The sequence below is a fragment of the Limanda limanda genome, chromosome 8 (genome assembly GCF_963576545.1).
Source record: "Limanda limanda chromosome 8, fLimLim1.1, whole genome shotgun sequence".
Taxonomy (NCBI): domain Eukaryota; kingdom Metazoa; phylum Chordata; class Actinopteri; order Pleuronectiformes; family Pleuronectidae; genus Limanda; species Limanda limanda.
The window spans coordinates 22,465,139-22,587,034 of record NC_083643.1 but is presented as its reverse complement, the minus strand read 5'-3'; the positions used below and the strand labels follow the sequence as shown (position 1 = coordinate 22,587,034).

At 40.8% G+C, this 121,896-nt stretch overlaps 4 protein-coding genes, 2 long non-coding RNA genes and 2 pseudogenes across 7 annotated transcripts; 5 read left to right on the top strand and 3 right to left on the bottom strand.

Annotated features, from left to right (window-relative positions):
* The first annotated feature begins 2,285 nt into the window (after positions 1-2,285).
* Positions 2,286-5,237, top strand: LOC133009245 (DNA polymerase III PolC-type-like). The gene is made up of 3 exons (XM_061076686.1): positions 2,286-2,354; positions 2,489-2,540; positions 4,489-5,237. The coding sequence occupies exons 2-3, from the start codon at positions 2,489-2,491 to the stop codon at positions 5,025-5,027; spliced, it is 591 nt and encodes a 196-aa protein (XP_060932669.1). The 5' UTR covers positions 2,286-2,354; the 3' UTR covers positions 5,028-5,237.
* Positions 5,238-6,618: 1,381 nt separating this feature from the next.
* On the top strand, positions 6,619-9,855 carry LOC133009727 (uncharacterized). The gene is made up of 3 exons (XM_061077263.1): positions 6,619-6,670; positions 8,142-8,806; positions 9,721-9,855. Exons 1-3 carry the CDS (start codon positions 6,619-6,621, stop codon positions 9,853-9,855), a joined length of 852 nt encoding a protein of 283 aa, XP_060933246.1.
* A 1,566-nt stretch (positions 9,856-11,421) lies between these two features.
* Positions 11,422-23,275, bottom strand: mpi (mannose phosphate isomerase). The gene is made up of 9 exons (XM_061076001.1): positions 23,200-23,275; positions 22,817-23,026; positions 20,856-20,983; positions 19,062-19,262; positions 18,085-18,226; positions 17,756-17,935; positions 17,132-17,305; positions 15,591-15,799; positions 11,422-14,436 (listed from the first exon to the last, which is right to left on the bottom strand). The coding sequence occupies exons 2-9, from the start codon at positions 22,830-22,832 to the stop codon at positions 14,218-14,220; spliced, it is 1,269 nt and encodes a 422-aa protein (XP_060931984.1). The 5' UTR covers positions 22,833-23,026; positions 23,200-23,275; the 3' UTR covers positions 11,422-14,217.
* Positions 23,276-24,914: 1,639 nt separating this feature from the next.
* On the top strand, positions 24,915-43,104 carry scamp2 (secretory carrier membrane protein 2). Of its 2 annotated transcripts, XM_061076958.1 has the most exons (10): positions 24,915-25,058; positions 27,678-27,755; positions 28,124-28,210; positions 29,412-29,523; positions 34,529-34,657; positions 35,424-35,583; positions 39,618-39,719; positions 41,798-41,915; positions 42,527-42,678; positions 42,942-43,104. In XM_061076958.1, exons 1-9 carry the CDS (start codon positions 25,002-25,004, stop codon positions 42,674-42,676), a joined length of 993 nt encoding a protein of 330 aa, XP_060932941.1. In that variant the 5' UTR covers positions 24,915-25,001; the 3' UTR covers positions 42,677-42,678; positions 42,942-43,104. The 2 variants fall into 2 exon arrangements, with proteins under 2 accessions (XP_060932941.1, XP_060932940.1); XM_061076957.1 differs by having other exon boundaries at positions 42,527-43,104.
* Positions 43,105-51,585: 8,481 nt separating this feature from the next.
* Positions 51,586-52,665, top strand: LOC133009618 (uncharacterized). The gene is made up of 6 exons (XR_009680555.1): positions 51,586-51,644; positions 51,758-51,829; positions 51,961-52,038; positions 52,210-52,266; positions 52,408-52,491; positions 52,601-52,665. It is a non-coding gene; the product is annotated as an uncharacterized LOC133009618 (long non-coding RNA).
* Positions 52,666-52,748: 83 nt separating this feature from the next.
* Positions 52,749-53,807, top strand: LOC133009594 (uncharacterized). The gene is made up of 2 exons (XR_009680551.1): positions 52,749-53,065; positions 53,486-53,807. It is a non-coding gene; the product is annotated as an uncharacterized LOC133009594 (long non-coding RNA).
* Positions 53,808-74,772: 20,965 nt separating this feature from the next.
* LOC133009726 (uncharacterized) lies at positions 74,773-80,284 on the bottom strand (annotated as a pseudogene).
* Positions 80,285-80,735: 451 nt separating this feature from the next.
* Positions 80,736-85,208, bottom strand: LOC133009725 (uncharacterized; annotated as a pseudogene).
* Between the last annotated feature and the right edge of the window lie 36,688 nt (positions 85,209-121,896).

The following is a 121,896-nucleotide window of genomic DNA, read 5'->3' as shown; positions in this document are numbered from 1 at the left end:
GACTTCATTTAAAAGATGATAGAATTTTTCTTTGAGATCGAAAGGTGCGGGAACTACTGAATGATAAATGACAATTTATTATTAGTATTGAATATTGTTATGGACGTTTTCTTGAAGCTGGTGAAAGGAGAACTTGGGCAGCTGCTGATGTCTTTTGCAGAAGATTTTAATGACGACGTGATGCATCAAGGAGACCACTACAATTCTCACCCCCAAGTGTGAAGATGTCTCCCACAGCATCCCAGTATATCTCCCTCTACTTGCTTTATCTATTCTAACAGCACATCATACATGAATGGCAAGAATTGCTGTCACTCTCCATGACATAGAGAGTGGTTCTCAAATGGGGGTACGCGTAGGTACTCCAGGGGGTACGTGAGATTTTTTTGAAATATATTTAAAATTAGCATCCATTCAAAAATCCTGTAAAAATTGTTATTTAATAAATATTCAATAAAATATAATTGTAAGTTCATGAATTGAATTTTATATTCAGTAGGCTATTCAATTTAATTATCCTAAAAACCCAGAGTACCCCCATACCGATGGTTTGACCCAACCTGGCACACGCCACCTGTCATCACTGCTGCCTTGAAAACTCGAGTCGGGGTTGAAGCGCAGCAGCATTGCCGCTGAAACACGGAGGGACAAGTGCCAAAGAAGGCGAAACCAGAGCCGGCAAAATCCCTTCAGTATTCACAAGAAGGCTGAAACTCTAACTGATGTTTTCAGGTTTATTTAAAACTTCCCTAAACAGCACTGTGAGGGCTTGTGTCTCTTCGGAGCGTCGCTAAAACATCACACTGTTCCGTTGTGAAGTTACAGATTCATAACAGGAAGTCCGCGTCTCCACCGGAACACTTTCAAAATAAAAGCATGTAATACAAAAACGGAAATGAAATTGTCTGACCCGAAAGCGAGCAAATATTTCACAATAAAATAACAGAAAGACTCTTCAACAATATTAACAATAACATAGATTTGGTTATTTACTTTGTGTTTTTTCTGTGGGGTGAGATTAGCGAACAGTGGCATGAAGCCAGCACATCTTCAGCGGTATATCCAGACAAAACATGAAAGTCATGTTGGTAAGCCACCTGAGGTTTTTGAAGAGGAAACTTTCTGAATTCAGGTCATCTCAAGACACGTTGCGAAAAGCCTCTCCAAAGCAAATGGAAACAAGCTACCTGTCACTTATCAGGAAAAACTCCTGGAAGTGTGATCTGACAGTGGCCTCCAGGTGAAGTTTGCCACATCCACACTCACACAGTTCTGGGTGTGTGAAGCAGGAGCACCCTGACCTGGGACAGAAAGATTTGGGGCAACTACTACCCTTTGCCTGCACATATTTATGTGAGGCCTCCTTCTCTGCAATGACTGTGATCAAAGCAAAGAAACAGACTGTGCCTGGAGAAGAGCTTGATCACAGCAGTTGCTTCCCTGCCACCAAGGCTGACAAAGATCCTCAGTGAAGCATAAGTACAAGTTTCTCACTAAAATGTAAATGGAAAAGCACTCACTCAGTTCAATGCAACAAGTTTATCACCAGTGTTGACAGTTTGTAAATTTAAGATCAGTATTCTTTTCGATCCTTAAAGAAGAAATGTGTACTTTTATTTAAAATTAAGGTAATGGTTTTCTTGTTTCTGAAGAAGTGTTTATCTATAATTAAGTTCATGAGTTCAGTTTGAGAACATATCTTTATTATGATCCCAAAAGGTCACTTTCAATTGATAATAATTTTTATGTGCACAAATCTATATTTATAATTGAGATAATTATTAAGTAATATAAGTCTTTAGTTATTTTTATAGCATTTTATTTCCAAATAGTTCAAGAGAGACCACTACAAATGAGCAATGTTATGGACATTGACGGAGTTTTAAATTTGAAAGCGTCTAGTTACAAGGTTTACTAAAATCAGACACTAATGGCACAGCACTGTGTATTACACCTTTCTTTCAACCAAAAATGCTATGGCTGGTAAGGGGGTATACTCGGCTGAATTTTTTTTTCAAAGGGGGTACATCACCGAAAAAAGGTTGAGAACCACTGTTAGGGGCCATATACAGTAATGTGTAAGGATGGTCAAAAATTCCTCAACAATATGTGTTTATTCATTCACTATCTTCTGATTTCAATTCATTCATTTAAAACCTATATTTTCCAGTTATCCACTCTGCTGCCGAGTTACCAAACCAAACGACTCCACTTCCCATCCTGCACCGGGGCAAAAAACCGAAACCAAGCGTAAAGGTGAGAAAGTTCCATTTCCCTGAAAAGGGGTGTTAGTTTCAGTTCACAAAAAACAGGCCCGGAGAAGCAACTGGAGCAAAGAGAAGGAATCCTAGAAAGTGAGTTTAATCAGCGGACCGACTGTCCCGCTCTCTGCTGGGACCCGATGAGCTTCCAACTCTACTTTCAACAGATGTCTCACTGAGAGTTAGTTTGTATTCAACACTGATGTTCTTTTCTGCCTCTCCTGCAGATGTCTTCCAACTCTACCATCGTCTTCTTCGACCTGGAGACAACTGGATTAGGTAAAGTTTTCTTACTCCTCATCGGTCATCATGTCATCCATTAAATTTAAAATTACCGTTTCATCATGTCATTAGAACACTTAGTGTTATAACATAATAAGCTGATAATGTGCCCAATATAATATTTATGTTTTTAAAGTAACCGTTCATTTTTTGGGTTTGAGGTATATACTTGATCCTTGAAGCTTGGTCCATTTACTGGAGTTCTTCAGTTATTTTCGAAGCTTTAAAAAAATAATCTAATAAGAGCAACAGATTGTTGTAATGTTCAAGTATTGTTATTTCTATAGCACAATCCTATTTGGTAAATGTTATTTTTCTCTTGTTTATTCTGTTACACAAGTTGAAACGGTGTGTGTGGCTTCAACTTAAAAAAAAACAGTTTTGGAAAGACCCAGAATATTCTGTTCAGAACTTTGAGTGAAACATGTCAAGGCATAACCAGGAGGGCCACAGCTAGACACCCTTATAACGCCCCCTAGAGGGGGCTTACACTGCTGCACACTAGAGGATTTCAAATCTTAGCTGATTTTGAAAGCGTTGGAGACCACAGACATGACGGCAGATGTGAAAATGCACCCCTCATAATGACACTAGAATAAGTTATTGAATTCATCCAGATGAATAGGTTTTGTTGTGTTTTTATAACAGATACGCGGCCATGTGGTCGTTTGTGAAAACTTGGTCATGCCAGCATGAAAATTGATGCGTATATATTTCAGGTGTAACGGTCGAGGTGCTCGGAGGGAAAAAGGCTGAAAACAGACATTGAAAGTTTGATGTTAGTTATTATGGATGTTTGATTTACTTTCCATTCAAGACATAAACAAGGATAATGAAATTGAATATTATATGTCTGTTTCTTAAGAACATTAAAGGCATTATTGCACTCATGAGGGGTCACCATGAACAAGAGTGAGGGGGAAATGTATTTGTCACCTCTTCAGTATTTCTTTAAAAAACAATATTTAACAGGAGCCGGTTTTGAGTGCATCAAGGTCGCTCTCATCATGTGCAACAGATTCCCAGTGACTGGTAGACTGACTTAAGAATGAAACTCGTTCTCAGCTTAATAATGCAGCTTACACCTTCATTTGTCCCGGCAGAGCAATTCAAAGGCACATAGAGCAGGTCAAAAACACAAGTAAAAACAGTAAGAAGGGATGACATCTGTGCAATGTCCGCGGACAGTTAAAAAATGTTTTGCCTCATTATGAAACTTGGCAAATTAGAATATGGGGGACCACCTAGTCCAGATAATTAATTGGGAAAATGGCGAGATAGGGCATTAGCCTGGTGGGAGGTCTGTGTCTTCCTAGTTTGCATTTTTTTTTACCTCAGAATAACTCAGTGTCACAGAGAAACTAAATGACTCAGTCTATCAAATAGCAATTGAACGGAATATCAGCAGGGAACCTTTGGAAAATTGGAATGGAGGTGGCCCTTTTAACTGTTTGATTAAAATTAAGATTCTCAACTCAGTTTGTGGAGCCATTGATTTGTTTCTTTTTTAAACTGCAATTTCAAATAGATTTTCAAATTTCATCATTTAGTTATGAATAAAGTAATGTGGTTCTAAAAGGAAACGTATTGGCTGTTTAATGTTGATGTTGAATACATGTCTGTAATAATAATCATTTTATGATTAATATTTCATGTGTAAATATTTTATACTTTCTTTATTACCCGTTAAAAATCTAACAATTAATTACTTTAAAATCTTGTGTATTTATTCATAGATTAACATATAATTCATTTATGCTTATTCTTGTCGTTCAATTGAGCAATAATTATTGAAACACTATATTAGTATTTCTGTAATAATTGTATCACTCATTTGAGAAGAACTCTAAATGCAGCCACAACGAGAAGAAAAAAAAAAGTATACTTGTATTTATATTTTATCTTTCCGATATCCCCCATTAATCAGACCCTCCTCTCATTCCAGACACCAACGTGTGTGACATCACCCAGTTGTCTGCTGTCTGTGGAGAGAAACTCTTCAACGTCTACACCCTCCCCTCCCGCGCCATCACCGAGGGCGCCAAGCGGGTTACGGGCCTCACCGTTAGCAATGGTGGCCTGTTTCTCCATGGGAATCTCCTGCACACCATCCCTGTCTACGAGGCTCTCACCTCTTTTATAGCCTTCCTTCAATCCTTTCCCCGTCCAATACTGCTGGCGGCCCACAATGCCAAGGGCTTTGATGCCCCTATTCTCACCAGAGTGCTGCTGCAGAAACACCTCCTGCAGGAGTTCCAGCAGGTGGTGTCTGGGTATTTGGACACCTTACAGCTGAGCAGGTGGCTCCATCCTGATCTGCCCAGACACTCCCAGCAGTTTCTGGTCAGCTACTTCCTTGGATGGCCCTACAACGCTCATAATGCTACGGAGGATGCCAGGATGCTACAGGAGCTGTACAAGACATGGAATCCTGATCAAAAGAATGTCTCGACAAGTATTTTTAGTGCAGCCCTGATGTTATAAAAAACACCAATTTATAGAAAATGACAGGCAAGTAAGATTTCTGTCATGGCAGACAAATAATGCATCTCTAAATCAGAGATACTTTGTGTGTGTTGTTTCTTCTTTTAGTTTTGTACTAAATGATGCTAAGTATCATGTTTTATACTCTGAGGTGTTGATTCTGTCCCAGGATTTTGTTCCTACAAGAGTCATTAAACCATTTCTGTTAAACCTTCCTTGTCATGTTTGTATTTTTTTGAATTTGGGGTTAATGCATTGAACATGCTGTGTTTAAAGAGCCTGATTGTCACATTTTTCCCTGACTGCCATTCTTTATATTACCTGCTGACCAGTTGTGTTCAAGACCTTGACCCATACAAAATCTTTTTTCCAAGGAATTGTTGCAATGCATTCTGTGAAATGTAGGAAACCTCTGTCAGGAATGAGCAGAGACAATTTCATCTCATACTGCAGGTTGTGTAATTGTAGGTTTTTATGCTGATTTGTGTAATAATGACTCGCTCTGTGTTTGTGTCAGCAAATACCAAAAAATATTCAGTAGCCTCTTATGCTTCTGATATTTTTTTACATCCATTGTTAAGAAGTGAGTCTGAGTCTTTAAATGTAGAATGTAGTTTCCCAGGATGACCTTCAATGAAGCTTTGTTAGTATGCACAGCAGGTAAATATGTTGTCTTTTAGTGAAATGTATACAGATGTTTTGCTGGATTTATACTAATATTACATTACATTACATTTCCTTTAGCTGACGCTTTTATCTCTTGATATCTCAGTGTATTTACAGACAAGTGGCCAATTTTATTCTTATTCTACACTTTATTCACAAAACATAAAATACCTTATAAAAGCCCTAATTAAAATGTGTTTTTACATTCAAAGAGTATTTGTAGAAAAAAATGTGTGAGGAGTATTTTTACAACATTTAATTATCCTTTGGTCTAAGAACATTTCAGACACAGTAAGCAGCGACATTGTTGGGGTTACAGCCGGTGGTATAGCAAAGGTGCAGAGACAAAAATAAACAATGGATTGCAGAAAAATTCTGTAATCATTGAGGAACATTTATAAATCAGAAAGAGTAGGACTATTGACTTATTTGACCATTTAAGCAATAACTTAAATTTTAATTTCGACCGGTTTATTTTGTCAGTATGGCTCATTTCTTCCAATGATAGAAAAATAAGGTGAAGGCTAAATCAAAATCATGAGATTTAAATGATGAGAAATTAAGTGATGACAATGAGCAAATAAGTGATGATTATGAGATATAAAGTTATGATTATGAGATAGAAAGCGATGATTATAAGATATCAAGTTGTGATTATGAGATAGTCAGTGATGATTATGAGATAGAACGTCATTGCGGTTCTGCATTGCCTTGCGATTAATCTTTTATTTTGAAAATGTTGGGATTTCCGGTCGTTGCCGTCGCTGGGGTTTAAAACATGGCGGGAGGGTTTTCATGATGGAACACTCGTAGCGTCACGTCGCTGTATACAAGCTATTCACATTCTGTTTAAATACAAGCTGTCGGTTCCTCTGCCTTATAGATGGACAGCATGTGAGAGGCACGTATTATAAAGTGTGGCGTGATGCAAGAGTCACAGTCTGTGGTTTTCTTTGACCTGGAGACGACTGGACTGGGTAAGACCACTAACACCAGTAAAGTGACTGACTTCAGTTATCATGTTCCCTCACATTCAGTCCCAGCCTCACCACATCCTGACTGGGACTCACGGCTTTAGTTCTAATAATATATCATTATATTTGTTTACATTGTTGCAAATAGTTCCCCATCAACAGCCCCTGTCATTGGATGGACTAATAACTAATAGTCAATTACTTTAACCTGGGAAAAAGTTAAAACCCGTGATTATGCGCACACAAGTTCTGCTGGCGCCTCCAGAGATAATGAACAGAATCAACACAAACGTGTGTGTGTGTTTGTGTTCACATTTTTAAAGGGCCCTTTTTAAATGGTCTCCGCTTAGCAAATAATAGTAGGAAGGTCATACCAGAGCTACTTGTTTACCTCACACCACCCGGTCAGACAACACTGTCAGAGGCCGAGTTATTTCTGTGTCACCTCTACTTTGTCCTTGAACTGCAGGTGCTAGGGGAAAACAGGTCTTACATTTTATGAAAAAGTCTTTAATTTACTTCAGAAATGTCTTATTAGTTGTCAAATGTTTGTGTGTGGGACTGTGTCTTGCTCTCACACTGTGATTCCAGAATGTGTTAATTCAGTCATTAGGGACAAGTAACAATGCCCAACAGTCCCCTTATGAAACCACAATCAAAATCACAGGATGCAGATTTTTATTATTCCCATAAATATCACATCCTTAAATGTGCCAGATTTTCTTTTTGAATGAATATTCATCAATTATTCCTTCAGAGAAACCAATGGAAATGATAAATAAACACTGTACCTCAAACTGGATCTGCCACTGATCCAGATCTACACAAAAAGTTAATGGATTCTTCCTTGGGTCATGCCTCACCCCTCAAATGTTTCATGGAAATCAATTCAGTGGTTTTTGCATAAGCCTGTTTACTAATAAAGAAGGACTAAAATAGAAATGGTATCTGGTATTTTTGCCCAATTAAGGTCGTAGAGGAATAATCAGTTCTCATAGCTGTCATTAGTAGTGGGCGAAGAAGAAAGACAATAAAACCATGACAATACTGTGAGACTATAAACCCTTGGCTGCCATTGTATGTATGTTTTCCATTTCTCAGTCTGGTACATCTCTGTAGCAGGGTTTCAAACCAACGAGCAGGGCAGTTAATGTCATGTTGCATTTTTTAATGTCATTTTGTCCTAAATGTGATGAAGTGTTTTTTTCAGGTGTATTTCACTGAATTAGCCTAAACAGACACTCTAGATTTTTCCAGGTAAGTTACTTTTCCAGCGTGACATAGTATGTGTGAATTTGAAGTTGATGTTGCACTTATCTTCCAATGCCCCAATTATAACTTCCTGTTGTTAACACCTTTCCTACATAACAGCCTACAATCGTATTATGATTTTCTAATCGGCTGCTTTTACACTCCAGTAACTTGAAGGATCTCGCAGAGAAAAATCCTCTGAAGCTTGGTTTTATTTCCCCAGGTCAGAGTTGTGACATCGTCCAGTTGGCGGCAGTGAGTGGAGGACATTCGCTCAACCTTTACGTCCTCCCTCGCTGTCGGATGGAGCGGGGAGCAGCCAGAGTCACCGGCTTCCGGGTTCGCAGACAGAGGCTGTATCTCCATCGCCAGCTTGTCCTCACCAATTCCCTTAGAGAGGTCCTGGTCTCCTTCATAGCCTTCCTCCGAATGCTCAGACGCCCGCTTGTCATCGGCCACAACATTCGTCGCTTCGACTGCCGTGTGCTGTCTCGAGCTCTTGACGAACTGGACCTCAGAGCAGGATTTAACTCGTCGATCTCGGGCTGCGTCGACAGTCTTCCACTGGCCCGTGAGATGCTGAGGGACCGCTGCCTGAAGAGTTTCCGACAGGAGAGTCTGGTGAAGGAGCTGCTGGGTGTGACCTACAAGGCCCATGATGCTTTGGAGGATGTGCGGGCATTGCAGGCTCTCTACAGCGTGCTTCAGCCCACACCAGAGTTAGTTTGTAGTCATATGTTTACTCTGGACACCATGGCACGCAAAGCAGGTGTGAAAGCTGCCAAAGCTAAAGTGTCCTGTCAGATGCCAGTACAGCGCCCCCTGTGGGAGCACTTAAGACAGGCGGTGAAGGTCACAGAGAGCAAAGCAGAGGACAATAATGAAGAAGTGAATGGATTATAAGATATTTTACATCAACACCTTTTGAAAAACAGATGAGGCCAAAAGACTGGCAGCTCCTACCAGAGTGTACAGTTTACATTGTGCCCCACAGTAGAACTAATAAAACTCACTGCATCATAAAAAGAGGCTCATGTTTCCTCCACAGGTTGATGGTGGAGCATGAATGGTCAGCAATGCTATCATCAAACATGCTCATCTTCTTTATTGTGGCAACAAGGAAAACAAGAAAAGTCCAGCAACAGTTTGTCAAAGCTTTTGAAAGGTAGTGGAAAAGTACAAACAACACATTAAACAGTTCTTCTCCTTTCAACACTCGCAACTGGGCCTCATAGAACCTTAAGTAACTAAGGGTGTTTTAGTAACTAAGGGTTCCATGAGTTTAGTTCAATCAGACCCTTTTTATTAGAGTTTAACTTTAAAATCAGATGAACATCCTATGTAATTATTCAAAAAACATTCACTTTAATTTATTGTGGACTTAGCAACCACTGGTGGTAATTTGCTTAACATCCTGTATATTATTTCATTTGTGGGAAAAAAACTGTACTTATGTTTTGATGAATAATTTGTTTGGAGGTAAATTAATTTGCTAATAAATGTATATATCCTAATATATAGTTTTCTCATGAGTTCTTGATTTAAAAGAAATTGGTTTTAAAGAAGAGGAGCTCCAACGAATTGGGGTCAGGACTTTCTCCAGAGTTTGCCTCTCACTCAAGGAACGTAGCAGGAGATTCTCTGCTCAGATGATTGCGTTCACAACAGCAGCAAAACCTCCAGAGCGTTCAGGTGATTCCGCTGGGGAGACCACGTGTTTTTGTTTACGAATCCATTGTGTGTCTCTCTATCCCTCTATCTCTGTGTGTCTCTCTCTGTGACTGTGTCTCTCTGTAACTCAGTCTCTCTCTGACCTGAAGGGCGGACAGAGGAGGCTGGAGGATGAGCTAACAAACAAGAACCAGCTCATCATGAGTGAAACTGAGAGCAGGAGCACTCTTACCAACGCCTACATCGACTGCCTGGCCGCCAAATAAAAGGAGCTGAAAAAGAGTCGGGCAGAAACGCTGGAGTAGAAGCTGCAGCAGGAGACGACTCCAACTGAGGGACTCAGCTGCAGAAAGGTGGAGGCCGTCAACAAAGAAGACAGGTCTCTAAAAGAACAAGTTCACCAAATGAAAAGTGAACGAACGAAGCTCGAGGAGGTAGTGAGACACAAGCACGAGCTGATGAAGAGGGGACAAGCTCCCACCAAATCATACCTGGCCTTTCTTTGAAGAGGTGAGTGAGACAGAGAACGACCTGGAGAGTGTTGAGAGGATGTGGAGGAGAGAGGAGCAGGAGCTGGTGACAGCGAAGGTGTAGAACATAGACAAACTCCTGAACTAGCAGACAAATCATTGCACAAAGAAGAGCAGGATGAGTAGATAGTAGTTTGTCCTGAAACCTCTCAACCTTTTCCCTTAACCCTTATACCTCACCCACTCCTCCCCTCCTTGCCCCTGCATCCCACTTGCACCACTCCCTCACCCACTTCTTCCTCCTCAAAACAAACCCCACAAACCTCGTTCCCCCTTTGGACACATGTAACTATCATAAATATTTTAATGAGGAAAATATTATAAATATGGTTAATATTGTTCATAATATAACAAGTAAAGTAACATCTTTAAGTTTGTGGTTAACTGAGTCCAGCATCACACAGATTGACCGACGGAACCAATCATCCCAGTACAAACACAAGCATATAATAATAATTCTGTTAAATTCTATAGATTAGGGACATCACAGGTGTCTCTGAATTTATAAACCTGCGGTTTTGGATGATTAAAACATGAACATGAGATACAACAAGTCCCCTGACATTCTGACAGTGTCAGACCCCCTTTGAATTGGATATTTTTTTATTTCAGGCTCCGTTCTTTCTATTGTCCTCACTCTCACTCACTGTATTATCCACAGCAGCAGCAGCAGTGTATTTTCCTTATAAGTAACATCACTGCTGTCCCATAAATCTCTCTTCACCTCCACCTCACCAACAAACACCTCGATGTCAGTGTCAGAAAGTTTCACTTCCTCTTCACATCGCTTAATGCCGTGACTCTGTCATGACTCACCGTGGAAACCCATTGGTCAGCAGCATAATTTAATATTCATGAGGTGCTTTGCATTGACCATTATGGTTGAAAGTGGGCATGTGGGTTGAGTATGAGGTAGATCCAAGTACAAACATTTCCAGGTGGACTGTGATGTATAATGGATGGTTTTATAAATCAGAATTTTCTTTTGCATACGCCATATCCCAAGTTTTATAAATGAGACCCTGGTCCTTTGCGTGACGTGTGGCCTGGAAACTAGTTGAATTTCCGCCCAGACTTATTGTCCCAGTCCGACAATCCCAAAACTCAAATAGGTTTTATACTACCACATGTTATCTCAAATCTCAAGCTAGTTCAGAGTTAATAGGACTAAGGACTAACTTTGCCCCTCCCAAAATCTAGATCTTGCATTGATGTCAAAATACAATTTTACAGCATTTGTTGACCCTAAAAGGTTTAAACAATGAAACATTACAGACAGAACAGAACAAGTAGTTTAGACAGTTAAGGAACAGAACAAGGTTTTATTAGACCACTGTTGCATACACGTTCTCTGCAGTCCCATGCTACAGCATCACCATATTCAACAATGCTTAACCATGCCCTCACTAGAGAAATAATCCAAGCAATCGTCTAACAATAGATGAATAGAATAATTTAAATAAACCACTGTGGCCTTCAGAATTGTGTGCATATGAAGGACATGAGTTAAAAGAAAAAATGAAGAAAATAAACTAAAAATCTAACAAGATCTCTGTGCAAAGTACATTATTAAAGCTATGAAGATGACTTGAAAGAACATCAGTAAGAAAGATGTGTTAGATTAAAAGGTTAAAACTCATAATCAGTGACACCTTCAAAACAATTATCAAAGTTAGCAAATAGTTTGTTTTAGTTGTTAAAGATATGGAAGGCTGAATAACATTTCTTTAATCTGCACTGATGTTAACATCTTTCTAGTCTCTAATATTCTTCCATTTTCTTCCAACAGTATCGGCACAAACAAATAACTAAAGGATTAGTGCATCAGGGATAAGCTTGGAGATCAACCCACATTACTGACATGGTCATGAAGTCGGTAAAGGCTTCAGTGGAGTTCGGCTCAATACGCTGGTTATTCATTTAGGTCAATCTATAAATAAGAGTTTTTTTATTTACTGGTAGGTCGGCAGGCTTCATTCTCAAATATTTGATCCAAGATGAATTATAAAAAATGTTACAAGAAAATTCATGACCTAATGATTGATTGAATTCAAATTGACCCTCGCATGGAGGTTTGACCCATGTTGACATAACATAGATAAAACAATGTACCAACATGTAAGGTGTATAGTAAAGATAAATCACTACCTCATTGATTTCATAATGAACAGGTAAAACCTTATAATACAGCCAGTTAAGGGATATTGTAATGCGTCATTGACAGATCAGTACAAACAACAAAACATACAAAGTCTAAAAAATGTTGCTTCAAATACAGACATGTTTGTTCCTATAATAGAAAAACTAAATGCAGCATTTAGTCTTACAAATTTACAGGATGAGGATGTGGCGGACTTGGGACACATTTTTTCACGTATGTAACAAGCAGCAGTCGGCATTTTTAGAAATATAGATAGAAGATGCATTCCTGGTCCCCAAGTAGTCATGCTTAATGTAACAGTTGTAGCTAGAGGCCCGTCCTGTTTTTTATTTTATTTTTACTTTAGGATTGTTTACTACTTGGATGTGAAGTTTCCAGACCATTAACATGCGCTGATAACTGTTAACAGCTTTAATACTCCACAGGGTCAACATCAGTGTGACTGGTGTGGTTTGTCACAGAAAAAGAAGTTCCTAAATTAAACATGCACAGGCATCTTAGTTGTATTACACTATATATTCTCAACTGTTGATATAAGAATGTATGTTATCTACTTGTTCAAGTTTAAATGATAAAGCAGGTAAATGCACTAGTGATCCTGGGCAGACATGCTTAGACATGCAACTATGGTGACATAGTTGTACAAGCAGTGAGTGGGGGTGTACTGCACTAGCATGAACATATCCCCTAGAGTCCTGCACCAGGTCGGGTAGCCGACGGGTAACCCGCGGAGGGGCTGAGTAACGTTTAAAAATATTTTCATATAAGTTCACAGGCAGGGGTTTTAAGGGAAATCAGATGATAATGAGAAATCAAACATCTAAACGATTGTGCAGTTCTTTTTTTAACAGATAAATCAGCTAGTCAGCTAACTTGATTTGTTTTGTTATATACACCTTAACTTCCATGAAAAAACTGTCACTGCCCACAGGGAAGTCGCTTGTACATGAAGATGAATCACATCAAAGACAGAAATGGCTGGTGGTGAATACGTTCCCAGTGGAATTTTTGCTAGTAAAAAGAGCCACACCTTTTAAAGCCACAACTCAATGGGAGGAATAAGAGGCCATAACCCATTTAATGTGAGGGGATGTATATGTAGCAAGTGTGTTTAATTACAGGTGATGGGTCATGTCGCGAGTCTACATTTGACTTGGTGATAATTGCGGGTAACAGGTCGAGTCTAGTTCAGAGCTTTGTGGGCGTGGGCGGGTTTGCAATAATGGACCCGAGCAGGACTCTGTCCCCTACTCTGGTCTTTTAATAGGTCGCTGTTAGTGATTGTCATCTCTGACTGAAAATTATAAGAACGTACAGCAGGAGCTGTGCTTAGAATAAAAAAGGAACAGTCAGGAACACTGAACTGTTCCCAATAACAGAGCTACCTCAACAAAAGGTTAGTTTATTCATCAAGGTCAAGAACTCTAATTCTCAAGATTTGATCACTTGAACGTCCTCATAAACAATCAGGTTCAGTTGTCAGTTTATTAGGTAAACCTAGTTAGGACTAATGCAGACTTATAGTCAGTTTTTGTTTTAGAAATAAACTTAGACTAATTTTGGAGGCTGCAGTTTTGTGTGACACTGAAAGATGTGTCCATTATTTTGTCCAGCCGTTTCATAAAAAAGGGTAAATAAGAGAAATATTTCTCTGAACTGGATGGACATTTTACTGAAAAGTAGCTCAGTTAAAATAAAAGAAAATTGTTGTGTTAAAAGACACAAACAGCAATGAACATAACACAAACTGAACACTATGAACTTCATAAGGTACGCTTTATTGCAGTTTTGTAATAGACTGCATCAGGTCCAATTAGCTAGGTGTACCTAATAAACTGACAAGTGAGTATATTTTACATTAATTCTAAGTATGTCCTTTGTCCAGCGACCTTGAGCACAGGTAGTATGAGGTTTTACACACAGACACAGACTCACAACTACAGAAGGCAGCAGGCTCGAAACATGTTCATCCCTGACAGGCACGTGATGTGCAGGGACACACTCTCGTTGGCTGAGACAAACAGGACGGTGCCCCGCCTCAGTGTGACATCAGAGAGAGCAGCAGTTGAGGTTGCCATGGCGTCGCCTTCGATCACCAGGACGATGCTGGCACTGTCGACTGGGGCTAAAGTGTACTGCTTCACTGAGGCTGGGACCTGGAGGAAGGATGGGTAAGAACAAGCTGAGCATATCTGTATATGAAAGATATTACGAATAATTTAAATAATCCTTGATTATACACATTCTACTGTGTTACCTTGTGTGAAAATGCTTCTTAGACCAAAGTAGATAACTTTTAAAATGTTCTCATGAGCACAATTGTGAGAATGTTTTATATGAAGTTACATTAAAGTTAATGGGTGATGTTATTATGTGTGAAATCCTCTGAGGCTATTAAACCACCTTGCTTGTGCACTTGTGGGTGGGTCTAGCCCTTTTAGGCCGTCAAAATCAAGTTGTTTCCACGGCTAGCATTATGACGCAGGTGCAACAAGTACTGTTGTTTGCTGCATTCAATGCATGTTGAACAATTGAAGGTATTATGAGGGCTGGCTTGGTGCGACTGTTTACTAGAACAGTCCCTGACTGTGTTGTAGAAAAAGTGTTTAGACATGAAATAGCTCAAATAAATATGGTTCATTTAGCTGCTTCAGTTCCATGGTCCTGTTATGAACATGGTGACTCACACACTCATGACTGAATTGTACACTTACGGCTTTTTTAAACCTGTATTCAAAATTCGTCTTGGTGATCAAACCAACTTGGTAAATGCTGTCAAAAAGGCCTGTTGACACTTTTTTTTTATTAACAAATTAAGTAGGATGGTTTATCTATCTTTAAAATTGTACAAAGACTGTCTTTTTTTTCTCTCTCTTTATCATCAAGCGTTTCATTTTCTTTATCTGAAATGTGGCCATTATATTATTTATTATTTCATCCACTATACTAGTTTTTTTTAGTTTTGTACAAGTTACATTTATGACATCTTAAGACCACATGTCTGTATCATTGAGAAAGAACTACAAACGCTTGTACTGCAAACAGAGACATTACAAAATTAGCTTGTCACCATTAACACAATGAGGACCTTAACATATTTAAGACCTAGTACATACTATTTTCACTTAAAATATTTTTAAGGCCTAAAATATGACATTGATTTTGTATAAAATTTAAAAAGAAATATTTAAAGACCCTGTGGAAACTCAGTTCACAACTGATGGGTTTTACCCTTTGAAATCACCTCTCACTTATTTTACTGGAATGAACCCAACACAGCGTAAGCATCTAATAGACTGAACACTCCTACCTGTATCCTCATGACGGTGAAGTCTGGCACTGGGGGGTCATACAGTGACACACAGGGATCTGAGGCGTCCTGGACACAAGGGAAGATTTTGGCGCTGGCGGGGGCAGGGCTGTAGTTCAGCATTTCACACAGCGTGTTGACGTCGATGTATTTCGGTGTGAGACCGGCTCTCACGGTGTTGTCTGAGCAGGCCATACACTCGATACAGTCTAGATGGACGGATTGATAGACAGAAATGAAACAGAGCTTTAATTAAGCAGACTGTACTTTCCTTCGTATGCTCAGATACGATCTTGGAAACAATCCGCCAGGGATGTTAAATGACTTGCAGGAGCTATTTCCTCTCCTCCACTGCGCTCATCTACTTTTATAGTTTGCGACATAGCTCTGAGTTTGTGTCTCTAAGAGACTGACACCAAAATATCATGTTTCCTGTTGATACTTTATATATATGAAAAGGATTTTATGGCTTATGCTTTGGAAATCCATGATGTGACTTCATCTTAGCTTGGTTACTCCCTCAAGAATTGCCGTTTCAGTTTTTTAAATAATTATTTTATTTATTTGAATCTAGTTAAATTTCAATGTCTTGATTTTATTGATATTCTGTATTTTCTGTACTTATACAGCATATTAAGTGAACTAAATCTATGAGTGTGTGAAATTTGGTGCAGCTTAATTGAATTTAAGGGGATTGTTGGGCCTTGGCGGAGGTATGTGTTATACTGGGTGTCATTTTAATTAATTGCTGGCTTTTGGCTTTCAAGGGGTTGGCTGATAACAAGGCAAATTCTAAAATAATATCAGTCCTATCCTTTGATAGCCTGGATGCAAGACGAACTTAGCCCCGCCCACAACATTTGAGGTCAGAAAGTATGGTCTGGCATTGCTCAGTTGGGGAGAAACTATGCCTAAACAGAAGCTGTTCGGACCAATCAAATTGTCAGGTCGGGCTTTATACGATGACGGACCGATGATCAACAGTAACGTAATCAACCACGTCACCAAAGAACGCTTGGGAATTGTAATCCTAAACGGAGAACTTGTGCGTACGTGCATTCACCTTTACTGTTTCTCTAAAAAATGCTAATCATGTTGGTAAGTTCTCAGTGTATCATTAAATTCTTTTTACAACACCGGCAAAAATCGTTTTTACTCATCTTCTACTTCTTCCAGCGTGCGTGCAGTTGAGTTCTGTTGACAACAACTATGCGTCGCTCAACATACGTCACATACTACGTTGCTCTGATTGGTTGTAGGTCTATCCAATTGAGCGAAGAGGCATTTTTTTTCCTGGTTTGGTTGAAACACGCCCCATAATCACAGCCCAATGGAGCGTTCTCAGACTCATATTCTGACTAGAATTATGAGTGACAACGTCAGGCTAATCCTTTGATGCTTCACATGCAGCTTTCCTGTCATACAGAAGCACAGCAGAGTGTCAACAGCCACATTCTACCTCTGTCCTCATTCTAATCTGCTTTGGATAGAATCTAGTACGCTATATCTCCCTTTGAACTAGAGAAATGGCACCTGCTAACCTCCGTAAAGATAAGCATGAGGCTCATTGGCTCCCAGGAACATGGCCTGACCAGGATCCAGCGACATATGGTTGAGGAAGTAGATGGAAAAGCAGCCAATGTCTCCAGGACACTGGGAATGGAGACGGAGCAGCAGGTCACCGTTGCTGCCCGACGTATCCTTCCCTGCTGCACCTGCGTGGGTCAAACATCCACCAGTGGGACTGCGTCAGTAAAACATGTCAAAAAGTGCTGAATTACTGACGGGCTCTTTTCTAAATGTGTTTTCAAGCCCCATTTTTAGGATTATAAAATGTTCAATGGATTGCTCTCAAGATTGTCACATTTTTTGGTGCAAATACAATTCTATGCTGTATGTAGCATAGTATGTAGTATGTAGCTACATTCAAAGCATATCCTAAATTCCATTATAGACGTTCCACAGACGTGTACAGAGAAAATAATTCAGTTCAACCGAAATTCTCTATCATAAGGCTTTTTTACGTTTCAATGTCTGCTCTACTGTAGCTACTCCAACTGAGGTAAAGTGTAAGTGCTGATAGTGAGTCAGCACTGACTAAGCTAATTAAACCCTAGAATTACATTCATTTCTTGCTCATAAGCCGGTTTCCTCAGTGTCCTCACCGTCCTCTGTGACTCTCTTCACCAGCATGTTGAGCTGGTCTACAAACACCTTCTTCTCACAGTTCATCATCCTGGTGAAACACTTCTTCAGAACCTGGCCTGTACGTACTGCATCTCCCATGCTGCACCGCAGCTCAACTGACGACTCGTTACCCACCAGAGCATGGAACTCCGGGACACCTGATGGATGCGCACACACAAATGCACGAGGTTTGAATAAGTCTTTTATGACATATTTACCTAGTGTGTATGTCATCTTGTATGCCTTTGCTCCTCCAGTTCCTGACAGAAATCAATCCATGATCACCCTATGGGACTTAGGGACTCACATTTAAGGAATCCCAGGATCTCCTCCACTGGTCTGAAGCCACAGAGGCCCTGGAAGTGGGTGAGCGCTATGGCCATCTCTGGCTTGTGGTTGTTGTCTGGATAGTGTTCCGGAAACTGAGCATGGAGACGAGCGGCTAACTCCTGAGCAAACGATGATGACAGAAAGGTCAACGGTCACAACCTCAAACCAACTGTGCTAAATAATGTGGCACACAGTATGCTCAGAATATTAGTGTGCCTGCAGTTTATCATTAAACACTAAAAACCTTGTTGAACTCAATATTTCAAAGCATACATGTAGATTTCTGCACATCACTGTCTTGGTAACTGTTGGAACGCAGTGCTTTAATTTGTCTATAATTATTTTGAATGGCCTTAATTCCAAATATACATTTTAGAACACAGCATTATAAAAATGTGAGTTTAAAATGTGTTTAATAACTAAATTTAATACTTAATCTTAATAACACATTATACATTGCAGAGTAAATATGATCATTTAATGCACCCCAATATATTGTCCTCTTTTCAAATTAAAGACAACAGGTTTTTAAAGATTAGCATTGCATTTTTAAAAAGTTGTTAAAGTACAACTAATGTACCCTTGGGTTGTTGCTCCCTCTGGACCCACAACTTGCATTTATACATTTGCAGTAGTACCCCACCCAGACCTGTAAATAGACTAAAGTGTAAAATTGGCACACTTCCCATTTAAAGTCTGAGTAACAATTGAAACCATCTTTGAGAAATCTACATTTTCTTAGCAAGAATGTCCACAGTTGGTATGAACTCATTACATATTGTGCATGGTAGAGAAACACATGGTATATTTAATTATTCATGGAAAACTGATGATGTGTTAATCTTTATTCAAACATCGAAACTACTAAGCTGCTGTATGGATTTAAAAGAATGTCATCTGCTAAACAATTTCCTGGTATTTGAACACTGTGTAGGTGACTGTTTGTGAACTCACTCTGTTGGGGTGGGCCTGTATGGACAGAGCTGTGTTGACAGAGAGCACTTTGAAGAGGAAGGGCAGCTGACCCTGGAAGGTGTCCTTAACCTTGGAGCCCAGACAGGCAGGGAAGTGGGCGATCCACTGGCCCAGTGTGGTCTGCGCAATCCTGTTGTCTTTAATCTGGGCATCGCCTTTTGGGTGGGCGCCCATCCACAGCTGAAACAGACAGCATTACTCTGGTGTTAGTATATTAGTTAGTGTCCTGGGTCAATCCTGAACTTCCCTTTTTCCAGGGACTCAGTAGAGATGCACCCTGCATGTCTAGGAGCCAAAGTTAATATTTAGCCGTTGGTAATTGTTTATTTAGACAGCAGATATTTCCTTTGTCATAAGGTCTGGGTAAGAGGGACAGGGGGTGTGGTTTCTCCTTTCTTATTCACAAGTTGAATTAGTTTGGCCAGTTACACACAAAAAGCACACAGTAGGACTGTTGATTTTTCTGTTGATCGTCATGTTTGCTATAAGTTTAGGTGTCAATAAAAGCTACAGAATGCATCTTTGACTCGTGGATCCTTTTTTGATAAGTGATGGGCTGGTGACCTGTCCAGGGTTTCCCCCGCCTCTCACCCAAAAACAGCTGGGTTTGACTCCAGTCCCCCCAGCACCCTCAAGGAATACACACCATAGATAATGGATGGATGCAGCATCATTACATCTATTAGTATCACTTTGACTGTTTTCATTACAACAAGCCTGACAGAGCATAAAATACATCGGTTATACAACTGTTCCTGATCTGGCTCTCTTATTTCTCCACCATTGTACTCAACTCAACCCAACTGGTCGAGGCAGGTGGCCGCTCAAACTGAATATGGTTCTGTTGGAAGTTTCTCCTTGTTAAAAGGGATTATGTCAAGTGCCATGACATAATGTGTTAATTGAATATATGAAAGAGAATTATTGAAATTATATACATTAAATCTTTAACTAATGTATTTATATATTTCTGCTACTGTGGTGCAGCCAGACATCCATACTATCCCTGCAGATACCATGAAAGCCAATGGGACCAGCATGTGACTTTAATGTGGCTTGCAGTGTGTCAACATGTCAGCACCTGAACTAATGACCTTCATGAAGAACCACGAAGAGCTTGTGTGGCTAAATAAAGAAAAGACATATGACGGCATGAGAACGAGCCACTCAGCTAAGGTACACAGCAACCCCACCACATTTAAAACCCGGACAATTAAACTAGTTTCATACTACTCATCTCGTCTGTCGCATGATGGAATGATGCATCTTTGTACTGATGTCAAGTGGGAACACTGGAGCAAAATGTCCAAATCTTTAAGATCCTACAATGCTCAGAGAAAAGTGTGTTCTTGTGTTGCAATAAAATGAAAGCTACTGATCATACAATTTTTTAACTCATTCTACCTCCAGTATTATTGGTCCAACTTTTACTTTGTATATATTTGTCCAGTTACAGTGACAATCATTCAACCACGTCTTATATGCACTTGATACATTAGCGTACATCCGTGTTTATGATTATCAGGGTGATGTGTCTTACTCAAGGACCAGTCTGGTGATATGAACCAGACCCTTAATCAGAAGACGAGAATGTCTGCACACTGGTTGATGTTCCAATAAACAAATTTATTTTACCTCCTGGAAGGGTTAAATAATAAATTAAGTTTAAGGGAGCATCCACTAGTGGGCTTACATTCTCGTCTTCAGATTTTTGTGTTTTCAAGTTTTGATGTACGTGCTTTGATATACTTTCTGAATGAACTGGTGCCTTACCTCTGCATAGGGCTTGCCATCCTCTATCACGGCGAGTGGATCTCCGCCACTCACCAGTTTGGCCACTTCGCTGTCCAGCCCGTTTTTCCCCCATGCATAATTTTGCACGGCACAGGTCAGGGGAAACACTGTGGAGGGAACAACTGTTAGGACACAGTTAACTTATGTGGTAGAATTCTGGAGATTCAAGAGTCTGGAAACAACAAAGTCATCTACGTGTATTTAATAAGGGGCTTTCTGCAGAAAGGATCAACACAGGAGTCCCAAAGAACTCAGAGTGAAGATGCAGAACAGTCAGATACACAGATCTTATATACCAGGGGATAGGGCTGTCTCTCTGATTCAATCAAGAGAGGTTCCATATGTGGGGGAAGGACAGGAAACTAAACATAACAGCTGATTCACATGTGTTTCCTGAGGTGATAAGAAGAGATACACTCCTTCCTTTGATGGGCAATCAAGTCGCCAAAGGTCTCACTGTATTGACGTCATAAAAAGTTCCGACCATAAAACAGCTCAAGTCATCAAACATCTGTTGTATGTAAATACAAGTCATCAAAGTCTCTTGAGAAGGCTTCAAACACTTACTGTCCAAATACAAAATACTTTTTCAACCTTGCTTAGTTAATTTTCTACTACACTTGCAACTATCTCAACCATCAATCTTATTTGTAATTTTTAGTAACTAAAAATGTCAAAAGATTTGCTGGTTATAGCCTCACAAATGTGGACATTTGATGGTTTTTTTGTCATATGGGATTTTAAATTGACTATATTTAAGTTGTTCATAACTGGTTGGATAAAAACATATGTAGATGTCAAATTGAACGAGGTAACTATAAAGGCAGATGTCTCTATTCTATTCACATATTTTATAGACAAATCAATTGAATGAGAAGAAAAACTGCAGTTTATTCAAGAAAACAACATTTAGCCCAAATCCAGTATATTCCAGGGTCTCCCTTACAACTAGAAAATCACAACACTCTTTAGTCCCACTGCTGAAGTAATGATGGGGCAGCACAACAATACAGAATATCTCTGCAGTCCAGGACATGAAGGTGGACTGTACAATAGGTTTACGGTCGGAAGAAGACAAACATCCTTTAATTTTGTACAAAAATCTGAATTTGATTTAAAATGTTGTGGTCAGACGTTGAATATGAATTTTGAATGATAGTCAAGCCAGATGACTAGCTTTGTCTTTCCAAACTGACGCCTGCCTTGTTATGTATCGGTTCATACAGGTTCCTGACAATCATGTCTCTCACACTTTATAAACTAATATATACATATACAAAGTATTTAACGACAAAAACTGAATCCAAGGGTTTCCATTATCCTTGCAAAATGTTAGGGTGTTTCAATGGATGGCATTTGAATAACAGCCAGACTTCTTAACCAGACCCAACTGCAAATGAGAGAAACACAAAGAACATGTATCTCTGCTCCTGCACAGTGAAATAACAGGTTAGTTCAGTGAGGTGTGGCTCATTTACACAGACAGGCGCAGTGTGAGTAAATGTATATCCTCGTTATAAAATCAGTAAATACACAGATCCCACCAGTGATGCACTGCATTGCAATGTCAGCTGACTGACCCACTAAGCAGCTTTGCGTTCGAGTGTGTTCGCCTGTTTGAATCGACTGTGCACAGGAAGGCTCGCGTAGCGGCAGATAGCTCGTCAATGTGGTGCCACGGCGCTGGGCTCCATGTGCAGGAGCTGCGTCCCTCACACAGTGGCTCTGCGTCGTGTTAACTCGCGGTCAGCCGGCTGAGCTGGGCTGGGCTGAGGATGCGGACGCTGGCTGACACCGAGCAGCTAGTTCACTCACACCAGGTAACAAAGCTTCCTCCGGTGGCGTGCGGTGTGTGCGGACCTGTGCAGCAGCAGCTCAATGTGGGTTCGTGGATTAAACACGCGAACTAAAGTGTGCATGAAGGAGAAATTCCCACTCACCTCTCACTTCCTCCATTACTGCAACGTCGGCTGTCAGTCGGCCGGTGACGTCACGGCCCTCCCGGTTTTCAGTCCAAATATGACTCACGTAAAACAAAAACTGAATTGTAACGGCCCCCCCGCTTCTCCTTACAAACGCTGAGTCTCTTCAACTGATGTTACACGGCTCTTTTATTTTCACATCTGGCTTGCCGTCGTGACACCGTAAAACTGTAATGACAGTTACAAGTTACAGAAAGATTTAAATCATTAAAACCAAACACGAAAGTTAAATGCAATAAACAAACAAATCAGCACGTGAGACACATCCGACGCGTTTAACGTGACATAGCGACTCCCTTCCGCACTACCCGCAGCAAAGTGAATGGGACCAGCTTTCTTACCTCGTTCCGCTTGCGAGGGGTGTCAAGCTGCTTGCTCAATTTTCAACCGATTTTGTAGACATGACACTGTGTACTCATGAATAATTATGTTATTTTCTAAAAAAATAAAATAATTTATGCAGTGTCATAACTACATCTCTGACGTTTATAACAAACCAGACCGTTTTAAAATCGGTTGAAAATTGAGTAAGTTATGGTTATTTACCACTACCAACACAATGTTATGGGTGAGCGAGCTGCCCGATGCAAGATGGCCGCCATGTGGTGACGTCCAGCTCCGTCGAACGAGACATCTAGTCTTTATATATGTCTATGAGAGTCGCTACGTGTAAAATAAAACTGAAAATAACCCAAACCGTAGTTGAACATAAGAACAAATTAAGCCCAACCCTAAAATAAAAGAATAAAACAGTCTGCATAAACGGGCCGGTTTAGCTGACAGTTACATAAATACATATAGTTATTTTACTTTTTTTGGACAAATCAAGTATACTCCTTTTTTAGTACCCTACTCTAATTCGAGTCAATTCTTAATCATTTCATTTCTTTTTCATCTCAATTATATTTATATTTTTTAATTTGTTTATCTCTAGTAAATTATACCCATTCAATGTTTACGCCATGTTTCTTATTTTTTTTGATTGTTTACATCTAAATTTAAATGTTATTATTGTATTTGACATGTTAACCTTTATTTGTTTATTAATCTCTGTTTTGTTGTGTTTATTTCTATTTTAACAAATTGATGAATTAAAACATGTTTCAGTTTTAATCCCAATTGCAATTTGTATATTTCTCTTGTATTATAGCCATTGGATGTGCACACCTAGTATCTTATTTTTCTTATGGTCCTGTTATTCATTTATTTATCCATTGTTTTTTCAGGTTTATTGCTTTGAAATGCTTGAAAAAGCTTTTTAATGAGTATGAGTGGTATTTTATTCACTCCTTTTTAAACTTTTTTTAAGTCTTCTTTAAAATCTTTTTTTTACATTCTTCGTGGTAGGTTTTTAGGACAAAATCAAGTTATAAGTAACAGTTTAGGTGCCCCTTCTGCATGTAAACCCTGTAACATTTTTTTTATTGTGTTCAATTATTCCTAGATGCTTTCAAATGTTTGTGTTACGATGATTTTTAAAATATCTATTTCTGACCTCAATTTAAAGCCTGACATTGCCAGAACCATTCACATCTGTAAAAGTGAATTAAGGTTGGAAAATACAACCAGACCTGTTATAACAGCAGATGTCGACACAGATGACACCACAGGAGCGGAGAAATGTTTGTTTTTTATAAGTTTGAAGAAAAGGTCACCATTTACTTAAATTGTATTGGATTTGGCTGCAAAGCTGTTGAAACAGTGTGTTGTGGAGTCAAACACTTCAACCACACCTCCATCGGCATAGCGGCGAGTACATAATGAGGGAACTTTTATTTTTGGGTGAACTAGGCCTTTCATTTTATATATTGCAAAATGATGTATTGACTTTATTCAAACAATAAAATACTCAAAAGCGTGAAGGGTTTGTCTTTAACCAACGTAGGTAAGCGACTCATTAGAACCTACAGTGCAGAGCTCCACTTTGAAGAATTAATGAAAAACACAGTTCACAGGGGGCGTGCTCTGGTTTCGACGTGACTACATGTGTCAACTGACGTACACGTCACTGTCCAGCTGTCTGAGTGCGCATGCGCAATCAGCTCCATTTGAGGAAGTGGATAGGAGAGGCAACCGCAGCGCCAGGGAGGAGAGAGTTGTTTGTTCCCCGCTCACAGAGGAGAGACCCGCCGCCTTCTTCAAAATGTCGGAATTTGAACATAACCCGTTCGCACAGCCCGCCGGTGACAACCCCTTCAATGTAAGTGTGTTCGCTGTTTGTTGAGGCTCACTCGGGTGCTGACATATTTGATAAACGGAAACTTGCTGATGCCGGGGCGGGACCCACTGCTGCTGTCTTGAAAGGCATTCGGCGAAGCCGGCTGATTGACAAGGCTCTAGCCAATCAGCGAACTGTGCTAGGAAATGGGGCGGGGCATCAATTGCGTTCAGTTGCAGGAAGTTAACTTGTAGACTCTGAGGAATGTGTGTCAAACCTTTGTAGTCACATTACAAGTGTCACCGTTTACTTTGGATGGGGAGGAATCATTGTGAGGAATTTCTAAGATGTTGAATGTGATGTGATATATCATATTTGATATGCCCTTCTGGTCATAAGTTAATCGTGACTACAGTTGTCAGACATATGTAGTGCAGGAAATAGGACCAATTTTCCTCTGAAATGAAGTTGAGTAGAAGTTTATAAATGGAGATTAATTGTACTGCCAGTTAACTATCCATACTATCCAAAGACACTACATTTCATGCTTATCAATGTACATGCAGTGGTGTCACTCATATCATTTATAATCTGCAGGATGTAGCCTCCAAGTCCAGTCTACAGAAAGCACTGTACCCTCATTGTTGTTGTGCCCTAAAAAGTATTAATTTAAGAAACTAGAATTTAACTCTTGTTTGGCATATTTACTTGAAAAATGAAAACAGTGATTCAATAACTCAAATTTTTAATTTATTAAAGTCCACCTGTCTTGTGCTTTATTTGACGTTTCTCTCTGGAGATCCTGCAGCAACAGGATGATTAGTCAATCAGAGGAGAGGTTTAGGGCCTGGCTTCTTTTGGGGCTCAGTGTCTCTCCACTGATTGGCTCACTGTTTTGAGTGACTCAAGGCCAGACAGAGAGATAACATCAGACAACAATTTGGGATAAGTTTCAATCAGATTTTATCAGTGTTAACATTTTTTTTTAACGTGGGCCTCTGCTGTTTTTATATTGCACCTCTGTAAAGGTTGGGCACATTAAAAAAGAAAAATGATCAACCGAGAAATAGCAATGGTTGTGACACCCTGCTTCAGTCCCTCATATGAGTCGAGCTCCAAAGACAATTCCGAAGAAAATGAATGTCTTTTAAAATCAAAGACAGCAAATGATAGAATACAAAATCTAAACTCAAAGACGGTAGGTAAAATAATACATTGTTTAAAAAGAATGGCAAAAGAAAATGATAAAAGAGGCATACATGATACCAAAAGCTGTTCTGTAAAAGTTTGTTTTGATGGATAATACTTGGTATGTTGCACTGCAGTTACATAACACTGTGACTTATACAGTGGTGCAGAGTGTGTTATAATATCAGGTGCACAAATGCTGTGACGTCAGTGGTCACCACTGTTTGTCTGCTGGGTGTGGAAATGGCTGAATAAATAACCTAGTAACCCAGCTGTAATATTCTTTCAATGCCATGTTGTGCACTTCAACATGACCCTGTTAAAGCGTATTGTCTATTAAAATATTAATAATTGTCATATTTTTGACCAAATAGTTAGGACCCTAAAAACAATAATTGAACTATTTGCGATCTTGAAATCAAATGTGTCCCCCCCTCCCCTCAATATGCTGTGTTTTATGAATGTGTATTTCTTTAAGTTGTAGGATTGTCGAACTCGAGCGGCTTAAGTGGGTTTAGTAGCAATATTCTACTGTAGTTATGAAATGTTTAAAACAGCCACACCCAAGTATTCAAAGGGTATTAGAAAAGTGTGTGTGCTGCCACTACTAGCTTCTCCCAGCTTAGAGGTGTAATGGCAGTCATCACTTTACGTAAAGAGTTCTTAATTCACTGACATGCGTCATCAAAAGGTATGAGCAGTTCTTCAGTCGTCCATCAGCAGGATATTTTTCTGGCCTTTCCATATGGTGAACTCACGCAAAAGTTTTGCATATCTCCATAGGCTGTGCTGCTCAACAAAGAAATCCCCCTTAACAGGGATTTGTTTTACATTATGTAAAACAAATCTAGGGGGACGAACACTTTATCGAGTATATAATGTATTTTAAATTTAAGTCTAGGTCTCTCCAAATGTTAAGTATTAGGTATAAACTGTAACGTCATCCTCACGTTTTCTGCTGGGAAGTTTTACAGGTGTGTCGATATAAGATAAGTAATGTTGAGTGAGGCAGCAATTTCAGTCAATGAATGTTTACCAATGGTCTGTTCCTTCCTCCTGTTAACAAATAAGTTTTTCTAAGGTAATGATTCAACAGGACCTTCAGGGGTAACTGCAACAATATCTGGAGGTTATTATACTTCACTTTTACAAATTGGTCACAGCAGTTTACTTTGCTTTTACATTTTCAGACTCAAGTTTAGGGTAAATTCAAGGTGCAGCAGCATCTGGTGCTCTCTGCAAGGAAATAATTCAAAAGTTAATAAAGGACTTTCACAAAAAGAAATATGTTTTAGAATTGATTAATTTTTATCTTCCTTATTAATAATATTCCTTAGCATTGCTTACTATTTCTTAAATTACCTTTTTGTTCTGTTGTGGTCACTTGTTTGCTTTGGTCTTTGTTTGCCTCTTTCATATGTTCATTTTTGTTTGTGTGTGGTGATGAGCTGATGGTGACGTGTGTTTTTTCAGGATCCTTCTGTCACACAAGTGACAAACTCCAGTATAGAAACAGTTGACCAGTACAACCCTTTCCCTGGCCATCCCACAGTAAGTCTTTTCCAAACTGTTGCATTATCTTATTTTGGTCTTTTATTTTTTTCTTACTCCTACTCCTGTTTTTTTATCTCCTTTTTCTCCCTGCTCATCTCTGTCTTTACTTTTCTTCTATCTTTTCTTCTTTCTCACTTTTTCTCCTCTTGTTATGTTGTCATCGCCTACTCACTGTTTTGTCTGTTTGTTTTGGATTTCTTCTCTTCCTTCCTCCTTTTTTTAACCGATTGTTTTCTATCCTCCTGCTTTGTCTTACCATTTGCAATTTTAATTCCATTGACTTCCTCCATTCACATGTTTGTCTTGATCTTGTTGTCACATGCTCATACACCTCCACTGTTTTTTTTGCTTTTATTATTTTTCAGGATGGCCTAGCGAGTAACACAACTCCAGCCGCCACCTCTCCCTACCAGCCTGCTGTGTTACAGCCGTCTACAGAGCCCAGTCCAAAGGTGAGTCACAAACTCTCCCCTTAACGGCTGCAGTAGAAAAAATACTATGTTGAACTAGAATGGCATTCAGTAGATCACATACCCTTGCCAAGGCCCAACTGTCCCCTTATTCAATTAAGCTCAAACACCACATTGCACACATTCATAGATATCAGTTTCCGAAAACTTGCCAGATTTTGTTTTGAAATGCCCTAAGTCAAACTGTTACAGAAGGTAAAAAACATTCTTGCATTGTTTGCCTGATCTGGATCTGTAACAAAAATTAGTATTGTGGTAAATTGTTGTGAAGTTTTTGTGTAATCCTGCTGAATAACAAACAAACACCAACAAACAAAAAGACCAGGGTAAAAGCAAAACCTCTTTGTTGGAGGTTATTAGATTACAGGACAGTATTTCCTTGTAGCTGGTGTCATAAACTATATATTTTATTGAAGCTCTGGGCCCCAGGTGCCCACAGTTGCCACTAATGCTCCTAGCTCCTCCCACCAGGAAACCCACACACACACACAACACAAAGGAAAAACAGACAGGGTGGTGCAGGAGTTGTTAAGGTGGAATTAAAACAAATTTCAGGGGGAAAAGGTCACAGATTCATTCTTCATACAAGGGTAATTTTGCCATGAGTGAAAATAAATAAATCTTGTTGCATATAAGAGAATCCAGCATTCAACAACACACTAACGGGTCTATTGAGAGGACTGCAGTTTAAGACTCTTGAAAGAAAGGTTACCACCAATGTTATTTCTGAGTCTCTACTGAATGCTTGGTGAAGTGTTGACAAATTAAATGGCATGTCCTCAGTGTGGTTGAGGTTTACCGTCAAGCACAGTGAAGAGAAGCCATTGTGTAAGGCAGGAGGGCAAGATCAGGGAAAGCTAACACACCCACTCTGAAACTGAAGGACCATGCTCTTGAATAAAGATAGGAAAAAAAGCCTGTATATACTCATATAAACATCTGTAAATGAAGCTCGGAATGTTACTGTTTAATATTCCTTTTACAGTGGTTCATCCCTACTTCAGATGTTAAATATAGTAGTTAATATTGAATATGTGCCGGCTGATGTTTGTACCATTGTTATTTTGGGATTTTTGCTTTGTAATATGTCTAAGCTCCAAATTTGTGTGTACTGTGGGCTGCTGATATGTCTGTATATCTGATATGTTTGTTAACTTATGTGCTTGTGACTCTCTCCTCTCAGGTAGCGGCTGCTGCAGCTCAGGCCAACTTGCTGAGGCAGCAGGAGGAGCTGGAGAGAAAAGCTGCTGAGCTGGACCGCAGAGAGCTGGAGCTCCAGAACAGAGGGCCGACAGGTCATTAAAGACAAACCCTCTTCTCTTAGGGGGATAGTTAAACAAAAAATGAAAATTAACTACTAATCTACTCACAACTGTGCTGATGGAGGGTTGGGTGAAGCGTTTTGAGTTCACAAAAAGTTTAAGGGTTAAACAGTATGACAGTGGTCAGTGCTGACTAGGGATGAGTATTGATAAGATTTTAACGATTCCGATTCCTTATCGATTCCTGCTTATCGATTCGATTCCTTATCGATTCTCTTATCGATTCTTTTTGGGCAAGGGGGGGAAAAAAGAGCACAAACGGGTTTATTTACATTAATTTTCTTTTATATAATTTTCTATAATGATGCACACCATATACAGTATGTATACATAAACATTTACATTTTTTAAATAACCAAAAACATTCACGTATTCCTCTTGAACTAAAGATAAACCTGACATTCTTCTGTAGAAATTACGATAAAATAAAACTTATATAACTTAAATAAAACTTACTCTGTTTAATTTAAACATGTTACTAGAAACTACAATGCTCCTTCCTTTCTTAAAAAGGGTATATGAAAACTGAGCTGCCAAAAATTAAACTAGCAGTGGCAAATACCATCAAGTCTGCACCAGCAATTATAATCAACAAAATCAACAATTCTTGTGCAGAAAAATAAGCATGTCTGCTTTCTCCGGAAGGATACGGGATCTCTCAGGACTAATTGTGTCTCCAGCCGTGGAGAACACTCTCTCAGATGGGGTGGAGGATGCCTGAACACACAGATAGGACTCAGCTAGACCTGACAGCAGGGGTAAACGGTATCTCTGGTCCCACCACCAAAGGGTGGCGTTATTCGTAGAGGGGATGGAGGGCAGACTTCTGTACAGCTGGACCTCTTGATGCACTCTCTGGGCCATGGACTCAGGGAGCTGTTGTTGTTGCAGGGACTGCAGCTCACGGTCCTCCTCTTCAAAGAGTTCCTCCAATGCTGTCTTTTTTCTCTGCTTTACGGCTGGTGTCTGAAATTAAATGGACATAACCAAATGGTTTGGATTAAATTAAATAATCAAAAAATCCATGCCATCTATCAATATTATTTATCAAAATGAGCTGAATTTACATAGTCATCTTCTTCCTCCTCTTCATCCCCCTGCCTCTGTGTCTCTCCTTGCTCTGACAGCTTTAGAAGAAATTCACCATGTAAGAACCACAGAGCCAGAGAGAAATGTGCTACAATCAAAGGGATTGTCAAATTCAGATACCTCATCTGCAGCTGCCTCTGAGTTTGCTGCCACTGCTGCTTCCCTGACCCTGTCCCAGATCTCATCCCTATCCAGTTTGGATTTGAATCTGGGGTCTAACACAGTGGCCTCCTCCAGGAATGCCTTGACATCAGCATCCTTAAGTTTAAAGAGATGGACAGACAACACAAAATTAGGGGTAAATGTTACTGAATATGAATTTCATTTAGTGTATATGATTAACTGTCATATATTATTAATAATAGACTAATAAATGTCAGTCACTGTACCTGGTAGCGTTTTGAAAGATCGTTCCAAATGTTCTCTTTAACGCTCCTCACGAAAGCAGGGTCATCTGCCTGCACTGTGTAATGTTTCTGCAACTTCTGGAGGATAGGCAGTATCTGGCCACAGGTTGGACTTTTGTCACTGGAGACAGCAAGTGTGGATGTGTAATGCTTCCGCATCAGCAGCACAAACTCCTCTGCTTTCCTTAAGTCCTCGTTGCCCATTATGGCCAGTCTGCAATATAACAAAAACATTTTAATATATATTGCATAAAAAATCTTTTAATTGCTTTAGTCCATCAAGTTTTAAATAAGCCATATTATTATTTATTTATTTTTTAAAACAGTATTACTTACTTATCCTTTTGCATGGGCTTTCTTAGCCGTGGTTCTATAGCTGCAGCTTGGATGGCAGGAAACTGCTCACAGAATCTTTCCATCATCAAAAACAGGGAGTTCCATCTCGTCTTCACATCCAAGAGGAGCATGTGCTTTGGCAGCTCTGAAAGGCAAACACACACATACAAGTTTACAATAAACAATATTTTATTACAAGTAGTTTATCATTTTAAATTGATCATAATCTGCTCATTTACATTAACATATGTATGTTGGCGTATTTGGCTATGATCTAAAGAAAGTATTTTAAATGTGTTCTTACTGAGGAGTTCTTGCTTCTCCTTGAGGATAACTTTGGCCATGTGGGATCTCTTCATCCAAACAACCACAGAACGAATCCTTGCCACCCAGTTGGAAATCGTATGACAGTTGTACAGCTTCTGAGCTCCGAGGTTTAGTGTGTGCGCGAAACATGGCAACTTGGTCATGTGAAGAGCGTTCACGGCTACACTCATATTAGCTGCGTTGTCGACGGTGGCTGCCACTACCTTCTGCCTCACTTTGAACTCCTCCAGGATCCCATCTATCTCCTCTGCCACAGCTGACCCTGTCTGTGCCTGGTACACTGCCTTAGTTTTCAGGACTTTTTCCTTATTCTGGCCATCCCTGACCCAGTGCAGCGTTACTGTTAGGTAATGGTCTTGACTGAAACTTGTCCATCCATCAGCAGTGATGGCTGCCTTCTTGACAAGTGTCAGCTCTGACATAAGATTCTTCTTTTCAACCTCATACCAAGCAGGGATCAGTTGGTTTGCCAAACTGTCTCTGTTTGGGGCTTTATACCTTGGGTTGAGAATCTTTGTCATCTCCCTATAGAAAATATATAGTGGGATGAAGGAATGGAACAGAACTATGCTGGTTAGAATAACAACATGCAACTTTGACATTCTATTTTAGCTGGCATGTCAGACAAAATACAACAAATTAACCTACCGAAAATCTGGGGCATCTACCGTAGTAAAAGGGTGCAAACCTTTCACCACAAACTTAGTCACTGCTCGGTGACATTCGTTAATCCTCTCTTCAGTCATTTTATTTTTCCCTGCCATGGTGAAAGGATTGGCCAGAGGTGCACAAGACCTGCTAGCTGCAGCTTCTGACCAAGATCGACTACCAGCCTCTGAACCTGCCTGACTCTGAAAGTCATCATCTGCTAAATTAAATGGATGGAAATGGAGATTATTTACATAGTGAAAGCTGGTTTACACAATGAAACAAATGGCACTAACACAATAGACAGGGTCTGGAGCAGGGACGTGTGGTCAGGGGACGCAGAACCTGTTGTTGCAGGTATGGCCTGCCCCCTAGAGAAGTGTTGTTGTTGTGGTGTGACGTAGTACCCCTAAGCATTGTGGGTAAGGTACCTGTGCATTGTGGGTAGGGGGCTACGTGTTGTGGGTGATTACGAAAAGTAACAGAACACCTAGTGCGATGTGTGTGTGACTCCTGTGTACGGAGAGAGCAATAAAGAAGTGACGGTGATTGAACGCTAAGAGCACGTCTCCTCGTCCCTAACAAACACGACCGGACGGCTGGTTACCGGCAAGACAACGAGCCGGTAAAATAATAGTGCGCTAAATAACAGTAACAGTAACAATAACAGTGCGCTGGGGTTGGGAGTGGTTGGGAGCGCAACAATATCAGTGCGCTCCCAACCACGGTTGGGAGCGCACTGTTATTGTTTATATAATCAAGCTACTGCAACGTTGACGATAATGGGAGACCAATGCCGGAGCTAAAATGTATGCTTCAAACGACGGGACAGAAGATTACTCGATCGACTACGCACAATAAAGGCAAATTGCTTCACACAAGTTTGAGGAGCTTACCTTGGATAGGAAGAGATGCAGCGCTCTCGTTAGCTGCGCTGCTGCAAGCATCAAGCACATGACACACCGGCTGTAACTTTATTCCATGCGAGTTCAAATACTTCATCATGTTTGTCGTATTTCCTCCCTTCGACGAAATAGCCCTTTTGCACGCGTTGCAAGTGGCGTTGCTGTCATTTAATCGTGTGAAATACAACCAGACAGGAGATCGCTTCTGCCTGGTTGCCATGTTTGCTGCCGTCTGAATGAAAAAGTTTGCGCATGCGCAACGGCACAGGGAACCGTTAACAGAATCGTTAAAGAATTTCGCCAACGATTCCAAGGAATCGGTTCACTGGGAACCGGTTCTAAACAGGAACCGGTTTGATACCCATCCCTAGTGCTGACAGTCATTCAGTTTAGACTTGTGTGCTGCACCTAAAGCTTAAAAGGACAAACTCTTTCAGGCTTTGTCCACCCCCCCTTGGCAAGCCCACTGCCCTGAGGCTCATTACTCCGCTGGTCAAAAAGAGACTCTGCTCCTCTGTTGTTTTCTAATCATCACACTTTGAGATGATCTTTATAAAAACAACCTGCTGACTTCGTATTTATGTTCCTGGGTAAAAGGGGCGTCGCTTCTTTTGCAACAATGAAGTCAAAACACTGCATTGCATCATAAAACTGAAGAACTTGTGTGCGTGCGTGTGTGTGTGTGTGTATTCAAGCTGTGTTAATAAAATAAAAGCAACGGTATATTAAAATGTATAGAAAAGCTCAGTTGGAATGTCTGCGTACTGCAGGGGTTTAAATAACATGTGAGAATTACCCATGCCCTTGCTCTGTGTGTGTGTGTGTGTGTGTGTGTGTGTGTGTGTGTGTGTGTGTGTGTGTGTGTGTGTGTGTGTGTGTGTGTGTGTGTGTGTGTGTGTGTGTGTGTGGGTGTGGGTGGGTGGGTGGGTGGGTGGGTGTTCCCGACCAATTGTTTTGATAGCGTGTATACCAAATTTACAACCAAAAACACAACTTGATTAACAGCAATATTAGGAAAATACCTCTTTTATGCCACAATGCATGGAAAATCTACCTGTTGTGTTTGAGTGCATGGGTACTTGTAGTACTGCTGCGCTGCCTAGTAAATGTTGGCCAATATAATAACCATTATTAAGGGAAATTATCTATCCTACCAGAATAAAAATGGTTCTGTTTATTGACTCCCGCCCTTCGGGCAGTGTTTTTTTTATTTTAAGACAATGAGTTGCCTTTCTAACAGGGATGATATTGTTTCTATGTTGACAGGTAAACAGAACAACTGGCCTCCACTACCCAGAAGCTTCCCCATCAAACCCTGTTTCTATCAGGACTTCTCAGAGGAAATCCCTCCCGAGTATCAGAGAGTGTGCAAGATGATATATTATCTCTGGATGTGTAAGTACATAAATAATGACATGTTTGACTTAAGGCGCTAGTGCTGAAATGTAAGAGGAAATTAATAATAGTCACTTGAACACAGAGTAACTTTTATGATTTCAGTGGTCAAAGGTTACCGTGACCTCATTTGAGTCTTGACAAAAAAATATGTATGTTGCCTTAAACTGTACCGGAGGCATACTACCACTGGAGGTAATACTAGTTGTATATTAGCATTTTTACTCTTATATACATTAAATGGCACTTGAGATGTCACACCATTCAACATTTTAAAACTTGTTTTTAACTTAATTTTGCACCAACATATATTGTGTTTCAATAAATGGCACTGGGGTTCATTGGAACTGTAATCACTGATGTTGTGATTCACAGTAGTATCAGTTCTATAATGCTGTGACAACATAAATAAGCTACACATGCATTCTGCCAACTCATGATAATGTGAATCATTAACATTTAACGGTTAAGTTTTTTTTTCTTTTTTCCTTGAGATTTGAGTTTATTAGTCCTCAACTAAGACTGTTATGTTGACACTTCATGTTGATTTAGTCCAGTTTGGGTGTAGTACCTCTTAACAATGCGTTGTTTGATAAGAGCCTCATAACAGTCACCCGGATGTAAGGACATTGCTAACAATTATTACTGTATTGTAATGGAGTGGCTTTTGTTTATACACTGTGAATGAAGATTATGTAGATATTAATGTTATTATTAATCGATCGATTGGGTGATTGACACATGGTTTTCTTTACTGATTCATCAGTCTACTGTGTGACCCTGTTCCTCAATCTACTGGCTTGTTTGGCTGTCTTCACCACGGATACATCTTACGGTATGGATTTTGGCCTCTCTATTCTCTGGATAGTCCTCTTCACCCCCTGCTCCTTCCTCTGCTGGTACCGGCCCATCTACAAGGCCTTCAGGTGAGTCTGTCAGCTGTCAATCTTGGATGCATATATCATTTACAGACATGAACCCCGGAGAATGTTTGACATTATCTCAAGAGAATGTCTGAAAATGTCTTGCATTCACGTTTGGAGATTGCAGCAGGAGATTCTGTGGTCAGATGCATTCACAACAACACAGAACACTCCAGAGCGTTCAGTTGAAGGCTGAAGCGTCATTCAGGTGGGGAATGTATTCCTTCCACTGCGGAGATCACATGTTTTTTATTTACAGCACATTATCACCAGCGTCAGCCGTTGTCACCAGAAGCTCTCAAATCTCGTTGTCTCTCCAAGTTGACATCTTAACTGGTGTCTTCTACAGAGTGGTGGGTAGAGAAAACAGAAACGGTACTCAAGTAAAAGTATTGTAACTTAAAAATTATAATGATTGAAGTAAACGCAAAAGTACTCGTAAAAATAAGAAGTACTTTAATAAGAGTAAAAAAGTATCTTATAAAAAACTATTCAAGTATTGAGTAACCTCATTAGAATGTATTGCGGTCAAACAGGATATTAAGAGGTAATATAAAGTGCACGTTGATTGTAATTGATAAAGTGAATAGGCAAATGCCAAAATTTCGAGAACAAAAAACAATGAATCCTCCCAAGAAAAACTTGGATGCAGCCTGCGTTGTGTGTGCACATACATTCAGTTTCCAAAACAAATATATCAAAGATATGAAGATGCAGACTACAAAAAAACGACACCAGGTCTTCGGTTGCCACCAGTGCTTTAGTTACAGAAAAGTTCTGAGAAGTCTGTGACCCAATGTAACGTAGTAGAAGTATTTTTTTTTCATCATAAGTGTAACTGAGTAGGAGTAAAATGTATTTTGCAAACCAACTTCTCTCAGTAGTAGAATTTATTGAAAAATCTACTCAAGTTTATGTTACGTAGTAAATGGAATCTGTTACTACCCGCCTCTGCTTATATGTGTTTCACAACTTTTTATCCTGAGATATTTGTATTCCTTTTTTCTTTTACGTTTTGCGTCTGTCGCGTGTTATGAACATCCTCAACAAGCCCACTCACTCGCAGTGAATTCTCCAGATAATCTCCTGCTGTGTTCTCACATGGGCTCACTCAGACATTATGCAGAGTTTCAAATAGGGGGATGGCAGGAAAAACTTAGACGCAGTTACAGACTTGGACATATGCGTTTTTTCACATACAGCGTCTCCAGATAATTTGTGCTTCCTTAATAACAATGTATTAGATCAGGGGTCACCAACCTTTTTTAGACTGAGAGCTACTTCGAAGGTACTGAGTAGTACGAAGGGCTACTTGTTTCCAGTGGTGGGAAGTAACAAAGTAGAAATACTTTGTTGCTGTACTTAAGTAGATTTTTCACATATCTGTACTTTACTTGAGTATTTATTTTCCTGACAACTTTTAACTCGCTACATTTGAGCACAAATATCTGTACTTTCTACTTCTTACATTCTCAAAACTGGCTCGTTACTTGAGCAGCGGAGGTTGGCGGAACGTGCACCTTTACGCACGGCGCACCTCTCTCTCGCTCTCTTGCTCCTGCAGGAGCTCGGTTCAGTCTTTATTATTAGGGCCAAAGCCCTGACAGGCACTGACAGGCACTGACAGACGTGAGGCCCTATTGAAATTGTAAGGATTATTATTCAGGCAAATGAATTTGCTTTTTGATGGCTTTTATTAGGTGACTTTACATAATTTTTTGAAGGTATTCCTTTTTCCATTCGTTTTCCCTTTCCTGCTTCGTGTCAACATCTGCACATAAATACATAGCTCGAAGCAGCAAGTGGTTAACTTTTCTTAAAGAAAATATTGGAACAACTTCAAGCAGGGTTGTGACTTCACTTTGTCGTCCCTACAGGCAAGATACCCTACAGGTGTATTGTCACCCTGCTTCAAACAAATGCAAACACAAACACAGGCCCATCCAATGAAGATAGTCTAATGATAAATAAACAGGCTTACATGTAGATGTGTGGACAAGCTGGCGAGCAGGATTACAGGCAGGTAAACATCCAGGCAGTTACACAATACAGCTAATAGACACAAAAGGTTCATTTGGTCTATTAGTGGCAGGTCTAGTGTTCTTAGGTAGAATCAAGAGGCACTTGTTTATTCTGTTGTGTTGATTCTTTGTTGTCTCTAGAAGTTCAGATGCACTTGTCCAATACTTTTTTAACCTCGGCATCTCGGGTTCAAAATTTGTAAAATTATGCAATATATATATAGTGTTGTTATAATTTTTCAGTCAGTTGAAATAAATCCTGAACTGAACAAGGCCTACTATAAAAAGCACTTAGCATTTTTAATTTTGGTACTTGTACTTTTACTTTCTGATACTTAAGTACATTTCAACACCAGATACTTTTGATACTTAAGTACATTTAATATGAGCAACTCTAAGACTTTTACTCAAGTCATTTTCTGACAGGTGACTTTTACTTTTACCGGAGTCACTTTCAAGTAAGATATCTGTACTTTTACTCAAGTATGGCTTTCAAGTACTTTATACACCACTGCTTGTTTGATACAAACGTCCTGAATAACAGAGTTGCACAGATCACCTTTTAATATTATTAATAATATATGTGAAGAGACTGTCTGATCAAGTTAATGTTAATTATTCCTCGGAATAATTATTAACAATGATTTCCACAACAATGATTGTAGGAAACAGATATATTAATACATGCAACATTTATTTCTGTTAAACTTTGCTTAAATTCAACTTAATCGAAGTACTTTTGGTAACATTTATCACTACATGCCTCCATCAGTCTGTTCTTTTTCAAAAGTAGATAAAAAATAACCAAATAACCACTTATAAGCACTTTGTTACAAGATGATAAAGCTCAACCAAAAATAACACATGCATATGACTGCGGTGTAATGTTTCTAAGTCTCTTCTTCAATTTTTGGGTCTCATACTGTCAGCTGCCAGAGTTTTCAGATCTAAAATCCATACAAGTCTCTCCTCATGTCCTCCTTCATTCACTGTGAACCCAAGAGCAAGACAGGCTTCATCTTACTTTCTTTTCAACTTGGTGACATTTATCACTACATTCCTCCATCAGTCTGTACTTTTTAAAAAATAGAGAAAAAATTCATTCAATTAAAATCACTTTGTCACAAAGATGATAAAGCTCAACCAAAAAGAACACATGCATGTAACAGGGTGTAATGTTTCTTAGTGTCTTCTTAATTTGTTTGGTCTCATAGAGTTTTCAGACATAAAATACACTCTAGTCTCTCCTCATGTCCTACCACATTGACTGTGAACCCAAGAGCAAGACAGGTTTCATCGTACTTTGTTTTCAACTTGGTTTTTGAACACTGTCTCTTGTTTGTCGCTGACCGGCTGCTTCACGTGAACGATGCTCTACACTGTGTGTGTCTCTGAGTGAGTGGGTGGGGGCGGGGCGGAGCCCCGGGGCCTGAGTGTGTGGGCGACGTGCACGTCACTGCACAGGGAGCCGCTGCAGAGGGGCTGAAGCCGCGGGCTGCCGACCACTGGCTACGGCGAAAGAGCGATTTGTTTACTGCTCCGCCGTTAAAGAGACGCAGACGTCAAAACATTAGTTCGGCTCTAATATTAGTTTCGCCTCACATTTCCTCCTAACGGTCGCGCGCCCCACACAGTTTGAGAATGTGCTGTCTGGACACACACACACACACACGTCCCCCTCCCGGTCGCGCGCCCTAGCTGTTTGAGAATCACTGGCATAGAGTGAGATGGCGGTTTGACTATTTTTTAAATTTAAAATTTAATTATTTTTTTGTTTTTTTTTAAAAAATTTTTAAAATTTTTTGTTTTTTTCTGTTTTAATTTAGAGCATGCCTTGCGGGCGACTCGCGGGGTCCCTGCGGGCGACCAGGTGCCCGCGGGCACCGTGTTGGTGACCCCTGTATTAGATGATGAAGTCATCACTTAAATTTTTTAACTGGGCTACATTTCTTTGAGAATATTTGTAATGAATAAAATGTAATGTTTTTAGTAAAATTCATCTTTTCTCATTTTTAGGACTGACAGCTCCTTCAGCTTCTTCTTCTTCTTCTTCGTGTTTTTCTGCCAAGTGGTGATCGCCGTCATCCAGGCTGTAGGTATCCCCAATTGGGGGAACAGGTGAGTCGAAGAGATGGTTTTATTGTTAACATTTAAAAAAATGAAGTTAACAAATAGTTTGGATTGATAACTCCTTGATCCTCAATGCCTTTAAAATGTGCTCAGTTGTTGTCTTGTGTATCTTGCAACATTTCCACTTTGGTTTGATAAAATTCATATAATAAGTTAAAATAATGTCCAATTCCAAATCACGTACATTTTTAGATTAAGCCTCTAGATTAGACTATTACACTTCCTAGTTTGAATAGGTAACACTTAGAATATAACAACTTTTCTCAAATGGTTCTCTGTTTATTGTGCCTTGTCTTGAGTGTCTGAATTACTACCAGTCAGGTGGCATATAAGCTTCTTTCCTCTTTCTTTTCTTTTCTTATTTTCTACATTCTTCCATCTCTTCTGACAGAGACTTTCCATCCTTCGTCTCTATCCAGCCGCTCTCTGTCTGCTGCTAACTCTGTAAGTTTCTGCTGCCTTCTGCTGCCTTCTGCCAACACTCGTTTTCCTCTCGCTTCTTTCAATTAGGATCATTCGTGTATTTTGGTTTTGGCAAAACAAGAGAATCGGTAAATGGATGGGCTTCACACTTTATCAGTTCACACTTGGCGTGTGTGTTTCCTTCTTCTGTATAGACCCAATTTTTTTACACAATCTTCTCGAAATGCTGACACATATGATAATAATGCTAATGAGCCAAAAGTTTGGTTATTTTGTTATTTGTGAAACTTAAACTAAATTATAACTTAACCAGAAGCTCCACATTTCTCATTTTAACACGGGCAAAAAGCGTATCGTCTGATATTCCTGCGCTTGTAATTTTGACTTTTTTTCCATAATATTCCAACTTTATTCTCAAAATCTCAATACCATACAAAATCACAGAATTGGGATTTCCTTTCTAATTCAAAAATGACCTAAGGTTCAGCTCCTAGACCTGGTAGAAAGTGACACCTAGTGCGACACATGTCTGGTCTCAGATCGTCATAGTTATCACCTTCCTAGAATGCACGCTGTGTAAATACTTAATGCACTTATGCCCATCTCAGCGTCCATGGGCGTGTTGGTCTTCAAATAAAGTGTGGTCAGGTGCATTGTTGACACATTGCTGTCTTGACACAGTGGAAAGTGACTGAACCAACAAAAACCTTGGTCTGAACTCTTAGATGATGTAGTTCACTTTTAATTTAAAGATGTATTATTATCAAGATTATTAAGATAGTAACATGCACCCACACAGGCACAAAAGTGAACCCTCCACTTGCTCCACACAGATTATCTCGTGGTTGTGTGAACGTGTTCTATTTGCAGAAAAGCGTTGTGTCGTACTGTCTTCCAAATCTGTCCTGATAAAACAATCTGTAAAGGTGCAAGTACACGCTTTTAAAGGTGATGGGAGACTAGGGTGTGGGTGGTTTGCCTTTGAATTTTGATGTTTGATCTGTCATCTAAAATGTTATATGCAAAAAAAGTTTTTTGGGGATATTAACATGAAAATTTGTTCAGTATTTTTTTCATGATTGATTTATTATATATTGTTTATTTTTTATAACTGTGATTAACCTTTTTTTATTTTTTTAAACAATGCATCACAAGACAATATATCACAGTGAGTGATGAGTACACTTTATTAATAAATTCATGAATAAACAGAAAAAAAAGAGAAGACTCGTGAGAACATGACCTCATATTGTCACCACCAATGTAATTTATTCGAACAGTAAATAATAACCATTACTATCATCATCACTTAGTCCGACCTGTGCTTCTCTTGTCCCAAATCAAGCAACAAGCACACTTCCTATCTTGCACATCATTATGATGTCCATATTTCATGTTTAATGAATTTAGTGATGGGAATCTTTTTTTCATCACAACTCTATGATTGCTGACTTTCATTCTTTCTTCCTGCATCTCAGCTTTTCATGCAGCTTCCTCAAAATCTTTTTCTATCCCTCAATCTTTCGTCTAGGACTCATGTTAACTGCATGCAAGTGTATAAATGGATCATACTGTTGAAGATGACCTTCAGTTCAACTCACGTTGTCAATGGGTTCATGAAAAATTATGTTTGTTGACTCTAGCGGTTGGATCACCGCCTTCACAGCCATCGGCAAAAACAAAGCAGTGGGAGCCATCATGATCGCAGTGGCCATCCTCTTCACGATGTGCGCTGTGCTAACTATCGTCCTGCTCAAGATGGTGAGAGTTTGTTCAGTTTTCTTCACATCTTCAGTCTCTGAGGGGACTTAGTTTGACCAGGATGAATTAAGTTTGACAGGTCTTTCATTTTATCTTGATCTTTTCTAAATTAAACGCTTCATATTGGCAGTAAAAAAACTAGTTTTCACTGTCGTTACTGGGTAACACTTAATTGTATAGATCCTGTAATTTCCCATATTTCATTATTACAATAAGATATGAAGATCTACACAAATTGGCACTAATTATAAAGGCAATGAAAATGGTGTTAGTTGCTAAATAAAGTTTCACTTATTTTATTGCAGTTTTTAACAAAATTATGTGGTGGGTAAGAGAAAAATATTTCACAAAGAGAATGATATATTAGGACTGTTGAAAAAATAAAATCTGAGATTTTGAGTATAAAGTCAAAATTTCATAAGAATTAAAAAATTAATTTTAAAATAACATTAGCTTATGGGTCATTTTAAAAAGGGGGAGTTCAGAAGATCACCATTTTGTTAAGTTATACGTTATAAAGTTAAACGTATTCTTGTCAAATTTGAACCACCTTATCTTATTTGATCATACATCAGCATTTTGGATACAGCTCACGCTCTCCTCCTCTTCAGGTCCACGGCTTGTACCGTCGTACTGGAGCCAGTTTCCAGAAGGCCCAGCAGGAATTCTCACAGGGCGTCTTCACCAATAAAACCTTCCAAACAGCCACCGCTGGTGCTGCTTCTGCTGCCGCCCAGGGAGCCTTCCAGGGAAGCAACTAATGGTACTCCGAGCTAAAATTAGCTCCGTTCAACATGTCAAGGTCTATATCTTTGAAGGTTTACACAATTAAACTAAAGTAAGGCTGAATCATTGAGGGAGTTTATGTTCACTGATAACCGCCACCAAAGTGGCTGCAAAATTATAATTTAACCTTATAATGTATAGACCTTGAGCTATGTAAGGCTATGTTATCCTTTCACCATCAACGCACATGCATTCCCCATGTTAGCTTTGCTTTTCACACTTGGTGTGTGTCTCCTGCAGACTGACTTGGTCCAACTCTGATGAAGGGCAGTCAATGGGAGAGTAAATTCACACGTGGGAAGCAGGAATAAAGTTGACTGATGTCTCAATGGTTCCTGGCTTTGTATATTTTGTGTGCACTTTTTGGCAACGCTCTCCAGTCGTGTGTGTGTGTGTGTGTGTGTGTGTGTGTGTGTGTGTGTGTGTGTGTGTGTGTGTGTGTGTGTGTGTGTGTGTGTGTGTGTGTGTGTGTGTGTGTGTGTGTGTGTGTGTGTGTGTGTGTGTGTGTGTGTGTGCTGGCATGCTAGTCACATACTGTATATTCACATGGGTGCAGTATGCTTGTGTTTTTCTCCACATTGATGGCGGAACCTGATCATGTAATATAAATAAGATGAAGTGTTTCTGTGTGTTTGATTTCGGTCTTGAAAAGCATTTCATTATGTTTTTGAATCCAGTTGGAAAACATTTTTTTTTGTGTGTGTATGTACTCAAATATCATTGAAACAAGAGAGACAACAGAATAAATAAATCCTGGGGTTAATCTGTTTGGCCTTACAGTTTTGCATAAAACTCTTTACTGTAACTATTAATTTAAATCTTGAATGATTAATTAAATAAGGAAAAATAATAAGTATGTTCCAGGAGCCTCCCTCATAACTCTCAGGCTTTAATACTTTGCTGTTATTTTTTTACAACATGTGTTTTTGACTTCTGTCTGGAACCAGACTTTTTTAACACCCACCATAGTATCATGTAATTGGTGGACGTGCTTTACAGTGAGTCAACTGTTCGTAATTTAAGATCACCAGAGTCTTATTCTTCATTTAATTAATTTAAGTGGATGCTAATTTATTTTGAATCAAAGCAATGAACTGATTTTTTTTTCCATTATCATGATAAGAGTAATGTTTTTTCAAAGTAGCTTCAGTCACACTCAGCCTTCCTTAAGAGTTGCTTCAAAACAAACCAAGCAACACTGAGTATGAAAAATGGATGTTCCCTATACAATACTTAAATTGACATTAGTCCATACAGAGTGGATCATTTAGTTATTCAAGTAATTCACATTCCTCTCATTTGTATCTGTAATTAAAGGATCATATTTTCACGAACTATTCATCTCTGAAGAATTTCAATACACAAAAGTCATCGTTAAGACCACCGAGCCCTAAATACTCTTAGTACTGATGTATTTTTTCTTTGTGATTTCTTATTTTGGAATGTTTTTGACTTGATGTACTGTTTTAAAACTTCAGCTTGGATATAATATTTGTCAGCTTTTCCTCAAGTTCCTAACTGCAATCTCAAATCATCTGTGTGATGGTGTTACAACAGACAAGTGTCTAATTTAAAGTTCAATCTTACATCCATTAAAAAATCACAGAATTTGTATTAATTACACATCTCTGAAATGCATCGTATTAGGAGAACAGAAGTCAGTGTCTTTTGTATTTCAATACTGTATATAGCATCTAATAAAATGCTTTGCTTTCATTTAAAGCTGTAATTGTTTTTTCTTTATCACAATATATGTTTACAATCCATATAGTATAACAAAAATCTTTGTTTAAAATTGTAAGCATTCTCTTGATGAATAGCTCTTTTTTAACACCGGCTCTTAAAGGTGATAATGTTGCAAAAGTGAAGACACGTCATGTAACTGGCCAACAACTCACTCCGACTTATTTCTGCTTAGCAGAGTTAGAGTTGTTCTGCCCTCAGCTGAGAGGATGTCTTGAAAAAATACAACACCATATACAGTAAACAACATAGACATTATTGGGTTTAGATTATTTTTTTTTTTTACAACTTTATTTATCATTTTTCCATGTTGAAAACATTTACATAATTGGTTATGCATTTCTTACAAAAGTTGCGCACCCGCCTCCCACCCCAACCAGGTGGCATCCCAACAAATAAATCCACAAAAACACTCACGTATCACACTGACAGACAGAACACCAAAAGAAGAAAGCAAATATAGACAAATACAAAAAAGAGACAGGCCAAATAAAAAAAATAAAAAAATAATAATAATAAATAAATAAATTAAAAAAAAAAAAAAAGACTCAAACCAATCTATATTGATCATTATGTTCATAACACCAACATCCAGGACCTTTAACATAAGAAAAAAAGTCCCAACAGTCAGAACATAAGCATTGAGAAGACTAGGACGGCAATCAGAGAAGGAAAGAGGAAAAGATAAATACATATTAAATAAGAACAAGGATTCAGGCAAAAGGCAAGCTCTTGATATGTGTCATGAACTGTGACCAGGTTCTGTCGTATTTAACCTCCGACCCGTGTACTGTATATCTAATTTTTTCCAAAGCCAATCCCAACATCACCTCTCTAATCCAATGAACATAGGCAGGAGGATTCTTCCCCTTCCAATTCAGCAAAATCAGACGTCGGGCATGCAATGACGCAAAGGCAATTGCATTTTTATGGAGACGGGACAGCTTTAGCTCATCCCTTACTACACCAAAGATAGCTATCAAAGGGTCAGGCTGCAGTGTTTTGCCACGTTTAGATTATTTTAAGGCCTTTACTATCAGTTCCGTTCTGCTGTTTAAGAGGGTTGGAGGAAGATGAAATGATGACCTTTGTGACTGCTGTGTGTCTGTGGGGGAATCTGCACTGAAACTGCTGTTTCAACTATCTGTCACTCCACCTGCCTGTCAATCTGTTCCTCCAGCCAGAATAAGTGCAGCTACTTCTCATTGGACATGGCCTTCCCCATATGGGCCAGACAGTGCAACTCCTTAACAAGAAGCTTGGAAAATGGTGCAGCTTCACTCTGCTAACGATAATGTTGGACAGTCAGTGTTTATTACAGATCAAATGTGCTACAAATTATTACATATATATTTTAAATCAAAGTTTCTCTCATTAACCCTCTATTAATTTAATTATTATGTAAACAAAATGTTAAAATGTGTGAATTAAATGTGCTCATATAGGAGACATTTTTGAAAAATGTGTTTTTTAAAGGGGGAGGGATGGATGTTTAAATATTGCCATTTGGCATCAAATCCCAATTGTAATAAGTACTTTAAAATATATTTTGATTGAAAAGACATTTTCATTGAAAACAAGACCAAATAAATGCAGTACCCAATATTTATTTTATTTGAATATATTTTATTTGTTATATACACACTTGTAATGCAACCCAGACATCAGTTCATGATCCCATTTCCATTAAATTTCATTCATCATCAACATATTATCCACACAATTTCAAATTAAATTTCACAATCTAACCCCTCATGTATATAAATATATATATATATATATACACACACACACACCTGTAGTGCATGGTGGATGCAGCAGAAATATTTAAGTTTTCTTCAGCATACTACTTACCAACCATTCTAGTTACTAACCACCCTGAGGTCTGTGCAACCAGGCTGACCAATGATTTTATGTGAATTGACGAATTTTTCCTCTATTGCTGTGGAATAAATATCATCATACAATTTAATTCTGTAAGTATTATCAGCACAATTCAGAAACATTCATGTATTATTGTTTACTGCTGTAATTTTTCAGTGTGGGGTTAATTTTGCATTCTTTATACACCGCTGGTTAATTAAAAAGCAAAGAATCACACTTTAGTTTATAGGCTCATCATATTCCTTGGATTCAAAATCTTAATATGTATATGAAGTGAGACCCAACTATCACTAATTAATGTGACATGTTAAGTTTAGCAAGCTGTTTTAGGAGTAATTTACACTGCGTTTCAAGCCTTACAGTATTTTTATATACAGTCAATGCTAAAAGTTCACTAGAATTGTCTAAGCTAGCGGACAATAGCATTTACGACAGTCCCTGAATGCACCTGGTCGGTGCTACGTCACTGTGCAAGTGCGAAATGTCAAATATGAAAGTGTGCAGTGGCATTTCTACATAAGGGGCAGGGCACTGCCCCACCAGATGGCGCTGGTGTGCAGAAAGCTAAATACTGCATATCTGAACTTTGTGGCAAAAATATATTTTATTTTATTTTATATGCAAAAAGCGTGAATGTGTGTGTGAATAAACGAGACTCACAAGCATTATAGTCTTGTTTTGGAGTCATTTGATTCCTGTGTGTTTCTGTCTGTGTGTTTGCTTTGTGAAACGCTTCCCTCTTGCCGTCCGTCTCTGCACTGGGCTTTGTGAAACGCTTTTCGCTTGCCGTACTTCTCTGCTGTGGGCAAACGGGCAAGCGGCAGACCAGTGCCATGGGAGCACCAATCAGCGTGAAGCACACAGGCCACTGTTAACATTGGAAAGTAGTGATTATGCAGATGGGCCCTGCGACGTCTCCCAGAGAGCTACTCGACTCCAGCGTCAGAGTCACCCGGAAACAGGCTGACGCTCCGGTTCGACTTAACCTGAGCTAACAGGCTACCTCCGTCAGTGAACAGACACCACCCGGGTCTGTGGAGAGGTTCAGTCACATCGGATCAGGGCTGGACTGGCAATCTGGCATACCGGGCATTTTCCCGGTGGGCCGAGTTCCCTCGAGGGCCGAACGGCCTCCCCCTTTTTTTTTTTGTTTTTTTTTCAAAAAAAACAAACTGACCGGCGGCCCACGATGTCATGTTGACGGCCCTCGGCCCATACATGTGTGTGTGTGGGGGGGGGGGGTACTAAATTTGTGTCTCAGATGTCACTTCGGCACTATTCGGTGGGTAACCTAACCAATACGCCGCCATACGCACTGAAACGGTGCCTGCTGAAGTCAAGTGCACAAGTGCGCCATCTGAGGCAGAACCAATTATTACGGCCCACCTCTTCCCTGTATTTAGCTATGCGCGAGTTTGCGAGAGTGGAAGACAGCAATGGACAAACCAAAGCGTAAACTTAAAGGTGGAGCTGAAAAGCTCAGGGCCAAAAGGCTCAAAAATCTAGCCGCAGACGCCGGAAAATGTGCTAAAATAACTGACATGTTCAGTGGAGGTGCTTCGGGAGCCCCCTCCACCTCAGGTGAATCAAGCACCACCAGCACCAGTGGACAGGGCGAGGGGGCTAGCTGTAGCGATCCACCCATGGAGACAGCACAGATGGTGGAAGAGGGTGACGGACCTAGCCATGAACAGGGAGGAGGAGATGATGAGTCCGAACCCGAGGGTCATGGACTGAGTGAGCCGCTGCCGGTGCACCAGGTAAGCAGCTATTAACATAAGGATAATACGTTTAGATGATGGATTTGAATTTAGCCAGCCGCAGCGATATGAAAATGATGCGTAATAGTTGTGACAAACGGCTATGCTAATATGCTAATGAAAATGCTAGATGAATAGTCATGCTACACGCTATCATGCCTGACGGATAAGCAAGCACACAGCATAGCCCCACGATACACGCCGTTCACAGGTGGAATGCTGTAATAATAGTCGTTGGAAAGTTTTTATTACCACGTAGTATTACACTACTATGGCATTACACAGTGTATTTAGCGATGCAACTTGGGCCATTATGGTAATAGCCGAGCCAATTTATTACAGGGGGTTGGTGGTTATTATTGAAGTGGTTGTCGTCGTCTTTTTTCCCAAACCAGGCTCTTATTTGTTTGCGCAGCTTAAACCTTTTCTTTTCGTTGAAATGTGTCTCGATGACAAACGATTAGTGTTCTATGGTGGGACGGGTTATAATGAAACTGAGAAATTGGGGAATTCTGGCCAACGTTCGGTTCTTCTGTGTTGAAAATAAGCCGCTTCCCCCCCAAGACCCTGCCAGCTAACTGGGGTAGTTTGTCTGATGCTCTCGGCTAACGTACTCTCACACTCCAAATATAATCTGTCAATATAAAGTTCTAATGATTCGAGTCTAAATGTTCAAGCCGACATGGTTGCCGTTGTCTTTTTCCAAACGAGGCTCTTGTTTGCACAGCTGGAAAGCCTTTTCTTTTTCGTTGATATGTGTCTCGAGGAAATGGGCATAAAAGAAGCACAGAAAATAAAAGCGAGAGCAACAAAAAAGCAAAATGGGGAGTAGTCTTGACTTAATGGAGATGAATACAGTATAACTTATTTGGATATTTCCAAATAAAATATAACATTTAAGCATTAATGTTACTACAAATAAATATACATTTGGATATTTAGTTTAAGTATTGTATTATTTTTAATTAATAATTGATCCCTCTGTTCTTTTCTAGTCAAGCCAGACTGTTGAGGCAGATGTTGACTACTTTTGCCGTCCAGACCGTGCTACACTGCAAACTTTTTTGAACCACCATCCAAAGCAAGACGCTCCAAACCCAATAGGAAAGGTCTTCATAAACAAAGAAGGTACAAGCAGGAAGAGGCTGACAGACTGTGATCAACGTCCTGCTTTATTTTGTTTTGTATGCTTGGCCTTTAGCAAGCCCTCTGATAACAGTGTATTCATTACTGGAATGTCTGACTGGAGACATGCTCACCAGAGAGCAGAAGAGCATGAAAAAAGCATGGCACATAGAGCTTGTGCTGAAGCTTATTTTCTAAACTGCTCAAAATCTGACATAAACAGCCTGCTTAGAGGAAGACAGCTAACTGCTCATAGAGAGCAGATCAAGAAGAGACGGCAGGTGTTAGACCGTGTGGTGGAAGTGGTCAGAGTGATTGGAAAGAGGGGCCTAAGCTACAGGCACGAAGACAATGAGGCTGCTTATACTCTAGAGGACAGCAGCCTTGATCATGGCAACTTTTTGGAGATGATACTTTTGCTGGGGAAATATGATGTGGCATTGAAAGAACATCTCAGTGACATAATTCATAAAAGCAAAAAGCTCCATGAATCTGCATCAGGCTCAAGAGGCAGGGGTTCCCTTGTCACTCTGCTGTCTAAATCGACTGTCAACTCAGTGATTGACACAATCCTTAAGATGATCAAAGACAACATCGGCACGGAAATTCAAAAAGCCGGCATGTTTACTGTACAACTGGACACAACACAGGATATCACAGCACAAGACCAGTGCTCAGTTGTGCTTCGGTACGTCACTGATACTGTACACGAGAGGCTTGTTGCTGTGGTAAGGTGCAGTTCATCCACAGGAGAGGCCTTTGTTCAGTTGTTGAGTGATGTGCTTGATGGTCTGAACTTAGACAAAAGCCTCTGCATTGGAAATGCCACAGATGGAGCTGCCAACATGCAGGGAAGATACAGAGGCTTCTCTTCACTCTTGTCATCACAATCTCCTCACCATGTCCATGTGTGGTGCTACTCTCATGTGCTCAATCTCGTTCTTTCTGACACCACTGAAATTGTGATAGAGAGTGGATCTCTTTTTCATCTCCTGAATGACATCGCTGTGTTCATCCGAGAATCTCATCAAAGAATGAACGTATGGGAGAAGGAAAGCCACAGCAGCAGGCACAAGCGCATAGGACCCATTGGAGAGACACGCTGGTGGGCAAAGCATGATGCCTTAAAGAAAGTGTTTGGCTCATTTGGGAAACCGCAGGACTGTCTCTACATTGATGTTCTGTGCACCCTTTCAGCCATTCAAGACCAGACGACAGTGAAGTCAAATGTAAGATCCAAAGCAAGGGGATACAAAGATGGCCTTCTCAGACACGAGACCATCCTGACCGCGCAATTATTCTTGCGGATATTTGAGAAGACCACCCCACTATCCAAATACCTCCAAACAGGCGGGATGGACATCCTCTCTGCCCACAGGATGGTGATGTCCACACACGAGGCCCTTAAGGATATGGGAAGAGATTTCCAGACAGTCAAGGATGCAACAGAGAGTTTTGTGAAGTGGGCAAATGACAAGCTGGAGGAGCAGGATGAGGAGATGGGCATGGAGGTGGAGGTTTCACTACGGCAGAGGAGGCCAAAGAAGAAGAAGTCCATGCCAGGAGAGATGGCCCAGGATGAAACTTCCAATGACCCAAGCAAGACGTATGAGGTTAAAGTCCATAACCAAATTATGAACACCGTTATTGAGGCCATGCAAAGACGATTCCTCGATAACGGCAATCTGTATGCGGACCTCTCAATTCTGGACCCCCGAAACTTCCCAGATATCAAAACCAGTGGTCTTCCTGAGTCTGCACTGAAAGACCTAAGCAGATGTCTCATCAAATTTAACAATTCGACAACCATATCAAATTTACAATCTGAACTTGAAAGCTTGGCAAGCCAGTGGGACATGCTGAAGCGTCCACCACTAGATGAGTACACATTCCGTACTGTGGAGGAAGGACCTGGTGGAGACCCAGAGATGAAAATTGTCAGCAAAGCCTGTGCCTCATGTAAAAACTGCCCCCTGTGTTGCTACCAGATTATCCTCAGATTCAACCTGCTCACAGACGCATACCCTCTTCTTTCTCTGTCCTACAAATATCTGCTGACACTCTCATTGACACAGGTAGCCTGTGAAAGATCATTTTCAACTTTGAAATTCATCAAGAGCAGGCTGAGGAGCAGCTTATCTGCTGGTAAATTGGAGGCCTTCATGCTGATGTCCACAGAAAAGGACATCCTCATGGGATTGGACACAGACAGTGTCATAGACAGAGTGGCCGAAAAAAGTGAACTGCTTCGGAAGCTCCTACTCTACTAAAGTAAGAATATTTTTAATATTAGTTTAGTTCTGTTTCTCTTCAAAATTACCTAAACTTGATAGTAAGGAATAAAAGGCATAACACTTTCATTGTTGATTGTCTTCTTTTTCCTTTTAGGAAGCCTCTGTCTCAGGTTGTGGCGACGACTTGCTTTCACAAAGTAAGTATTATAGTTATGGAAATGAATGTAATTGTTTGGCTTGAAATTAAAACTTTTTCCCTTTCCCCCCCTTTAACATGCATAACATCCTTTTCTGTTATTTACTGTTTTAGGGTTCCATTTCAGGATTGTGAGATTGGATTGTGAGGATTGTTTTTGGAGATGGACAGACGTTTGGTTTCTGGGTAAGTGAGAAGAAATCAATCTGATTCAAACACAAACGCACACAAGCACACACACACACACACACACACATGTAATGTATTCAAGTCTCACTTCTCTGTGTCTTCCTCTTTATGAAATCCTGTCCCTCTAGGGCTTCACATGTACATAGTTCTTTCTGGATTGACGGGGTTTGTGAGCGTTGGTTCCGGTGAAGTCAGCTATTCACCAAGTGAGTAAACATTTACACCTCACCAGAACATAATAAACGTGTTGCAAACCAGATTTTTTATGAGCTTGTATGTGCTTAACATCAAAGTGTGCATGCAACCCCCTCCTCTTCTCTATCTGTGTGTGTGGTGTGTGTGTGTGTGTGTGTGTGTGTGTGTGTGTCTATCTGTAGGTTTCATGAGTGTTTGATGGACTGTAGTCGGTGTAGACAGACAAGGCTATGCACCAAGTGAGTAAACATATAAACATATACACATTACCACAACATAAAAGTGTTACAAATCTGATGTTGTATGTGCCTAACATCAGAGTGGGTATGTCCCCCCCCCCCCCCCCCTCTGTGTGTGTGTGTGTGTGTGGCTATCTGTAGGTTTCATGAGTGTTTGATTGACTGTAGTGTGTGTGCCCAAAGACTTGATTGGAACTGAAGAGCGCAGACAAGGCTATGCACCAAGTGAGTAAACATATCCACATTACCACGACATAAAAGCGTTAAAAATCTGATGTTGTATGTGCCTAACATCAGAGTGGGTATGTGCCCCCCCCCTCTCTCTCTGTCCAAGGAGCTGATTGGACTGAAGAGAGCAGATAAGGCCAGTTCATCGGCAGCTGCCAGGGGCTCTCTTCTCTCAATTAATCTATAAATTTGTCATGATAGCTGGCAGAAAACCTGGACGAGGTTTTCTGCCAGCTATCATGACAAATTTATAGATTAATTTTAAATAAACAATTGAGTGTGAAGTCACTGCACATTTCCTGGTGTTTTTTTGGTACCTGAAAGAGAGTTTTTTTAGTTAAATTGTGCACCTTTTCCACTAGGCCAGAACGTTTGTACATTTAGAAGACATAAGTTACGTCAATTTAATGGCAGATGTGCTCCGCTAATTATGTGGGCCGGTCTGAGCCAAAAAATGCCCGGGCCGTTTTGTTCTCCCAGTCCAGCCCTGCATCGGATGAATAATACGTTTTGAAGTTCAGCTTGTTCTTCTGGCAGAGAGGCTAAAGACGTGTGAGCTCCCGTTTCTGAGGTGAGGTTTGTCAAGTTTAGTATTTGTATTTATCTGTAAAAGCAGTGATTCGGTACCTGCTGTACCTGGGTGTTAGCTTACCTCGGCTAGCCCACAGACATGCCTACAGCAGTAATAGCGATGCTAACGGGACCATAGCCTACGGAGTTATTGACCCGACATGAAGCCACATGCTCCGGTCCACCCAGCAGAGAGAAGCGTTAGTTTATGAGGATGAGTGTGTTTGGAGAATAAGCTATGAAATACTAATAATGTGGAAGAACTCCATACAGTACATGCATTGTCTTGGTAGTGCACAGTTTAATCCAAAACCATATTCAAAATCAGTAGTTAAATATACACAGAAAATAAAGATATAAACTTTGTGTAACACTTCCTCTAAAATAATGCCATATTTTATGTTTCCTATCATTTTATTAGGGATGGACGAGCCTGAAGGACACAGCTGTGCTGACCGTTTTCTCTCTTATGGTAAAGAAGAAAAATAAAACACTGGGTTCTTATCTAAAGTGTATCAAATCAAGAAGCAAAAGATAAACATTGTTCTAATAAGTGTTCATTTGAATATATAATATATAATGAAAATAGAAATAAACTCTTATCCATGACACTTAGCAATGACTGCCAACTCTAAACAGTTGCAGGCCTTCTTTAGTTGGGGAGGAAAACACAAAGTGTTGTGCAGATGAAGCTGGTGCATGTCGCCTCATGTTGATAATAATAAATTATGCAAGTTATTTGAGCTATGTGTCTGTCTAATCTTTTTACTTTGTTGCAATCATTTTACTTTAATGATGTATTATAGGCAACATCTTTGTGTCGGGCTGAGCGCTAAAGCATGTGAAATGTATTTGAAATAGGATTTCTGCTCCCTGCTGGCACTCAAAATGCAGCCCATGGTATATCCAGTGGTCTATATAGGCCTACTGCTTATAATAATCAGCTACCTCTATTTTTGTGACGGTGACATGACGTCATAAAAAATTGCCCCACCAGAAATTTCAGGCTAAAATCGCCACTGTAAGTGTGGTCGATGAACGGCACAATCTGGCATAGTTTATTGGTCTTATAATGTGATTCGTGCCAACTATGGTGTAAACAGCTTGCTAAACAGAACTTGGTCAGGTGCATCAGTTTTTTCACTGCCAATAATGTGAATATGGTGCATAGAAAGTGTTGAGTCACCCTTTGTTATGCTGTCACTGAAGATGGCACGGCCCTCTCAGTTGGTACCACGGCCCCCACGCCAGATCAAGTCTGAAAGATTAAAAAACGAAAAAACAAGATTTGAAACCTTTTTATTTATGAAAAAATAAAAAGTAAATCTGAAAACTATAAGACCCCAAATATCAAAATATATATGAAAGGGAACATTTTAAATAAATAATTTATTCAAAATTATTCCTGAACTAAATCAAATAAATGTCTAACCCTAAAAAAAACTGTTAAATACATTGTTGTATTTTTTTTTAAAGTTAAAGATCAAAACTTCAACTTTAACTTTCAATTTTTTTTTTTTAAATGATCAAACTATTGGGCTAGATTTTGCATCATACATTTGTATAATTATACCTTTTCTCAGCGATTACCTATAGATGTACAGCTGTGGCCAAAAGTTTTGAGACACAAGTACCGGTATTGGTTTTCACAAAGTGTGTTGCTTCAGTGTTTTTAGATATTTTTGTCAGATGTTACTATGGTATACTGAAGTATAATTACAAGCATTTCATAAGTGTCAAAGGCATTTATTGACAATTACATTAAGTTTATGCAAAGAGTCAATATTTGCAGTGTTGACCCTCCTTTTTCAAGACCTCTGCAAATCGCCCTGGCATGCTGTCAATTAACTTCTGGGCCACATCCTGATAGATGGCAGCCCATTCTTGCAAAATCAATGCTTGGAGTTTTTCAGAATTTGTGGAGTTTTGTTTGTTCACCCACCTCTTGAGGATTGACCACAAGTTCTGAATGGGATTAAGGTCTGGGGAGTTTCCTAGTCATGGACCTAAAATTTCGATGTTTTGTTCCCCGAGCCACTTAGTTATCACTTTTGCCTCATGGAAAGGTGCTCCATCATGCTTGAAATCAATCAATCCGATCCCGCAGCTGAATCAAATTTAGGAGACGTCCTGGCGCTTGCTGGACTTTCTTGGGCGCCCTGAAGCCTTCTTCACAACAATTGAACCTCTCTCCTGAAGTTCTTGATGATCAGGTAAATGGTAGATTTAGGTGCAATCTTACTAGCAGCAATAGCCTTTCCTCTGAAGGCCTTTTTGTGCAAAACAATGATGACTGCACGGGTTTCCTTGCAGGTAACCATGGTTAACAGAGGAAGAACAATGATTTCAAGCACCACCCTCTTTTTAAAGCTTCCAGTCTGCTATTTTGTCTAAATCAGGATGACAGAGTGATCTCCAGACTTGTCCTCATCGACACTCTCACCTGTGTTAACAAGAGAAGCACTGGATGTCAGCTGGTCCTTCTTTGGCAGGGCTGAAATGCAGTGGAAATGTTTTTTTGGGGATTAAGTTAATTTTCCTGGCAAAGAGGGACTTTGCAATTAATTGCAATTTATCTGATCACGCTTCATAAATTTCTGGAGTATATGCAAATTGCCATCATAAAAACTAAGGCAGCAGACTTTGTGAAAATGAATATTTGTGCCATTCTCAAAACTTTAGGCCATGGCTGTAGTGTGGTCTACGTCGTCCAGAACTTGTAGTCAGGTGAGATGCTGGTTTAGTACCACTAGAGGGAAGCATGGCTGTGGTGCGGGGGCTTTGTGAAGTGAAGTGCTGACTCACTGACAGAGAAACGAGCAGTAAAAAAAAAAAAACATGATTTAGCTTTATAATGTTTCTGTATTTATGTCCTTATATACAGTTTATTTATTCAGTTTTTCTTTCTGGTAGTGTCTTTTGCAAAAAATGCTGACTGGATCACACATTTTAAGAATTGAATTAACTATTACAAACACAATTTTGCTAAATATTGTTTTATTAGATAAAATGGAATAGATGGCACAATTAGGGAATTTATGAATACAGCAAATGACTATGGACACAAACATAAAAAAAAAAGGAATACAATTATTTAACTGTTCACCTCCAGATCTAAAGACAGTTATCAATTGTCATCTGTTAAATCAGTGGACAGTACAGTAAAATAAAGGTCTGCCCTTGCCTGTCAGATACTACTAGAGTGGGTGTGGACCTCCTTACTGTCCCCTCAATGAGGTGCTTGCTGAAATGCTCTCTGTCACACATTGACAGGAGTCGAATTCAAGGTGAACAAGGAGAAAAGATGAACGAAGAACATTTCTCTGAGAAGAAAGACACTAACTTAAAGGCTATTCTGTGTTCTCTCTGTGTCTTTATCAATATGTGTGTGTGTGTGTGTGTCCTTTAATTTTCTGCAGATTACTATAATAAGTAATTTACATGCGATGCACAAGATGGACTACAATTACACAGCGAGCACACACAGTAATATTACAAATCTGGTGCCTAATTACCATCAACCTCTGTCTCTTTATGTCATCCTTATTGTGTGGCACATGTACAATTTACATAACAGTGCAGCAGTATAATGCAATATTAAGTCAATAAAGGGTTTGTGTGCATGACAGGATATACTTGCTAAATGCCAGGGAAGTTCTTCTGTCTGGTGTAACAAACAGGGGCATTGATCCCCCAGTCACTGCACTGAAACATGCACACAGTTGTAAATGTATTGAGCACATACAACCTAATGCAGTCTGCCAATAAATCCTAACTGATTTTGTTTGTTTGTTTAAACTGCTTTACACAAGTCTTGGCTCAATTTTATGATCCTTTTGGATGCTGTCGTTTGTGGTGTGTGGACATACACAGAGGTGTTTCTGTTGTTTACTCTACGCTCACGGATATAAAACTTTGGTTCAAAAAAAATTGAAACACCTGTATGTAATGTAACACATCTAAATGGCACCATTCATTGCAGGACTGTTGCATTAGTGTGCATTAGTTAGGTACTCCTAATAAACTAGCAGATGAATGCATGCACTGACAAGAACATTAAGAGACGCAAATTAGTGGGTGTTGCTTTAAGAGGTCGATTTAATTCTAATTAACCTCTTAGTGGCCTGTTTTATCAGCTGCATGTTTCTTAAATTTTGGCTGTTGAAATAAACATTGTGGCAGTCCAATTTTTTTTATAAGCTGAAAGAGGACTTGAATAGTGTTTCAAGTCAGAAACTTGCATCTGCCATCCTGTCCACTGTAATGCGAACGACAGCTAAAAACCTAGAATACTGTTTTAGTTGTACATACCATGCCATTTTTTTTACAGAAAATATGACAAGTAATGAGTTAAGCCTGCATTGATATTCAGTCTATTCTAGCTCTTTATTTATGGGTTAATTTAAATACTTTTATTCAGACGAATGTCCAATCAACTAACACATAGGAGGCGGTTTATGACCCATACTGCAGCCAGCCATCAAGATGCTTTGGCTTGACTATTGAGGAGCTATGCTGTCATCTCTATACATATGTATGAGCCTCAGTGCTGTGCCCGTGCATTGTTTCAGGCAAAATCCAGGGCAAAAGTTTCATTCTTGTTATTGACTGGCTTTGTGAATATTGGGTTTAAATATTGTTCAATAATATTGTATATATTTACATTTTATAATTCTCAGTAGCCAGTTCATCTTTCAGATCGACATTAAACCTGCCACTGAACAACAGTAACATTCATGAATAAACATTAATTTACCATAACCATTTCACTGAATCAGATTTCAGAGGCCTAGGTCAATAATTTTAGCAATCCAGTAATGCAGAATCTTTATGAGATGGTGGCATGAAATAAAAGACTGTGGCTGTGTTGCTGCTTTTATTATTTTGGTAGTTTGCCTAGTTACTAAGGATATATCTTGTATCTGTATATATGAAGATTATGTTTAAGATATATCTTTATATACCGGCTGTTGTCTGCTCACATATATATATTTTTTCTTCATATATAAAGATGTATCTCTATATAATATATAGTCTGTGCTCTGTGGTCGGCTCACAGTCTATAAAGGGCTCTTATTTTGAAAGCTCTGCCGGAAATGATTTCTGACCCCCCCCCCAAACCACCACCACCACCAGCAGCATTACCGCACTCTACCCCTCTCATCGCACCGGTGGTTGCCATGGCGATGGAGTCATCCTCGGCGTCGGCTCCACTGGTTGTTACCATGGAGATCCCGGTGCGAGCTGCGCTCCCGGTCGTGGAGGAGGACGAGGGCTTCAGCGCGCCGCCGCCGCCGGGGTCCGAGGAGCGACTACGGTGCCGGCGAGGTGGAGGGAGACGGCGGCGAGGGGTGCCCTTCAACCGGGGCGGCTACTACATGCTGATAGTTATCGGGGAGATCGGCACGGAGCAGCAGCTGGAAGCCGCCAAAGAGCACATAGAGCGGGGTGAGAATAAGTGTGCATCACTGGTACAAGGTTCAAATCTAGAAACAGCAGAGACAAGTTTTGACGCAACGAATCTTGAGGCGGTTTCTGCAGCATTGCACCATGGGACACGCATCTCTCCTCCAGCCAGTGTGGAGCTGTCTGTGAAACTGCAGACTCAAACTGTGAATGCTGCAGAGGTCTGTTTACTGTCGTAGAGCAGAGTGCCGGCATCACCGGATGCGCAGTTTTTCTCTGGGTCTTAAACTACTGAAGAAAAAACCCATCAAACCTTCAGCAATAAATAACAGAGCAATTAGCATGGCTGCATAAATAAGTATAAGGATTTATTTTCAACCTGCACAACAATTCAGTGTGTGTTGTAGTGTGTTAGCCATTCAATAAGCAGCTTGAAGTGCGTGTGTGTGTCTGGGTGGTCCAGGTGTTACCTTTGTTTTGGGGACCTAAATTTGTCAAACACACACAACATATACATTAGTCCCCATAACGTAAATCATTATATCTTAAAGTAAAGACATATTTTTTCTGGTTCTGGTTATGTTTAAAAGTAGCTCAGGTTAGGTTAGGGAAAGGTTAGGGTTAGGTTAGGGTAAGGCAATTCAACTTTGGTTTTGGTGAGATGACTGTCCGTGTGTGTGAGGGACATTTTAAGGACATATTGGCATGTCATTAAAAAACAGAAAAGGCTTAAAACTAGTTTTTTGTGTTAGAGTTAGTTAAATGTTAGATTTGCGGTTGGGTTAAGGTATTTAGTTGATGATTAAGGTTAGATAAAGGAGCAGAGGACTGCAATATTACAATGAGTGTCCTCACAATATGGAAAGACAATAATGTGTGTGTGCTTGTTGATTGCTGTGTCCCTATATGGGTGTATTCCAGAATGGGGTGTCATACATTGTAAACACATTGTGCTTGATGTTTATGTGGAAAACAGTTGCACATATTATTCAGAAGTTTAAACTCCACGGGACTGTAGCCAACCTCCCTGGACGTGGCCGCATGAGGAAAACATTTTACAAAATGGAGAGAAGGATAACAGGAATGGTAACCAAAGAGCCCAGAACAACTTCCAAAGAGATTAGAGGTGAACTCCAAGGTCAAGGTCCATCAGTGTCAGATCGCACCATCAGTCACTGTTTGAGGCTAAGTGGACTTCGTCAGTGTTGTGCAAGTTCACACCTAGTGAACTAGTTCAAAGTTCAGTTCATACAAGTACACATGAATAGTTCAGGACATTTCATTGTTTTAAGGTGGAAAGTGAGAATGAAAGACTTAACTTTATCCATCACTACCCTTTGCCTTTACTGTCGGAATCTTTATCAGTTGTGCAATAGGAGTATATTTGACGTTGGCTAATTATTAATAATCATGAAATATGATTATTAAAATAAAAATTATTTATTAAAAATAATTCAAAATGATAAGGCTATCACTTAAGAATAGTCAAATAATTAATTAGGAATGATAAGGTTATCCATTAAGAATAGTTAAATAATTAATGAAAACAATAAAATTATCAATTAAGAATGATACAATCTGTAATTATTACTTATCGTAGCAGGGCACCACCCTGGTTACAGGGACCAACAAGTCAATCTATAAATATCAGTCTCATATGATAAATGTTAAATTAATAATCTCAATAGTTAATATTAATGATTGTTTAATAAACAATGAAGGGTTTAAGTTCGAGCACAGGCTATCATAATCCAGCTGCATTCACACACATATGCACAAATAATCACAGACTACAGATACTTTAATTACAAAAGCATTTATTAAAAAGGGGAAATAAAGGTAATGTTATTTAATGATTCATCATTTTAACAAACGCCAATATTTCAAAGATAAGAACAGCAGCAGCACTAATCACAACTCAGACCATACATGTAATACCTGTGGTCTATGTACGTCTGTCTGTGTGTGTGTGTGTGTGTCTGTGTCAATGTGTCTCTGTGTGTGTGTGTGTGGATGTCTTTGTGAGTGTGTGTGAAATAAAGTTAATGTTATTTAATCATTCATCATTTTTACAAACTCCAATATTTCAAAGATAACAGCAGCAGCAGCACTTATCACAATTCAGAAACACATGTGAAACCTATGGTTTATGTTTGTCTGTGTGTGTGTGTGTGTCTGTGTCAATGTGTCTCTCTGTGTGTGTGTGTGTGTGTGTGTGTGTGTGTGTGTGTGTGTGTGTGTGTGTATGTGGGTGTGTGTGAGAGAGAAAAAAAAGGGGAGTGGCGATGACGTATCACACAGTCACGTGGTGACGTAGTCGGGTCACATCCAAGATGGCGGACGATAATGATCCACCGAAAACTCTCAAAATGGTGGTGACTACAAACCAAAATGGTGGAGCCGCTTAGGAGTTTAGAGCCAAAAGGGGAGGAGAGAGAGAGAGGAGGCGTGGCAATAATAAACTCTCAAAATGGTGGTTTAACTCGCGTTATTCAAAATGGAGCCTATGTTAATGACACCATGTGGCCGGAGCTCAAAACGGCGGTCACCACAGGAATTACACAAAGGAATTTTCAGACAAAGAGAATTCTTTATCTCTGCTTTGGCCTTGGGCCGAATGGCTTCCAATTGTGTTCAGCCTCTCTAAGTATAGATTTATCTATGTGACATGAACTGTATAAATACCGATCGGAACGTATGTGTTGGTAGGTTTAGAAGGAGAGAGAGAGAGAGAGAGAGAGAGAGAGAGAGAGAGAGAGAGAGAGAGAGAGAGAGAGTGAGAGAAAACATGCAAGGAGATATCAAAGAAGCTCTTAAAAACACCGTCAGAAACAAGTTTTACAGTTACTTTACCACCCAGCACCCAATCGGCGTTGTCTGTTGAAGTTTGACCGGTAAAATCTCTTTAAAGTTGTCCCAGTGCAGCCGGACACGCTTCGTTGCGGCGCTCAAACACTGTAACACAAAGAACCCGGAAATGAACCGGATGTAGCCAGCTCGTCGTGGCTAAACAACAGGAGACACGGAGGTCCCACAAACAAATTCACTCAAATATTAAAAAATACGCTAAGTATTAAAACTAGTATCTGCCCAGACAATATAAGCCTCTTACTGTGACCGTGGTTTCGCGGGGTGCGTGCGCGCTGCGCGAATGTCCCGGAAGTCCAGTGAATAAAACTCGTGGCCTCTCAGGCTTGCTCCGGTGGTTCAATTGGGGCACGGAGCTCAGCTGGGCCGAATTCGGAGCGGATTTCTCGTGCTCCTTGACGGGATGAAGCATCGTCTTCTTCTGTGGCAGCGGAGATCGTGCTGCTTTACAGGAACAGAGTGGATTTTGTCATACTCCTCCGCGGAATAACGTCGCGCTTCTGCAGGGATGAGCGGCTGCTTGGGGCCGGTTGAAGATCGTGTGGGAGGAAAAAGTAGTCCGTGTGGAAAATGTCTGAGCTCGTCCCGCGAGCGAATTTCCTGTTTCGGTCTTTCAAGTTAAAACAGCAAAAAGTCCTATCAAAATAAAATCTGACTGAAGGTAAAATAAAGGAAATGAAATGAATTAAAATAAAATGAATTAAACAAACGTCTAATCGCCCCCAATAGCAGCTGGAACATCTGGAAAGACCCGGGGGTCTGGTTCAAAAGTCTTTAAGCAGGGAATGGCTGTGGTTGCTCCCTATAGCAACTGAATCATCTGGATAGACCTGGAGAGGTCATCAGTGCAGGGAAAAAGCTGAAACAAAAGTAGTTATTGCCTCCTTTAGTTTACTGGGTTATCTGGTAAGACCTCGGGAGGTCTTGTTGCAACTTCAGTACAGGAAAATGGCCGCGAGCTCTGTGGGCTCAACAGTTTTATACAACCTGAGGAGTTCCTGCCTCCTCAGGAAGTGGTCATGGGCTTCAGTTGGCTCTCAGCCAATGAGATGTCAGGGTTCAAATCTCAGGGAGCAGTTAGAAACACAGTGGGGGTCCTCTGAGGGAGCCCAGGAAATGCTTTCCCCACCAAGGCGAGGCCCCAGGCTGTCTGAGGAATGTGTGGATTCAGAGTAGAAACCGGTAGAACTGGTTTCAGCTTGGTCTTGTAGGCCTCAAGTTTTACGAGCCATTGTGTGACAGTCAGCACTTAGGAGTCTCCCCCCAACAAGTGTGTAAAAATCCCTCAGATAATAATAAGGTGCATCGGATGTAGTCACTGAGTCTGCGTCTCTGCTTTCTCTTGCCATTTGTATATGAGACCGAGAGCTGTTGTGTTGCAGCTATGGCCTGCCCCTTTAAGGAAAGTTTGGAGTGTGTGACGTAGTGCACCTGGGTATTGTGGGAAAAGGCGCTCAAAGTGTGTGTATGACGAGAAGTGAACGACCACCTAGAGGTGATGAGAGTGTTGCTCCTGCTGTATATCCGAGAAATAAAGTGGCCGCATTCCAAGTAAAGAAACGTCTCCTCCTCCTTATCAACTGAGTGGTCTGGACAGCTGGTTACCGGCCAGACAGTGAGCCAAGATAACCAGTGGCTGAGCTCCCAACTACGGCTCGGAGCCAAGACACTGGCCAGGGAAGAAAACTCTTGGAATACGTTGCTTGTTTGGTCTACATGTGTGTGCGATGAATCATGGGTAACGTAGTGCAAGTAGAGTTTGTTGGTTTAGGTTAGGCTACATCGGGGACATTTTACGAGAACTGAGCAACGACATGGTGCAAGCATTCCATTTAGAAAGCGTCTCTCCTCAGGAGAAGGAAAACATTCCGTACCGTTTTAGCTGGACCTCAGATAATATTGTAACGGACTGGTAGTTAGGTTTATGTTCTGTTTGACTGCTATGTTTTTGGTATGACTTATGTTCAGCTAAGTGCACCATGTTAAATAAGTATTGAGATGTCCTGAGGGTCAGTGAACAGGTCGGGGTGGGGCACGTGACAGTTGTAGACCAATGGCGGTGGGGTTGTGTGGGATGGCAGGCTCTCATTGGCTGATGAGATGGCGGGTCGAAGGGTGAATGAGGAAGGGGAGTGAAGAATACGGTGGTGGATGTAAGGAGTGTCGGAGTTACGAACAAGAAGTGTGTTGTGGCACAACACTTGACTTTATGGAAGACGACCACCAGTGTTGAAAGCAAATTAAAAAAAATGAGACTGGAATACGCCAAAATGCATATTGACAAGCCACAAAGCTTCTGGAAGAATGTCATTTGGATAGATGAGACAAAAGTGGAGCGTTTTGGCAAGTCACATCAGCTCTATGTTCACAGACGCAAAAATGAAGCATACAGAGAAAAGAACACTGTATCTACTGTGAAACATGGAGCAGGCTCGGTTATGTTCTTAGGCTGCTTTGCTGCATCTGGCACAGGGTGTCTGGAATATGTGCAGGGTACAATGAAATCTCAAGACTATCAAGGCATTCTGGAGCTAAATGTACTGCCCAGTGTCAGAAAGGTTGGTCTCAGTCGCAGGTCATGGGTCCTCCAACAGGATAATGACCCAAAACACACAGCTAAAAACACCCAAGAATGACTAAGAGCAAAACATTGGACTATTCTGAAGTGGCCTTCTATGAGCCCTGATCTAAATACTATTGAACTTCCGTGGAAGGTGCTAAAACATGCAGTCTGGAGAAGACATCCTTCAAACCTGAGACAGCTGGAGCAGTTTGCTCACGAGGAGTGGGCCAAAATACTTGTTGATAGGTGCAGAAGTCTCATTGAGAGTTAAAGAAATCGCTTGATTGAAGGTTGTGCAACACGATATTAAGTAAAAGGGTCCATATTATGCAAATTCCACTTTTGTAGTGCTTCTACACGTTAATTTGGGTATCTGGCATGTCTACCGTCCCAAAAACTATGGAAAAAAACCATGTGTTTTGCCCTGGTAGAAGCAGCATGTATAAATAGAAAACAGCTTTTTGTCGGGAGCTAACGTTAGCTAGCTGTTAGCGTTAGCTCCGGCACCGGCACCTCCGTGGAGGTGCCTGTGTTAGCTCCGGGGACGTTCCGGTGTCGGCTCCGGGGACGTCCCGGTGTCGGCTCCGGGGATGTGGAGGTGCCGGTGTTAGCTCCGGGGTTGCCGGTGTTGGGGACCGTGTCTCTGCCGCTGTGGCCACTTAGATGATTTACGTGTATCAGCAGTAGGGCTGCAACTAACGACTATTCTGATAGTCGATTAGTCACCGATTATTGAAACGATTAATCGACTAATCGGATTATGAATGACACAAATTCTAATTGCTCTTATTTAGCAAACAGCTTTTAAATTTAGCTTGAGGTTGTTCGAGGCATGTGATGACTTAAAATAAAGGCAATAAAGATTGATACTTCATTCAAAAAAAATGTCTTTTAATAAACTTTGTTGCATATAAGGGTACTGTTGACACAAAAGCAAAGACAAATCAAGTTTTTGTCCATTTAAAAGCAAGGACAGGCATAATGCTTGTAAAACAAATAAATTAAAAATCAAGTATTTTTCCTGACAGGGAAAGTAACATTAATAAAAACATCAACAAATTAAACTACAGTCTTCTTCTGACTAAATAATTGTGATTAAAAAAAGACGTTTGTCAGGCAATAGGATAACATAACGCTTTTAAACTCGTTAATAAAAAGTTTAAACATATTTTTGTAATGGATGCTAGAATCCTGCGCACAGGTATATACGTTTATATATAACATCTGACAGAGGCGAGTCCGCATCGTCTCCGTTACGATGTCACAAGTGCCTCCTCCTCACATGCACGTGTCATGCTTCTATGGAGAGCAGGTCCGCCGCACAAGTACTGCAGGTAGTTTTTTTCGGGCTGTTACGGTTGAAGTTCTCCCGAACTTTTTACTTTCTGGTACGCGATGCTGCTGCAGCGGAGGCTGCCATTGGACCGTGTTTTGACGCTATTGCACATGCGCGACTTTCAGAGATAGGAAGGAAGCGAGATGGCTCACTCCTGCTGCTTTCATCAGCACCTCCGGTAAAACGACGTTTAGTTCAACTGCACGGCACGAAAAACACGTGCTATGACGTAACCAACGAATCATCGACGAGTAAATTCGTCGGCGACTATTCTTGTCATCGATTTTTGTCGACGACGTCGACTAATCGTTGCACCCCTAATCAGCAGCGAGGTAACGCTAGCTAGCTGCTAGTTTGTGTTTAAAGTTCCAGCACTTTCTGTAATTGTTGCTTGTGAACGTATTTACAGCAGTATTGCATGTGGCCCCCCACCCGGGAAGCATCGGATTGGGAGGTGGCGGGAGAGATACCATTTCGGGTCCGGAGTGGAGGAACAATGCTCTCGGAGTTGAGCTTGTGTGTGTGTGGGGCGCCCCGGGCATGCAGCAGGAATACATAGAAAACAATGCATTCGGAGGCTAACCCGACTCGTAGCTTCTGTGTGTGTCTGTCTTTGTTAGAAAATAGCACCGGACCGGTTCAAGGACCCCTCCTGGTCTCCGGTTGCATTGTACCCGTGCCGGGGCGCTCGCTCAGCGGCAGCCTCTCCTGTAATGCCCGGGTGGCGAAGCGGAGGAGGAGGAGGAGGGGAGAGAGCTGCGCCTTATAACTTTTGTGGCTCCTACAGATTTGCTCCACGCGCCCCGAGCTGCATGAACCGGTGCCAGTCACCAGCAGCTCGTTGTCGCCTCTGTCGCTCGCTTTCAAATAGACTCATACCCGGGGTTTTAAGTGCATTTCGCCGGAAAGTAGCAGCAGTGTTAGCCTCCAAAACTAGCCCCCACATCCCTTTGTCTGTGTGTCTGTCTGTGTGTGTGTGTGTGTTTGTGTTTGTGTGTGCGCGCGCTCAGAATATATGCCCTGTATGAATAAATATACACATACAATTATATACTGTATACACACATATCTAATGCATGTATTTAAATAAATGTACATCTTTATCAGAAGGTGTAGTAGTTTGAAAATTGTAGCTTCAATGAAGAAACACAACAAACGAATACAGAAATATATGTGTAGGACAGTGACTTACAATTATTTTAACAACCTTAAATATGCTAAGGAGAGATTTAGGAAGTGAAAGTGGATGTATGTGTGTGTGTGAGTGACAGGGGGGGCAGGGCAGTGAGAGAGGGGGGGGGGCGGGGCAATCAAAACAGGTCAATCTGAGGAGGGCTGTTTTAGACAGGGTAAAAAGGCTGCTGTTTTAAATGATCAACTTGTGGTATAATGGGCATAATATGTCTCCTTTAAGGGTACCATAATTTTTGTCCAGGCCATTTTCATTAGTTCGTTTTTTTTGAATGATTCTGTTGAACTACAATTCAAAAGCAATGTCTGATTTTCATTAGTCAATTTTCAGTAAATTTGTATTTATTATTACTTTTGTCAGTTTCAAGTTATTTTAGTGACCATTGTGCAGGGTTCATACACATTTTGACCAATGGATTTCCATGACTTTTTAATGACTTTAAACCAAATTTCCATGATCGAACATTTTGTGAAATCTCGATGTATACACGAAAAAGTGACAAAATGTAGTATTTAAACCAACAATGACAATTCCAAGGCATACAGTATACCTGAAATGACACAAACCCAAGTATGCCTGCTTATATTTTGAGCATATTTCTTTAAAAGCATATGAATTATTTAAAACTCAGCGTAAATGAACGACATGAAAATATGAATATAAAAAATATCCATGACTTTTCCAAAACTTTTGGGATTTAATTTTTTTCCATGACTTTTCCAGGCCTGGAAAACACATTTCAAAATTCCATGACTTTTCCAGGTTTTCCATAACCGTAGGAACCCTGATTTTGGGTTTTTCTTTCTTTAACGGAAGGGTACCAACAATTTTGTTCACGTGTGTAGCTGTGATTCAATTCAGTGGCCGCATTCTGTGGAGGACCCGGTCTACCTAGCCAACGCAGGCTGCATCCTCCAACAAAGCTATAGACAAAAAAAGCTATGGACGAAAAGGTTCATCGGTTAAGGAAGCGTATTGCATTCACTTGAAAAAAAAAAGAAGCTCTCGGTAAAAAAAAAGTTGTTTTTCTAACTTTTTTTTTCTTCCTGTTTTTTGAGCTTTTTTTTTTTTTCCTGTTTTTCTAAAAAAAATTTTTTCAGTTTTTCCAAGATAAAAATCCTGTTTTTTGTACTTTTTTTTTCATGCTTTTATTTTGAAAGTGACGTATAGCGTCCATAGACGTAGCGTCAAATAAACCTGAAAACATCAGATGAAAAGGCCAATTTATGCTTGAGCGTATTTTGTAAAACGGATAGATAAGACCGCCCTATCCGTCGTGAAACGCCCTCTCCGAGCGCTTCGGACAGCTTTTCGTACACCTCTGATTTTTCTAACTTCTCCGTGTTGTGTTGGAGAGCACGCGGACAGCTCTTGGCTGTGATTGGTCCGCGAACGACATCATTTCCGTATGTCTTCATTTCCGTACGACGTCATTTCTGTTTGACGTCATTTCCGGACCTGTAACTTCCTGATTCACAATAAACACATAAACAACTACGATTCTACGATTAATGTGACGTGTGTGTTAAGCCAGGGGAGTTGTCCGGCTGACGGTGGCTCGTTCGAGCAGTGACGACATGTGTGCACGGTCACACACGGTTAGAACGAGCTTTCAAAACGGCGCTAGCAGGCTAGGCTAGCGGGCTAGCAACCATGCTAACTGCGGTGGTATGTGCATAACCCCGCCGTCACGACTTTAATTCCACTTCTATCATGACACTGTTTCTATAATACCGTCAGTTTAGAAGCAAACACTGGGTAGTAGTTAGTGCCGGGAGTCCCTGCTGACTGTGTGTGGAAGCTGGGAGGGGAGCTAGCTTCAAGCTACACGGAGCTTCAAGCTGTGGAATCAGCAACACAGTTCGGAAACAAGACCGGGGAACCGCTGTGCTAAGAAACGATTACATCAGCATTTTGACCTGCTGGGTGTCACTTTATTTAGTTCTGTTAGTTGCCATGGTTCAGTGTGTGGGAGGCAGGCTGACAGAGAAATATAAACACAAGGGGACTTCTTCTTCCGATAATTGGGGTAGGCTTCTCTGAGCTCGTCTTCCGTTGCGCCACCTATGGGTTTGGCGGTGAATTTTATTCGACGTACAGTGGTCGGAGAAGTAAAAATCAAAAAGACTCTTCGTCTCCCGCTGAGCCCTCTCCGAGAAACGGATACGTAGAAGTATATAAGAGCCTAAAGTCTCGACCATCTTTCGGGAGATATGCTACAGATAGGTAGAGGATAGTTTTAATTTTTGTCCCGTTAGTGGCTTTATTATTATTATTATTCTATCGATAGAGAAAAGTGTGAAGGAAAATAAACGAGTGTGATGTCCCGATTCAATAACCATCTCTCGTGTCCTCTTTCGGCTGAGGCCTCCTGACAGTATACTAGAACAAAACGTTAGGCTACATTAGTCTGTTGCAGGGTCAGGCTGATGCAGCAGCAACCATACTCCATACGTGTGAGAGCTTCAGGCAGGATAAAGGGAACACCTTTTCCGGAGAAAAATTAACTCAGAAAAAGTGAATGCAATACGCTTCCGTAATCGGTTGATTAAAAATATAGAAAAGATGTTCTTTTAAGACGTGTACCATTAGCTGTTGGATTGAGTACTTACATTTAAAAAATAATTCTCCTGTCGTTCTCCCCCCGCTTCTTGCCGCCATTACTTCTTTGAAATAAAGGTTGTCACTGAAGCCCAATGGTCCACCTGGGTAAGCCTCTGTTGCTTGTGGTGGAAAGACACATTTGTCAGATGCATTTGGAGGTGCCTTCAGATTGGGACAGTCTAGTTGTGCCGCTGCAATCTGTCTACGAATGCAGTCAACAGGGATGTGGCCCCTAAAATTAGACACAGCTCTTCAGTTATTTACAGAACTGAGCATTTTTTAATCATGCATTGTAAAAGATTAAATTATCTGGTGCTACTTTTGCTATTAAATTAAATAGCTTAAAGTACAACATCCACAATCCAAACACTGAAAACAGTAGTGAACACAATATCATAACAGCATTTTGGAATGCTAATGTGAAAATGCACTGCAGTGCAATCGGTCTCAGGACGTTTTGAGCATGAAAAAAGTCTTCTGCACGTTGACCTTCCCCGCAGCCCAAATAGAGTTAGACAGGGCCGAGAGGAGAAGGTGGGAGGAAGTCAAGATGCTTTAGCAGAGCATTACGTTTTTGTCTTGCAGTATGACTTGCATGCACAATGTGCTGCTGGTTCATCAGAAACTCTTCTTAAGAAGTCAGGCTCAATTTCACAACAGTCTGTCTTTCAGTGCCTCATGCTGTTGCCCCCAAGCAATCTCTCTCATCCTTCCTTACAGGAATTCGATCCTGGGATGTCGACCTCCGGGTCTGCGACCTTGATCAGCAGCTGCAGCTATTTATAACCCGCCACTCCGCCCACTTCTCCTCTGAGGTCACAGGTCAGTGTGATTTGGCACCAATGGACAACTGATGACAGATAAGAGATGTTTTACTCTGAGAAAATCTTTACTGCACTGCTGAGTTGTGGATGAGAATACTTTTTTTTTTTACTTTCTAAAGATTAAAATTAACAAATCTTCAGCTAGACTGTAGAAAAATTCTACAGATTCAGGCAAATTTGACTTATGTGTTCTTAATTGTTATTTTTAGTGCTAGAAACTATAATGTATTTCCTACTGAAAATAAGTTGTGAAGGCTGACATGCTGCAATGAAACTTGTACCGACCAAGATCATAGGAGTGTGTGTGTGTGTGTGTGTCTGTCGGCCTGCTTGTGTCTATGTCATGTGATGGTTTAGGGCTCAGAGCCCAGTCTGAAAGTACAATAGATGATCAATAGGGACTTATTTCTATCCTCTGACAAACACACACAAACAGACACACACAGATTTGGGGTAAACTGACAACCGGGTTTTTAGTAGTTTTTCCTTACTCTTGCTGAGGGTGAAGGACAGAGGATGTCACACCATGTATTTAATAATATAAACATTTTTTTGTGCATAGAAAAAAAGTTGTCTCTCCTCTTGTCCGTGTCAGACGCACCTTTCACACCTGTTATGGAGTTTGGACTAAACTGAAAAGTTTGAAGGTCTGAACCAAAGTTGGGTGTGAGAGCTCAGAGCCCAGTCTGAAAGTACAATAGATGATCAATAGGGACTTATTTCTATCCTCTGACAAACACACACAAACACACACACACAGATTTGGGGAAACCGACAACCGGGTTTTTAGTAGTTTTTCCTTACTCTTGCTGAGGGTTAAGGACAGAGGATGTCACACCATGTTAAAGCCCTATGAGACTAATTGTGATTTGTGAATATGGGCTATACAAATAAAATTTGATTGATTGATTGATTGATATAGTGATGAATTGCATGAAGGCGCTGTCATATAATGTAAAATTACCTGTAAGTGTCATTGGTTATGTGTCCAGTTAACAACCTGTCAGAAATCAGTGTTTTCTTTAATAATATAAACATTTTTTTGTGCATAGAAAAAAAGTTGTCTCTCCTCTTGTCCGTGTCAGACGCACCTTTCACACCTGTTATTGGAGTTTGGACTAAACTGAAAAGTTTGAAGGTCTGAACCAAAGTTGGGTGTGAGAGCACCAATGAAAGAGACCAACATTTTTTTTTGTTTTTCTTTACTATTGTTGAGGGTTAAGGACAGATGATGCCACTCCTTGTTAAAGCCCTATAAGACAAATTTTGATTTGTGAATATAGGCTATACAAATACAATTTTATTGAATGATTGATTGATCACATAGTCCTTAGAACACTGTATAAGGCCTTTAGGGATTGGTCTTGTTGCTGTTCTACTATAAACTGCCGATGTGTGTCTGTTTTGTACATAAAAATGTTGAGTGGACCAATACATCTTGTATATATCCTGCCTGAGACCCTTTTCACCAGAACCTTCCTCCATACACACTGCAATCATGGGAGACACAGGTATTGATTCAGGCTTTTTTACTCCAAAACGACACATTCAATTATCTGATGCTCTATTGCTTTTGGCCCTTAAAGAAAATGTCTGCTCGTACACTTTAAGCCCAGATTTAGAAACTCAACGAAAACGTAAAAGAAAGGATTTTTGATTAGGATGATAGTGACTTGGGAAATACATCAGCCTGTGATGCATCTGGACACATCATCAGGGATGTTACCTGGGTTCATTAGGTGTTTCCGGTCTTTCAACACTCAAGACATCCTCACCCAGGCGACCCAGCCAGGATTGATCAAGCCCAGGCTTGTGTCTAGGTAGTTCTACCCATAGACATATATAAAGACAAGATGTCTCGTCTGCGTTGCCGGCCAACGGAGCCGGACGTCACCACATGGCGACCAGACCGTTTCAAAATCGGTTGAAAATTGAGCAAGTTATGGTTATTTACCACTACCAACACAATGTTATGGGTGAGCCAGCTGCCCCGTAGCAAGATGGCCGCCATGTAGTGACGTCCGGCTCGGTCGAACGAGACATCTAGTCTTTATATATGTCTATGGTTCTACCCCATCCTTGGCTACCCTCTCCTGATCCACGGCCACCTTGATGCAACTCCGCTGCCTCGGTGGCCACATTGATGGTCCTTCGCCTACTGCCTCCTGTGATGCCCAGCATGTTGTAGGCAAGGGGCAACATCCTGGGCTGAGCGATCAGGCGAACACGGAAGTGTAAAAAAGCTGCAGTTCCATGGGAAGCCGCTAGCCTGGCTGCAAGAAACAGAAAGTCCCATTGACTGCCATGTTAAAAAGCCCGACTTTAGAGCAGAATTAAACCTGTTTACAGCATGGTTAAAAATTTAGTTTTAGTCTCAAACGCGAGCATGACAACTCTGAGGGGGGTGAATTTTATTCTAACTCTCTCGTTTAAGCGATATAGAGGTTTGAAATTCACGTGACGTCACAGTAAGCGCGCCGACTGCAACTCCTAGCCTGGTGTCTGCTCGGCTCTAACAGAGCTAACAGGCTAATCCTTGTTAGAGTAAACACAGCCTGAGTCTGTGGACAGGTTTCCACCCACACATCGGATGAGTAACACAGTTTGAAGTTCGGCTGGTTCTCCTGACGGAGCAACTAGAGACGTCTGCGCTCCCATTTCTGTGGTAAGTGAAGTTTAGTCTTTTATTTAGATGTGTTAGTAGTAGTGATTCGCAGGTACCAGTGTCTCTGTAGCAGGCTCGTTAGCTTAGCTCCGCTAGCCAGCAGTCAAGACACCACCAGTAATAGCGATGCTAACCGGGCTAACCAGACCGGAAGTTTTTACCTACACACGCGCATGCCGATTCCCCCAGCAAAGAGAAGCGGTAGAGTTTGGTGATGAATCATTTAAACTGAGAGGAGACTGTGTGTGTCTGGAGCTAACGTGTCCGGAGAATTAGCTCCACCACGTAAGATATCTGATGTTATGTAAAGCTGTTTCACTCGCCAACCCATTTGACTTGACTGTGTTACACTGATTCTTATTCTGCAGAAACAGATTTACTGTAATCAACTGAAACCTGAGTATTTAAAGTCACATCTGCATTGTAAGAGCAGCTGTTTAAAGTAGCATGTAATGTAAGCTCTTTATTCAGAGTATTGGTGTTGTTGTGTTGTAAAGTGTTACATTGAAAACTAAACGTGTCTGCTACCTTCAGTTTTTACATTGTTAACCTTAGGCAGACTTCACTGAATTATTGTGTTAATTATAAATAAATTATAGGAAGTGTAACTTTACTAGAATAGACAGTCACATAGAGAAGCTGATGTCCACAACCTATTTCCTAAGCTGAAATGACTATGATCTGATGAACTTTAAAGTGATAAACTTTTATTTTTACCATGTAAAAGTTGTTAAGGTCTTAACCTGGCACATGTATGACTTAACATATATGTATTTGTGTTTAATGTTCCTCTAGGATGTCCAACATGAGACGAAACTGGAATCCAACCAGACTGAACACTGAGTCATCACTTCAAACTGACTCCAGGTACAGACCTGTTTTCATTACTTACAAACATCAAAGCAAAGTTGTTACGGTTTGTTTTATGGAGATGGACCCACCTGCAGAGATTTTAAAATAAAAGGTAATTTAATTAATAAGTTCTTTTAACAAAACAAAACATTAACACCAACAGGATGAAAAACTGGAAAAAACACAACACAACAAAGCTTACGCGGGGATTCAAAGGAGAAGGAGATCAGGGCAAAACAGGAACACAGGACAGCACCATGGAAGACAGCGGGTAGAAGAACAAACGATCCGACAGAGGTCAAAGGGAAACACAGAGGCTTAAAGACACAGGGAAGGCAGGGGCAATTGAACACAGGTGTAACACATGAGGGCAGGGCTGACAATCAAAGACAGGAAGTGAAGACGGAAACAACACACAAGGAACAGAGACTACAAAATAAGACAGGAAACAGAAACAGAGTGTGCAGACATGAAAACAACTAGAACACACACAACAGAGATTTACTAAAACAGAAAACACTTAGAGACCGAAATAAACAAACTGAAATGACAGAACATGACAGTACCCCCCTCTCAAGGGCCGGATCCCAGACGGCCCAAAACATGAACTGCAACGGGAGGGAGGAGGGGGGAACCGGAGGAGGGACTCCGGGACATGCCCAGGGGCTCGGGCGGACAGCTCCGTGGCCGCTCAGGGACAGAGTTCTGAGGCTCGGGAGGGCGGCACCGTGGCCACTCAAAGGCAGAGTTCTGAGGCTCAGGAGGGCGGCGCCGTGGCCGCTTAAGGGCAGAGTTCTGAGGCTCGGAAGGGCGGCCCGGAGGCCGGTCAGGGACCAAGCATGGGAGCTCTTCAGGCGGGCGGCCCGAAGACAAGTCATGGGCAGAGGGCAAGGGCTCCTACCTAAGCCCCGGACGCTGGGCTGGAGCTTGCTGGTGCCTGTGAGCATGCTGCTGGAGAGAATGGCTTCTGCTGTGGATTCCCTCTCTCCAACGTCCACCACCTATGCCAGAACCCTTTCGGAGGCTGCTGGGTCCTCCCAGAGCCCAACAGCCCCCCAGGTACAGGTCAGCAGATGGGGCTGGAGGCTGGTGCCTGTGAGCAGGCTGTAGAGGTGAGGGACCACCAACCGCAGAACTCCTCCGCAGGCTGCGGGGTCCACCACGGGCCAGGCGGGTTCCCTCGAAGGGGTCCGTGGATGGGGCTGGAGGGTTGCGGAATCTATTTAGTCTGTCAGGGGCAATTGAACACAGGTGTAACACATTAGGGCAGGGCTGACAATCAAAGACATGAGGTGAAGACGGAAACAACACACAGGAACGCTTCCTACTAGCCTCATTCACCCTCTGCAGAAACCAATGGGTGACATCACGGACCCTCCGTCCACTTATATATACAGTCTATGGTTGTAGGCCCTGCAGAGACTGGCCTGCAAACCCTCTGCATCCCACCCCAATGGGCTCACACCCTGCTCGCACCTGTTGCTTCGGCATTCTTCGACTACCTCACCATACTTTTTCCTCTTCCTCTCGTTCTCCTCCTCGATACAGCCCTCCCAGGAAACACTGAGTTCAAGGAGGATCACCTTCTTGGAGGCTTCCGAGATCAGCACCATGACTGGTCTTAACGTCATGGTCTGGGAACTTCAATTGCTTTGCCAGGTCAACTCTCATGTCCAAGTCTTGTGCCACTACTAGAAGACCCAAGGAGGTGGTCCTGGCAACTGATGTTGGCTTCTCCCCAGCCTTGGCGAAAGCGATGGTCTTCTTCACTAAGTGGAGGCTTTTGCAGGGGCTAATCCCACTGCAGATGGCAGATGGTCAGTAGCGTCTCTTACCCAGGGCTTTCGAACAGCAGCTGAGGATGTGCTCCAGGGTCCCTCTCTTCAGACACACAGGGCAAGCTGGTGACTCCATCTTACTCTGGCGGAACAAGTTGGATGGGCTTGGTAGAACAACGTAGTTAGCCTGGATTAATAATTTATTCAATGGTGCTTGGCTTTCCAAAGCTCGGCCCATGAGAGCGCGTTCCACCTCTTACTCCCATCTTGTCCAGGCACCCTGCTGCCATCCCCAGGCTGGCTCGCTCCTCCTGAACCGGCATTCTTATCTCATCCTGGACCTCTTGTCTGTAAGGATCAGTTGCAATTCCAACCTGGGTCTCCCGTGTAGTAGGCGGATTGCCTACCGCTGAGCTACGAGGGGTGATGACTCAGATGCAGAGACAGACAAGTTCGCTGGATGGAATCAAAAAAAGGTTTCTTTACTTGAGTCAGGCAGAGGATTCCATACTGTTTGAACAACAACTCAACATACCTCCAGACAACTAAAAACACAGTCTGGGCAATTTAACAGTGTCAACTAAGGATGTCCAAAAAACGGGTAACAAAAGTATCTCAAGAACAAAAAAGGTTCAAAACAGGTATTAGCATCTAAAGCAGAGATTCTCAGAGCAACTCACGTAACTTAACTGTAGGGTTTTAATTTCAAGACTCAGCAAACATATAGAGGATCAGGTGGCTTATAAAGGCTAGCAAACAAGGCACAGGTGAACTCAATGAAACAATCAAATCCACACACATGTGAAAGGGAAAACAGGAACACTGAGGACATGGTCATGAAGGGTATAACAGTCCAAAAACCCTGACACTGTCCTTCCCCTGTCCCTTGTCGTAGCAGGGTGTTGTGCTGCTACCAAGTCCAGCCCTTCCGCGAGACACTGCGCCCACCAGGACCCTGTACCTTAACCTCAACTCAGTGACATCCAATGCCTCCACTTCCGTCCTGTCCTGACCTCTATACCAGCCTGGGAGATTTTTGGGTCACAGGACTCTCGGTATTGCAGCATTTCCCAAGTTCGGGTAACCATGAACTGTTCACTCAGGCTGTTGATGGGGAGCTTCAGCTTGATACTCTGCCCATACAGGGCAATACTGCTCAGACTCTGAGGCAGTCCCAGCCACTTCCGTAGGAACTTACTGACCCTCCTCCCAAAGCCCTCGACTGTAGAGATAGGTACTTCATAGACCAAGAGGGGACAGAAAAACCGTGGGAGGATGCCATTTTGATAAATCCAGGCCTTAATCTTTCCAATTAGGCCCGACTTGTCCACTTGTTAGCTCGAATGGATGCCATGTCTCTTAGGCTGCAGTCAAACACCTCTGCCAAGGTCTTCACTGGTTTCTCAGTCATTTATGGTATCCTGGGGCTGCCAAGTGTGAAGCGGAACTTGTTGGTTGTGTTTCCTTTGTTTAACACCAGGGATCTGCACTTCATTGGTTTGAAGCTCATACGAGTCCAGGTGACCAACTCCTCAAGGCCCTTCAGGATCCACCTGCTCCCTGGGACACATTTTGTTGTCACAGTCATTCATGAAGGCCCTAATAGGGGGCTGTCTGACACCACACTGGGGCCCTCTGCACTGAACCTCAGCAGCTTTCACCAGCATGTTTATGGCGAGTGCGGAAAGGGTCACTGAAATGGTACATCAAGTAATAATTCCCTTCTCGAGCTTGTGCCACCCTGAGGTTGAAGACCCAGCAGAGACTCTAAGAATGAAGCTGTTGTGGTAGTCCAGAATTAGGTCCCTGAACTTCCTCTTTCTCCTTTATAATCCACACCCCTCTGCGTCAGTGTTAATTTTGGTAGCTATTTTTGATTTAGTCTTAGTCTTTAGACAAAAATGCATATTAGTTTAAATCAGGGGTGTAAAGTAACGAATTACATTTACTCACGTTACTGTAATTGAGTAGTTTTTTCGTGTACTTTGTAATTTTAGTAGTAGTTTTTGAAATGGGTAATTTTACTTTTACTTAAGTAGATATAAACCGAAGTATTGTACTTCGCTACATTGAAAATTACATCCGTTGTTGAGTAAAAAAAAAACATAGTTCAGGGCGTAAGGCAATTCTCACCGCAGTGGTAGATGCTGCATAGAGTGGATGACGTTCCCTAACGTGCACGTTCAACATATATATATATATATATATATATAACATAGAAGTAAGTTGTTATTGAACATCCAAGTTTCCATGTCACACTGAAAGCATAAATCTAATATCCACAACTTCTTAATCAAATAAAATTAAAACAAAAGTAAATTTTCAATAAAGATAATAACTGTAAAAATAATTTAAAAAATAATTAGAAGTAAGAATAAGAAAAAGTAATAAGAAAAAATAGAGAAAGGTAAAATTTTATAACAAAGTAAAATACTAAATAATGGGAGTAATACAAATTAAAGAGTTAAAAAAGTGAAAAGTAATTAAAATGTAAGAATAGATACATACTGTATACTTCAGCTTTAATAGATCAAATATCAGTTAAGTGAGAAGGAGTGAACGCTGGCACGGCCGCAGCCTACACCCGTTTCTTACCAGAAACTTGATTTCTGTTCAAATTCAAAATTCAGTACAAAGTCCAAACCCCTTTTTTGAAAGTCAAAGTCTCCCTCGCTGGTAGGTCAGAAGCAGCATTTCTTCAGAGACCAATTGCAATTTGCAACCAGTTGGTTATTTCCCTATTTTAAAGGTTTCTTCTCCTCTGTGCATATTTTCCAAGTTTAAGATTTCTTCTGTAGAAACTTTTTCTTTTTGTCGAGAATGGTCCATTTTCTCCATTCTTTTGCCTGTAGGCTGAGGAGGGGTCTTCGTACTGTCTTGTAGAAAGGAGCCGTTGAAGAACCGACCAACACACTTCTCACATCTTATTTATATTCTCTTGAACTCCAAAGCTTGCTAACTCATCAGAATGCAATGACACACTACCAATAGAAATGGTTGGTCTTGGACCATGAACTTACATGTTTAAAATCAAGCAACTGCTGTTTCTATCATACATATTCAGTGTAATGTCACGTTGCAAACATGATGTTACGTTGCTCTGTGGTCGCGTCAGCTTAAGTCCTAAACAGCTCGCTTCAGTTCCTCCATCTAGCTTCCCATTCTGTAGTACTGCAGGGCTGAGCACTTCATGGTGGAACACAAACCCATTACTCTTCAACAAGCATAATAGTTTCAACACAGTCACAAACTTAAACTGTTACTTTCAAGAAAGAAATAATTGATTAAACATTGTTTTAAAGAATATTAAACATTAAACTATAAAAGAGGTATTATTACTGATTACATTTCCAATTTGTTTCATCAGAGGGTCACTTTAATTGATATGATCCGTTACTGTATGAAACATGTATCCCTTAAACATTTTGAAAGGATACATAAGCAAAACCATCTCAATAACTCTTCATGTTTCTTTATGCTCTTAGCTCAAGCTGCCAGTGGTGAGATCTCGATTCTTCTTGAAACCTGCCCACCCTACATATAAGCACTGAAAAGATATGTAATGCTAAATGTAATTGTTATTTTGATTCTGATTGAAACCTGGGAAATGAGGTAGTGAAAGTTGAAAACATTTGAATGTTATATAGGTATCTAGATACGGAACCCGGAACAGCCACAGACAAACTGGGACGTCTGATATTATTAACCTCCCTGAGTTTTGGAGGTTTTCTTCTGGCTACCCAGTCAGGAAGCTGAATGGCTGAACCAAACACTGCAATGGATGGTCCGAACCGTCCCAGGAAAGGAGAGGGGATAGCCGGTATAAGGCACAACAGGACTTCACTAAAAGGAGACACTGTAAGACCAAACTAAGTGTATATTTTGAATCTGCAAATGAGCAAAGATTTCTATCTACTTATAGTTTGAAACAATAGAACAGATGTAGATGTTGTGTGGGGTCAACGCTACCGACTGAGAATGCAAACCAATGATGTGCCTAGAGGTCACTCATTATTGAAAAGTAATTAAATAATTTATCTTTAAATACTAATTATACTTAATGCAAAACTCAGTTCTTTGAAAATTGTTGATTAATGGGAAAGTCTGCATTAATTGGATTATTTAAAAAATGTTGTATCTATGTGACGGTGGTCTGAAGACTAAGTTTTGACTGCTAAAGTTAACTGCAAACACTAAGCTAACACATGAAGTAATATTAACATGACCCCAGAGTGTGTTCAAGTAAGATAAGGTGGTCACGTCCAAGAGTTTAATTTGATTAGCACTGTGATATTAAGTAATGCTATATTATGGTATCATAGGCTAAAAGCATAAGTGTATGTGTCAATAGAGTCAATTCAAATAGTTTCCATTTGTACCACACTCTATTTCTTGTGCATAAAAAACCCAAGATACCAAGAGGACAGTAATGTTAGTTCATATATGTCCAGGAAGTAGCTCAGAGTCAAGGATTCTCACTCAGGGACGTCATTATACTTGTGAGTTAACGATTTACAGGTAGAATGGCTGTGCTCAATCTAAGAGATGCTCGAATAATAATAATAATAATGTTCTCCATATACAATTGTGTAGGAGTAGCTATTTAAATCAGAAATATGCTTATAGTGGCTGTGTGTGAACTAAGGTAATATTCCCTTATGCACCTTGACGTAGGTTTCCACCTGCCAATAAACTGTACCCAGGGTATATGATCCTGTATCCTGCTCACTATTTCCAACTGCCAGTTGTTAATGAGTGTTAATAAGTTAATATGTGTTTTATAGCAACCTCAGTTTTGTCAGTTTTTCCCTCAAATACCTAACTCTGCCCTTGCATACCTAGAAGCTAATGTTATTCTGACATTCTTGACAAACGGTGTACTCCGAGCCAATTGGTCACTAGTAGAAGGAGACTATAGTTATTGAAAGACATTTTTTTCTTAAGATAATATGGCCTCTGATGGATGTACTCTAATATTTCTTTCTCTTTTCCCTTTCAGTTGAAATGCCAGGCTCCAATATGAAAACCTGCATTTCTTGCATGCAACATAAAATTGTGGACGATCCAATGCTGTTTTTCTTTATGTTTACAAGTTTAATCTTACTAAGATTCAAGTACCTTTCAGTCAACATCCTGGGATACATCAAAATGTATTCACCCTGTCCTTAATATATATTCTTTCTAACTTTAGGTTACTGTCAGAACCCCGGTTCTCTGAGTAGCATGAGTGAGATGTCTCACTATGGGATACGCCCCTCCAGCGTATTCACAGAAGTCTTTATACCAATTCGCCAGCCCTGATAGGCTGGCAGTCGTGACGTCCGCGTCAAGGTGCCGCACCTTAAATAAGGTGGACGCGGCGTCACACGTCATTCAAAACAAGCACACCTCTTCTCGCTTCACCCCAGCAGCAAGAAGGGCGGTCTGGTGAGACATCTCACTCATGCTACTCAGAGAACCGGGGTTACGACAGTAACCTAAAGTTCTCTTTCTTAGCATTCGTTTCGATGTCTCACTATGGGATATGGAGACTCCCGTATTGCCAGACAAGCTTATCTCGGTGACTGACCGCCAGTCCCCCCCTCACTTAGGAGTGAGATCCACATTGGAGCCCACGCTCAAGAAAGCGTGGGTCAGGCCAGGGGATGTGACATCCAACCTGTAGTACCTCGCAAATGTGAGGGGAGAAGACCAGCTAGCTGCAGCGCAGATGTCTTGGATAGAGACTCCCTTGAACAGGGCCCAAGAGTTTGCGAGACCTCTAGTAGAATGTGCCCGTAAACCAGTCGAAACCTGAAGGCCTGAGCTGGAGTAGGCCAATGCAATGGCATCCACTATCCAGTGAGAAAGTCTTTGTTTGGTGATAGGTTTGCCCCAGTGGGGCTTAGCCCAGGACACAAACAACTGATCCCCTTTCCTAAAGTTCCTCGTCCTTTCCACATAAGTGTGTAAGGCACGGACAGGGCACAGCATGTGTAACCGCTGCTGTTCTGCAGAACCATAGGGAGGTGGCTGAAAAGCTGACAGCTCCACTGGGGAGCATGGGTTAACAACCTTTGGAACAAAAGCAGGATTCGGCCTCAGTGTCACCCCAAGGTTCCCCGGGGTGAACCGCATACATGCTGGATGTACAGACAAAGCGTGAATATCACTCACTCGTTTAGCTTTAGCCAAAGCCAATAACAGAGCCACCTTCAGGGATAACGTTTTCATGTCCACGTTATCCAATGGTTCAAAAGGATTACTAGAGAGGGCACCAAGCACCACTGCTAGATCCCAAGATGGTGACATAGTCTTAGAGATGGGGAACAACCTCCGTGCACCCTTCATAAAACAACAAACCAGGGGGTGTTGGCCCACTGGTTTTCCATCAAATCCAACATGCGAAGCGGAAATAGCTGCCAAGTAAACTTTGACAGTAGAAAATGCCCTCTTTTGAAAAATCAGGTCCTGCAGGAAGGACAGGATTGTACCATCTGGACATTGAAAAGGGATTTCCTGTGCCGAAACACACCTATCCTCAAATAATCTCCACTTACAGTCATAGAGAGACCTAGTGGATGATGCTCTGGAATTCTGAATTGTGTTAACAACACTCTGTGACAACCCAGTCAGGCTCAGATTAAACCACTAACGGGCCAAGCCCACAGGGCGAGGAGCTCCGGATGAGGGTGAAATATCTGTCCGCGCGCCTGGGAGAGCAGGTCCCTGCGCAGCAGGAGAGGCCATGGGTGACCGTGGAGGAGCTGCCTCACTTCCGCAAGCCAGTGCATGGACGGCCAGTGAGGGGCGATCAAAATTAGTGACAGACGATTCTCCCGCACCCTGAGCAGTGTCTGGGAAATCAAAGCCTGAGGTGGAAATGTGTAAAGCGGGACGCGCGGCCACTCGTGAGCGAACGCATCCAGCCCCAGCGATGCGCTCCGGTCGTGCAGGGAGAAGAACAGTGGGCACTGTGTGTTCCCCCTCGACGCAAACAGATCCACTGTCGCGCGGCCGAAATGTGACCAAATCTGCGCTACTACAGATGGGTGAAGTTTCCACTCCGCGTAGAGTGGATTTCACCTGGACAAGAGGTCCGCACCCACATTCTGAATTCCGGGAACGTGGGTCGCTCTCACGGAGAGGAGATGCACCTTGCCCCATAATATCAGTCTGCGTGCAAGAGTGTGTAACTGTAGAGAACGTAGACCCCCCTGGCGATTGATATACGCCACCGTGGTCGTATTGTCCGTCCTCACTAACACATGAAGGAGGAACGGCAGAAAATGTTTCATCGTCAGAAACACTGCCATCAACTTCAGATAATTTATATGGGCATGTTTGAGATCCGTGCTCCACATCCCATTCGCGGATCTTCCCTCGAACACACCGCCCTAGCCTGACAGGCTGGCGTCTGTTGTCACTACTTTTCTGGCAGATATTACGCCCATGCGCACCCCCTCTGTCAACAGAGAAGGCTGTTGCTATGGCCGCAGCGCGATGACGCAAGGCGCGCAAACCGTGACACTGCAGTCTCTGTGGCGCATAGGATCCAGTCTGAGAGAATCCACCCAATGATGGAAATCTCTCATGTACAGCCTGCCCAGCCTCACCACCAATATGGTTGAGGCCATCAGTCCCAGTAACCGGAGGCACAGTCCGTACGTGACCTGACGTGTTACGGCAAAATGAGAGAGAGTGGACCTGAAAGTGTACACTCTCTCGGCTGATAGGCGAGCCGTGTAGGTCAGTGAATTTAACGTGAGACCCAGAAAGGCAATGTCCTGTCTCGGTGTTAACACGCTCTTTTCCCTGTTCACCACAAACCCCAGATCGGCTAGGTGGGCCAGCACAATGCCCGTGTGCGCAGCAGCCTCTTGCTCTGAGCACGCCAGCAGCAGCCAGTCGTCCAGGTAAGTGGCCACGCGTATGCCCCGCTCCCTGAGGGGGGCTATAGCGGCGTCGACACATTTCACAAACACCCTCGGGCTCAGTGACAGGCCAAATGGGAGTACTAGGTACACGTACACAGTGTCCTGAAAAGCGAACCTCAGATATTTCCTGTGCAGAGGATTAATGGGAATGTGAAAATATGCGTCTTTCGGATCGTTTGATGTGAACCAGTCCCCCGGCCGGATCAAACGTATCAGCGTTGAATGTGTCAGCATGCGAAACTTGTATCTCCTGAGATACGAGTTCAAAATGCGAAGGTCCAGGATGGGACGTAAGCAACTCCCTCCTTTCTTTGGGACCAGGACATTTTTGAATAAAAACCCTCCAGTCTCTGCTAGTGTGGCACTATTCGTATGGCACTTTTGTTAAATAGAGCTGATATTTCTCCCCGTAACACCCGGGCCTACTCTCCCTGCGCACGGGAAGCGATGAGGCCGCTGAAACAGGGGGGCATTGTGGCGAATTGAAGCCTGTAGCCTTTGGCCAGTGTTCTCAATACCCACTCTGATGCTGTGCATGCTTTCCAACTCTCTAACCTCAAAGTTAGGGGGGAGTGAAGCTCTGTCTGACACAGACGATCTCTGGGGGCCCGTACCAGCTGTACACTTCCGAGTATTACTGTGCATGTAGGTCTAATAGGCTCAGGATAAGCGGAACGGGATGTTTCACCACAGGTGGGACGCTGCTTCTCCCTTGTGGTGTTATGGGAGAAAACAGTGTGCTCTGCACCTCTGTGTGTCGTTTTTGTGTTTTTGTATCCCTGCGCCCTCGGCCTGAGCCTGGATGCGTCAGTGGAAAACTTTTTATTGACACAAACTGTGTGTGAGTGCTTGTGAGACATTGGTGTGGTGTTTGTTGTAAGTTCAGAGAAAAGCCTACCTGCACTAATCCCCTAGGGGAGGTAACGTTGGGGTGAAGGGATAAGACACGGGGTTAGAGAGACAATACCATAGAGGAAGTGAAGTCCGTGGCTATGCTATGTATGTGTGCAGTGGTTAATAAACAAACCTTTAAACCAACCCATCCTGTGGTCGTGAGGATATTACAGTGTTGATCAATCCCACATCTGAAACATGTCTCTTCGGCTCTTGAATGGGACGCACGAACTGAGCTCAGGGCCCACGCGTCGCCGAGAGGGATTGGTGGCACTGGGTAATTTCTCCCCTAACACACGGGATAGCTGGGCTGCCAGGGAACAGGGAGCGGCTGGCAGCTCCGCTTGCGGTGGGGTTGACCGCTAAGTCGCCTTCTACTTCCACCTGGCCTGCTGACTGGGTGACGGGCCCGGTTGAGCAGCCTGGGTTGACAGGGAATAGAAGGGCTTTCTCAGCCAAGCGGGCTTGGTGTTAGCACCCGGTTGAGCCCTGGGGCGTTTCGGGATGCGGAACGCAGGGAGGGCGCTCCTAGAGGCCACCTGAGTGTAAGTCTGCCGGTGCTTTCCTCGGAAGGCAGACCTGCAGAGCCTCATCCTCCTTTTTCTTCGCCTCGCAGCGCTTTTGCATTGAGGCGAGAGCGGAGCCGAAGAAACCCTCGGGGACAATAGGCTTGTCCAGGATGTCCTCCTTTTCTCTATCGGAAGATTGGTCAGATTCAGCCATCTCGTCCTCTCTTGTAACACCAACATCGACATGCACTTCCCTGCCGCCTGTACAGCGAATCGCTGTACGCGCAGGCAGATATCCGCGATTGTGGTGATCTCATCCCACGCGGACCATTCCGGCACGAAGCTGACAACATGGAGGTGATGTCAAGAGCCCTCACTGTCAAAGCCGCTGCTTTATAAGCTCGCTCAGTCATGGCAGATTGGAGGCGATCGGCTTTCGTGGGGAGTGTGGGGGCCCTTGACGAGGCAGCTGACAGCTGTGGATGGAGGTGAGCTGCAACCAGGGGCTCCATGGGAGGCATGCGGGCCATGGCATGTTTCTCCATCCCTTCAACATCCAGGCAAGACGCACCTTGAATGGTGGTTTTGCTGGAGTAAGGCTTTGCTTCCATGAGGCAGTAACTTCCTCCATGAGTTCCGGGAACACCGGGAGAAGTTGTCTCGCAGCCCTTTTTGCTTGGGGTAATTTCTTCCCCTCGTAGCGGGACCTTGGGGCCTCCGCCACGACAGCAGGCCATGGAATCTTCAGTCTCTTCGCGGTGTGTTTACACACATTGGCATATCGCCGCTAGGCTGGGGCGTAATTACCCCAACAAGCTCTTTGCAGGGCTTGGAGAGCTGAGAGCCTGTGCAGAAGGAACGAAGCAAGATTCATAATCCTCGTCGTCACCGTCCGACACCAGACAATCCTCACCGTGGGACTCATCCTCCTCATAATCCAACATGAGAGGTGGCCCCGAGAGCGGGTCCAGCAAATCCAGTGCTGAATCTCTGGTTCGGGAGTGTCCTCCTAGTCCACACCGGGTGGGATTCCTTGGTAGTGGCCATGGAAGGGATCGGGTCCCCCTCAGAGGGCTAGCTTGGCGTGCTAGCCGTCGGCGGAGGCTATTCACTGTGAAGCGGGCACAGTCGGCGCACAAGCCCGGGTTGCTGATAGCGCATGTTCCAGCCCCAGACACGCAGAGCAGACCTGGTGTGTGTCCATGCTCAAGATTTTATTTCCATAGGTGCACAGGCGATTGGCATCGCCTAGTTACGAGGTGGAGGGAAACTTTACAGCTTGTCCCATTTAGCCTGGTGTGCTAAAGGGGAGAAAATTATCTGGAATGATAATCCCTGTTAGCTAGCTAGCTCCGGTGGCAGGCAGTTTAGTGAGCTATTTAAATTTGAAAACTACCTATGGTGAAGGCAGTTGGATTGGCGTTGCTACCACTAGCGTCCGGCATTGGAGGTGTTAGCTCCGGTCTATGGACAGCAGCTAGTTAGGATCGACGCTGATTAAAAATGCGGTGTTTGAATGACGTGTGACGCCGCGTCCACCGTATTTAAGGTGCGGCACCTTGACGAGGAAGTCACGACTTCCAGCCTATCAGGGCTGGCGAATTGGTATAAGTGCTTCTGTGAATACGCGCCAGGGGCGTATCCCATAGTGAGACATCGAAACGATTGCTAAGAAAAAGAACCCACCGAACTGTACACTAAACCTGCATCTCCAGCTCCTACCACAGCAGCATCCACAACTCATTCACCACCAGGACCAACTTCCCCACCCCCATCTCCCCCACACCAATCAGTGCTGTTCACTAAAGTATCCAGGTAAGACCCTGTAAATAAACCCTGTAAGAGACCAGCAACATTGGCAACATTTACTGTTCCAATTTGTAGGGATTTAAAGAAGATGTTATTACATTTAAAGGAATGTTGACTTTGAAAGCATAAATTGTCACGTGCCTATATAAAGGATACGGAATTTCCTGCCCTAGTTATGTATTTCTCTGCCTGGCATATAGATTTAAGTATTCATAATTGTAAACTTGAAAAGTTTTTTAGTAACATTCGTATATATGTTGACTCAAACATTTTCTTCATCCCCCAACTGCCTAGGTGGTGTTGGGCCCGGTCCCATCCGGACCAGACATCGTGTTCGTAGATTCAAGGTTCAAGTGGGAAAGGTTAATAATTTAGACAAGTTCAATGTTCAAAAGTTTCACAGTAATAAGTTTATTGTATAAGAACAAAACTTACAGAGAGTCTCTGGGGTTCTGCCGGACACGTCACCAGGTTCACTGGGTCATGTCGAGAAGAAGCCCCCCCTCATCCTAAGTCCACAGTATTTGTAAAGACACAGGGTGCAACACAGAGGCGGTTCTTTCCTTGAGGGAACTCAGCAATTGGCCAGATGTATACTGTCTCCTCAAAGTGCAGTTTTTTGCAAGCATCTCACTTGTAAGGGAAAATCCAATCGACCAGGTGTCCCACTACTGTGCCATTATCATACAGGGAGTCTGCCACAGCGGAGAGACACAGCAGATTAGACTTAGAGGAGGTTTTTATATCTTTTTCTCACAATATTTCATAAAGTACTTCATTGTATTACTTCTGAGACGTCCTCTCTCATGTGCATGGTTACCAGTTGGTTGCTAAGTCTGATTCCTGTTTCGTTTCTCTGCCTGTGGTTGTGCTTTGTGTCTGACCCTGCGTCTGAGTCAAAAAGATATACATCATTCCAATTAAAAGAAACAGTTGCAGTATTATTGATTCTATAGACTATACAGCTAATATTGATTCACAGGATATAGTTAAAATATAGTCATAAAATAAAGAACAAAACATAGATATCTCAACAGTGGAAGCAAAAGAGGAACAAAAGTCAAGCAGCAGATACGATTTAATCACTATTCCATTTAGTTTTTGCCAGATTTTCAGCAAATACCATATCAAGTTAGATCTAGAAATAACATTTGGACTTGTTGCTAACTACTAATATTTCTATTCCTCTGACTAGTGAATGAAATGCTACTGTAGAAAACTAATTATAACCTTCATACACTGGGCAGAAGACCTGGAAAGTGTCATTATATTTCTAAAAACTTTTAGGTTCCAAAAGAGTTTTGTCTCTGTTCTTAACTAAAATTATTTCAATTTAACGTGAGCAAGGTTGCCCTTTGCATTGTGACAATTGGGGAAAAAAACAGTTGTGGGTGCAAGACTGGACATAATGAAGTCATAAGCACAATAAGTACAATTTTAAAACAGTCCAAGACTAGTCATAAGCAAGGACTGTGTAGCTGTGTCCGGGATAAGGTCACCAAAACCAAAATAGTTAAAAACACGCTGTAATTACTGTATCCTTCAACAAAGTTATTGAACAGTTACATATTTTATTTCCCTTTCTTATCTAAATATTCTTTACTATTACTTCCTGCAAAACTGCATACACAGGCTGTGAGAGGATATGTTAGAAAGAGAGATTCTTGTGATGGATTCAAATAATAAAAATGTCTTTCCATTGCTGCCTCTCTTTTTAAATATTTTTTTACCAGCATTCATGCCACCACAGAACAACAATTTGTATACAAGGATGCACACATACAGGAAGGCAGGTACACATATTCATACTATGTAAATTGCATTACACAAACAAAGACCCATTCTACATTCATGTTAAACCATGCTGCGTTATTTTTTTCTATGTTATTGTTAATAATTATATTTATTTGTATATATATTACAACTTTGGGTTTTCTGTGTGACTATAATAAATTGACTCTTTTTCAGACTGTGATTATCACAACTCAATGGTACGGTACAGAATCCTCTAAAATCAACTCTCAAATGATTTGAAATGTAAGTTGTTTTTGCGGCTGTTGTTTGTTTCAGTTGAATATTGCATATTTATGTTAAGCACTGAATCAAAAATCTTTTGACTTTGAAGTTTGTCATTGCATGCCCATCACAAGCAAAACGGTCACAGGCAAAATTTCTGTTAAGCATATATTTGGCGCTTTTATTGCCTTTGATTGATAGGAAGGAGAGCAAGGGAAGACAGAGAGACAAGGGTAGGACATGCAACCAATGGTAAAAGGTCAGAATCAATGATCAATGCCAAATCAAGATCTATGATAGCCCTATGATCTTGGCTGTATAAAATAGCCTTTATCTTATCTATATTGTATTCATGTAGTCATTGCAGACATAGATGAGCCGTTTGGTTCTAATAGATATAGGCATAATGCAGCTTAAACATAATCATTTGATACAAATCATGTTTGGGTTGTTCTCTCTTACAGTGCTCGGGTTTCTGATCTTCGAGAAAAAAGAGCAAACCGCTTTACAAAAACTGAAAGCTCTTTTAATAGACTCGTCGATAAGGAACAGATCGCAGGAAGAGAAGTTCAGCACTCCAATCCCAAATTTCATGGCAAAAATTGCAAAACTAGAAAAAGAGTTTACATTCCTACAGGCAGGTCACATTTCACTGAAAAAAGAATTTTCGATAAGGAACAGATCGCATGAAGAGATCAGCGCTCCAATCGAACATTTCACTGCAAAATTGGAAGAACTGGAAGAAGAAATAAAAATGATCAGATTGAATGAAAAGAAAATCAGCGCTACAATACCAGATTTCATTGCAAAAATTACAAAACTGGAAGAAGAGTTTACATTCCTACAGGCAGGTCACATTTCACTGAAAAAAGAATTGTCGATAAGGAACAGATCGCATGAAGAAAAGATCAGCGCTCAAATCCAAAATTTCACTGCAAAACTGGAAGAACTGGAAGAAGAAATAAAAAGGGTCAGATTGAATGGAGAGAAGATCAGCGCTCCAATCCAAAATGTCACTGCAAAACTGGAAGAACTGGAAAAAGAAATAAAAAGGATCAGATTGAATGAAGAGAAGATCATCGCTCCAATCCAAAATGTCACCGCAAAACTGGAAGAACTGGAAGAAGAAATAAAAAGGGTCAGATTGAATGGAGAGAAGATCAGCGCTCCAATCCAAAATGTCACCGCAAAACTGGAAGAACTGGAAGAAGAAATAAAAAGGATCAGATTGAATGAAGAGAAGATCATCGCTCCAATCCAAAATGTCACCGCAAAACTGGAAGAAGAAATAAAAAGGATCAGATTGAATGGAGAGAAGATCAGCGCTCCAATCCAAAATGTCACCACAAAACTGGAAGAACTGGAAGAAGAAATAAAAAGGATCAGATTGAATGAAGAGAAGATCATCGCTCCAATCCAAAATGTCACCGCAAAACTGGAAGAACTAGAAGAAGAAATAAAAAGGATCAGATTGAATGGAGAGAAGATCAGCGCTCCAATCCAAAATGTCACCGCAAAACTGGAAGAACTCGAAGAAGAAATAAAAAGGATCAGATTGAATGGAGAGAAGATCAGCGCTCCAATCCAAAATGTCATCGCAAAACTGGAAGAACTGGAAGAAGAAATAAAAAGGATCAGATTGAATGAAGAGAAGATCATCGCTCCAATCCAAAATGTCACCGCAAAACTGGAAGAACTGGAAGAAGAAATAAAAAGGATCAGATTGAATGGAGAGAAGATCAGCGCTCCAATCCAAAATGTCACCGCAAAACTGGAAAAACTGGAAGAAGAAATAAAAAGGATCAGATTGAATGGAGAGAAGATCAGCGCTCCAATCCAAAATGTCATCGCAAAACTGGAAGAAGAAATAAAAAGGATCAGATTGAATGAAGAGAAGATCATCGCTCCAATCCAAAATTTCACTTAAAAACTGGAAGAACTGGAAGAAGAAATAAAAAGGATCAGATTGAATGAAGAGAAGATCATCGCTCCAATCCAAAATGTCACCGCAAAACTGGAAGAACTGGAAGAAGAAATAAAAAGGGTCAGATTGAATGGAGAGAAGATCAGCGCTCCAATCCAAAATGTCACCGCAAAACTGGAAGAACTGGAAGAAGAAATAAAAAGGATCAGATTGAATGAAGAGAAGATCATCGCTCCAATCCAAAATGTCACCGCAAAACTGGAAGAAGAAATAAAAAGGATCAGATTGAATGGAGAGAAGATCAGCGCTCCAATCCAAAATGTCATCGCAAAACTGGAAGAACTGGAAGAAGAAATAAAAAGGATCAGATTGAATGAAGAGAAGATCATCGCTCCAATCCAAAATATCACCGCAAAACTGGAAGAACTGGAAGAAGAAATAAAAAGGATCAGATTGAATGGAGAGAAGATCAGCGCTCCAATCCAAAATGTCACCGCAAAACTGGAAGAACTGGAAGAAGAAATAAAAAGGATCAGATTGAATGGAGAGAAGATCAGCGCTCCAATCCAAAATGTCATCGCAAAACTGGAAGAAGAAATAAAAAGGATCAGATTGAATGAAGAGAAGATCATCGCTCCAATCCAAAATTTCACTTAAAAACTGGAAGAACTGGAAGAAGAAATAAAAAGGATCAGATTGAATGAAGAGAAGATCATCGCTCCAATCCAAAATGTCACCGCAAAACTGGAAGAACTGGAAGAAGAAATAAAAAGGGTCAGATTGAATGGAGAGAAGATCAGCGCTCCAATCCAAAATGTCACCGCAAAACTGGAAGAACTGGAAGAAGAAATAAAAAGGATCAGATTGAATGAAGAGAAGATCATCGCTCCAATCCAAAATGTCACCGCAAAACTGGAAGAAGAAATAAAAAGGATCAGATTGAATGGAGAGAAGATCAGCGCTCCAATCCAAAATGTCACCGCAAAACTGGAAGAACTGGAAGAAGAAATAAAAAGGATCAGATTGAATGAAGAGAAGATCATCGCTCCAATCCAAAATGTCACCGCAAAACTGGAAGAAGAAATAAAAAGGATCAGATTGAATGGAGAGAAGATCAGCGCTCCAATCCAAAATGTCACCACAAAACTGGAAGAACTGGAAGAAGAAATAAAAAGGATCAGATTGAATGAAGAGAAGATCATCGCTCCAATCCAAAATGTCACCGCAAAACTGGAAGAACTGGAAGAAGAAATAAAAAGGATCAGATTGAATGGAGAGAAGATCAGCGCTCCAATCCAAAATGTCACCGCAAAACTGGAAGAACTGGAAGAAGAAATAAAAAGGATCAGATTGAATGGAGAGAAGATCAGCGCTCCAATCCAAAATGTCATCGCAAAACTGGAAGAACTGGAAGAAGAAATAAAAAGGATCAGATTGAATGAAGAGAAGATCATCGCTCCAATCCAAAATTTCACTTAAAAACTGGAAGAACTGGAAGAAGAAATAAAAAGGATCAGATTGAATGAAGAGAAGATCATCGCTCCAATCCAAAATTTCACTTAAAAACTGGAAGAACTGAAAAAAGAACGTTCGATAAGGATCAGATTGAATGAAGAGAAGATCAGCGCTCTAATCCAAAATTTCACTGCAAAACTGGAAGAACTGGAAGAAGAAATAAATACAAACCGATTGAATGATGACAAGAACAGAATTCTAATCAATGATTTCAATGAAAAAATCACAGAACTGGAAGCAAGCAGTACAACGCCAGTTCCCCTACCGGAAATAGTGATTCCTTCACGTTGCAGTCCAGGCTGGGTGGAGCATGAGTCACGCTGCTTTTCTTTAACCAGCACTAGAAGAAAATGGGACTTGGCTCGTAAGGATTGCCAAAGTCAGGGGGGTGACCTGGCAGTTGTTTTGGATTCAAATGACCAGATATTCTTGACCAACCTGACTTATAAAAAATAAGTTTGAGAATAAAACTGGCGAGCCTTTCCAGGCAGCCTGGATCGGATTGGGAGACCAGGAGAGTGAGGGCAATTATACGTGGGTCAACAACCAAACACTCCAATCAAGTGTCACTTTCTGGAAAATACCTAATCCTAACAACGCTTTATCCGATTGGGATAAATTCAAAATGGGACAAGACTCTGTTGGCATTGTGCACGTTGGAGAGATGGAGTTATCCAACTGGGATGACATTAATTGCAATGGCGACCGGCACTATGTGTGTGAAAGAAAGTTGTCACATGATCCAGTCCGAATAGATATTGAGAAGGCCAAATTGAGAAAGACAAGTCGCTGCATCAACTGCCGTGGGCTCAATGACATCACTAATGGTGCCCCCCCCCCCCCCTGAAATCTGTTTATGTATTTAATATACTTATCAGTGATGTGTCATTCGTGAACAATTAATCCTTACAAGGACTCGGGAGTAATGAGTCCTCTCAAAGAGAGATTCGTTAATTTTCTCGTGGCCGCGCATCGGCAGGTCACGTGAAAAAGGTTCCAAAGACTCGTATCCGGCAGATGAATGAATGATTGATCCGAAGACTCAGTCGGGAGGTGAACGATTCGTTCATCTGCCGGGTACGAGTCTTTGGATCATTTTTCACGTGACCTGTGTTGGGGGGTGAGGTCCTGAGATCTGAACTCCACACAATGGCTCATAAAAATTGAGGCCTACAAGACAAGCTGAAACCAGTTCTACCGGTTTCTGCTTTGCATCCACACATTCCTCAGACAACATGGAGCCTCGCCCAGCAGGGGAGCATCTCGGGTGTCGTTCAAGAGAACCCCAACTGTAACCCTGAAACGCCCACTGAGGTCGAATCCCCGCCCACTAAGGTCAGAACCCTGACATTCTCATTGGCTGAGAGCCAACTGAATCCCATGACCACTTCCGGAAGAGGCTGGATTAATACGTAGCGTTTTGTTTAATACTTGAGTGTATTTGTTTGCGGGACCTCAGTGTCTCATTGTCTTAGCCGCGGCGAGTCGCCACTTCCAGTTTCCGGTTACGGCCGTGTGTTACAGTTTTTAAGCGCCGTGACGAAGCGTCTCCGACTGCACTGTTCCCGTCTGAACAATTTTACAGAGATTTTACCAGTTAAACTTCAGCACACAACACCGTTTGGGTGCTGAGTGGTAAAGTAAATGTAACTTGTCTCTGACGGTGTTTGTTTTAAGAGTTCGTTCTCTCCTTGCATGCTCTCTCTCTTCTCCTGAACCTGCTTACACAAACGTTCCGACCTGTAGTCATACAGTTCATGTCACATAGTTAAATCTATACTTAGAGAGGTATAACACATCTGGAAGCCATTCGGCCCAAAGCCAAGCAGAGATCAAGAATTCTCTTTGTCTGAAATTTCCTTTGTGTAATTCATGTGGCGATCGCCATTGTGAGCTCAGGCCACATGGTCATTAACATAGTCTCCATTTTGGAATAACATGAGTTAGACCACCATTTTGAGAGTCTATTATTGCCACGCCTTCTCTCTCTCTCTCCTCCCATTCTGGCTCTAACTTCCAAAGCGACTCCGCCATCTTGTTTGTAGTCAAACCACCATTTTGAGAGTTTTCGGCCCTCTTGAGTCCACGAATCATTATCGGCCGCCATCTTGGATGTGCCACTCCCCCTCTTATCTCTCGCTCTCTCTCTCTCACACACACACACAAACACACATAGAGAGACACATTGACACACACACACACAGACAGACATACATAGGTAGACCGCAGGTTTTACATGTATTTTCTGAATTGTGATAAGTGCTGCTGCTGTTGTTATCTTTGAAATATTGGAGTTTGTTAAAATGATGAATCATTGAATAACATTAACTATATTTCCCCTTTCTGTAATAAATGCTTTTGTAATTAAAGTATCTGTAGTCTGTGATTATTTGTGCATATGTGTGTGAATACAGCTGGATTACGATAGCCTGTGCTTGAACTCGAAAACCCTTCATTGTTTAATAAATAATCATTAATATTAACTATTGAGATTATTAATTTAACATTTATCATATGAGACTGATATTTATAGCTTGATTCGTTGGTCCCTGTAACCAGGGTGGTGCCCCGCTACGATAAGTAATATTTACAGATTGTATCATTCTTAATTGATAATTTTATTGTTTTCATTAATTATTTAACTATTCTTAATGGATAACCGTATCATTTCTAATTGATTATTTTACTATTCTTAAGTGATAACCTTATAATTTTTAATTATTTGTAATAAATAATTTTTTTAAATTATTTTAATAATCATATTTCATGATTATTAATAATTAGCCAACACCTGCATAGGCTCAGAAAAGGAAACAGGATTTGTTTACCTTGTTCACTTTAGCGTGACTAGGTTTAGTTAGATGTGAATGATATTCGTTCACAAGTAATAATTACAGGTTTCGTTATTTTAACTTTTTTGTACTTTACTTACAGTTCAGTGCAGCGTAATTGTTTGCCGTGATAATCAAATGCTAGTGTAATAATAAATGACCATCCCCCCGTTGAAATGAACGAATGACTCGAAAAAAGATTTGTTCATTTTACTGAACAAGATTCAAAGAACCGAGTCGGTAAAATGACCCCTACTTCCCATCACTAATACTTATACAAAATAAATAAAGCAAATTAGTTTAATGTCCCTTTATAATTGCACTTTTCATTTCAATGTAAACTTAATTGATCAGTAAAATTTGAACCGCCGGGCTTGCGGACACTAACAGGAGCAGTATGGAGGCATGTTGTGGTTTTTCTGTTGTTTAATTACCTCTGAAGAACAAAACAAAGTTTAGCCCTGAAACTCCGGAAGTTTTTTGTGGACTTAAACACTTCACCCTCCCCTCCATCAGTATAGTGCTGAGTAGATAATGAGTGAATTTAAATTTTTTGGTAAACTATTATAGCCATAACATTTAGATATTTTCATTTGGTTTGGGAACTATACAGATCTATGTTAATGGTTTTTAAAAATTAAATAAATGTCATTCTTCACCAGGGCTGCAACTAACGACTATTCTGATAGTCGATTAGTCACCGATTATTGAAATGATTAATCGACTAATCGGACGGATTATGAATGACACAAATTCTCAATTGTTCTTATTTAGCAAACAGCTTTTAAATTTAGCTTGAGGTTGTTTGTCATCTGATGACTGAAAATAAAGACAATAAAGATCGATACTTCATTAAAAAAAATGTCTTTTAATAAACTGCTGCATATAAGGGTACTGTTGACACAAAAGAAAATAAATATCAAGTTTTTGTCCATTTAAAGGACAGGCAAAGTGCTAATAAAAAAAAATTAATTTATAATCAAGTATCCATTTTTCCTGTTTGTCAGGCAAAAGGATAACATTTCGCTTTTAAACTCGTTAAAAAAAAAAGTTTAAACCATATTTTTGTAATGGATTCTAGAATCCTGCACACAGGTATACGTTTATATAGCAAGCTAGCTAACAGGCTATCTTAATGAGGCGAGTCCACATCGTCTCCGTTACGATGTCAGACGTGCCTCCTCCTCAAATGCGCGTGTCATGCTTCCATGGAGAGCAGGTCCGCCGCACAGATATTGCAGGTAGTTTTTTTTCGGACTATGTAAAGGGTGAAGTTCTCCCAAGCTTTTGACTTCCTGGTACGCGATGGAACGGATGCCGCCATTGGTCCATGTTCTGTCGCTATTGCACATGCGCGACTTTCAGAGATAGGAAGGAAGGGAGATGGCTCACTCCTCAGCTACTTCCATCAGCACCTCCGGTAAAACGACTTAGTTCAGCTGCACGGCACGAGAAACACGCGCTATGACGTAACCAACGATTCGTCGATGAGTACATTCGACTTAACTGCATGTCAGCTATTTTTATATGAAAGACCTCTTAACTTCCTATAATAACAAAAGTAAAATTGCCAGAGCTAAATATTTCTCCAATCTAATCACCAGTAATCACCACAATCCAGGAATCCTTTTTTAAACCATCAATAGACTTATAGACTGTTGCGGGTGGAAATCAAAGGCAGGAGGCGTCGTTCTCAAGTTAAAATTAAGCAGGTTAATTCAGAGGTCACAGGTCAGGAAACTGCGGTGTCTAGCAAATGATCATGCATGGTCCACTGATCCTGCACAGGAAAAATGGCGCTTAGTCAGTGTGCGCACAAAGCTTATATATTGATACTGGGCATGACAGAGGTTCTTCTTGGATTGGGATTGGTCGAGACTAGACGGTCCTGCCTTCCTGGCGTTGAGTGATGATGACGCTGTACGTGCACGCCATTGCTATGGTTACCAGAGGTCATAAGCATGTTGCCTGAGTGTGTGTGCTCAGTATATGTGTGAAGTGAAGTGAAGTGAGGTCATAGTGTCCCGGCCTCAAAACATTCTAAGACTGATAATTTCACAGGAGAGAGGACATCTCAGTATTTAATATAATGAAGTTATTCATGAAAGCACTGTGAGAGAAAGCCTCCCCTACCTCTAATCTGCTGTGTATTAGACTCCCTGTTTGATACTGAGTATGAGAATGTTCAATCAACTAGCTGGAGATGTGTGTGTGTATCTGAAGTTGAGGAGCAGTATGACGTACTGTTATGTGTGAATGTGTGTGCGTTTACGCTCAAAGGACATAATGTGTATCTGACTACACGTTAAAGTATGTGTATGTGTGTGAACAGTGGTGTATTATCAATAAGACCCTGCTCGTTCAGCCCTTCTAGCCACTTCACATTCTGACATGAACCATTAGCTATTCCATCTGACATCCCACCCATTGAGCAGCCAAAACACCAAACAGATGTGAGACTTCTAAAATGGAAGGAATAATCGCCCATCAGTTTTCTAAATGTAGAAGGCCTCATCTTCTTCAGCGTTGTAGACCAGTTGTTGATGAGCTATCTGGTGAAAAATATGCTTGTGGATACAACAATTAAAAAATCTTGAATTCCTCGATTCTCTGGATGTTGAGCGCACACCAGCATGATCTGGCACTAAATCCAATCAGCCAAGAGATTGACAAGAGAGATTTACATGTCATCTTGCTAATGCATTTGGTTCAGTTCCTCATAATGTCCTTTGGGCTGACTGTCCATCACAGACTTGGTTAAAGGGACAGTTCAGGTAGTACTTTACCTGAAGAAAAATTTCACAAGTTTTCTCCCACAGTCCAAAGACAATTGTATTGACAACACTAAATGGCCTTTTAGGTTTGTCCAAGGTGTTGTCAGTGGGTACCTACTGCTTGACCTGCTTGATGTCAGATTGGATAGGCTCCATGGTACTCATGACTCTCAAGGGATAAGCAGTTTAGCTAATGGATAGATGGTGCGTTATCCTTTTAGCAAACAGAGAATTTACAGGGGCTGAATTAGCAGGGTTTGATTCGAGTCACGAACACTGCACAGTAACCCCTCTGAGAAAATAAAGTTCAGATCAGCTCTTATCACCAGAAACTCTCCTGACTTCTTTGTCTGTGTCACCGTTTTTCTTTTACTTCTGCGTCTGTTGCCTTTTGGAAGAGTCGTCAACCCTCCCAATCGCTCTATGTTGACTAGCCGCGTTCCTGCGGAAAAAAATCACCTGGTCAATTTAACGTAAGGGTCTGTGGGTCTGTTTGTCTGTCCCCCCGTCCGTCTGTCCATCCCGTCCATCTGTCTGTCTGTCTGTTTGTCTGTCCGTTCATCCCGTCCATCTGTCGTTCTGTTTATCTGCCTCTCAGATACACGCACACTCTCCCATGTGATGCAAATACTGCCCAAATTGTCTCACTCAGTAGCTTCTGTTCACGATTCATCCTTCCATACATGGCTTTTGCCCCATGTGCTCAAATAATTTCACTTGGCACATGTATGATCTTGTGTTTTCACTATTCATTGTGTATGATTAACAGTTAACACAATATTAATCTGTTTACAGAACCAAAGCATTGAAATGAGACGCATTGTTGTCGTCTTTAGCCCCATACTGTACCTTGGCAAAAAAGAAGAGGAACTTTTTGAAGATTGCCTGGTAGGTAAAGCATGTCAAAAAGGTTTCTTTATGGTTTAAAACATTAAAGAGTCACTAAACCCTAGTCTACAATGAAGTGCCTCTACCCTGGAAATTTATCACAAAAGTTAAACATGCTCTGGCGTTACAAAGGCAATGGGACAGCTTATTGTAAAATATTTTTGACTCAATTATTATATTGTAATTTATTGATTGATTCTTTTTTTTCAAAATAGTATTTTCTTACTTTTTTCTTTAATATTGTATGCAGATGGTCAGCCGCTGTGACACTACCCAACACATCCTAAAGATCCTGCTCGATTATGGGGCTGATGTAGAGGATCTAGTGGATGTATCCATCCTTCCTGAAGGCAAGGAGATATTGCTAGGATGCAATCTCAGCTGCTGGTACAGTAGACCCATACTCAGTTTTGCTTCTTGCAAATGACTGTAATCACTACTTGCAAAGACACCGTTGGCTCCATCAGACCCTCCGCTCACATACACCAGCTCGTCTTTAAATTGACACATCAACTTGCATTGTCCTCCTTCCCTATTGACAAAACAAAAGACTGTGTTGGGTGTGGTCAAATATATCGAGGACTTTGATATGGTTAACTTAGAAAACTATTTTGCTGTTTGTAAGATGCATCAATATGAATGTACAATGTCCATGACCTGTCTATATCAGTGGTGTATGAATGTTTTGTTGATTAATGCCTGCATGCCATGTTACAATTATGTTTATGGTTGCTAAGATTTCACTTGTTTATAACAATGGCTCCAATCTTTAGGGACATGTTTGTCTTTCAAACATGTCCCCAAACATGAACATTTCAAACATGAAGGCTCCTTTTTTAATGAATAACTGTTTAATAAAATAAATAGTTAAATGGTACTTTTGTTGTGTGATCGGTTGTAACACTTATCAAAATATAATTCTGAAATGCAATATTTACATAATTATAGTGAGTGAAATAACTTTGTAAAATAAACTCTACTAATGTACTTCATAACAAACATTGCAAGATTAACTTAATATTTTGAGTACAGCAATCTTCCTCCCTGAAAACATTAAATTAACTTTACCTAATTATTTTCAATAAATATAACTTATAACTAAAAAACAATCAAGTAACATTTACTTAATATCTTCACAAATGTTGGGTTTAGTGTTAAGTACATTTTCCTTGATACTGGCAAGTGAGTTGTACCTGATATTACAGCAGTAAACTTTACTTAGGAAATGCTAGCTAAGTTATTTCTTTCAGTGTGTGCACACGTCGACTTCATTTGGATTTCTACAGACTTTATACTAGGAGGCCAGAATGTGATGCAATCAGCCAACAGGTTTTCATTCCAGTGACAAATGGAATAGAGAGAGAGAGTGTAGATGTTCTTTTATCTTTGTGAAAGTAAGTCTTAACTCTCAAACAGTCCATTGAAAAAGTGAGGACCGGACAAAATGTCCTCACTCTGTAGGGTATATGCTTAAAATGGTCCTCACAAACATATAGAGTAAATACAAGTACACACATATACACAGTCCCACCATCCTGGTAATTGGAGCGTAAAAACAATATCATCAGTTACCTTGATAAACATTTGTAAGCTATTTAATTACAAGGAATGGCAGAGAAAGGTATTAAAGACTGGAGAGAGGGGGTGAGAGAGATGATGGGCTGCTCTTAGTTGTCACATGTGACAATGAGTCAACAACAAACCTATCACTGTTGTGGGCGGCCATTGTGCACTGAGCCAGCATCCAGATCACTGCTCTTTGTTCTATTTCTCTCTAATAACTAGGATGACACTCTATGTTCAACTACACAGTTATTAGAAATGTATACTGTTGTTGCAGATGTTGGATGTGTTTGAACTCTTAGTGGGACAGCCAAGATATTTCATATTAAAAAATTTGCAAACCATTTCTTTATCTTACTAACAGTGACACTGTCATTTTGGACAATGACTGTGGAGTTATGCTTCAAAATGTTTATTCTTATTAATGCTGCTAAAACCCTTATCTTGATGATGTTCTCCTTTACACATGACATATATTGCACTACTGTCACTTCTGGGAGACGGGTCCCTCACATGTGGCTCTCTCTGAGGTTTCTACGTTATTTTTAACCTGTTAAAAGTGTTTTTTAGTAGTTTTTCCTTACTCTTGTTGGGGGTTAAGGGCAGAGGATGTCGCACCTTGTTAAATAAAGCCCTATGAGACAAATTGCAATATGTGAATATGGGCTATACAAATAAAATTTGAATGATTTATTGATTGATTTGTCACAGGAGTAAAAAGGCTGCTTTAGAGGAAAAATAATTTTAGAAGGTACTTTAGGATGTTAAAGGTGTGTTTATCCTGTTTGGGCCCCTCTTACCTACATAGCAAAATTGTTGTGCCAAGATTTGCTTTACATCCTTCATCCCAAACATCCCACATCCAGCCCACATACCATGAGGAATGATGGCACCTGGGTGCAGTGCTGTGGCAGTTCATACTTTAAAAGAACTAGTTTAAAGTTCAGTTCATACAGATGAAAGCTCACAGTTCCAAAAAAGAACAAGTTCACATTCATTTGTTCCGTTTTTTGTATTTTGGATGATTATGGTTTATATGTCAAACTTTAAATCATGGATTTAGTTTGTACTGAGCACAAAATGTTGACGACTTATTGTTGTTTAAATGCAGCCTCATAAATTCTGGAGTGAATCAAACAAACACTAATTAAACACAGAGTGTTGGTGTTACCACTTAAGGTTCACATGCAGATTACACCTTGCCTAGACTTGATTACTGCTTGTTTGTCCAAAAGGGCCCACACTAGCTTTGGGATATTTGGGCCACATTTGCTATTTGTCAAGTGGGCTACTTTAGGTACACATCCATTTTGTGCAGGCCACAAGATGGCCAGAAGTGCTGCATCATTGCCGGAAGTGACCATTTCCTACCTGGTTGCCATTGAAATGTTATTTTGATAGTTTGGGTCCCAACAATGATTTCTAAGGATTTTGGTGAGTCCCTGATCGTTTCTAGTGCCAGCATTAGTACAAAATGTGACAATTTTAGTTGTGAACATTTTTGGTGGCATTAGTAACTGTCTCACGTGATTTGCTCGTGCGTATGAGCCTGTACAGAATAAGCGGTGATGTAATGTACCTTTCCCCACCTTCATTGAGACATATAACGGGACATTACATCTGTATTGTCATGATGTACCTGATGGAGTCCATATCTAGTTAATAGTGAAGTACAATCCTATCTATGCCCCCCCTATATTATTACTATCTTTTTCCATACAGTCAGGAATATATAAATGTGACATAGTTTTAAGTGTTTTTTTTCCTGTGTCTTGTTTAGTCTATCAGATTTAACATAGAGGTCGTTGCTTACATCCTCACGTCATTGACGATTGGCTGACAACATATGTCTTTATTAAGCGCTCTGTGGTGTGGTGCATAATACACACACTCGCACGCACACACACAGACAGACAGACCTGCTACTCTCTCTCTGCTCATAGAAGCAGTGCACCCACCCACACCGCCTCGGCAGTGAATGAGTTAGTGCTGGTGCAGTGTGAGTGTGGTGCGCCCCTCCCTGGTTGGACCTGGTCGTCTGCAGACGGATGTTGCCGCATCCCGGCGCGCTGCATGCGCTTCGCTCCGCCAGCAGGTTGCGTTCAAATGTGCCAAATCTCCTCCACTGTGCTCCCGTCTCTGCCTGACGCACACGCACCGCCGACGCCACTCTCTGGGCTTCTCTAGACACACAACTCTCCGGGAAAGTGGCTCATCATCCTCATCGGTACGTAAACTGTTCATGAGATACAGAGCTCCAACTGTGTCATGTAGGTTCTCCTCTCCGTTTTAATTCCGGGGAGTGGATGAGGACTGTATGTGTCTTCAGTGGGCTGATGCGTATTTTCGTTGTTTATTCCCAGCTCTGATTTCTCTCTCTCCGCACTGACCAGACTTTTCCACCTAAACCCACTGACTGTCGGTCGCTTTTTTTGTTGTTGCGTAATATCATCCAAGCATCTAACATCCAGGCAACGAAGCATTTACTTGTATGCGCAGTGTGTTGTTGATGGCGTGTAGTGGAAAGTGAAACGTCTGGAAGAAATTAGGGCATGAGACAGCATAAACTCCTTAAACAATCAGTCCTTTTAAATCGACCATGACATAAGAAGAGGCACGTAAGGTTCAGTCAGGGGATTTGAGTGAGTCCGTTCTTTATCCATGTAACAGGATTAATGAAGGTGATCGAACAGTACGCGCATATTGCACTGTATACACGAGCCTACAAATCAATTGCAAATGTAGATGAGCTTTTATAGTTAAAACTGCAGCCTACACTTTTATTTAAGAAAATTATCTTTTTGTTTTTACAAAGACAAGAGTTTCAAGGCTGAGTCTTATTCAAAGGTTGTTGTGCTGATGCGAGGACACAGGATTGGTTCCAAAAATGAGCCCATTTTTGCTCAGTCATGGTGAGTGGATCTGGATAAATCTGAAGAGTATAATAAATGCAGGTGATGCAGATGAACCCAGTGCCCCTGCAGACGTGGCATAGTGTCATTGCTATGGTTTCCATTTGGCGTAGATGGTAACGTAATGGGATAAAGTCAGTCTCAGGCTGTGTTTTGGTTCAGAGGAGGACAAATGACTGTGCAGGTTCATGTTTGAGTGTGCAAAGAGGTGGTGAGGGGGCAGAGACAGTGATTGTGTGTGTGGGTGGTGGGGGCTCAATGTGTTTTGGTTATAGAACAACCAGTCGTCATTTCAATAGATAGATCTGTGTTTCTGATGATTCATTCATGCCACAGATGTTGTTGTTGGTGTGTTGAGGTGCAACCAACCGTGTTTGTGTGTGTGTGTAGTGGGCTGTCTGTGAAATAAAATGGCAAAAAGCCCATATTTTTCAGTATCATTCAATTTCCATCCTTTGTTATTGAGTAATTTATATGTAATAGACTGCTCCAGTTTCCTGTACCTGGGTACTGTGTTTGTGTGTGTGTGTGTTGTGTGTGTGTGTGTGTGTGTGTGTGTGTGTGTGTGTGTACACAGGATTATTTTGGCTCTTATATAAACTCTTGATTGTAAATGGCCGTTTCTCCACTATTATTCTGCTGCATACTAACCTCAATTTAAATTTTGAGGTAAAATTATTGAGCAATCAGTTATTTAGTCCAGTGTTACAAAATATTTCCTCTGATGTGCAGTTTTGATTATGTTTGGTGAAGGCTGCTGCATGTCAGTCCATGACTCTACTAATTAAAAATACAATTTTATTTTCCTAAAATGAGGCTCTTTGGGGGCCAGGACCTGAGTTTAACTCAGCTTAGTTGTGTACCACTGTAATAAACTGTGTGTGTCTCTGTGTAAGCCACAATTGCGAACAAATTTCAGGCTTAAATCCAGTTTATTAAAGCCTTGATCCCAATTGGGGCAAAGCTGGTTGTTGGATCGATGGTAAAGGTAGGGTTGTCTAAAGTTGCTGAGTCACAGTTTGACAAGCATTGCTCCCCAATGTAGTGCAGTCACTGCAATGTATACATTCTAAATAAACAGACTTTAAACTGCAATATTCTTATCTAACACCAAGCAACGCATTTCAACATACAGTTGGTTACACTTCTTGGCCTGCTTTTGCTAGCTGCAGTGAGAGTGCTGAGTCACTTTTGGACATTTAATGCCCTCAATTCAGTCCTCACATGGTACACTGGCTCAACCTAAACACAAAGGTTGAACTCTAGAAAGTGTCCTTGACGATAAAGAATCATGCTGAGAGGAATAACTGCTTATTCCTTTATTAAGCTGTTATCAAGCGTGTGCACAAAACACACTCATACTATTTTCATGTTGTCTAGAATTGTTTTTATAAGATGCATGCCATCTAACAAATAGTTTTAGTGCCCTGGGTTTACATGGACATTCATGGCAACAGAATTACAACAATTTCTGGGAACCTGAAACTAAGTAGTTTTAAAGTAAGTTAGTGTTTATGAATTTTGGGGGCGTAGCTTTGACAAGAGGGCCAATTAGCAGTCTGTCCATCCGTCCGTACCATTCCAGTGAACACCATTTCTCAAGAAAGGTCAAATGATCATGCGTTGTTTTGAACTCAATATATCAGGAATGCCAGAAGGGAATTTCAACGCATCTGGTTCAAGAATGACATGAAAAGAATTTGGTGGCCAAAGGTCAACGTCAATGTGACATTACAAAGTACATGGTTTGCCTTTTGAATGCAATATCTCCAAAACTACTTGAGAGTATTTGGCACAAACATTCACTTGAGCTTGGATTTAATCTTGGTAGTCCAGGGTCAAAGATTAAGGTCAGAGTGGTCTCACAAATAATGTTCATGTTTTTCTTGAACAAGATATCTTAAGATCAGCTTGAGGGAATGTCTTCAAATTTAGTGCAAACTTTCACTTGAACTCAAAGATGAACTGATACAATGTTTGCGGTAATTCTAGTTGCAAAGTGTAGCCTCCTTTTTGAGCTTTTCCAGGATTACCATCCCTAGCTCTAATTTATCTATCTTGACTAATATCCCTCGTAAAACATCAAATCTTTTTTTTTCAAAAAGACCAAGACCAAGTGTTGACATATGCAGTGCACTGAAACAAAGTTGACTAAATGTCAGAAAAAAAAGCACATTTGTATTTGTCTGAATAGGAGTCCAAATCCAACAAAATTCTGTTTGCTGTCATATAGGACAAATTAAAGCTGCTTTAGAATGTTGGGATGTTTGTTTTCAAAAAATGTTAGGTTGTTAAAATTGTTGCATATTTTTGTTATAATGATGAACATATCAATCAATCATTTTAGTTGTGGTAGAGACTCAAACTGGAAACAAAATTGTTTATATATTAGAATTTTTTTATTTCTTTTTTAGGAAAACTGGTGGGTCAGTTCAGGTCAGGTCTGATCCGGTGATCTGACTTTATTCCACCATTAATTCAAGCACACTGGTGATTACCACAGTTATTAGACCTATGAATAATTAGCTTCAACAGACCCAGCTGAAGTTCTCAAATCACTAACTCCCACCTTCTCGAGAGGGTGCTTATTTGTTAAGCTGCAAGGATTTGGGATTTTGATGGATACAATGAACTTCGCTCACTCTCCTAGATTAGCCACTGGGCAGCTTAGCGCAGCAGAGGAGAGCAGAGTATCTTTGGAAATGATCGCAGCGGAGGTCACAGACCTCATTTAGATTAAGTTCTACAAAGCCACTTTGTCAACTACTTTATAAAAAAGATAGATGATATTCACACTTTATTCTCCAACTCAACTCCTGAAATACCTTTCCATCAACCACATCTTCATCTCCTACTCTATCCTCTTTTACCCCCTGTCTCCAAATTAAGTTATTACCGTGGTAACCCCTGCCCCGCCCAACCACCTACCCCGTTGACCCATCCCTTCTCACATTCTCCGGTCTATTACCCTCATTGTCTAAACCATCTAATTAACACTTACTTATCAACTGGCTGTTTCCCTAACTCTCTTAAAGAGGCATGAGTGAACCCTCTCCTCAATCGTCTGAAGTAAACAACTACCGACCTGAAGCTTTCAGCTCTATAATAGCCTTTACTTTTAAATGCACATTATTTTATCTGAATTACTATTTTAAATCATCGACATGTCTTACAATCCTTTTGAAGGAGAAAGATGAATGTCATTGCTCAATGTCAATAAATGCGCAAAGCAGAGTTCGGTTTCAGAAGATTCCATTATCTGAAAGGTGTAATAGAATGTGAAAGCGGGGGAATACATATAAATTACATTCAATGTTTGCCATTTATTTCAATTAAGCTTATATAATTAAGCTCGCCACAGGTTTTGTGACCTACACGGGAAGAAAGTCACTGCATTGTGATTGGATTGTCATTTTCCAGATAAATTCAGGTGTAAAAACAGTGTCAAGTTTAGCTTTGAGCACAGAATTTTACAGTTTCTTGCTCAGTTCACAGATGCTCACAATAAGCCCTCATTTTTTGTCTTCCTCGGCACTGATATTTACAGTCTTTATTTGTTGTAAAAATCTTTTCTGCAAATACACCACTTGAATTTCTCATAAACAGGTTCAGAAAGGCTGATACCTGCAAATGACACTTTGCCAGCTCAGAAAAATTTTAACTGTAATATAAGTTATTTACCTTGTACAGCAGCTGATCTGCCTAAAAATCTTTTAGGTTTATAAAGATAATTAAGCGTCCCACTAAAGGAAGTTATGGCCATTTGTTTCTGAAACAATTGTTATCTTATTTTCTGAAATTCTCAGCAGCTACTGATAGTCATCAATAAATTAAGTTGTGTGTAAAAATAATGAAAAAAAGCTGGTGTCTGTGGCCCTTGCAGTAATGTTATAAACATGTCCAATCATTTTAGTCAGACCAAATAAAATTATTGGTTAGCATACATATCTGTCATTCACCAACCTGCCTGCCTGTGTGCACCCTGCCCATGCTCTCACTGCACATGACCGAATTCTTCAGCTGTGGAGACATACAGTGCTGAAGCAGAGATGATAGTCAGAAGAAAGCGAGCGAGAGTCACAGAGAAGTCGTCCTCTTGCCGTTGTCAGTCAGTGCACGTTCATGTGTTTTGGGGTCGTAACTTTGATGAGAGGGCTGTTGGGAGGAGGTGGTTGCATGTTTTCAAAGCGTAGCCTGCTTTTGCTAGCTTTTCCAGGATCACCAACCCTAGGTTTAACTACATTCATTTGTGTGGTAGACTTAATAGTGAGTAGGCTACTTTTGTTTATTTTTTGGGACAATACAATTTCCATCAACACATTCCGACTTTCAAAAAACCGTGTGAGGTGCATCTTTGTCCTGGCAACAGCGTCTTGATAATTGCTGCATAATTTGACACAGTGAATCATGTCTACTGGGGATATTATTGTGCTAGTTATATGAAATAAAAGCAGGCACAAATCCCCATCATCTGTGTATTATTTCGGTATTAAACAAAAGAGTTGATCTGTGTCTAACAAAAGAGTAGATCTAACAAAACGAGGAGGGAACCAGAGGGAACTGGTACTGAGCTCAGAGTCTCAGGACTCGCTGACAATAATGGAAAGAAAAGAGGGGAGGTTCTGGCTAAGAGAATGCAGCAGTGTCTGTCTTTGCAGTTTTGTACCTCCCTGTTTGCTCTACTGCTTTATCCAGTGCTCCCTGCTTTTAGTGTGTGTGTGTGTGTGTGTGTGTGTGTGTGTGCAAGAGAAAATGTACAGATACATGGTCATGCTGTGTTTGTTTTATATTATTGTAAACCGAGACTGTCTCGACACTAAATACAGACCAATGTGTTGAAACGATGTGCCCCTCCCTCCGATCCCCAAATTCCCCATGCTGAGATAGATTACCGTTTTTTGTGAAGAAAAATATAGTCCTTGTAGGAGAAGAAGCTGCTCAGCCCCAGTTTCTTTGTTCTGCTTGATGATCCCCTTCTTTACAGAAGCTCTTCCTCTGATGCCTCTTTTTTTAAATATCAGTGCAACAGTGCAAACCCCATACCAATATTCTTAAACATTCCAGCACCAGCAAATAGATCAAAATCAGGGACGAAGGAGTTAAAAACCGAATGGCTAAATTTCGTTCAGTTCCCTTTTCCTTTATGTAGCCTGGGGGTAGAGAGGAATATATGTATGAACAGAATTAGAGTAACATCATTATGCTGCAGCAGAGGAAGTCTGAATGACAAAGCAAAAAAGAGAGCGGGAGAAGGAACTAAAATAGTATGACACAGTGAGAGACAGAGTGACTAAAGGAAATAACAACAATAACAGTCTGAATAAGAGCAAGACTCAGAACGACAGTAAATGACATCGATGGACAGACGGATGAACTACACACAGAGCGAGAGAGTAGTCACACTGCAGAGAGGCAATTGTCCTGATAGCAGCCATATTGGTCTGGAGAGTGGAGGTGAAGCCTTAGTGTCTAACGCCATTCCATTCTCTGATGGTGCAGAGCAGCAGTTAACATTGATCCCTCCATCAGGGGCTGATTCCGCAGGCCCCATCCTCCATCCCTGTGTCCACTCCAATCTGCTGACAGAGGCGTCGCCATGTAGCCAATGTGTCTGACACACCCAGGCTCTGAGGGGTCTGGCCTCAGTGAGCGAGGCAACTTATAGGTAGTGTGAATGTAACCTTTTACTATTTTCATCTTTTGATACATGAAAAGAAAAATACACATTAACACAAGTAGACCTTTTATCAAACAGCTATTAGTGAGCGTACTGTGTCTATTCTCAACCTGCCTGTTTGGATGGAGCTTTTTGTTTGTCATGTGATGATGTTGTTGGTTGCAGCTTTCTTTTCTGAAACTGTAGAAGTGACCAGCAGTAATTGAACTGCAGCAAGTAAAGACCCGCTGCAGTACTCACTCTACGGAGCCCTGAAGCTGGACCACGGCTGCTGCACAAAGAGCTGTTCGCCTGTTTATTCAAAGTAGTCAAAGTTTAGATGATGTGGTGCTACGTGGGCTAAGGAGGATCATGGATTATTATAGCTTGAATTTTATTTTCATAGTTTTAGCATCGAAATCAGTGGCTAAGATCCTCAGACACAACAGGAAGATGAAGTTCAAGAAACACCAGCAGTCAGATGATGGAACAGATTTTAAATAAATCTGTAAGTTTGCTCTTTCAAATAAAAATGACTTGTTAGATGTTAGACGTTAGACAATAATTTGGTCTATGTGGAGCCGGATTCCTTCCCCGGCTCTTAGTGAGCTTTTCTCCAACAGTGTGCCTTCCCAGGGGGTTTTGCTTTTTAAATTGGAAAGTGGAACAGAAACAAGACTGTGGCTCCAGGAGACCCAAAAGCAATATTGTAAAGTTGTTACTGGATCCCTTTAATGGAGCGATGCAGTGAGTGATCTTTAGTCAAAACATGGACAAGAAAACATTGTGTGAGATGACGATGAACCTTAACCTGAGCACCTGCATGTTGCTGAAAGTAGCAGGTATAAAATGTGCACAGCAAACAGCAAAATGCAAATGAGGAGGGAGACAGTATCTAATTAGGGGCCGGTGTCCATGGTAAACTGTCCTTCACGTAACCGTAATGTCATGTGAAATAACTTCACTGGCTTGTGTGCTGTGATAAAGCTGAGACAGACATTATTTTCAGAATACATGTTGAGTCCAAATATGTCTATACTAACTAAATACTATCTTAATGCTCTATTGATCTGTTTTATCAGTGTCAGGGTTACATTTTTCAAACATCATAGACCTTATTCTTCAAATCCTCTTGCTGACTCATTAACCTTGTGGACAGAACAGCGGATTAAAAAAACTCCACCATGCCAAGCTGGAATAGACGAGAAAAAAGAAACAACAGCTGTTTTTTATTTTTATTGCATTATTACTTTGAATTGAATGCAGCCAAAAAACAAGTTTATTTTTGCATTCGACAAGTCATAAACATGGATCTACATCAGCTCACCCTTCTCTGAGATCCTCAACTGCAACATACATCGTTATCGTTATCAAAGCAGCTTCTGTATATGTTTGTCTGGATCAGCATCCAAGTCACCCTCCGACTAAGGCCACATACTGTATCTACTTGGCTTTAGATTCTGATAGGCGGTTATTACAGACCAGACTGAACCCACACGCAGGCAGTTTTTAAACCACCTTCAGCTGAGAATAAATCCCTGAGGACCAATCTCTCTTATCCGAGAGCTGCTACAGTAAAAAAAAAGGCTCCAAACAAATAGCAGTCTATCTGCGGCCAATTTGCCAGCCTGTGACTTCTGATGGCCATTTTTATTTCACCTCTCCACACCTATCTTTTTATTCTCATGCTTGTAATTTATCTTGAGTCTTCTCTGTCAGGGGACGACAGCCTCTTCTCTCCATTCTCCTTTGTTTTGGCTGTTTCCACCTTGAGGGAGTGAATATTTCGTCATTGTGCGAGGAAAGGTCACATTCACAATTATGTTTCTAAGTCCTCCTCTCGCTTGCCTGCATGTGTCTGACCCAGAGACCCTGTCCTGTGGGTGTCATCGTGATGAATGAGATGTCCCTTCTTGTCAACATGTTGCTGACAGCCAGTTTGTAATCCCTGTGCGTCGCTCCTGACACCGTAAGACCTCAGAGATGAAAATGAGGAGCCTCTAAACAGGTGTGGGCATGTAGTATGTATGTGTGTGTGCAGGTTTACATCCAGAAGGTGAAGTAGTGCAAATTCTGCATTGTGTTCTATATTGGACATGCACCACAATTTGCAGATCTGTCTTTCTGCACTTTCTTGCAACAGATCACAGATGTTATCTTTATGATTTCCCTTCTGATCCACAGATTCCAGAATGGGGCGTGTAAGGGGCCAATAATTAGGATTTCTGATTTATTGCAGTTGAGTTTTAGAAAGTTTCTTTGCATCCATGTTTTATGGTCCATTAGGCAAGTGGTGAGGGTGGAGTAAGTGGCAGCAGTGATGGTCTTGGAGGAGAGGTAGAGCTGAGTGTTGTCAGCATAACAGTGGAACTGGAGGCCATGGTGACAGAGGATCTGCCCAAGTGGTAGCATGTAGATAATGAAGAGAAGGGGACCAAGCATTGAACCTCGGTTGACACCATGGGTGACACAAACTGTGGAGAGGCCAGTGCTAGTAATGCCGAGGGTGGTTTTGAGGCGTGTGATGAGTGTGGAATAGTTAATGGTGTCAAAAGCTGAACTGAGGTCGAGTAGCAGGTGGACGCTGATGGAACTGGAGTCTGAGAATAACAATAGGTAATAGGTAATTTGTGATTGAAAGGGCTCATAGAGGTTATTGAAGTCAAGGTGGGATTTGATCTGATTCGATTCTGGACTCTCTCCAGTGTTGACAGGAAGGGGCAGGTTGGAAATGGGCCAGTACTTAATGGGTGAGTTGGGGTCAGGTCCAGTTTTTTTGAGTACGGGTGTGACTGCAGCCAGCTTTTAAGTGGAGGGGACGTAACCAGTGGATAGGGAGGACTTTACGGTTTTGGTGATGAGTGAGCAGAGTGTGGGGAGAGATGTTTTGACGAGGGTGGAGGGGAATGGGTCCAAGGAGCTTCTAGAGGACTTCATACTGGCTACCACTGAGGATTGGTCAGCTGAAGAGATTTCAGTGAAGGATGAGAGGGTGTGATCTGTCTGCTTGGGGGGGTCAGGTTCTGGTCCAAGTGGGTTGGGGGAGGCCAGCTGGTTGTGAATAGTCGATTTTATTTTCGAAGAATAAAATCTTTTGGAAGAAATGTATAAATTCATTGCATTTGTCAACGGTGAAGGAGTGAGAGAGGTTGTCCATGGCATTGAGGTGTTTGTTGATGGTGGAAAAATGTGTTCCTGGGTTGTCACGGCCAGATTGGATTAATTAGTTAAATGCAGAGCTGGTAGTGTTGAGAGTTTGCGTCCCTTTGATTTCAGCTGGTGCAGCTCTTCAGAGAACCAGGGGGCGGAGTGGGTGAAGGAGACAGATCTGGTTTGAATGGGAGCTAGCAGGTCCAGGAAGGAGGAGAGTGTCGTGCTGTGTGAGTTGACCAGGTTGGTGGGAGAGACGTTCGGCATGAGGGTGAAGTCTGAGATGCGTCCTGTTTTTGATAAAGGAAATTCATGGCTTTTGTATCACGGCTCCATACTAACTTTTAACATTGGTTGCATTTACTTTCTTTTTGTCATTTAGGTGCACCAGCAGAGAATTTCGGCGCACCTAAAATATTTTACTGCGCCCTTTGGCACTGTAGTAATACACTTATTATATATTTTCTTAACAGTTCCCAGATGCACCTGTACTTTCTGTATAAGGGCTGATTCCATTTGATTTGTTTGAAGATGGATTTAATTTACAAAAATCAATTGCCTAGATATGAAAGAAATGATTGCCCATCATCGCAAGGTTCACTTTCTTTATTCTCCAAAACTAAGATATTACTTTGCCTTTGGAAAGGTGGACCAAATACTCCATTATAGAAATGCAATATAAATATTTCAGGAAATTAAACAGTTATTAAAGTTTCTGTTGAAATATAGAATGTTTGGCTGTCTGTAAACCCTGTGTTCATATGTCACCTTTCACTAATTGCAATGTTAAAGTTTCTGAAAAAAAAAAAGTTTAATAAGGGCCTTTAAATTAGAGAGAGGTTGTACATTACAGTTCTGATCCAGAGGCTATTCGCTTTAATAAAAACATATTAATAACTCCCCTTCAAAGTAACAGTCAAACATTTTTAATGCTCAACATTCATGGTAAAAAGCTCATTATACAACCAATAAAGCCGACGTGTCTGAATGTGACTTCTTGTCGTAGAGATGCTCTGAGCAGATAAGGACAGTTACTGTGGGTATTTATACTGTTAGACAGTGTTTGTCGTGGCCTTAAAAAGATAGTCTGACACATTTAAGTGTGATGTTTTGGCAGCATGACTTGTATTGTGTGTGTGTGTGTGTGTGTGTGTGTGTGTGTGTGTGTGTGTGTGTGAGAGAGAGAGTGCATGTTTGAACTTAGAGTACTTTCAGTGCCTCTCTTTGTCTTTAGAAGTGGGAGGAATACATGGGGAAGTTCTGATGTCATAGTTGGCACGATGTGGACCTAAAAGACAGAGACACTTTGCCAATATCCCGCTGCCCGTTTCTTTCAGCAACTCTCAGTGCATTTTCATGCCTCTCCTCACTCAGGGTGGTCGGTTGGCTTTTCAATCTATTCTCATCTACACTCTGTTTACTTCTTCTCCTACAGTTCTTTCAACCAACTGGTTTATTTGTCAAACTATTTGCAAATGTTACTGTAAGTCCATCAACAGATATGACAACTTCAACTTCAGTGTGCAGTTCTATCTGTGTACACTCAGCTGCCTGATTTATCACGCTACCTTTGATTCGTAAATATTTATCCACCCAATATTGATCTGTCTGGGCTTTGGCTTCATTAAAACTACAAAATTTGTATTTTAATTGATCATGTAGTTTTTGTGTTCTCTGGTTGTGTGAGTATGGATTAAGTTTTTATTGTTACTGCAGTTTTGGGAAAGACTTAGTAGTATAGCTTTTTTAGGGGGGGGGGGGCTATACTGTATTAGGGAGTATTAGGGCAACTTTGAGGTGAAAAAATATGAGATATCGAGAGTAAGGTTTAAAAATTACAAGAAAAATTTAATATTATCAGTGTGTTAAAGTCAGGAATGTGGAGTATCTTTTTACATAAGTAAGTACTCCTTTCACGAATAACAAAATACTCATAATACAAAATACACACTTAAATACTTTGAACAGATTAAGTGCGAGGTTGTTTACTCCAAAGAAAGAACCACACAGACTCAGAGGCCTTTTTTGTGGAGGAGGAAATGTTCAGTGGCAATCAAATGTGAGGTTATCATTGGTTACATCTGTGTGATATACAAAGGGGTTCCACAGTTTCTCAAGAAAGAGTGAGTTTTTTTTCTTTATTCTTTATTTCTAATATTATCAAATATTTTCTAATTAAATCACAATTTTATTCTCCTAATATTATGTAATTATTCTATAAAACTCTGATTTGCTCTGAGTATGGATTTAATACTCCATGGTAATTGATATTTTAGCATTCAAAAAATCTGATCATGATTTTTTGGCTGATATTGATAACACAACATGACGCATGTGTTTTTGTCACCGAAAGAATAGGGACAAAAATATATATGTATATTTAGTGTGTGTTTGTGTGTGTGTGTGTGTGTGAGCGAGCTGTGGGGCAACACCATGGCAGTCAGCAACAAAGACTGAACAGACTTGTGAAAGGAGCTGAGAGGCCCTTCCAGGAACACATGAAAAGGAGGTGATTGGGACGACTGGTGTTATGTAAGGTGAACTAACTCTGGATCAGTCTGGCCTTAAATTCTGGGAATCTTACACATTGAAATACCTAAGCGCTCTGACTCTTTTGACATTATCCTCTCCTTGTATTCCCCTTGATTTCTTCTTTCTAATGTCACAGAGAGGATGAGGGTGAGCCAGTACCTCAGGCATGCGCGAAATCAGGTGAAAAGTTCTTCTGAAAAGACTGAATAAGTCCGTAAAGAGCTTGGCAACCAGTTGGCCAATGTTCTTTCTCTCTGAGTGGAATCTATTTTAGAACACAACCTGAAGGACTGTGGACTCTGTTACATGTACAGGTCCCAAAATGAAAATGCCCTTATTGCAAAACTATGGCTGTTAATAGCATTAAGTCTTATTTCATCAGATTATCAATACCCATACAAACAGGGTTTGAAGAAGGTTTGGGGTTAGGTCCGGCTGGGGTCTTGGAAGGTCCTTGGTTTACCCGTTGGTTTCTTTTGGGCAGTCTGGCTCCCCCCACAGTCAAAAAACATGCATTTGGAGTTCAGGGGTTAATTGCACTCACTTGGAGACTCTAAATTGAAGGTAGGTGTGAATGTGAGTGTGAATGTTTTTTTGTCTCTATATGTCAGCCCTGTGATAAGCTGGCGACCTGTCCAGGGGTGTTCCTCATGTCTCGCCCAATGTCGGCAGGGATTGGCCCTGGCATCCCCCTCGACTTGCAGAGAATAAGTACAGATGATGAATGCATGGAAGCAAACATGCATGTCTTTGTTTTTGTGGTTCATATGCACCCTTTGACTTGTGAACTCAAAAGTACAACTAAACATGCTTAAAACAAATATAAACTAAAACTAGACATAGTTATTGGATCAATAACTGGACCACGTGTTTGTTGGATGTTGATGAGTTTTCAGATGTGGCCTACTTTCTTGCAGATCTGTGGCTCAGTGTTGACCCAAAGCAAGATGATTATACTGAAGCTATCAGCATGCTCGCCTAGTACACAGATAAAAGACTATTTATCTGCAACGATTTACCATGGTGTGTATTTGGTAGAGGGATTAGCTTGGAGGAAACCCACCACTGATGTTTCTGTGTACAGACTAGCTGTGACAAAAGGGACTTGAGTTTCATTTCTTAAAAATAAGATACACACCAGCTGATTCTTATAAATCAGGATGGATTTGCAGGGGTTTGGATATTCACTGTAATCACTCCCTACATTGCTTTACATTACATTTCATTTAGCTGACGCTTTTATCCAAGGCGACTTACAATAAGTGCATTCAACCATGAGGGTACAAACCTAGAACAAGAATCAAGTAAATACAATTTGTTTCAAAAAAAGCCAAACTACAAAGTGCTACAAGTAAGTGCCATATAAGTGCAACAACTTTTTTTTATTCGAATCCAAGTTGTAGTCAGAAGAGATGCATCTTTAGTCTGTGGGGGAAGGTGTATAGACTTTCTGCGGTCCTGATGTCAATAGGGAGGTTGTTCCACTATTTAGGAGCCAGTATGGTATAATACTTGAAAATCATAATACCTGCTTAGTATTTCAGTCTTATTTAATCCAAATTATGGTCAAACTCAAGCACATCTCTAGTATGTTTCTTTTGGGAACAGTTACTTATCCTCACACCCAAGACGGATTTCTTAAAACTGGACCCTGACTGATTTAGCAGTTGAACCTTTTACAGTCAGAGAGCTCTGGTGAACATGATATGTCTCAGGAACACCCAAAGGGAATGAACATGATATCTCAAGTCTGCCTTTGGGTAGTTTTACAATATAGTGACTGGTTGTCAATTGGACTTTAAGATGAGTTGTTTCAATTTTAGTGGTAAAAGGCCACTATGACCTCTTATGCTTGTGGAATTTTTTTTACTTAAACTGCACTGGTTGGCGGATTATAAAGTTGGTTACACTGTGGCGTATCAAGCCTCAGTTAACATCTTAGGAATCATTTATAATTTTCTGTGTATATAAGGGCCACTATATAAGTATCGGAATCTTTTCAGTCCTTTATATCAAGTTACTAAAAAGTATGACAAAATCATAATAGTGTTTACGCGGACACAAATGCATGAACTTTCATGGTTTTTATATCTGACATCACCGTAGTTTTATGGATGATCAAATGTAGTTTCGAGAGAGAGGAGAGAGAGACCAGGAATACTTGTGTCCCTTATTTGTTAATATTATAGGTGGTCATTTTAACCATTTAGTGAAATGTACATTTTTTTGGCATTTGAAAATGTTTAATCGAAATCGGTTGCTTTGTTTAATGTATTTGTTCATACTTTTATGGCAGACATTAATTAGGGTCCAATTAAACAAACAAATTAATCTTGAGGAAGTTCACTTGCGTTCATTTGACCACTTAAAATGGATAGATAGTAGTTTTTTTTTTGCTTTTACCAGACAGATTATCAGCTAGTGGTTACACAGAGGCTTTAACTGGCTTATCAACCCAATCATTCGGCACTGCCAAATCACAGGACCAGGATTAGCATCAGGAACTAAGACTCTGGCTTCCTGTTGCTGTTGTGAATGCCCAAGGTGCACAAAGTGTAAATTTGAATCCTGGGAATTCTTGAGATCTTTGATAAAGTTGGGAAACATTGATATATTTTACATTAGAAGTTTGAAAACAGTGGGTGACATTGACAAAATTATGCATCTATGCATTTTTTACAGTAAAAAAAACAGGTTGCAATTAACTTCACTGCTCATTTGTTCAAAAAAGCAATAAAATATCATTAACACTCCATTATTTAAAATATTTCTTTTATTTGTGCACAATTTGACAAAATAACCGCGGAGACCAGTGAAAACGCTGTGATAAAGTTGACATGTTTCTGAGTTACAAGAGCTGCATTTTTATGGTCGGCACTGCAGTCTGCAGCAGTGACTCAGCAGGCACTTGATGCTTTTAGACACAAACAAAAGGTTGGACTTGTAGTTTTGATGCATTGCTTTAGTGCTGGGGGACAGTGCAGTGCTGAAATGAGCATGGAGACAATTGGGTCTATAGTGGCTACCTTAATTTTCCATCCCACTTCACATGACTTTATCTCTGAGCTCAGACAATACAACTGTGCCGTGGGGAAAGAATGAGCTCACATTGGGAAAATTAGATTAAGAGCAGGGTAATAACATTTCGATGTCAAGTTCAATCAGCCTCTGTCGATCTAACGTGAGTATGTAGATGAGGCCTGTGGCATCAGTTCAGCTTCATTAATTAGCTCATTGCATTACTTGACTTAACTTTACCGGATTAACTTTTAACAGAAACAAGGACTGAGTTACAGATGCAGGACGTTGAGAGGACCAGTGAGCACAAAATATTGACCAGTTGCAACAGAGTGACCGGTGTTGTTTGTACCTTGTGTGTTTGTCATCACTGCTAGATGTGTTCCTGGAGGCACCAACTTCAATGAGACAGTACTTTAGCAGGTGTTTATATGACTGTGGGCAGTTTTTTTTCACCATTTTAGAATCACAACTGTGAAAGATAGTTACAAAACTTTAGGTCTTCATAGCTGACTTATAACCTCAGTTCAAAGATGGGTGTGGTCTGATAATAATTTGAAATAACAACTGAATACTCATGTAATATGTCTTGAAGGCTGGTCTGATCCCATTGTGAGATGGGATTTATTTTATTTGCAGTTAATCCATATAATCAATTTTAATTTGATAGAAAAGTAATCAGCAAATATTTTGATAATCAACCATTTCAGTGTTTCAATTCAATCAGACCACTCACGTACAAATGTTTATTACAACAGTAGAACATGTTAGTATTTGGCGTCTTCATCATTCCCCTAGATATGATTGCATTGATATGATTAGAGTGATGGCAAATATTTACGACCCCATGTCGAAGCCTACAGGTGGATGCTGGGGTGTTTGAGTGGCTGAAGACACCCGATGAATGTCACATGATTGGAGCAGCGCAGCTCGAGTTGGCTGCCTGAACTAGCTCACTTTCAAAATGTCTCCTTTGAAAGAAACCTTATTTTTTCACCCGCCTATTTCTGTGAACCTCATTAACATTCTGCCATGTCATGTGTAAGCAATACATTTATTGCAGGTCATTTAAAATAGACTGGTTTTTAGTGCCTTATATCCAGTGGCAACACATTTATGTGTCCCTGTGGAGGAAAATGCTTGGTAAGCTAGGTATATTAGGACTATGGTATACCTTTCAATGGCAAACTAATTGACAATGCTTCAATGATTGGTTGAGTCATCAGTTAGTTGATTGGCAGAATCAGCTATTTTGTTAAATGATTTTAGTTAAAGTCATTTGTAGATGAAAAATTAATGTCAAAGATTGAGATGTTATGCTTTAGGTTTAGGGTCATTCAGAAGCCTTAGACCTATACTTTTCAATGGGAATCACTGCTTGTATTTTCAATAGATAAAAGTGAACTCGGCAACATAATGAATCTGTCTCCCTAGAAGCAGCTTCTGCCTATAGTCTTTAAATTGCTTAAACAATCTTTCACCACCCGCCTGTCACTGTAAATGTGGAACATGCTATCTGGAGCAGTGCAGGGGCAGTTTTTTTTCGCCTTTAAAACGAGCGTTCTCGTTTTGGGAGTTCAGACGTGGATATTTATATCAAACAGGTCAGCTGAGGAAGCTCTGTCTGACAAACGACCTTCCTTCCTCCGGGGCCTCTCAGTTATGAACGTGCAAAAGACCAAAAGGGAGCCAAGAGTTCACTTCCGTAAGCCCAAGACCCAAGTCAAGGGACTAAAGCAGAGCAGATGATGCACAGAGTCTACTCTGCCACCAAATACATTTTTGTCAAGAAAGTGGATCATTGCAGATGTGTGACCTTGCTTGACACAGATGTTCCTGCTGGATGACACATTACTGAATATTTCTCTGGACCAGGACATGAGAGGAGACAATGACATGACAAATTCAGGTTTAAGGGTTCAGTATATTTTACCATCATATGCAAAAGTGCATACTTTGCATACACATAAATAATAGCTAAGTTTAAATGCAAACCCCTACCACCATCCCAGACACAGCACACACATTCAAACATTCTTATCTTCACCCCAAAAAGTATAATTACAAATCTAGAATTCAAGGACACAGAGGCTGGTTCAGGCTCAAAAACCCTGTTTTTAATGTGACGCTAAACGCAATACATGCACACTAGCAAAACTCACATTCGTATGTCTCTCATAATGTAGGCGGAGTCTACCTGTAGTGTTGTTAATTCTGCTAGAGAAAAATAGTCCAAATAGTCTAAGTAACAGAAAAACTGCAAACGATCTGAACCATTATTCAGTTTGATCAGGACTGAGACCACCTCTTTTGATCTGACAAAATTTTGGGCCATTGGTCGAGACTGGGCTTTGAGGCATCTATCACACCTGTTACTTTGGTTTGGACTAAACTTAAAAGTCGGAAGGTTTCAGACAAAACAATGTTGGAAATACTAGTCTAGTCTTTTAAGCCCGAATTTAGTTTGATTGTCTAATGCCACAATGACATGATTGTGATATGCAGAGTTGTGTTGAGAATCCCAGATATATATAAAAAAAACAGAGGTTTGCAGAAATTAGACGAACAGAAATATGAAAAATTGTATCTGTCTCCTTTTTTTACTGTGATTCTCAAAATGCCCTGGGCTGAATGTCTCCTCATCTGATAGGACGAAGCCTCTTCTTCCCTTTCAGTGAATCGAAGCCACAGGGATGAATAGTTGAGGGCAACTTGGCGGAACGTAGTCTGTATAAACACATTTGGCCTGCCTGAGGATAGTTTACATCAATTTTCAGTAACAGCCTTGGTTTTTCTTACATATTGCAGAGCACAGGTTTAAAGACTGATATATTGATGTTTTTATATTTTTGCTTCGACTACCACAGAGTTTTATTTGTGTTAGTCGAGCTAATTTAAGCAAACAAATTTCCCTGGACCTAGGGATGTTATTTATTTAAAAAGAGCTCATCTCAGACTTCTATTAAGTAGTTAATTAATGTTGCATCCAATTAAGAGTGTACACAAGGCTGACTGCTGTGGAGACTTGTAGTAGGTGGATATGTATTTTAATCAAGCATGAGTGACGCACTGCAGAGATTAAAACCTTGACTTAAGTCTCTGAGAAAATCCATCAGTCTTACCAGTTGACAGCTTCCTGTAGGCTGAGCACATTTATAATTTTGTCAATAAGCAACTTTAACAATGATGCCGATAAGGTAGCATATGTCATTGACCTACATAAGCAAATAGCTATTAAAAGATACATTAATATGCAGATATACATTACATTTGTATGCAGCAGTGTGGCTCAAGAAATGATACAGTCCGCCACCTTGGTTCAACCAGAATCATCTCTGTGTCCTTAACAATTTGGCGATGCCCTACAAGGTTGACATTTGTGAGTTTGAGTAGGATTTGGTATCACTGCCTAACAGTTGCCAGAACTGATACTTTTTCCTTAAAAAAGCACAAAACTACAGTTGACGATAAGAACAGCTCTTTTATTGCTAAAGCAAACTGGAAATCGAATGGATGTGGCGTTTTAACATGTATCAGTACATGTTGTATTGATGACTCACAAATAGAAGCTGTGATAAAACTTTTTCTAACAGTATAGCACTGTTGCTAAAAAGTACTGTTAATGAGAATTAAGACAAACTAAACGTTTCATTGCTGCTGTTTTATGTCCTCCGAAGGAACAGTGACTAAACACTGAGCTTTAACATTTACTCGCCTGCAACCAACTCAAGTCCTCTGCCGTGTTATCATATCCTACATGATCACTAAGCAGGTCTTTGATTAAAACTGACGAGGTGGGGGTGGATCCACACAATATAAAGAAATGACTCATCCATAGTCAAATCCTTATATAAGACGAATAATTTGAACCTTTTCAAACCTAATTTTGAATATATTTCATGTGCCAAGTAGGTTAATAAAATTGAATTTCCTAACTTCAGGTTCACATTATCATTCAATAGTTCCATGCTCAATGAAGCTGAATTTCTATGTCATGCTGTGTAGTTCGTCTGTACTCTTTTACTTTACCATGTCTATCATAAGGCATTAGGACAACTAACTATTGATTTGATTGCTGATTATTTGCCAATATACATATTTTTTTTCCAAATACAGTTTCGTCCATAAAATACCCCAAATGTTTTTTAACTGTTTCCTGCTACTGTTTTAATAAATTCCATAAACTAAAGTGAAATCTTCAAATAGGTTGTTAGAACATGAAGTTCATATACAACTAAGGAGCTAATTCACAAATTTAGCAATTATAACTTCTCTGTTATATATGAAAACATTTATAATCAAACATTTAGTTTTACTATACTGACAGTCCAGATAAGGACTGTCAATATACTCAAACAAAATTATCCAGCAGACACTTATTCTGGGTGCCAACTGGTGGAGTTGTAGTAGTTATGTAGTAGAATAACACTTTCTTGCTAACAACTACATGATAGGGTGTTAAACATTTATTTCATTCTATATACTGCTTATAAATTCTAAAACAATCAAAATAGTTGCAGATTAATTTTCTGTTGATCATTCGAGGAATTAACTTAAATTGATCTTGATCTAATATTAATTTACTCATTGCCATAATTGGAACTTTATGAAGAAAACACTTTTACTTGCATTACATTACATTGATAAGAACAATTCAGTGATAATGTGTAACCACACCACCAGAGTCACATACAGATCTCTGTCCATTAGTGGTGTGTGGTAGTGAGAGGGAACCTGACCTGAGAGACGTCCGGCCCTCAGTGACAGTGACAGCCCTTTCAAATGCTCCTTCTCGTTGACGTCCTCCAACCTCTGGGGCCAAACAGCAGAGTTTCAG

Coding starts and splice junctions, on each gene's coding strand:
- mpi (XM_061076001.1), bottom strand. Junction 15,800..17,131: donor TCATGCTTATCTTTACGGAG/GTTAGCAGGTGC, acceptor CCGTCCATCTAG/ACTGTATCGAGTGTATGGCC. Junction 14,437..15,590: donor TCACCGTCATGAGGATACAG/GTAGGAGTGTTC, acceptor TCCTTCCTCCAG/GTCCCAGCCTCAGTGAAGCA.
- scamp2 (XM_061076958.1), top strand. CDS start 25,002: ATGTCGGAATTTGAACATAACCCGTTCGCACAGCCCGCCGGTGACAAC. Junction 34,658..35,423: donor GATATATTATCTCTGGATGT/GTAAGTACATAA, acceptor CTGATTCATCAG/TCTACTGTGTGACCCTGTTC. Junction 35,584..39,617: donor CCCATCTACAAGGCCTTCAG/GTGAGTCTGTCA, acceptor TCTCATTTTTAG/GACTGACAGCTCCTTCAGCT.
- LOC133009727 (XM_061077263.1), top strand. CDS start 6,619: ATGCAAGAGTCACAGTCTGTGGTTTTCTTTGACCTGGAGACGACTGGA. Junction 6,671..8,141: donor CCTGGAGACGACTGGACTGG/GTAAGACCACTA, acceptor TTATTTCCCCAG/GTCAGAGTTGTGACATCGTC. Junction 8,807..9,720: donor CAGAGGACAATAATGAAGAA/GTGAATGGATTA, acceptor TCTGTAACTCAG/TCTCTCTCTGACCTGAAGGG.
- LOC133009245 (XM_061076686.1), top strand. CDS start 2,489: ATGTCTTCCAACTCTACCATCGTCTTCTTCGACCTGGAGACAACTGGA. Junction 2,541..4,488: donor CCTGGAGACAACTGGATTAG/GTAAAGTTTTCT, acceptor CTCTCATTCCAG/ACACCAACGTGTGTGACATC.